At 42.9% G+C, this 122526-nt stretch overlaps 1 protein-coding gene across 1 annotated transcript; it reads right to left on the bottom strand.

Annotated features, from left to right (window-relative positions):
• Positions 1 to 324: 324 nt before the first annotated feature.
• adgrl2b.1 (adhesion G protein-coupled receptor L2b, tandem duplicate 1) lies at positions 325 to 81251 on the bottom strand. Its single transcript, XM_084546051.1, has 20 exons — positions 80629 to 81251; positions 61476 to 61688; positions 46859 to 47072; positions 41745 to 41854; positions 37314 to 38114; positions 29375 to 29674; positions 27375 to 27475; positions 25627 to 25812; positions 20531 to 20714; positions 18778 to 18900; positions 17740 to 17945; positions 17100 to 17273; positions 15330 to 15539; positions 14139 to 14359; positions 13287 to 13353; positions 10966 to 11057; positions 9367 to 9535; positions 8634 to 8762; positions 7401 to 7497; positions 325 to 2508 (listed from the first exon to the last, which is right to left on the bottom strand). Exons 2-20 carry the CDS (start codon positions 61549 to 61551, stop codon positions 1646 to 1648), a joined length of 4323 nt encoding a protein of 1440 aa, XP_084402177.1. The 5' UTR covers positions 61552 to 61688; positions 80629 to 81251; the 3' UTR covers positions 325 to 1645.
• Positions 81252 to 122526: the final 41275 nt, after the last annotated feature.

Raw genomic sequence — 122526 nt, forward strand, 5'->3', positions numbered from 1 at the left:
AATGATTCATAGTAAACGTGATTATGTTTGAACAGAATAATCCACCACTGAAAAGTCTCAACAAATAAAAACTTTAGGTAAAGTTTGCTAAACTGAAAAACTAGTGTTCAGCCATCTAAGTGATTTGTGTAGCCTTTTCAAAAAAAGCTATATGTAGGGAACCCGTCTTTAAAGATCACCATCTTCATTAGTGGAAGTGTTTGGGGTTAAATGTCTCAGACAGGCTCTGCAAGTCGAGACAGACTGTTATTTTTTTTTCTGCTATTTTCTTAGGATTTACTGACAATAATAAAAAATACAGAATCCTCTCAGCTTTGTCCTTTAATGGCCTTTTTACTTAATGCATGGATCAGTGCAGATTTATTATGCAAAATATATATTTTTTTGTTTTTGCCAAAAAGCATCCAGACGTCTGCGAACAAGAAAAAATTTCACATTTATTTGATATCAAACAGGAGTTGAATTAAATATCAGCTGATGATGGGCTCTTACAAAAGAAATAAAATGAACCTAATCAGTGCTGCATCAACTTTTCACACTTTGCAACCATGTTCTTTTTTTTTTTTTTCTCCATTTTTTTTGTTTTTTTGGAATAGTCAATAAATTAACGTGTCAAAGGAGGAAACATGTCCGCGAGAGCTGCAATATTGCATCGACATGAACAGAAGTCTTTAGACCTGACAATTTTCTTTCAAGTAAAATAAATTACACAAGTATCCAATTCACTTCAAATCTGTGCATGGCCCGGTGTTAACAAATATACTACTGGCAAAAACTCATCATTCATGAAAGCAAAAGCACTTCACAAGCAGAGACGTGAGCATGGTTTCATATGGACTGATATCTCTCGAAACTTTTTTTTTTTTCTTCATATTCAAACATACTACAACAAGTCAAGTGTGAGAGGAAAAAGCACATTTCCACCATTTTGATTAACCTTGTCTGAAGAATCTTATTAACATTGAAAGGGCATAACTACTGAATGGTTGCCGTTTCTCTCTTCTTCTTTTTTTTTTTTTTTTTTCTCGTCGTTTTCTTGTTTTACTTTTTACACTAGTGGTACAGCAAAATATATTTTCTTCAGCTGTTACTTTGACAACAGTTAAATGTGCAATAGAGAAAATATAAGGCCTGAGTCTGGATTAGTGGTTTCTTAACTTTACAGTCCTGGCTGTGCAGTGGAACCACACTAGTTCTAGTTCTGTACTTCTTGACTAAAAAGAGCCTGGTTCTGCAAAGTCCCCCAGGAATATGTCAGGAGTTTCAAAGTCCTTTGCCTGGAGTATTTTTTCTTTTTTTTTTTGTCTTTTTTTTTTATATCCCATATTTTCCGCTTCCTCGTTCAGTACAACAAAAATGCCAGATTTATCTCTGACGCAGCGTTCTGTGTGTTATCCTCTGCAACTCTTTCAGTCCAACAGCAGAGCTTTCACAGTCCACATTTGTCTGGCCTCGGATGGACGTGTTTTTGTGTGTTAATGAGATCTGTGTGCAAAAGTCATTGATTCATTCCCTTTCGCACCCAAGGACATCTCACTTCCTGTTCTGACAGGAAGAGCATGTGGGGTGCGGAGCCAGGCTCGCCGGCTCTCTTGACATCAAGCGAAAGCGTCTCATAAAACCTGTGCAAACAAGGGTGGCCTGCTCAGAGGCTGGTAATGAGCTGCATTTGTCCGTCGCTGGGCGCCTCTCCCTCCTGTGCGCAGTCCTCGTTGTTGGGTGGGATGATGCACCCGTCGCTGGTGCCTCGGTTTATGTGGTAGTAGGACAGCGGCTGCGGAGCGTCGCCGAGCTCAGGCATGCTCTTGTGATACGCGTCCTCGCTCTCGCTTTGAGGTGAGGGGGAGAGCTCCTCCTCCTCCTCGGGCGGGTACGTTGAAGCTGAAGGCGAGGGAGAGTCTCTCAAGTTTGGCATGCTGGTATAAAGTGAGTCTCTGTTATTGTTGGGTGAATGGGAGCCCATGTCCTCCACTGCGGTAACAGTCTCGGAGCCATGGCCGCTCTGCCCCTCCAGGCGCCTGGGGGCCTTCTGGGCGCTGTAGAGCAGGGAGTGAGTCCTCTGGGGAAGGAGGGGGGCCTCCAGCACCTCCTTGTTGTGGGGGTGCAGGAGCAGTTCCAGGGTGGCGGGACCTCCTCTTCCACTTCCTCTCGGGGGGGATGGGGCCTCGGCGTGATCCGCCACGATGGCGTCATCCTCGCTGCCGCTCCCACCCCCGCCTCGGTCCACTGTCACCCTGGTCTGAGGAGGCAAAGCTCTGTCCCTCTCCCTCGGGGCGTCGCGACCTTTGGGAGCCACGCGGGGTCTTAGGTTGTTGTGGACAATCTCAGATATGATCATCTTCTCAAAGGCGGCGTCGTCCAGGTTGAGGCCCCCCAAGTCACCCGGGGCCCGGACGCCCACGCCCTCATAGTCGTCGTCTCGCAGGGAGTAGCTGTTGTTGAAATTGCCATTGAGGGGAAGAGTGTCCATGGCACTGATGTCCCTGCTGTTGCTCAGAGAGTGCTGTCCTGCAAGGAAAGGCAAAACGAGCAGATCAGATATCACTTGTCACCTTTTGATGGAGACAAAACACTCTCCACTACACCATCCACATATACTTGATACTGCTCAGGACACTTCACTATTGTGCTCTTTGATCTCTGGCTTAATTTTAATTTTATACAAAAAAAATAAAAAAACTTTAAAAATTCAAAGGAGAACCCAATTAGCTCCCCACCATGTCCATCCTTGTTATCGCTGAATATCATTATAGCCAATCTAGGAGATTATCCTGAACAATATAGGAGAAATGAGAACAAAGGATGACTCGAAACTCAAAAAATATAGAACAGCAACACGTTGAGGAGGAGGAGCTCATGACCAGGTAACAACACAGCAGCAGGAAGAAAACAGCGACGGATGGGTAAAAGAAAGGAATAAATACAAGCTGATGAGGAGGTCTTGTGACGTTAACAATGAATAAAACATTCCACCTGTTAAAAGAGGGCAAGACAAAAGAGCAATGTCAAACACAGATGGCCAGCCACCTCTCTGCACTGGGGGCCCCACAAGCACAGCAACAACCCCCCCAACACACACACACACACACCACGACAGACAGGCACGGTGCAATGACTCACTTTGCCACCACTCACATCAAGTGTGTCTGCTCAGGCTATCTGGCCTAAGAACAGCTGATTTGCAAAAAAAGTAAAACAGATGCCTTTTTTCAATTGCAGCAGAAACAACGAAATCACTGAAATAAGACAAAAGTGGAAGCTTGTAACATCCAGAGTGGATTCAGTCGTCCAGATTGTCCCTCAGATTGCCTCTTTGCAGTTTGCCGTAATTCAGCCCGGGAGATTATTTGATAATTCATCGTAGGTGGACAGAGAATGAAATTACGTGTTTACCGGTTTGATGTGGCTAAAGGACAAATCAAGGACGACTGAATCCTGGACTCAGCAGGTGAAAGGGTTCAGCAGCAAGCACAGTCTTTTATAAAGAAAAAAAGAAAAAGAAAAAGTCTACACTAGAAAGAAGGAACATTTCCTGATGAAACTACTTCCTTCTGAATGACACGTAATTATTTTTCCCTTTTTAGAGTGTGCATCTATCAATTTTATGTGAACAAAATACACACATATACAACGGACTGCTCTGATTCCGTGCAGCCCTATGACTCAGCCCGGGCAGCAGGATGAAAGTGAAAAGGGGGCCAGTTGGATTTGACGAGGACTTCGTTTACCGGGCACGCCGTGTAAATGAAAGGCTGACATTTTGTGGGGCTGGGGTGGCGCCGTCGCAGCCAGTCTTTGCACACAAAAAAGGGGAAACTGTAGTCGCAGGTCTCAAACGAACGTGTGTAAAAAAAAAAAAAAAAAAAATGGATGATAGCAACTGAAGAAGAAAAAAAAGCTCTAAAAACAACATCAAAGACATTTTTTTAAAAAAGAGTGAAAGGAACTTGGAGAGTAAAAGGGCAAAAAGAGGAGGTGGTGGTGGTGGTGGAGGTGGAGGAGGGATTATTAGACACTTCTCTGAACAGACCCCGCTTCCAAATTTGCATTTGTTTATGCGCAGGTAGTGATTTTATTGCAGACAGGTATTGTCTACCGGGAGAGGGGGGGAAATGATGTGAACAGAATTCAACTGGACACGGCGACAGCTGCACTCTGGGAACCGTTCCAGCGGAGATTCATCCAAGATGTTCTCCTTACCAATTTTACTGCATCGGATGAACATCTGCAGAGTATTACTCAGTATTAATACACTTATAACTGAGGACACACTCATCCTTTTGCAGGAGCTAAATGTAATGACTATAGCAGGCAACATTCAGAAAGGGCTCGACAGGCTCTCCGCGTGCATATTTCATACTCGGCTGGTGATCTTCACACCAGGTTTTGACATTTGTGTGTCACACTCCCGCCTGCACTCCTCAAACTACTTTCCATATGTTAACGCCTTGATCCACCCCCCCGTTTGTCACTGCTTTGCAAGTATGGGTAGTATTTCCTCTGTTGTTCTTGTGTTTGAGCACAGCTACGTACAGGAGTTCGCCTCAGGGTGGAGGGGGGGAGAAAAAAACACACTATCTTTACAGGTAAAGGAGAGGTTTATGCACACATTCGAAATGATCTGCTAATTAAATATCGCCGCTTTTTATCTGTCTCCGGAGCTCCGCTGTTTACACGCAATTATCCTACAGTGATTAATCAGGTAAACATTTTAGGGTAATAAAGCACAAGCTGTCTGAACACAGAACTCTGTAAGTGAGCTGCTCGGTCGCTGCTGGGCTCACTAAAAAATAAAAAATAAAAAAATAAATCATAAATGTGTTTGATTTCTGTGAAGTCATTGTTTGGTCCCTAACCCTGCTTCATTATCTCTTAGTGTGAAGTGCACTCATTGTGCCCAACATTAGCAACGCCGCGACGACTGCAGCTATATGTTGCGCGCGTATCGTCTCCTCACACACTTTCCGCCATACGGCTGTTTTTGTATATTCCCTTTTATCATCAAATGCTCGTGAATATCTGAGGGCTGTGACTCTGCCCGCATTGCGTCATGTGCTTCTGTTTTTTTTTCCTCCTTTGATTGGGTTTTTTTTTTTTTTTGCTCTGCCAGTGAAGAACTAGGTCACCATAAACACTGACATGATTTAAATGCAGCCTAATCTGCGGCGAATTGATGCTAATGTAAAGATTTCGACGCGTGAACGTGTCATTCACCACCACCAGCGAACAAGAGCCCGTGTTCAACGCAGACGGCTAAGTAGACGGGACAATATATCACTGTCGTCTCTCGGTTTATCTCCTTCTGTGTTTACAGAGGAGAAACCAGCGTAGATAGGAGCGACTGAAAGCACAGAGAGGGTGTAGGAGAAGAAGGAGAAGAAGAAGAACAAAAGGTGTAATTATTCTTAACATTTTCATTCATGCTGTGTCACAGCCACAAACCTCTAGAGTTGTCAGTAAATCCAAAACACTTAACGGGATAGTTTGACATATTGGGAAATATGTTTATTCGCTCCCTGGCAGAGAGTTAGATGAGAAGACTGACATCACTCTCAATGTGTGCTTGTTAAATATGAAGCTACAGACACGAGATGATTATCCCAGGATGGGATGAAGACTGGGAAGACAACAAAACGCAGCTACAGGCACCTCTAAAGCTCACTAATCAACACATCTGGAGAGCTTTATTACATACAAACCAACGTCTGTGTGAAAAAATGAAGGATGTGAAGGATCAAATGCTGGACTATTTCCTGACAATGACCAGTCCTCTGCTGGTTGCCTGGGAACTGGTCAGATCCAAAAAGTAGTCTGGCAGATAACCCGAACTGAAATGGCAAAGAGTTATTTTTTTTTTTTTTGGATTAATCAGACAAATATGAAGAAGTGTTGATTGGGTGGATTTAGTTGCTGGAGCTGCTTTGTCTGGTGTTTCCCGTAAATCTCTTGCTTTTACATGAGAATTAGCTAGCTTTAGATGTGCTAGTAGGTGGATTTGTTACCCTTTTACAAAGCTAGGCTACCTCTGCTGTCGCTCTTTACGCTAACTTAAGCTAACCTGTTGGTTGTAGCTTCAGGTTTAACAGACAGACGCGAGAGCGTTCACAATCAGTTCATCCGACTCTCCTCTGGAAAGCAGATCAAACGTATTTCCCAAAAATGCTGAACTCGTGCTTTTAAAACAACCACACATCGACGTAAGAATAAAGGAGGAGGGTGGATGTGCACCTGGGGAGTGAAAGGCCGGTGGAGAGGGGGTGTTGCACACCACCGTTTCTGCCAGCAGGTTGTTATAAGGGTTAGTGTCGTGGGTTCGGAGGAGAGGATTAGTTAGGAGGTAGTTGCCAGTCATCCCTGAAATAACAGGAAGAGAGACAGAGAGGGGAAAAAAATTAGGCAGGGGGGGAAAAAAACAGTTGAGGAAGAGAGGTCGAGCCGCAGTGTTTCATGGTCAGCGGTTGCACGCCGGGTAGATGCCGGCGTAAACACACGCTGGTATTCACCGTCCGGGATCTGACACCGCAAGAAAAAATGATTTATGACCCGTGATCCGTCTGCCTCCTACTATAGACAGAGCAGCCGTAGAGACGCTGGTCAAAGAATGACATTACCCAAACAGTCGGATGATGTAACTGACAAACAACATTACTGCGACAAGTGTTGACCACAGCCTAGCAACACAATCAGCTGCAGTGTTTATGTGAAACAAATTCATCTAAACAAACTCATCCAGTCGAGACACTAGACAAAACATGTCTAAGTGGCCTGCCATGAATAATACAGTATCCCTATCAGGCTCGGCATGCATGTGTAAATCCTCAAGAATGTAATAACTATCCTCGGCCATTTGGACGGATCTCTGTGAAACTCTGCTCTGGCACGCGTCTCTTAAAAAAAAAACTTATTCAGAACTACAGCCAAATCTGTTTTGGCACAGTCTAGTCCCAAAACCTGCCCTGACCTCTGCCTGACTTTGCTCATCTCCCTCCCCGACTTTTATCCTAACAATCACTCCAATCACTCCAGGAAGAAGATAATTTAGAGGGCTACGGCACACTCTCCAGTCAGGGTCGTTCCTTGAACTCAGGTCCTCACCGCTTACATTTCACACTAAATATCACACTGCATATCCGTCTACATTTCTCTCCTTTTAAATGATTCCAGCAAGCGGGAACATGCAGGAAAAATGCTGTGAACTTAAGAAACGCAAGCAGCATTTAATGCTATTTTTTGATTGCCTAACGCCAAGAGAAATGCAACGTTAACTCCCTGTTTTCTGAGCTGCCACGGAGCCATGCAGGCTGCATCCATTGAAGTGTTTATTGTGAATTCAGAGCCTCGTCACAAAGAGAATAGCGTATGTGTCTCGTCTGGCTGCGGTGGAAGAAATGGTTGCTTACCCTGGTTGAGTGTGGAGGTGCTGTTTATGTCTCCCGAGATGAAGGAGGACTCCGACTGCTTCCTCACAGTGTCGTTCCACATCCGCCTGATGCGGCTCTGGGATGAGAAAAAAGCAGCGCCTGATCAGGACTCGACATGGTGCCGCTGTTATTCAAGGCTTTTGGCCCCGAGGATTGAGTGGATCTGCGAGCTTGTGATTCAAACCTACTCTTGTATACAAAATTCAACTCACTCGCTGCTTGATGACGTGTTTGTGCTGGGGCTCAACAAAGAGCTCCATTGATCCAAAGAGAACCCAAAAATGGATACGCCGAGAATCCTATAGTTTGTAATTTGAGACCTCGTCCCTGTGCAGCTTTTTTTTTTGTTTTCTCCCGACAGTAAAGTAAGGGAAGAGCAGCTACCAAATTCACAAAGGTGCTCCTGACACAGATCTCATAAAGTCACCACACAAGATATAATAAGAGCCGTGGTGTGTCCAATTCAATTTTCAGTTTTTTATTTTGAAATAGCTTCTATTTGCCACACCTGATAAGACAGATAAGACGAAAAAAAATCATTTAAAAAGAAAAAATTGAGAATAATGTTGTTTTTGCGAGCTCCGCTGTACCGTTTTCTAATTTAATTTAACATGCATAATCTGTGGTTATCAACCTGATAACAAAGCTTTAACATTACAACGTGAAGTCTTAAATGTGACATTAAATTCCGCGCCGTGGTGACATTTTCATATCCAAGTCCACCCTGATTTAGGCGGATCACTTGAGAGGCCTTGCAGTTAAATAAACAGAGAATTTGGCTTTCCGTTTTGTGGTTCCTGCTCTCTTCTCTCAAGTCTTTATTAATAGCTGCGGCTGGTGAAGTTCAGTGTTTACTTTTGTCAACAAAATCTGTTGAAAAGACCAAAATCAACAGCTCTCCAAACTGCTCTAGTCTGTCTGAATCTCTCAGCCCCGACGACTATTTGTTCCTAAAGACATAAATCTTTAAAAACGGGTCACAAATATTCACTTACATAAAAAAAAAGGGCAAAATGCTTGTAAGATCAATTTGTTGTTGGTTTCGGTCACTTCACTGGATTTACTGACTTTATAAATGAAACACTTTTACTGAATATAACAAAAATACTACTTTTTTTTTCTTAAATCATTCAGACATGTAATTAAAACACCACTTTCTCACATGGCTCTCTGACTCCTAAACCCTGACATATTCCATTCCCCACTGTGTACCTGCGTAGCAGATGAGTAGCGGGCCGTGGATCGAGACGTGGCCGTCTTGGCTGAACTGTGGGACCCCTCGGCCGGCAGCGCGCCGCAGCACTGGGACTGACGGAAACATTTGCTGTACTCTTTGCGGACCTGCGGAGGAACAAAAGATCAGGACAGGCTGAGCACACAAGGCACGCAGACAGCGACACAACACCCCACCCTCTCAGGAGGGATGCAAATCCCAAATCTTTATCAAATGCCATCCAGCTGACAGCAGTTTAAATGCCATATCTGCGAGGACAGGGATAACAAACACCGTGCAACATATTGCAATATTACACGGAGGAAGATGATGCCGTGTGTTGCTAAGCAGGAATGTATGAAATATCGATGACATTTTTCGAAATGTTGCGATAAAAATAATCCACAGCTGCGATACAACAGACGATTTGGAAGAGGCAGGCGGTTGGAGGTTTTGCCATGTTTGGGATTTTATGGAATTAGGGCTGCAAAAAATGGCAGTTTCATTATTAATTAATCTCCTAGTCTTGTTTGCTCTGGCCAACACTCTAAAATTACAAATCCTCACATTTTAGCAGCTGATACAAACAATTGCTATCTGAAAAGAAGCTATAAATGCTTGTTAATGTTACTACTGATATCAGATAAAACATATTTAAGGTGCATGAAGAAGGGATGATGACCGTTGATTGAGTTTTAAGATCTACATGAGATTAACAGTGAAAAATCTTACTTTTTTCTGGAGCAGGCAGTGGAAGATGAAGATGAACATCCCTTGCAGGGTGTTGAAGATGGTGAAGAGGTAAGCCATCACGATGGAGGATTCATTGAGGAAGAACAAGCCAAAGGACCACGTGAGCCCCAAAAGACAGAGCAGCGCAAACGCTCCCAGCACCCACGACCTGCAACAAGAGGAAGGGACAGCGATATGAGCTAGTGACAAACCGCAGCGAGTTGCATCACCGCTTCAAGAAACGCTCCCCAACTTCTGGATGGCAACTTAAAAAATAAAAAACAAATCACCATCATTAGCAATTTTGCTTTTGGACAAGTTGCACCATGCATAGAGCAAAAAACGCTGATACAAAGTTTTGGAATAAATGTGCATTCACTATTTGACACCGAGTCAAAAAATATTTCCTTGGTCTTCCTCTGAGTTGCTGGCTACAGAGATTGCAAACACAGCAGGTTTTCTTTTTGTTTTTTTTGTTTTTTTTTTATTCTCGGCGTCTTCCAGGAAAGCAGGAAGGAAATAAGATAACTCAACAGTCAGTTTCAGTGACGATGGCTAGTCGTTATTGATACACGGGAGAGAGAAGCGAGCCACCCCGAGAGGGATACAGTGAGCCGGGAGAAGGGAGAGAGGAAAAAAACGAGAGGAACCGCAGAAAAATGAGAAGCAGGGTCGAGAATGACGCCTGATTTGACTTGCTTGTCTCATTTTTGTCCTTTTTTTTTGCGATGATATGATTCGTTTTTCTAAATAATCACACCGAACGCAACCAGTTATTCCACTTTTTAAAGTTGCCCCATTTGAGGAAGACCCAAATTAATGACACTTAATAAGTTTTGGCTGGTTCTATAATGTGTGAAATTCAGCATCCGCAAATGTGGGCTTTCTATGTGCTAAAAACAGATCAATCCAATGCCCTTTTTTTCCTTTCTCTCTCTTTTTTTTTTTTTGGTTTGGACCAAATTCCGAGTGGCTGCCTAAAAATCCAACGCCCACATAACATATGTTGGCCTGCACTCAAACATATTGTTGAACAAAAATCCAGGCACAGAAATGGTCAGGGATTTGTCTTTTTTTTTCGACCAAAAGCACGAGGAAAAAAAAAATAAAAAAAAGAGAGAGGGGCCACCCCTCTTCTTTTTTTTTTTCCCATTTATAACCATCTTGAAATCTATAAGGCGTGCGGTCGGATCCATCTTTTGAAGACATCTATAAACTAAGCCAGCACAGGAGCAAAAAGACACCAAAGGTCAGAAATGCAGTTATGAAGAAATAAAAAAAAAGAAAAAGCCAATATACCCCTGGGTAGTGCATACACTGAAATCATAAAACGAACTAAAAAGGCTCCTCCTACTGACGGAAATTAAGCCTGAAAGGAAAAAAATAAAAAACTTATTGGTGCGGTCGGGTTTAAGAGAAGAGGAAATCAAATAAATGTGTAGGTCAGATGCAGCTTTTGAAACTTTAGGAGGGAGGGTAAAAGCAGTAATGGTGCATATTATTTTGCTTTTCACACACACATGTGAACCCCCGCCCCCCTCCCTCCTTCTCCTCCTCCTCCCGCACACACGGTCCCACAGCGGGAGTGACACCCCTCACCTGATACCACCCAGCCTGGAAGAGTCGGGTTTCATGGAGGTGGAATGCTTCACCATCTTGTACATCGTCACCACCAGGAAGATGACATTGACCTGTCAAACAGACACGTATCAGGGTTAACAGACTGCACTTAGAAAGGCATCCAGTTCCTGCTGCTAGCAAGGGAGGAGGAAGTGTTCAGATTATGTACTTAGGGACAAGCACTATTCCCATTTTCTATCCATTATAGTCCATAAAAGTATGTAAGTATAATAAGGAAAATGTATTACAAATAATGAAAGTAAAGTGATGCAAAAAATAGACCTTACATTGTACATATACAATTTTATGTCACTATTAGATTATTATTACTGATGATTTATTGTGTTACTTTTCACACCGAATGTTGTTAAATCTATAGTGGCGCTGGCTCTTCCATAGTGTGCATACAAACACGTCTTGGCGGAGGGGAATATGAAAATTTAATGTATCTGCGCGGATCACGAAGCACACCGACGTTCAAAGAGGAAAAAAGAAAAAAGAAAAAAAAAACGAAGAGGAAAAACAACAGTGAGAGATCATCGCTTTGTTCTCGTTCGCGCACATCTCTGATCTTCAGCATGAGCTGCGTTCAAAGTTTCTGTCCTTTCCCGTGTTTGTCACCGCGGTCGATCCCGAACGCAGGGTGCAAATCCACAATATAATAGGGATGAATACGTGACGGAGCCAAAAACACATCTAATATATCGAGGACAAAGGCTCCGGAACAAAAAAAACACAAAGAGGAAAGTATGCAGCCCTATTTTAGAAACAAGTTTTACGGAGACCAGGGAAAACGCTTAAGTGATTCAAGCCATACATCCAGAAAAGGTTTCCATACTCTCAGGATGCCTCTCTCTAAGCACTGCAGGGCCCACAGCCACAGAGGGAAAGGGAGGAGATGTGCTCCAACTTGGCCCGATGCCATGTTAAATCTTTGAAATGTACTTCAGTAAATATTCAATGAAAAACATGAATGCGTCCGGATTTTATATGTTATTAAAAACGTCTATCCCGTATCTGATATATTTTTTAAAGCGTGACCAATCCACTGTACATGAAGGAAAATTAAAAGCGTGAGCCGGCGAGAAAACAAATGATCTGGACGTGAGGGTCTGAGTTTATCAAATACTTCATTTTCAATTCCTCATTCGCAAATAAGCAGAGAGGTCCTAATTATTGCCCCACATGGATGCGTTCTGAAAGGCTACAAGACAAAAGAAAAATGCCTTTAAATGGAAACAAGGAGAGTGTGAGTGGAAAGCAGACGGAAACCAACAACAGCAGGGAGAGAGATGGAAGAAAAAGGAGTGGCTAAAAAGACAGAAAGAGGCTTTTAGATCACAGCTTAGAGTAATGCAGAGTTTTGTCTCGGAGCCACAGGGGCCGGTTTACGTCTGCGTGAGTCGAGTTGCCGGAGATGCATTTAACACAGCCGTAAGTGATGACACAGATCTGATGAGACAGACAGACGGACGGACGGTGAGGCGGGGAGCTACGAGGCACTCTGCAGAAAGCTGAGGCAAACTGCATATGGACTCCCCCGCATGCTCAGTCTCCAAGGGGCCGTCCTGTACAGTTTTCAGGTCTCTCACTTCTCTGCCAAATAAAGCGCATAAAACATGCTCTGGCAATGCAGCGCTCTCAAGGTTTCGCATGCATTTGCAACCTATGGACAGATTTACGCGTAGCACCGGACTGGCCTGTATGGATGTGCATTGTGCGCTTGTCCAGGCCTGTGTGCACGCGTTCCTGAATGCGTGCATGCGCACACGCTGGGCGCGTGTCTGCGTGAATTGTGAACACCCAGCGCTTCGCATGAAATATTAAAAGGTGAAGATGGAGATGTCCGTGTGCTGGGATTGGCTGGGGATGTGTCATGATCCTCAGCAGGGCTATGAGCTGTGGTAATGGTTGTCTGGCCCACCCACTCATTACTTCCATGTTGAACCCCCTCCACCCCACCACCACATCACCCTTGTTTTCCCACTGAGCAAATGACCTTCATGCCTGAAACGATTTCTCCTCCTGATTGCGGGAAGGGAGTATTCTCCAGTTGTACGGCAACGACCAAGCGGCTTTAAGTTGTTGCTGCTCACCAATTCTGATTTCAGAGGATTTCATAGCTGAGTGGACACTGATGTCCTCGTGTCAGCTATAATGGGACCACTTTCCTTTCATGCAAATTGATCTGAGAAAGCAGAGCTAAGAGGCTGCCCGCGCAGAGAGAGAGAAAATCCATAAACTGTTTTCAAAGGTTTTAATAACAGGAAAAAAAAAGTATGCAAACATTTACAACTTACCAGTATTATGAAGGTTACAGGTCCGATGAAGCTCCAGATGAAATGGTTATCTACCCTCAGCCAGCATCTGTTGGGTGGAAAAGGTGTTGTTTAGTTCATTAAATCATCCCTCTGCCAAAACAAAAGTTGTGTCTCATTGATCAGGGTTCAGCAGAGCTGGCTGGATGATAGGCCGCAGCGAAAGAACAGAGATCCTCTGACCGCAGAGAAGAAAACCCGACCTTAAGGCAGAGCTGGCCTCGTGCCAAGAGAAGCTGCAGTCTAAAAAGCAGTGGTTGTTGGGCTCATGACTTCACAGTCTGGAAATGTCTACAAAGGTGGGATGACTGTGTGTACTTAAGACTCGGGACAGTAAACAATGTATAGTAGACAGTTCAAGGAAGAAGTGCACCTCGGCCTGCGTTTATCACCAGGAAACCGAAATGAAGCGAAGACTGCTGCAATAAAATGGGAGTTTGAAAGAGGCAGTTTACTTAAATCCCATAAATTAGAGGATTGCAGGCCCGCAAATCATAAAGCTTGCTGCTTGGATGAAGACCAGCGGAGGAGTGCATAAACTTTTAACTGACAAGAGCGGCAATTATCCTCATGCAAAGAATAAAAACCCAGCAAGCCAGAGTGGCTGGCCAGCACATTCATTAATGTTGCCTCTTTGCTCACAGCCTCTTCTCTTAGCAGCGACAGGCTGTAAATTTGCCATGGGGGCCGAGGTGGACTGCTCTTTGTGATATTACTATCATTAACACATACTGTACATGCTGTGTGGGTGTGTCTCGATGGAGAGAGGGGAGAACTAATACTTGTGTTTTTTAGCCTGTGAAAGAAGAGCCGGTGCAGAGATGCTACACTTACGCCCGCTGTGTGCCGTAGCTTCTGTAGTCGATGGCTGCTGAGATGCCCACCACCACAGCTGGGATGAGGTACCCAGAGATGTAGTAATACTTTCTGCGTGAGAACTCGCTCTCAAACACCTCGACCAGCATGAGGTACAGCTGCACGCCCTCCAAACACATCCAGGCGAATGCAGCCAGGAAGCAGAAGTGGAGAACGCCGGCGATGATGGAGCACACCAGCTGACAGGAAGACACAGAGAGAGGTTACATACGGAGGTAAGAGGATGTTTAAAGCATTGGTAATTACCGATAATTACCTTTCACTGCATTTAAACTGACTTTGAATGTTTTTGCTTACAGTTTAAAAGTATGATGTCCAATGACAGCCCGGTGGGATCCATCAAGCAGTAGCTCTGCTTAGAGCTGTTCTCCAAATTTTGGTTTTCAGTCAGTAACTTTATAATTTTGGTGTCAAGCTCCGGTAGACAGCTATTTTTCGTACAACCTTTTGATAAATATCTGTACGCTACCTCTCGAGAAAAAAGTTAGCAACTAGCAACTAGCAACTAGCTAACTTTTTTCCTGCAAGGGAGAATTTAGAATCCTGATATTTCCATCAGGAGTTGGTGGAGACCAAACCAGAGCTAAAAAGACAGAGAAAACTGGACTTACAGTTTTCAGATTTCAAGAAATACAACAAATTACTACTATGTGGACAGTTTGAACTTTTATTTAGCTAGCTAGCTTTGAAATTAATCGGATGAAGGTTTAGACAGCAAAGATTAAAGTCAGGTCAAATCTTTTGTAAATTACCTTCTCTGTATTACATTATTTCCCCAAACACAATTAAGATTACAATATTTGTGAAAACACATCATTATCTCTACACCTAGAGTGTCATTTGAGAATCTGAGCGTTTCTGTAGCTATAAATAATAAAGGAGGTCAATGATGAGTAGACACATAAAATGACACAGCCATTAAAAAGCATCATCATGGGTTTAAATATGTAGCATTTACGCGTTATCACAGGCAGACACAGGACAGATACAGTGTGTGATATTTTAATCTAATTTTTTATTTTTTTTTGGTAAGCCTCTTAAGGAAAATTGAAGGGGAAATTCAGGCGTATAAAGGTTAATTACAGCAGATGAGACCATTCATCAGTGGCGTGAAACTTAAGACGCTCTGCAGTGCAATTTCCTCAGTACCTTCGGCTCCGTCATGTTGATGCCAACGAGGAACAGAAGCTCTCCGACGAAGAGGTTGAGGCACAGGTTCTTGTGGATGGTGTTGCGGTCACTTTGCAGGCCTCTGAAGAAGCAGAAGGTGAAGAGGCTGATGGCCAGGCAGACAAGAGACACCGCGATACCCATCCTGGTGATGACGGTAAGGAGAAGCTCGTGCACGCTTCCCTCCCTCTGCAGAAAGTAAAAGACAAAGCATGACCTTTACTGTTGCACTGTGTCATTGTAAAAATGCACATTTCTGATGTGTCTTCGTAAACACTATTTTTAGTACCCTGTCAACTGCTGTAGAAGGATATTAACCCAGGTTTTTGTGTTAAAAAATCTACAATATATTTAATATTATGGGGCGGCACAGTGCCATGGTGGTTAACACTGATGCCGCACAGCAATAAGGTTCTGGGTTCGAATCCATGGGCCGAGTGGGGCCTTTCCTGTATGGTGTCTGCATGTTCTCCCTGTGTCTGCGAGGGTTCTCTCCGGGTACTCCGGCTTCCTCCCACCATCCAAAGACATGCTTGTTAGGTTAATTGGTGATTCTAAATTGGCCGAGGGTGTGAGTGTGAATGGTTGTCTGTCTGTCTGTGTTAGCCCTGCGTTAGACTGGAGACCTGTCCAGAGTGTACCCACGTACAACAGCGGTTACAGAAGACGAATGAATGAATTAATTTAATATTATTATATTAGGGCAGGAAATGATCACCTAATAACAAGAAGAATGATTACAGCAGGCAAAATGTGTTTTAATTTACATGTGAAACAGATTTGGAAAAACTAGGACTATAGCTATAGTTTAACCTGATTTGATTAGACCTGATGTCATTTGGTCCTCGAACTGAACTCGAGATCATATCAAGCAGCGCCGTGTTGCAGCACATGACGTCAGCAGAAAAACTGCCACAGAGAGCCGCTATCATGTGACACCAACATGTGGGTTCTCATTTTGAGGCTGAATAAGTGTTTCAGAAGATCTCAAACTGAGCGTCTTTCAAAATGGGCACCTGGCAAGATGGGAAAATAGCAGACCTGACCATACGAAATATCACTCAAGGGCACGGTGGCCTGGAAGTGAGGCAATTCCCCCCGTGATATTTGTAATTTTATTGAGGGCAGGAGTTACAGTTGAGGTGATGTAGGGAATCGGTGTGAGGCTAAACCTAGCCTCAGGGCTCTGGTTTCAAGCTGTGGTTAAGGTTGAGGTTAAGACAGATGACAGGCACAGAGTTCATGAGTTGGGACGTATTATTAGACAAACCACAAACTTATCCTGTACATTTATTACTGGCTGAGTCCCGGCTACACATGCTATTTATCATGTAATTGTATTGTAATTGCATTTCGCAACCAAAATGGATCCTACACCACTTCAAGAGAGGTGGAAACATAAGTTAAAGCTTAAGTTATGCTGTTTCCCATGATTCTCTGGGACATATGCATGAAAGAACATTAGACACGGAGCACAGGTAAAACATAATTACTTCTGATAATGGTATGGCACTTCCTATACTGATCCACAGTCTCGCTCTTTTAAAGTGGCAGGCCTACTGCCTTTTCTCTCCTCCTTTCTCCCCTCCTCCCCACCGTTACCTTCTCCTCCAGCTATAATCTAATTATCTCCACTGAAATGCCATTCTTGTTCTTGCCGTGTGCGCACAAATCTTTCAGCGAGACGGGGGAAGAACTAATTGAGACAGAAAAATAGCTCATGCAAACCACACGGCGAGGGCCACTTACCACATTTCCCCGATGAGCCATGAGGATGGCAAAGTTGGTCAAGTGACTGCAGGAGCAAGTCGTGTGGCTCTTATTGGTCTCCAGCAGTTTACAGCCTTGAGTGGACCAGTATCCCATCATACTGCGCTCTGAGTAATTCCAGAAGGAACAGTTTGGATTGTAGTAGTGTTCCTTCTACGAAACACACACAGAAGAAAAAAATGATTAATCATACATAAACGCGCAATGCAATATGCATGAACGTACACAAACGCATTTAGGATGTTGATGTCATGTGCAGACAATGTTTAGATGAGCTTGTTTTGCCAGTTAGTATCTGTGCAGCTACTTGAATGTTCATCGTCGGGGTTTAAAAAAAATAAACACAAAATAGATCAAAACAGGAAAATGAAACGATCCTAATATGGTGAGGTGAGAGAAGGTTGCTATGGCAACTTTCAAGCACATCAAAACACAAACAGAAGAAGCTCGCCACCCATGACACGCCGACATAAATTGGATGTCTTCTCAACATTTATACACACAAAGTGCTGGACTTGTCCATCACTGTAAAAGGCAAGCGCAGCTTTCAGTATTTTTTGTTCTTTTCTGCAAAGTAGCTCCGCACGGCGGTGTGGGTAAATCTCAGGAGGGGGCTTACATCCAGGTGCTCCAGTGTGAAGATCACGGGGTCGGCCACAAACACACGGCTGGACTCCTTTGTAATAGAGGCTGACAGGATGTGGGAGTTGACGGTGAGGGAGAGGTTGTGTTTGTTCAGGTCCCCCAATCCCCTCAGAGTGGCGTTTTCAGTGCTGAGGAACTGACCCAGGTGTTTGTAGAGCACAAATACCAGCTTAGCCACACCTGCAACCAGTAATAAGAAGAATCACCAGTTATACGGCAAATTAACCATCGTGTGAGTCTTCCAAGCTTTAATGGGCTCGTTGCTTCCTCGTGGGTGTGTATGAACACAAATACGTGTTGCTTTGCTAATGAACACGCAGAGTTTTTAACAAAATCCCACTTTGCACAACAGATTAATTAAAAGAGTGTCAGTCTGATTTGCCTTAACCTGCGCACAGATAGAAGAGGTGCAGACCTGTGATGTTAGACACATACTTCTTCATTCTCTATTATTCTGTATAACTGTTGTATTATACCATGATTAAATAGGAAAACAGTAACATCGGAAAGTGTGAGTTTGCCTCGCTGCTTTTTGTCTAATTGAGATCCAGCAACAAACATTTACAAGACATCTCAGCCAGCTTGGCTTTTGGCCTCATTTTACTGATGTGTTAAAACTATTTTTTTTTCAACTTGTTTTAATGGCGACTCCAAGAATCGCAATTCTCGGGTCTCAGCCAAGCATATTCACAGCTTATCCAGAATCATATGGCTGATGTTTGGGATAAGATATGTTAGAGTAACACAACACAAAAACTAACTGCGCGCCACCTCTGTTTTACTAAAAAAAATCTTAGTTTGGTACAATTGCCAAGGCTAACAGTCTATCAAGCTAACGACCGGGTAGCTTAATGTAGGAAATTCAAAGGTGTAATGAAAAGATGGTTGTTGGGAACGTCCTCAGACATATTATAAAAGTAAGACGGAAACTCCCATCGCCGCCAAACGGTTTTCCGACATCTTCCTGCCTAATCATGGCTAAATGTTTCTGCAGCTGCAGACTGTTTCTCACCGTTTTTGCTGTTGACTTTCACCGTGTTGGAGGAAAGTTGAAGAGTCGCTCCACCCTTGCTTGTCTGCGGAAATCTGAAGTCCTGCACTTGACCGTCAGTGCTTAGCACGTAAACGTCCAGCACTGAAGAGGTGGAAGGGAGGTGAGGAGAAAGTGAGAAAGAGAGGGACAGAAGGAGAGAAAGGTATCACTCAGGGGCAACACTTGAAAAGCATTACACGGTGTTTAAGAGAGCTCTAACGTTAAGGCCCAGTGGGGTATGTGTAAAGACTCGAGGTTCATTGTACCACTAACAGAATCCGGTCTCATTGGCAAGGCCCTGAAGAGTGTCATTTATTTAAAAAAAAAAATCACTAAGCTCTTGGCTGGTATTGTGAAAGCCTTCGAGGCAAAAGAAAACATAACAACAAGGACGACGATAGAGGATGAGCAAATGGAAGCACCCAGCCCACTGCAGCATGAATGTCAAATATTCATAGGATCAAAAATATCATTGAGCTTTTACTTTTACTTTTTCTTTCCCCTGTGGGTTCAGATAACTCTGGGCTCGACGAGCAAATCTCTGAAAATCCTCCAAATTCCTGCAGCCCCTCTCTCTGGTATGCCAGCTGCCGGGTGGTGCTCCCTTTGATGTGTGAAATTACTAAAGGGTCAGGAGGACACACGTATCAGCACACTCCCTCCCATCAGAAACGGCCTCACTTCCTCAGATAGATGGCTTCTGACAGACGGAGATGAGGAATTGTTCTCTGGTTGCTCCCCCCCTCCCACCACCCCCCACTTCCCTCTACCTTTTAGCTCACTCTCCCGCTCTGTTTTCCCTCGTCTTGCCCTTGATGCTCTCCCCGAGATGCCTTCTGGGCTTGGACAAACTGCTAATTAGAATCAACAGTCATTTTCAACTTTTTTTTTTTAAGTCATCAAGGGAGGTCAGGTACGCCTGTTCTCAAAGGTTTTGCTTCCCTTCACACAGCTGCATTCATTTTTCTTCGCCGGAATACAATCTTCACCGTGCAGATGAGCGAATGCTTGATGAGCTCATAAAAACTGCCTGAATGAGGTGATTAAATATTCAATATACGGCATATTACACAATGTATTAATCAATACTTTCGGTAACAACGGAGCAACTAGTCCTTATCAGTGTGGCTAACTACTACTTAATGGGAAAGGCCTGGAGAGAACAGATACAGTCATGTCTGAATGGAAGAGTGCAATTCAATTGGATTCTTTGTTTTCCCCCAGAGGTCTGGACAGTTCATCTCGCAGCACACATTCAATGAGGTGACTTTACAATGCAAGAAAAAGATTAAAAATCAATGAGGTATAAGACAAAAGCGGGTGAGTGGAGGACCATAACCATAGCAACAAAGAGCTATGAGCAGAAATATGACAGTTCACCGCACAAAGCTGACTTAAATGAATGAGATCATGTTGCTAATAAAGTGCCTCAGAGGACAAATGTGCTTTTTTTCGCTGTTCAATCAAACTTTTTTTATTGTGACGCCAGTAAGATGAGATGTGCCCATTTTCATTTTTATTATTTTTTTGTAAATTGAGGCGTGGCTGGGTTAAGAGAAAAACAAAAATCACCTCTTCAGATAGCTTTACCATTCTGTTTGAAGCAGTTTTACTGAGATGTGGTGCACAGCCAAAAAGGAAAAACCATCAGTGAGTCATAAATCATGAGCGGTGACTGACAGATGTGTACGTGTAGTTTTCTCTGTTCAACAGTTTCTGGGGAGGGACTTACTGATATTCTCTGCAGGCACTTTTACGATGGCGGGCTCAATCAGGTTTTCTGCAAGGACAAACGCCCCTTCCTCCAGGGTATCCAGCAGCATTGTGGCAGCGTGCGTTTGTTCTGTGGAATTCATGTCTTTCCAGGATTTCAGAGCTTCTGGCCTCAGGAGGTTGTCAACAGTGTCCACAATTGCCTGTATCCATGGAGACAAGTGAAATGTCAGCTTGCTGTTTCATACCATCATAACTTGAGTTTAATAACAAAGAGCGGGGACTGAGAAGCAAATGATAAAAAAAAAAAAGGGCATGCATGGCCAACAGTGACAGCAGCAAAGACCAAAACTGAAATATCAAGATCACTGTGACTGAAGATATGAGGGTTCAAGGAAGTCAAGGGCAACTACAATAATAATGATGATAAAACTTTTAATATGTTTTATCTAATATTCTGTTTATAAAAAAAATTCAAAATAGACCTAATCTGACGATGTCTCTTGTGGACCAATTTCTGTATTGAATAATAATGCGAAACTGCTTGAGGGCATAAAGAAATACAAACCAAATATTTTTTTTCCGCCTTCACTGAATCATGCTGTCTACAATGCTGCGTTCTCAATTCCTGGTTTAAGAAGTTATTTTCCAAAAGAACAATCATCTTCATGGGCAATGCTCTCATTTCCATAACAGGATCTCCCCATAATGGCTTGAATACCATTTTCCTGGAGGAAAAGGGGGCATTATCGTGAAATCCATGTCCTGAGTAGCAGTCTGAGTCCAAGCGGCGGAAAATTTCTGCTTGTTTTCAATGGCAATCCTTTCATTTCCTGGTTTCTGATAAGCAGTAAGTAAGCTAAACATTCCACAAAACCCACACAAGGATCATATGTTGATAAAACAAGAGTTTCCTTTGACCCCAGCGGGCTGGGTTCATGACTTCTGCGTGGCACTATGGAGGAACAACATCACCAACTTTGTGAAATCCCGTCAAAAACAGACAAAGATCTAGAGCAGCCCTTGGTGTGATAAATCAGAGTGACAATTTAACCATAGGTGCCATTAACCGCAGCAAGACCCGCCACAATAACGGTAATTAGCCACAACAAGCCCTTGCTCACTGTACCAATTAGTCAGAGCTGTGATTATCCAAAACACTAATTGACCACAGACAGGATTATCCGTTTGCCTGAAATAGCAAGAAAGGGGATCAACCAAAGTCTGCACCAATATATGATTAACCACAACATTTAACCACAGAGCTCATGTTAACCACAGCTATGATGACTGCATCCAGGCACAGAGCTCTCAGCGTGTCTTTATATCTCGGGTCCAAGCACAAAAATCAATCTCTGTGGCCCTGACCTTGGAGGCAACTGGAAGCCTGTGTGCTGGGACTATGACAGGAGTTAAGTGTGTGCGTGTGCATGTGTGTGAAAGAGCAGGCGAGAAAGAGAGAGAGAGAGAGAACGGGCGATTACAGGGTTGGAGCCATTACAGCCAGACGGACACTAAATGGTCTTCCCCCGCCCCCCGGTAAGCCATCCTCAAAGGATCCATGAAATCCAAAAGGGGGAAAGAATCGTCTGTCTCTAATTTGTGTAACACAGAAGGAATCTGTCGTCTGATTGAATTCGCTTTAATTTTCGCCTGGATGGAGGTCAATTTACAAATCACAGGGGTGCTAGCAGGGGAGCCCCTGTGGCTCGCTATAGCCACGGAAACGTACCGAAATGGCGAGAGCTCAGTGAGCAGGACGTTGAACATTCAAGCTGCTCTGACTTTAAGAGCAATAAATGACAAACGCTGACAAAATCACAGCTAGCGGCCATGTTAGCGGCTTTGTGAGGCGGCTGCAGGCACAGCGGTGCGCTCACATGCTTACAGTGACAAGGCTAACATGCTGGTTAACGTGTGTAATGTTCACCATCTTTGTTTAGCATTAAGCTAATGGTAATGTCATTATTTTTTAATGCTCAGAACTCGCGGGGGGAAATTAAGGCACTGTAAAATCCTTGGCGTCCTACTGGTACAATACAGGACAAAGCTCTGTCAATTGTTAATGCACAAGTGTGAAACTATTTTTAGATACACTGTGCTAACAAACACCAACGTAGGAATAATTGATCAAAGAGAATGTTCTAAATATTCAGCTTTTCTTCATTATGATAGCTGCCTGCACATCAGTGGATACACCAACAGAAACTATTGATAGCTAATCATATCATTAATAGGGAAATTTGCCAAAATGAAAACAATCTGTGTACAAATACAGAAGGTGATTTTGCCCAAGAAGAGGCCCTTGGTGTCGGACTTCTGTGCCAGATGAAAGGTTAAGGGATCACCATGGATATACCAATCCATCTCGCAGATAATAATCTGGATTAAATCTGTGGACCAACAGAGTGACTTAGCGTGCCGCAGCAGTAAAATGAGACGCCACAGTAAAAAAGAAACCCCCGTGAGGCACTGAGAAATACTCAAATCTGATCATTTGTTTTATGCCACGCAAGGCATGGTCTCCCGTGTGTTTACGCCTTGCTCTTCTCTTTCAGCAGAACCTACCCGAGGAAATAAACTTCCCCGCAGTCAAAGTAAAACGTCTGGGTGAGCGATTGAAAAATCTGACTGGGACCCAAACATATAATAAACTCAGAAATTAATCCCACAGTTAAAACACAACTGCAATGTGAGAGGAGTTGGTTTTTTGTTTGTTCTTCTTTTTCTTCTTCTTCCTCTTTTGCTACGGGGACAAGGGAATGCAGAAATTGTACAATGTAAGCAAGCGAAAATTGAGCACACTGCCACTTTGATCACACTTCTGGCTGACAGGGAGGTGCAATTACGACCGTGGGAAGGCAATTATTCACACAACTTATAAAGAGCCGACGAGAGCGATGGAGAGAGAACAAGTGGAGGAGGAAGAAAAAGGAGGAGAGAGGGAAATAAACGAAAGATGTACAAGAGTCACAGCGAAGGGAGAGGAGGACAAAAATGGCGCGATTCCGATGCCGGGATCCGCAGATGGAGAGAGTGACAGGAGAACAGACAGCAGTGTCAGATGAGGAAGTGGACATATTTTGTACAAGCAGGTCACTGGGCACACACTGTAACAAGACAATCAAAGACATAAAGACAGGCAGTGCTGCATGCTGCTAGTCAGACATCAGGGATTGGGGTGAGAAAAAAAGAAAAAAGCGTTGTGGAAAGCCTGGCAGTTATACCTTCATGTACGCTCTGCATGTCTTCTCTCTTTTTTGAAGCTTTTCCACACAACAAGAGGATAAGGCACAAGAAACAAGAATGCAGAAAGAAGTAGTAAGAAGACAGCATTAAATCATGGCACTTACCATCAGTTACAGAGTTAATGAAAAGAAGAGAAAGAACTACAACCTTAAAATAATGCGACAGCTCTAAATGCTTCTGGGGCGGAAGGGGGGGGGGGGGGACAATTTCAAATATGAATATGGATCACATAATAGTGGGATGGGAAATGCGCACCAGCGTGGAGATAAAAAATGCTGAGGCCAGATTCTGATGCTCTCCATTAGTAATGCTTTAAAATACACAGGGAAGATAAACCATGCAGGATGAGGTCATTTGTATTGCAAGTCATGGAGAAAATAATATAGTAGTTGTGCTTTTTAAACCCCTTTGTTAGAGTCCTGGCATTAAATGAGTCGCCGTCTCCTCCTAATTGAGTCAGGCCAGAGAAAATCACATATTGTAGCGCTCACACGTAATGGGAAACAAAGAGATACAATGATCACTGTGCCCAGATTACAAAGTCCACATTATAAATACCTCAAGAAAGCATGCACAGGAAACCAAGCAAGACTGCTACTTGTTCATTTCTAAGGCTGAGGATACAAATGGTGGGATTCTCCACGTGCCCCACGTTTCGGATGTTCAGATGTATGACATTCTTCTCTTGTGCAGGCAACTACTCGCTACTACTTATATCTACTTAATCCAATAGAAAACAGCCGGCAGACTTCTGAAACTTGTTTGACTTGTGTGCAGTAACTTGATTTCAGGAAAGCCAGTTTCCATAATCAGCGGAGGAGATTAGAAAAACCTGATTCTCTGATTTAACTTAAGATCTCTTGGCCACGTTTATAGGTTTTTCGGGTGCAGATGTTTAGGGCAAAGTACGCGGACGAGGAAAGCACTGCCGCTGCAGAAGTGCGACAACATCAGCGGAAGGATAATTCAATAATTAAATTCACAACTTGAAGTAGCCCGCTCGAAGAGTAACTCAATATCAGGCTGGAAGTAGTATCTAACTGCACTCTGTTTCACCTCGGTGGCGTTTGGCTGTGGCTGCATGTGTGTAGCTGTAACAACGCGGAACACAGCGCGGGAGCGAACCTGTATATCGCTGCAGAGAGTTTAAATCACCGGAAAGCAGCAAGAGAGATTTTCAGGAAGTTTAAAGTGTCATGGAGTTGTTGTTGCGATGCTCCTAACACTGCAACCCTATCGGTGCTGCAACAAGAAACCTGTTAGCTCCTATCTTCAAATGCGTAATAGCAGTTTAGTTTGTCTGAACATGAGGGCAACAACTACGGGTGGAAATCACCGTGTTTACAGAGCGACTGCTGTCTCCAATGTCTGAATAACAATGCAATTTTTCAAACTGTCACTCATCTCTCCATGGGACTTGCGAGAAGCTGAGAGGTGAAGGTATATCTCGGGCCTACTCTTTTCTCACCGAGTAACTGCGGAAGCTCCAGGAGTGAGGACTTCCACACTTGTCAGCGACGAAGAGTTATTCTTTGTGTTGGTGGGTAGCTCATGGCCATTAGCTCCTTTAAGGTGGAACTGCCAGGTGAGCCTGTGTTTCCAAAGCCGGTAATTACTAAGGAGCTGTAAAGGAATGAGCTTCCCCTCAGGGCCAGACCTGCCTCTGTAGCCCCCTCACCTGAGACCTTAGTGTGTCTATGAATGTGTGTGTATGTAAGAGAGAGTGCGCAGTCCGGTTTGTGTTTCCATGTGTCGGTAGGTGTCCTGCTAATGAATGTCTTGAGTCATGCTGACACCGAGTTGGGGCAAGAGCGGGCCAAAGTTTAATGAGAGGTTGCAAAAGGCCAGACAGGATTTTCACACCACCTTGTTGAAGCTGCGTCCAGCTGAGTCCTTCTCGCTGGGCCTGAGCTCCTGTAGCTGAGCATCGAGGATGTCCACGAGCTGCTCCATCAGGCGCACCGAGGAGCTGACGTCTCCGGCAAACACTGGGCCCTGTGTGTGTCGCGCCAGCTCGTTGGCTAAATTAGCAGCGTTTTCACCACTTCGGATCTAAAAATGGCAACAGGGAAAACGGGGACGTGTCAGTGAAGTGTCAGGGAGGCAGGCTTGAGCTCAACGTGATCCTGAAATAATGCATCTCACATACCCCTGAGAGACTTAATGCAATATGGTCCGTTCAGGAGGAAGAGGCATTTGTATTTAGACCAAATGTAATCCTGTAAACTATGCTGTGTGTAATGCAACAGTTATTTTGCTTCTTTTTCTTGGTGCACCCAAACCTACCTTCACTGAGAAGTGAACACTGTCATATCACATTCACATATTATACACTCGCTATATATTAATCTTCACAGTGCGATCCTTTTAGTGTACAAGAAATCAATCCATTATGTACTAAGAGGAAACGAAGCAGTACATGAGCAGACATCAATCAAAATGCGACTCTGAAATGCCACCGCCAATTAAACTTCACAAAGAGAAAGCTAATGCATATCATGTGGACTGAAATTACGAGCAGGAAAAACATTCGTGTCATTCAGTCCTTGAACCGCTCAGTCTCCAAGGTGTAATTCAGAGATATCAGAAATGTCTTGGCTGGGCTGCAATATCCTCCATTTAGTCAAAAGAACCGCGAGAAGCAGTCAGCTGCATAATGGCTGCAGAACCACCATCACCGGCAATTATATCGAAATAATATCTCACATCAGAACTTCCAAAGTCGGGACATCCAATTACGTCCAGCTCATATCTCGGTTTTGCTTTTTAATGAGCAAATATGCAAAAACTAAAATAATTAAGGCTTACTAAGGCTTCTGTTTATCCCACAATATGTCTCAGCAAAGATAGCAACTGTTCCTGTCTGAGGATAATTCCACCCTAAACTGGAATAATGTAAAGTTTTTACCTTCTACCCATTCATATTTCATGAACGCAGAATAAAGATGTTCCCCCAAAAAATTGAATCATGTTTTTTTTTTTTTTTTTGGTTTGAATTTTTGTCCTCTGAATGCCTTTAGGGAGCGTTGCTAGCGTGAAAACGGAATATGTTCAAAACCTGCTTAAAGTCAGTAGTGCGGTATGGAATTAGGACACACCGTTCGCTTAGAAACTTCTACATTTCCCGAAAACGCTTTCCGACTGCAGCCAGAAACCCCTGCCTGAACCTGCTGCACTCTGTGTTTTTTTTCCAGTCGAGAGAAACAACGGTTTCTGCCTTTGAATGCGGCGTGTTTCGTGTTGCATTATTGTGCATCCAACCTACTGAAACGATTATCTGTACATCTACGTTAGATTTCTACCTGCATGGCATCAAAGCGTAAAAAAAAAAAAACACTGAAGAAAGAAGTTCTTGTTCTTTGATTCTCACCCACAGACTGCATTTTCTGGCATTTGCTCCTGATGCTTTAGATAGCTGTTTTTATTCTGCTACCGCACGTTATTTCAGCTACCCTTGAAAAGTATTTTCATGATAAGCACACTTGACCAGTTCTCTTCTGAAATACAGAAAAGAAACCAAACAAGGTCAGAAATTGCCACAAGATGTTGAATTTTAGCCACTTTGCGCGCCTTGTTTGCCGCTATGTTTTGTAACCGACATATTCTCCTCTTACCTTTTGTGCCACTTGAGTCACCCAGTGGGAAGTGCAGTTGCTGAGGTCTGGCCCTTTGGAGCACCAGGTCCCTGCCACAGTGCAGAGGAAAGAGGCGACGCCTGCAGTACCACAGAATAAACACAGCAGTTGGAGGGAAGCCAAAACCTTGCTCAGATACAGTTTCTCCTGCTGATCTTTCATTCATACAGGCTCTCTGCTGCAGGAAACGAATTGTTGAGCAGGAACAAAGATTTTCAAACAATGTTAAACCCTGAAAGCTTTGCAGACTCTTCATGTACAAAAAAAAAAAAGTGTAGAAGGAATACTAAAAGGCTATCGGGTTCCTAAATAGCATGGACAAAACTGCCAAGAAAAATAACAGTGATTTGTTACTGCTTGTAAACACATTTCACAACTTTAAACATATTACATGCTCTGTCTTACTAGGCAAATAAAACACATGATTGCTCCAAATAACACGCTGCTTCACTGACAACAGCAACAACACACAATGGCTCTTTATCTTTTCAACGTTTTCAACTCTCCCTGGCTCCCGGTCTCCAATAGCCCTGCCTTGTATTTTGACAGCTCTGTCAGTGTCTGTGATGGGGTGTTAAGGTAACTTCTGCCAGATTACTGCAGCGGTATCACTGTCAGCTGAACTCACATAACGCCGATCAGTGTTTCAAATGCTGACTTCCTCCACTTCCACTAGAGATTTGAACTCCGATAAGTAACTGTGAAAGCACTGTCTGAATGCAGAGCTTCTGTTTTATATGTTTCCACATACTGTCCATCATCTGCATTAGTTTCTCCTGTGCCCAGTTAGAGCAGCCAACTGTATTTATTTTATTTTTTTCGCTATGTGCAATTTTGTCTGAAAAGTAATGGGTTTTTAAATTAGCCTATAAGCACACAGGGACAATGTACATTATGAAATTGTATTAAAAAAATTAAACATGCCCGTTAGTTGAAATGCTACAGAACATTGAAAAAAGATTGGAATACCCAAATAAGTGCAAATAGGGGGTATTTAACATGCTTGTTAGGTGAGATTTGTTTCTGGTTATTTTTATGTCAATAATGTCATTTTAAGATTTGTTTTGTTACTTATATAAAGAGAACAAAAAAACAAAAAAAACACCATCACTGTTTCCCATTATCTCCCAACCGAAGAAGGACTAATCAAAATTCACAATGAATAGTTTTAACAGAAAAAAAAGTCATACGCTAACAATTGGTAAATAAAGAGTACTTTTGATAAGTTGGAAAATATGCAGTCTTTGCCAGAGAAAAGTTAATTCACATCCCATGGCAATTTTTGAGGTTGTACTTTGTGGCATAATTTCATTTAATTATCATATTGTAAAACTGAAATCACTACTTTTCAGGTGTTTCTAGCTGCAGGCTAAGTTATTCAAAATGCTGTTGCTGTGACATAAATTTAATTAAGCTTTTAAAGAAATTGTTTTTTTCTGGAAGTTAGACGAGAAAAAATCAATACCGCTTTCACGTCTGTAGTGTAAAATCAAACCTAAATCTAAGAGAGTTATCTTAGCGTAGCTTAAACGTTGCTAAACTGGAAGCTGCTGGAAACAGCTAGCTTAAAACTGGGGCTACTTGCGCCTCTGAATCTCACAAATGAACACGTAAGAAACAGAACATTTCTGTGTGTACACGGATTAAACGAAACAAGAACATTTCCCCCACAGGCCTTTAGAAGCGCTAGCACATGGATTTTTAAGCTAATTAGCTTAGCATCCCACTGTTTCCTCTCTCTGATGACAGCTTAGCTGAACATGACACAGAATTGAGAGTGGTGGCAGTTGAAGCAGCATTTAAAACTTTTCTTTTGAATATTTAAACGCCAGGGCTTTTTTCAGCAGTGACTGGTGTCCCGCAGACTGTCAGTACAAAAAAAAATGCACAATTTACAAATATTTCTATACTACGGAATAAGAAATTTATAGATAAGAGTTACACGTTATACAAAAGTAGGTGTGAAGAACTTGGTGTACCTCTGGTCCCTTTGGGGCAGGGCCTCTCCACAGTGGTACCGGTGTGGGTCTGGGGCCAGTCGATGGCTCTCCGTCTGGTCGCCTCACAGAAACGCCTGGGTGTTGGAGGCAGCTCCGGGACGGTGGGCTCAGCTGTACTTGACCCGCGACTGTCCTCAAACGGGTCTCTTCCATCTCTTGGATCCGCTCCTGCGACCGTCGTGTCAGCTGGCACTTTCGCCATGGGCGCAGCCGTTGTGGTGAAAGCGGCCGTGGTCTTCGGTATGGATGACGACACGGAGAAATCCTCTGTGGTTGGCACTAGAGTGAGAGAATAATGAAGCTGTTAGAGCTGGAGTCATAAATGTTCTCGCCTTGAACTCCTGTTGAGTCTAGCAGCGGGGGATCTGCAACTGTTTGAGTCCCGTGGCTCGTCTGTATTGCTGGAGTTACTGCTGCCCATAATTCCTGAAAATAAAAGCATTGTGCATGTTTCGCTCGTAACTCCCGTTCAGGACAAACCCGCCAACGTGACACGATCCATCTCTGGCTATTTTTAGTTTACTTAAGCCCACAAATCAGACAAGCAATGGCGTTGGGGCATCCTTTGACATAGCTGTGATTTCTTCCCAGCAGAGTCTGTACCTTGGGCTGATTAAATGTCAACAATGAAGACAAAGCCTGTCTGCATTTTACTCCCCCCCCCCCCCTTTCATCTCTCTCACTTTGATAAAGCTGGTGTGTGGAAGGAGAACTGCATCGCTCCGAGCAAAAACCATACATCAGCAATAATGCGATGCCACTGTATTCAGTCCATGCCTACCCTGCGAAGCAAATCTATGTGTGACTGTGTACACGCACGCGTGCAAGTGCGCTTGTGTTTGCTCCATTACTCAGGTGTGTGCCTGCTTAAAATCACTGCGTGCACACTGAAGGATATCTGCGGTGGAGAGCCTGGAGATAACTAGGAAATGAGAGTCGAAATGGGAAATCTATAAATTTTATACAGTATGAATAGCCAATATGAATAAAAAGAAAAACACAGTGTGTGTTTTTGTGTATGCACATGTCTACATGGGTATACTAGGCTACTTGTCTCCTGCATGAGTGATCATACATACAACCACCTGATTGTATTTTGGGATAAAAGCAGCTTCCGACAATGAGGTCTGCTGTTGCGAAAGTAACTACCGCGTTGTCTTCAGGTTCCCTGGGTGCTTCTGGGAAAATGCAATATCATGCTATCTGACACTCCATCATCAGACACCTATCTCCATTTCCTGTGAGAAAACGGTGACAAAGCCCACATTTCATGTTTCACACTCATCAGACGGTCAGGGACAACTTTGCTTTTTCCTTCCAGTAAAATATTTGAGCTTATTACAAAGCTGATATGTGGAGATGTGGTCAGGAAGATACTGCAGGGAGGAAACTGCGGCCCTGCAAGGCTCACCACAAAAAAAAAAAGAAAAGAGAAAAAAAAGAAAAACTACAGTGCAGCTAATTTGTGACGTTTCACATAATGACCTTTTCTCCTGACATGAGGCCCTGGCTAATTACCTAGTAGTCATTGTGTGTTTGTCACCCACACATTAACAAGTTGGCCTGGCCAGCACGGTTGCACAAGTAACAGTCGACGGTTGCATTACCGAGTATAATGAGGCCTTTGGTTACCGCAAACAGCCATGAAGGTGTTTAGAATTAGACTAACAATAAGGAAGTAAAAAAAGTTACCAAAGCAACCCAAGACAGTGAGAACTGAGTCTTGTCAGTTGGACAATATATGAGGAGCACTGAAGTCAGTTTTACAAAAGATAACTTTAATCCTGAGCAACTCTGACACTGTAATATAACAACAATACATTTAAAAAGAAAGAAAGAAGTTTTTCCAAATATATTATGTAATGCGGGCGAAGATTTTTTATTGACTCAAGAAAAGTGAGATGATTCATAGGCTGACTTGGTTGATTCAATATGCGCTTATAATGCAATACAAGGGCAAGTGTAATTGGGTTTGAGAATATTAAACCTCTCCATACCTGAGCTAACTTCTGCTTTTCCACAGGCTGATATAAGCCCTGATATGAATCTGCACGTACCAATGTGCTTGCATCAACCCGATTAACCCGCCCCTGAAACCGTGAGCCTAAAGCACCCACGTCGCACATTATAGCACAAATTATCAGTGTGTGCCGAGGAGCGTTTTGTTTGTTTGGTTGTCTCCTTGAAAGCTATGCTGCGCACTCAAGGTAGACGGAGACGTGCGGAAATTGAGAATGCGAAGGTAACGAGGAAAAAACGCTTAATTGTTAGATATGGAGGTGGTGATTATTTTCATGACTGATAAACAAAGATCCACATTGCTCCTGTTGATGAATGCAGATTGACTCAAGTCAAAAAATTTAATTTCATTAAAACAGAAGGTTAAAAAAATTTGTCAAAATTAATAGGTGGATTGAAATTTTGTTTTTGGAGGATTTTTGCAAAACTAAAAGAGACTTTACAATTCCCAGAAAATGCCAATGTGTTTTTAGTTAACGCGCTGTTCTCTGAAACTCTTCAATAGCTTTTTTCCTTCACATTCCTCGCTGGTTTGAAGCGGGTGGGTCTTAGCTGGAAAAAGTGATGTCACATACTTTCCTGCCAAATCAGATTTTGAAGACAGATGGCGGTTTGTTTGGTCACAGTCAATCAAATGCATTCAAACCGCCCCTACATGGGCCTACAGCGGCACATCAGCTGAGTAAATACAACTTCAACGTGTTTTTTTTTAAGATGATCGCTGCTCACTTAGTCATGAATATTTCTGTTGATCAACTAACTGATTATTAGACTCGTCATTTACCTTTATTACTTGAGTCAAAGAACACGGGCACATGCTGTTTTTAATATGAAGGGCGAGAACTAACAATTCGTTTTACTTTTGATTCATGTGTTAATAACTTTACTGATTAAATGTTAAAATATATATATATAAAAAAAAGTCTCTCAGCCTAAGATGGTCTCCAGATGTCTTGTTTTATCCAAAACAAATAAAAAATAAAATGTCTAAAAACATGATTATAGTGTGAAATAAAAATTAATGGTCTGGGTTTGCGGCAGGAAAAAAAAATATTTTTGAGAACTCCAACCAGACTGGCATTCCCAAATATTTATTCGTGCTATTAGATACCAGGTCATTGTCTCGCTTGTTCAGACACAATCATGGAATCATACCGCTTTAATTACCAGGGGCACTCAGATGTGAACTGGGTGATTTCTTTAATCAAAGACAAGATAGCGTCTTGGTAGATGTTTATATTCGACATGCCCCGGGCTTCATATCAGATTGGGATTGCGAATGACATAAAATATACAAAATATCAATTCAATACTGCATAAAGCAACGCGCTCGTCTGATAACAATGCGTCTGTCGGGCTATTTTGATGTCCCTCCACCATGCGCGCTACAATTTTCTTTTGATTGCGGAGAGCCAATTCCCCTCCAGTAAGAGCCCCGTGTCCTCTGATAGCACTCAACCAAGAGAGGGCTGCACCAATTAGCTACCATTTCTCTCAAGAGGCAGTGAAGTCACTCTTTATGTGGAATTTGACACCAAAGGCATACTGTTGCCATATGGTGAATAATACCTCTTGTAAATAATGGAAGAGTTTGAGATTGGACACTTGAAAAATGACTGTGACCAGTGTCAAAACAGAGTGTGTAAATTAAAACAGGGCTAAAAGGAAGGGAAATCATTATGCAGGGTCATCAATCAGGACAGTGGAGATGGAGCAGGACTGGTTTCATCACTTTACAGCCCCCCAGAGTCGTTAAAGCATCCGTGAAAAAAATTTATATTAAAGTGAATTCCGATGATCAGATCTTCTGTTAGTCTTCGCTGTTAGAGCTTACATGAACGCATAAAAAGAGCATTTTTAAACAACAACATATACCTGTCCACACGCACATCAGAATAAATGCATCATAAGCTGCTTGATATTCTGTAGAAAGGGAAGCGCAATGACAGCTTGCAGTCAAATCAAGCTGTTTTAATTGGTTTCAATTTCTGAGGCGGAATCAATTACACGGCTAATCCTCGCTGTACACTAACAAATAGAGCCATACAGCTGAAGGGGAACTCGTCATCATTGGTTAAAACGCGTCCTTGCATTAGCATATGAAATGTTGAGCGAATGTCCTATTGTCTCCATATCGCTCCTCAACCACATCCGAGAAGGAAGCACAGTAAATACACTGCATGGTGGAGTAATTACATGCCTACAGACAGCAGCTGGTTAGCTTAGCTTAGCACAAATGACAAGGTGTGACTCTGTGTGTGTGTGTGCGTGGGTCCTCATATATCCCCATGTGGGCCCTCGTGTGGTTTGGTCTGGCTCGTCTCAATAACAAGCCTCTCTTTAGAACTGTGTTGAAGCTACAGTTGGTCTTTTGCCTCTTTACCTAGAGACAGTGCCGGTAATTAATGACAGAGAAACAAATCCCACAAGACATGAATTTTACATTAGGCTGTTGATATGCGCTCATGCTGTTCTGCTTGATTCGAGCTTGCTTGACAGGAGCCTGCGTGGAAGGTAGAGAACCGCAAGACAGCCCGTGCGAACGGCCTAATCCCATGCAAAAGAGCGCGCCATTATTCCCGCTAGTTGTTATGATATTGTCGCACGGCCGGCCGCGTTATTGACACGCGTTTGTTAAAGGGTGGTAGACAGAAAAAGCTCTGCCCGGCGTATCCTGTGTCTGTGTGGGGTAATTTATGAGGCCTGAAACTAAATACTGCCGAGCAGCAGACGCACCGCGGCCCAGTCGCAACGAGACAGGGTGAGTCACAAGAAGATGCCAAAGCGGCTCGTGAAGCAGACACATGCACGCAGGCGGCAAGATATATGTGCAGACAGAAATAAACTCGGAGCAAAACTATCTGTCATACACACCTATGTATAAGGTCCACTTAAACAGTTTGCTGCCATAATCCAGCAAGCTGAACAATTAGAGCTCTTCCAAATCCCCTGACTCCTTTGCTTCAGCCTCTATTTCTGTTGCCAAACATCATGCTTCAGATGGTGGAACACGCGCTTAGAGCATAATACATCTATAAATGTCCTCCTTCTTGAAGGCTCACCTGGAGGCGGCGTGCGGGGATATAACAGCAGCGAGGTGCACAGCTGGGCTTAGCCACAAAATGGCTGATTAGAGGAGTGAGGGGAAAAAAAGACAACAACTTTGTGATGAGAGATCTGCGCGGCATGTAAGATACAAATAATTATTTTGGAACAGTATACCCGCGTCTGCTCACTCCTACTGAGCCTTTCGGACAAAGCCATTAATTTTATGCCTCTCGTCTTTAAGGCCTCAAATCAATGCTACCTCAAAGACAAATTAATTTTCTCCTTTCTCTCCTTGTTAGTTTCAAATGCTCTCTGCAATTACCGGCTCTTCTGGTTCTGGTCGCTTTTCTATTTTCTTTTTCTTTTTTCGTTTATTCCTCGGACTGAAATCAGTTAATGTCTTTGCACATCACAGAGAATACATTACCGGTGTCCCTGTAAGTTTTGAAACCACGGGTACTTAGACGTGCCTTTTATTGGCATACGCCTCTATTAGAGAGACCTCCGAGGGGATGGGCTGTCTGAGGTATTGACCACACCTGTTTTGTGTTCACAACGCATTAGCAGAGCATGGACGTTTTCTCTAAATCTGTGTGAATTGTTCGGAACAATAAGCAGAAGGATCGATGCGGGGAATGATCTCGGGCTAATCACTTCAACCGGGGCCGGAATTGCGAAACCTGCAGAGCTACAAACACTCGACGCGAGGTAAAAGAAATACAGACGCGTTGCTGAGTACAATTATTTTCAGCTTTGATCACTTTGCTTAAACTCCTTAAATTAAACCCCTAATCCTGCCGGCGTCTCAGCACCTCTCTAGCATGAGCATTACAACCTCAAGGTTGAGGCTTCTGACAGAAAAGGACGCAGACGCTCATTGTCTTACAGCGGCCCTGAAAAAGGAGAGAGATACATTGGATTCGAGGTAACTTCACTCTGTGGTCGATGAATCTTAATGGGCACAATTAATTTCGTTTACGCCTCAAGTGCCCCTCAGCTTCAGAGAGAGAGAGAGACAGAGAGAGAGACATTATTTCAGCACCATTAGATTACCCTGCAGAATGGGTTGTTTAATTCAACGGCATATCATGGGCAGCAATAAATCCTAATAGCTACACAGTAAAGAAGTTAAAGGTGTAGATCTGAAAAAAAACCTAATAAACAAGAGCCAATTATTTTCAAGTGCTATTCACGTCGCCCGGTGTGCTGCAGCTGGCCTTGGCGACGCGAGACACCTCCTCCCTCCTTCTCGAGCTCGCAACTTTTCAAAATGTTTCTCATATAACACACTTAATGATCCAGAGTGACAAGTTCTGCTCCAAAGACGAGTTTCTGATTGTTAACAGAACAGTGGCAGGAAAGTGGTGCTTGGAGTAATGAGTGAAATCAACTGCTATGTTCTGTTGGGGTTCTTGATTAAGTGAACTGTTCCTGCAGCAAGTGGCAACACCAAGCCTATGTGGCATTTATGTTTACCGAGCCATTACAGTAGCTGAGAGAGCACATTAAACCCCTCATTGAAAATGCTCTGTGATGGCCACTTTCCTCCTCTCCCTGAGACTCTTTTGAGACAAGGAGGGCAATTATGATAATTCAGTTGTTAATTACATTTACATACATCAGGAAGAGTTGAGCAGGCAGTTTGCATGCTTGGAGAACTCATTAAAGTTTGAGTATTTTTCATATCTAGTCCAACATACGCTTAATTGAGGATTTGGTTGTTCAGCAAAACAGGCAAACTTGGAGGCCGCCTCCGGTGTCGGGTTATCGGGCCGAGGAGATTCCAGGGAACAGCGGGAAAACAAACAGACGTGTTGACAAGAGGCCAGAGTTCAGGAGCACACAGGCTCCATTGAGACATCAGCGCCAACCTCCCCCTTCAACAGCTCAGGTCAAGAATCAGATTTCCCCTCCACTGGCAACCCCTCCCGAATATCCAGAAGTTAAAAAATCATAACCAAATCTGGACCGGCGCTCGGAGGGCAACCTGAGCCTCTAACATATTGTTGAGGCGGGTCAAGATTCTTGCTTCCCCCACTTCATACAGGAGACTTAGCCGGGCTCTACGGGATAAGGGGGCTGCAGTCAGGTAATTAAACCCATTATCAGCTTGATGTAAGGTCCCTGTCTGATGACACGTATGTCGCCTCTCGGCACTTCACAGATTAATTTAAGCCCCCCCCTCCTTGACGCCTGACAAGATTCTTCACTGTAATTGATCTCTCTTTCCAGCCCTTCGTCTTGCCTGATCCACCATGTGGTTTATATCTCACACGCACACTTCAGCTTGGTGGTTTTAAAAATATTATCCCACAACAGGATGGCGATTATCTCCTGATCTGTTACAAGAAAATGGCTTCAGCAGAGTTGATGAGGTAACCATGGCAACTTGAGATCCTGAGGTAAGGAGGGGAGGATAACCTCTGCCATACTGCGCACAATACTCCTCAAACATATTCCCAGCATTAGAGAGAAGTTCAAGAGGGCAGTGTTCATAATGGTTTTGGATAAGGTCTGAGATTAAAGAATTTGATAGGGTCCAAGCTTCAGCTGGAGTGAGTGCCTCAGCTTGCCTCATGGTAATAAAGAAGCAGATTTTTGCGGCGGAGCGATCCCGCCGGGAGCTATCCCTCATTCCAAGGTGAATCTGTAATTTCTGTCTGCAAATGAGCCCTTTCCCCAAGCCTAACACAACCCTCTTTTCTTCATCGCACCTGAACTGCATCCAAAATTAAGAGGCAGCCATCTGTGACATCCCACGCTGCAGCCAAACAATGGAAGAATTACACACAGACAGCGAACTACAGACAGAAGGAAAAAAAAAAAAAAAAAAAAAAGGAGCAGCTCTCACCTTCAGCAGGATCCGGTGGCCCGAAATCCAGGTCGTAGCGCAGGATGTAAAAGTTATTCCACACGTACAGCTGGTTGTCCCTGGGGTTGTAATCCACAGCGGTGATGTACTGGTACTGGTTGGGGAAGAGGATGTCAGTGTACTCGCCCTGACTCAGCTTGGTGTTGTAGATGTAATCGATTTGGCTCCGGCTGGCCTCGCTCTCGTTCTCTTCATAGGTCGAGCGCACTACGTGCAACACGCCGCACACCATAAAGGCGTTGGAGGCGGAGCGCTTGTCATACGCCGTTTCCCAGGTGGCCTCGAAGCGCAGCGTGTACGGGTTGAGCTGGCTCACCACTATGCGCCCATTGTTCTGCTCCGTGGCATAAATTACCCACAGGCCCCTCTCATCTACGGCGAGGTCAATGTCCGTCTTGCCACCCCAGCGGTAAGGTGAGGTGTCATGGTAGTTGGCATTATTAACAATAGCCTCGCCGCTTTTGATGCGTGTGCGCAGGTCAAACTTGACAATGTTGCGCGTGCGTTCCTTGTTAAAGAAGATAGCACCGTCATAAGCTACAAAGCCCGTCCCGTCGACACGGTGAGGCAGTTTATAGGTGGTCGTCTGGCGACCGTTTTTGAAGTCCTCCAGGGAGGCATACTCGATGAGGGTGTCCGTGCGGTATGGCGTCCAGGGCATGAAGAAGACTTTGTCCCCGGCCTGCAGCGGGTCTTTGCACCACGACCCCGCTTGCTGCTCGGCCTCGAACAGGAAGGTGGCGTCCCCGACACCCTTCAGAGTCCCGGGACAAATGAAGACTAGTGACAGAGAAGAGAGTGAAACAAAATAAAACATAAGGCACAATATTAAAAGCACACACAAATCATGTCACAGGCATCATTCTCGCTGCTGTATGACTCAAGTGCAGGACAAAAAGTTCAGGGGCTGTGAATTTGGAGGAAACTTTCGACTAGTGCTTTTGTACTACCGCTAACGAATAGGCGGGGGGGAAAAAGAAAAGCAATGTATGTTTCATGGTGATTATTCAGAATGAGAAATGCGAGGTCAAGAGAACTTGCATCTCAAGGGTCTGCTGCTACATCCAACCAAGGACAAAACTGAATAAAACGTGGAAAAAAAAGGTAAAAACTCCTGCAAATGAAAGACACGGGGAATGAAAGAAGTAGAGGTCACAGTGTTTTGTGATTGTTTGTTTGTTTGTTTGTTTATTTCAAATACCAGCCTGTCTCTGATGTCAAATGCCACATCTGGGTATATGGACACACTGCACATGCATTCACACATGACTGAGGTCATAAACCAAAATGATAAGGGAACAGACTTCACATCTTGTGATAAGAGTGAACAACAAGGTTGTCGATGGCGGTGGTGCGGCAGCAAAGCAGAGGTAAAATGAAAGTGAAGGTTGGGGAATAGATCAGACAACAGTGGTAAAGGGCTTTGACTACTTTCTGTGGCAAAGGACAAGAGTAACCACTGATGGGTGAGGGAGGCCACGGCAAGGTTCCCATTTAGACGGTTTTATATTAATTGGTTCTGGATGAAAAAGGGAACACAGTGAATACTTGTTTTCTTTTCAAACTTCTTTTTTTTTTTTTCCTCCAGTCTGTGCCAATCTCACTCAGCCATCACTGCTATTTCACATCACGTGCTATGGGTGCAGCAGAAGTTGGGCCAAGCAAACTAAGACTGAGCCAAATAAGAATATATATATATACACACAACTAGTCATTCTTCGAGGGTTAACACGGTGCTAAGCAAGAGTCCCTGGAACAAATCAACACCCAACAGTTGGTGTTTTCTTTCGCATTGCGAGGGAAATGCTACGCCTGATGACCGTGGATGTCATTTGAAATTCTGCTCTGAAAAATCATTTGGACTCCATGGGTTGCAAACAATCCTCCTATGGGTTTAGCATTTGACAGGAGAGGCAATCAGGAGGGGGGAGGGGGGGGAGACGTGAGGGGAGCTGTACTCAACACCACAGAACAAGGAGCCGAAGGAGGGGGAGGGAAGGACCAGACCACTCATTTACCTTTTTGCTCCACTTCTATTTCAGGCATTGGAAAAGAAAGCAAAAAAGAGTGCAAAAGGGAGAGAAAGGTTATCATGAGTCAACTACCAGGTACAAAGAGACGAATTAGTTGAAGGGTGTGACCATGAGATGAACTGCAGGGTAGCTTGGGGAGGAAGAGCTGGAGGGGGGGAAAAATAGTTTGTTAGTATAACGGCTTCTCATCCTGGGATATAAAAACAGACAAGTTATGACTAGAGACGAGCTATGTGCCATGCTTTCCAGCGCATTAAACTTTTCATTCTTACCGTCTCTATCTGCCAACAATAAAACACACTGGCCACTGTAAAAGCAATATAAATCCCTCTTAAAAAAAACAAATGCTTCCCCTAAGTGGCAGGAGATGGGAAAAAAAAAAATCTCAAAGTCCTCGTCATATTTAGACGGATAACATTCTTAGAGAAACGGCGCAGGAATTATTCCTGGCATGTATTGACCAAGTGTGGAATTTGCTCAAACTTTACAAACACAAATCAAAACTCGACGCCGAGACTTGCTCGCCCACACACGTAAAACATGACACGGTACTAGTGTTACAGACCAAACTCTTAAATGAGCCAAAGAGAGCAACAGCACATGAGATGACTGATGAGCAGTCGGCCTGATATGGAGTTTCTTTAGAGGGCCGCCGAAGCTGCGAACGCCGCGGCGGAGAGGGTGGGGAGGAGGCTGCAGACAATATGTGAAGGATTGTAAGTTAAAAAAAAAAAGAAGAGAGAGAGCAAAGAGGTTAGTCAGGAGGGAGTGGAGGTGGGGGGGGGCAGGACAGGGTGAAAGGGAGGTCTGTTTAGAAGAAGAAGAAGAAGAAAAAAAGGTGAGTATTTCTGAAAATGTTTACATTTCATCAATTTAAATACTAAGTGCTTTCACAGGCAGGGATGAAGCCGAGAGCCGCCTTCATAAACTATTCTAAAACACCCTTTTAAGGTAGATTAGCCTAAATCAGACAGCAGTGACAGTTTAAAATAGCGCAGGACTTAACCAGCTCTACAGTACATTTAATTAAAGCGTTCTCACAATGGAAGACGGGAGAGGAGGAGCACGGGAACATAGTTAATCGGAGAAAAGATGCCACTAAAAAAAAAAACATAAAACTCTTTAATGTGTTTCCACTGGATATTAGTTAATGCAGTGTACTAATGTAAAACCAATTATTTGCTGAGAAGTTAATTAATCCAACAAAATTTGAATAAAACATACTTTCCCTAGTGATGTCTGGTGGCGTTTTACCTCTATTTTCCAGAAACCACCCAAATACAAGAGATGTAGTTTGGAAGAAAAGAAAAAAAAAACACTTTATAGGGGCTATTTGTTTAGCAGAGAGTACTTCCAAAGAAAACTGCTCACAGCGAGGTCCGTGGATTATCCAGAGAAACAGCAACACAGTGTTTGTAAAAAAAAAAAATAAAAAAAAAAGATTTCGCAATTGAAATACTTTAAATTGGATTTCTTTTTTTTTTCTCTCTTCCAATGTCGTGAGCCACCACAAACCGGCAACCACAATTTTCTGCCACCGGGGCATACGTCTCAGATAGGGCTGGAGACAGACAGAGCCATATAGCGGGAAATAAACCCAGAATCACATCTGCTTAGGAACTTTTTGTAGAATTTGCTTTTCTTTTTGTCAGTACGACTAAAACTGAAAAACACTGGTGTAAATCACCTAACCTCAACTACAATAATCAATTCGGTTTTTAGTTTTTATAGCCAATTGACTTTCACTGCAGCTTCAAAACATATGAATGATTAGTTTGGGGAAGTTTCCACCCTGCGGATGTGGAAGTTGCAGAAGTTACATTATGCGGGCAAAAAAAGGGTAATTTTGCTGTTTTAACATTAATTAGCCAAAGCAGGGATGTTTTACATTTTAAACGGCAACACTGACATGAAGGGTGGACTAATATTTGAAAGGATGATACCCAAATGCTTTCTAAATAACTAAATAAGAGCGAGAATGGATAAATACTTTGGTGCTTAATTAATGCATGTATTTTATCAGCTGGGAACCACAGCCAAAGCCTGCTATCAGAAGCCAACCCTCAAGATGGATCTTTAAATAGGGCAAATATATATATATATATGTATGCATAGCTGGAATCCATTAGAAGTAATTGCGAAAATATGTTTTTCTCATAATTGGAGTGAACCGAACCTTTAAATGACTGAAACGCATTATATTTCCACATAACTCATTATTATTATTAATGTAACGCTCTGGATCCAAATAGCTGAAGTTTCATCTGCAAGACAAACTGCGAGACGTTTGCAAATGAAGAGAGAGAGAGAGAGACTGCGGCCGCATGAATAACACACAACAAGATTTTCAGTATGAGAGGTGGGTGGCGATACTTACTATAGGGAACACACTCATACTGGACCTCTAAGTACTTGTAGGTGCCAGGGCATGGATCAGGAAAGACATCAGAGCCAGTGACAACCACACACTGCGTACGGTTGTTGCACCTAGAAAGAAAAAGATTAACCAGAGATTTCATCATGACTACCCACAGCAAGAGTACGCCGCAAAGATAACATTAATAACACAAAGAGGGAGGGAAAAGTTCACAGTTACGGCTACACATGAAAACTGATGAAATCCCAGGCAGGGCTGTCACATACGCACACTAGTTTAAACCTTGGCGGACAAAGAGAGGAATGAAAACATTACGGACGGGTAGATGAATGGGATGCTATGAATGAGATGGCGAGAGAGCAGCTAAAGGCATGTTAGAAATTAGTGTCTTCACACCGCTATTGAAAGAGAGGACATTTATTAAAACACACGCGACAGGTGGCGATGACATGTGCTGGACCGGAATGGGTGGCCTCTAATGAAACAGAGCGTCTCCTCCGCATGTGCGCGACAAACAAGACATGACTGTGTCACTTCTCTGAGAGGTTATTTGCGGGGTTCCAGTATGAAATGGTGTCCCTCTGCGAATTAAAAGCCCGATGTGTGACTTGCAAATTGTGTGTTTGCAGATGTTTCTGGGTGCTAAAAAAGTTCAAGTACAGGAGGAGAGGAGGAGGGGGATGGGGGGGTGGGGGGCAGCAGAGCACTGAGTTTGTTTAAATACTGTGTAGGGTGAAATTGGCTCCACTTCAATCAAGCTCTCTTGAGGCCGAGGGATTGAGAATAATGTCAGCAGCAACAGAGGAAACACGAGAGAAGGGGGGGGAGAAAAAAAAAGAAACTGGCACCAAAATAGGACATTCAACAATTTGCAAGCTTGAGATTAATATTTCAAAAGGTCAGAAGTAGACATGCAAGTCGAACATACTACATTTCAACGTTGGGACATAGAACCATTAGACATTCAAGAGGCTTTCTGTGATTGCAAAATGGAATGCGCGGCAACCGCACAAAGCCATGACTGTGCACATTTCACTAAACCGGATGCTGAAGTGATGAATGCAAAGGTAAATGTATGTGCCGCACTCTAAATCCGTCTATGCATTTTCACAACAAAAACCCCCTCTCTTGAAACGAATGGATTATTAACCATTATATATATATGAATGAAAATCCATTATGGAGTTGGCAAACAGCATCATCGGCGAAGGTTTAGACATCAATGACAATACGCTGCCAGCTGCACTTAAGAGGTCTACTTTTGTGGCTTCGCTGCAGTGAATGCTCAAGAGAGCAGCTCCGAGGGAGAAGGGTCACCGCATCAAAATGTGAACTGACTGACAGCGGCCGAGAGCAACGCAATCTCCAGAATGCACCCCGAGATTTTCTGTTTTCGTTCGGAGCTGGGGGGGGGGGGGGGGGGGGGTTATTATAGGTCTGACAGCAGCTCACAGTAGTGTAAAAGCACATTTATGTTGTCATTTGCAGCACCCGTGTGTTTAATTTGGTGCAGATTAAGGTTCGGCATACAAAATCCACTCACGTGCCACTTCATTAGGTGCAACAGTGAAAACAAATGCATTCCAGTACAACAGTCCTGCACTAAATGTGAAGTTTAGTGAAGGTTGTTGTATTCAGCACTTGCTTACAGTAACTAAGAGAGCAGATTCAACTGTGTTTTCATTGTGGAGGCTGTGGTTTGCAGAAGTATTGAGTTGTATTGTGCTGTAGCGACACATGTTTCTATTATTTTGACAATGCCATTGTAGTCAGTGGGCGAGACTAGATACCAGAAACACTTTAAGAGTTCCATTCAATCCGGTTTAACAGCACCACAAACTACATTCTCCGAAATTGTCCTACAGTTGAATAACCACCTTTCTTGTTTCAAAACACACCGATCAGGCATAACATTATGACCACATTCCAAGAATTGTTTAGGCCTCCAAAACAGTTGTGACTCATCGGAGAATGGACATGGACCTTCTGAGGATGTCCTGTGGTGTCTGGCAACAGAACGTTGTTAGTGGCGGCCTTTGGGTCCTATGGGTGGAGGGGAGGGGCCTCTGTGGATCAGGCTTGTTCCAGTGCATCCCACAGATACTTGATCAGTTTGGGATCTAATGAGTTTGGAGGCCAGGTCAACACCTAATGATGTTTTTCACGTTTTTTTGGTGTGTGTTCCTGTGTCAGGCTGCTGCCATCAAGGAGTGTCATTGCTATGGGGTGGGGGTGCCTGGTCTGGTCTAGGTGGGTGGTACATGTCTAAGTAACATCCACATGAATACCAGGTCCAAAAGTTTCCCAGCAGAACATTGAATTGTCACAAGATGGTCAATGTTATTCACTTCTCCTGTCAGTGGTCATAACGTTGTGGCTGATCAGTGTACACTAAACATTATAACAGTCTGTTATAATGTTGTATTAGAAGGCATTTGTGTTCACTAGCGTACCATGTGAGTGTATATAATGCTATGCTAATGATTTAAGAAGATTTTATTTTTAATGCTTGCTTATTTTCTGCTTTATGCTATATATATTTTTTTTACCAGAGTTTTTATTTTTTCTTTCAGGTTACTTCCAGACAAGCTGTCAATACAACACCGATACATTAGATACACCTGTCTGAACAGTCATCTAACTGTTGCTAACTGCATCTACACACTACGCCGTCACAGTTCCTTTGGAGCTTTGTTTGCAGCAACCTGATGAACGTTCCCTCTCCTTTTAGCTCTGATTTTGGTCTCCACCAACTCCAGGGGGAAATATCTGAGTATGTCAGAGGATCAATGTTTCACTGGGCTGCCTAATGCGGACGGTTGTCTACTGTTGCCGAGTGTACAGTCAGTCTGATGACAGCTGAGACACTGAATCAAAAACATTTAAAGCTGCAGGCGGGAAAAAAAACAACAAAGAATCGAGTTAAAAGACGATAAAGTGCTTCGCTGAACCGAGAGGGATCTATGTGTGTTTGAGCGACAATCTTTAAATATTTACACATTATCTTTTAATCCACTTTCGGGTACAAATTATTCACTAGTGCACCTTTAAGTAAAGCATCTCAATACTTCTTCCTGCTCTTCACTCTTAGTTCCTTTCCTGCCTGCAAGAATTCACTGTGGTATTTATTCTACTGTAATTTTTAGATGTTCCTGAGTCGTAGAGAAGGGGGGGGGGGGGGTGTTGTTGCTAAGCACTCTGACAGCCTTCCTCTGTCTTAACTGCAGCTCAAATCACTGCATGTTATCTCCATTGCACTGGGCACAATCTCATGGCAGTGATGTGTTTGAATCCTGCTTGCGTTCTATCGAAGAGCTGCACCTTTGACCAGGTAAAAGATTTATTCTGTTTGTTTTACCGGGTCAGGGAATAGGCGCCCGTTGAAACAAGGGTAATGGAAGTCAGCAAAGCAGCCGTATTTAGATGATCCTTTCGTGTTTGAATACCTTTTGTGCGTGCATGGAGGGAAAGCAAGTGGAGAGAAAGGTCAGACATGGCGTCCATTTACAGTACATCTCTCAAGGAATGATCACCTGAATATTAAACAGGCCCACTAACCTCAGGTTCCTCCAGTTCCTTCATACATCTTTCATCCAGCTGCTTTTTTTCCCCTTTTTTTTTTTGTCAACAACCAAACATTTTACTTGACAAAACACTTTGATGCAGACGCTGAAAAATAAGGCTATTTGATTCCTGTCTCGTTGTTTTTGTTGTGAAAAACAGGCTTCTGAATAGTTTCTGTCGCAATTTTCAGACCAAGAAAACTGCCACTCTGTGCAGCAGACGTCCCACTGTTTCTATCTCCCCAATCTTGTCTAATATGTTTGTTTATCCGTCTCTGGTGCTACCGCCTTTTGTTAATCTTGACAATATCGGCAGGGCGTTCTGTCTTAATGTGACGCAGTTTAAATACCCTTGTTCTAGCTTGCAGCATACTGACGGAGGATTGATCAGGGTCTCCCAAAGCTTTGTGACTGCTTTAACATCCCTGGTTATCACATCAACTTTAATTACGGTCAGGAGCCCATTTCCTCTGATCTGGATCATTAGAATAATTCTGGTTAAGGGCTTGTGGCGCAGACTCTTCTGCAAAAGCTTTCACTCGCACGCTGCCCCCAGGGAATCTTTGATGGAGATAAGTTTGAAGTGTGGCTCCGGCAAGTGGGAGTCTAACTTGTCAACAGATGTGGTGCACGATATAGCAGGTTGCAGTTAAACCGAGGGGCATGGACACCGTCAGCGGCGCGTTACTGTGCGAGTGTACTCGGGAGTGCGGTGTAAATTTAGAAAGACAGGAATAAGACAGCAGGGCTTGATCCGTTCCTGAAAATATTTTGTGGTGCCGCATCTCATGGGAGTAAACACAGGCGAGAGTGAAGCGGGGAGAATCCCAGAAGGTCTGAGATGGTGGGCGAGGATGCTCAGAAGCTAGTTTAAGGCGGGGGCATGTTAGGACACAGCGGTGCATTAAAAGTTGAACTGTGCTGGTTACTATTTATGAATAGTTCATCCAGTGCCCTTTAAAAAATACACACACCTCTAGGGGTAAGCAGCAGCCGAGTGAAGTGTTGCTGTGCTGTCGTCTGACAGCGAGGCAGCATCCTGTGAGAGGGTAACCAGGATAAAAGGCATGGTGATGGGCAGTGCTCGCTACCTGAGGCAAAGCCACTTCAATGCACTACAAGTGTTTGAACAAAGCGAGCCCAATGTTCCAGATAGGGAATTAAGAGGGTGTTCATGTGACTCGCAGTCTCTCTGAGCTACGCTGATTATGACTCAAACAGAAGCAACAACGCGCAGCTGGTGTGAAGAGCTCCGCCGCACGGATGTCAATTCCTGCCCGTCAAGAATTAATCTGCGCCCCAGTTTTCTAAATTTCAAATGCCACCTACATAATCTAGTCAATGAAGGGATAAATACAATTTAAAAGGTGTGAGATGTCGATTAATTATCCGACATGTAGGTGGCTGCACGGCGGAGATTTAAACAGTTCTTTTGTGTGCAGAGACGGAAAATAAAAAAAAAAAGCAAAAACAAAACCTGGTCCGTTCTTTCCCTCCTCAGCTCCTGGTTATGTTTGTGAAATAAGATCCCGCTTCTCCCCAGGGTTTTACCTTTGTGATATAATCTTGTAGGCATCGGGGAGGTAGCAGTTGACGTTCTCCATCTGGAACGGGTCAGCATCGCAGATCTTGTCGTCGGTTCGGCCGTAGTTGGCTGTCTCGATCATGATGACATCACTCCCCGGGCAGCGGAGATCGATTGCATATCCTTCGCATGAGAGCTCTCGCCTGACCAGCCCGAAAGGCAAGGCCGCGCGGCTGAAGCCTGACAGAGGGTGAGACACACAGACAAGGAGGAAACTTAAAAATGAATGAATTAAAGGGGTCACTGCCTCAATACAATAGGACCACACATCATGAGGCAAGAATCCGCTGGCGCAAAAATAAATAGGCAACAGCAGTCCAATGTTTACCGCAGTTTTAAACAGACGGGGGCCATTACACGCGATACAGGAATGGGGAAAGACGAAACAATCCCTCTCCCCATCTCTCTGTGGTCTCGGCTGTTGGCTAAGACATCAAGTCTTGAGTCAGTGGAGACCAATGGTAACCTCATAAATTCTTGAGCAAATACAGAGGCTACAGTGCATCAGGAAGGCGTCCACCTATAGAGAACATCCACCACAGGGCCAAACCTATGTGGACTGAGAATAGTTTGTCTTGCAGTTGTACGACCCCTCTAATTTTTTTTTTGCTTTACTTGCTCTGCAAAGAAACACAGAGAAAAGGCCGAATCCCGGCAGAACGGAGAGTAATACAATCCATTTTGCAGTGCCGGCGATCAAACAGGGGACAGTCTGGAGTCCACACAGGAGAAAAAAATCTATAGATGGAACACAGCAGATGGGCGCGGCGCCAAATAGCTCTACTTTAGGGGATAACTGAGTATTTCGCTCAAATCTGTGCTCCCTTTCAAAAAATGAGGGCTGGAACAGGTTCCTCCTCTGTATTTCCTTTTGGTAAGTAATAAAATGTCATGTCCACAAAAAGAGTAGAAGCACAGACGTGACGATTTGCAGAGAAGAAACAAGTGAAGGAAAATATGAGAGAGGAATCCATTATCTGAGGTTAAAATGATCCAGACTATAAAAAAGACACACTCGCTGCCTGCAATTCTGAGAAAACAATTAGGTAAAATCTGAGCAGAACATGGAAATGTGTTCCATTTAAGAAGTGCAAGCAGAGCACTGCATGAACTGTCAATAATCGCTGTTGTTTGCAGCAATGGTGGGCCCCTGAGGGGGCAGCTACCATTTGTATTTTCTGCACTGCTCTCTCCTAATTAGCCCTCCTTTCAGCCTGTTACCTTTTCCATGCTCCCATTGGCTCCCGAGCATTGTCATGTACTAACACTTACCACCCCGGGTTCACTTTGCCCCCTCACTCTAATTATCCTCACACTTTTGACAGTCAGGGCCTGATGCAATTAGTATTGTTTGAACTGCTCAAAGCTGAAGTGATTCCGGCTTGAAATTCCTACCCTTAAACCCCGACCCACATGTCTGCTAGTCATTTCAGCCTGCTGTGCCTGGCTCGGTTATAATGATATTCTATGTCAGTCTGCACATGTCACACCGGCAAACAGAAAAAAATAACATCTGCGAAACATACACTGTTGAAAATATAATGCTAAAGTCATTGTATATTAGGAGAAGTCTTCGCACACGCTGGTAGTGGTAGCAGGGGAACACAATACGAAACTAATGGTATAAATTCCCTGGCATTCGGCCACTAGACATTTCATTATAATACCATGATCTATCTAATGGCCAGTAGATTCTGCTTAGCCGGACTGTTTATCACCTCATTAGCAGACGTCAGTGTAGCCGAACCATAAATGGAGGGCTGTGGGGTCACTCCATCTTTTCCAATAACCACCACAATTACCCAAACCTTTCAGAAAACCTGTCCGGAACGGCGGATGATAAAACGCAGAGAAGTCGGCGGCTTTACTGCAAAGACTAATGATTGTTCCGCCTGCCATTCCTCATGGAAGGACTGACGGGTTTATCACGGCAGCTAGAGAGAACAGACAGAAAGAATGCATTTCATGGGGTTTTAAAGTTCTGAGCGGGGAGACGGTCTTCTGGCTGAAACACCCGCGCGGACACAACATCTGCCTTTCTTAACCTCCTGTCTCCGGCTGTCCACCGACTAGTCTGCCCATCTATTACACCGCTATGGCATGATGGCATGCTGATGTCAACAGATCCCCAGCAATTGATGAGGCTTGTGTCTTGCCGGCCTCCTCCTCTCTCGCCTGTATAGATCTTTCTGGTCATAGGCTAACCCTGCATCAATTAGAGGGAGTACCTAAACTGCACTGGTGGCCTGAAGAACAAATTGCTTCTTCTCAGTCTCATTAATGATCGTCTTGTCAACTTGTATTGGGCAAGTAATGACAAATCTTTCTAAATGTTAATAAATATATATATAAAGAAGTTTTTTTCACCGTGTAGTAGTAACAGAAGAGGGGAAATTCAATATATTTTTGGTCGACTTAACTGGATGTTGCTTAAGATCTAAGGATTTAAACACAGCTAAGAAGCAAAAACCTTGGGAAAACAAAGGTTTCGGAAAGTCTGCATTCTTCAGTGTTGACTTTTTCGGTTTAAACGAGTTTTACGGGATTTTGGAAAGAGGGGAAGATTGTTTGTGTGCACAAATGTCAACGTCTTAGAGTGGTATGAAGGGCTTTTCATCTCGCGTTCTGTGCTTTGTTTGACTGTTCAACTTTGCAGCAGTTGAATATTGCGACAGAAGGGCACCAGCTGCAGGGAAAACGGTGTCAAGAAAACTGCAGGGAAAAATCCATAACACAAACCCTGTGCGTGCGTGTGTGCGCAGAGAGAGAATGGGGTGTTCTCGTCGTATGTGTACCTCAGATTACCATCAAATTAGGGGAAAAAAATCAGGGAGCGAATTGAGTAATGCTTTATATAGAACATCTAGTCAAATCGCCATGGTAACCACTTTGACTTAGCTATAATTGGCTGTGATCCCTATTCCTGGCCTTGTTGACATGAAGCCTTATCATGCATTCTGGTCAGCAAGTGACTGTGAGGAAAGTAGCTTTTCAGATTCCTCCCTCTGACCTGCCAGCTAAGCCGTCTATTGAGCTTGAGAGAGCAAAGCAAGGGCCGGGCCCGCTTCTCAATATGTTGCATTCTGGGAGTTTTTTTTTCTCTTCGTCTCCAGTTGACAGCCTATAATTCACTGGCGACAATCCCACCTCATAATACATATTTTGTTTTCTATCAACACCCTTGAAATTGGAAGTGGCACTGTGGCTCAGATGGGTGCACCTGAAACCATCCACAGAGCCACACTCCGTGGCTTTTAAAGCCCTGGCGATGAAACGAAAAGATAATGGAGGTTTGGTGTCGAGGCATTGCCATTTGGCAAGCGGCAGACCATAACACACATGTTCAGGTTCATCTTTGCTGATCTGTGTGTTTGCTCTTAAGAGCGTAGTGGAGGCCAACCTTTAACCCCCTCGGACTCCGCGGCATCTGAACATCAGACGGTGGGAGAAAACACTGGAGGAATGTTCGATAAAAAGAAGTGGGCCACTTTTGGAGGGGAGACAGAGTGGCGAGGGCTGGCACATACAGAGAGCAAAGGCGTTGGTTGACGCTTGTCATCCTCTATTAAGGTTCCTTTGATTGGCCTTTGTGGTCCTGGAAACGGCAAACAGCTGCATGCAAATGGTCCTGTTTCCCCAAGGCTGGCCCCCATTGTTCTGGGCTTCGGTTTGACAGGGACGCTTTCTCTGCAGCATAAAGGAGGGTGTAGCCTTTAGTCAAATAAGAGTGCCCCCACCGTGGTCACAGCAGGAGTACTTCAAGATTGTTTGTCTTTTTATGTTGTTTTATTCCTGATACTACTGGTAGCCAACATGTTTGGAAGAAAGACCAAATCTAAGAGTCAAGCTTTTCTTGCAACAGCAGGAGATGCCTCCATAATCCAATATCCGGACTGACCATACAGAATGTTTTGCTTGGGTGGAGTAAAGACTTTCAATGGGAATTCATAAATATGAAAAACTTTGAATTCTCAATAGTAGGCAACAAAGCTCAATCAGTGTTTTTCCTCCTTTTTTTCAGCCTCTTTGTTCTTTACTGAACTATTTCTAATCAGTTTAGTAGAACTTTGTGATTGTCGGCCAAGGAGGGAAAAAAAATGAGCTTAGAAAATAGAAAAATCAAGAGACCACTGCGGTAAACCATTTACGTCTTAAATAAAAGACAAATACGGTTCACTGTTTATGCACATGCCTTTAATCTGACAAACCAGAAAGCTGGACTTATTCATCTTACACGGCACAAAGACAGCACGCAAAAATTCCACATCCCTAAATTTGTAAGGCGTCCAGCGCTGCCGTCTAAATTGCTCACAAATGCAGAACATGGCCGCCCGTCAGATGTGAGAGACGCATACCGCGGCCGGCGTGAGGTGGGAGATGAGAAAGGAGATTTGGGATTCGCAAAGTAACACCTGCTTTTCAAATACGGCCGACACCCCGAGAACTCTTCACGGTGCCACGGCGGCTCACATTTCATTTCAACTGTCGAAATGCGGCGAAACACTGAAAATCAAGTTGGACATATGGCACCGTTTCCCGTGACACTTTAATCCCGCTCTGGTCCACCTTGCTGGGAATTGTTTCTAAAGACAGTGTCAGACAAGACCACAAACCCTGGGGCTACACTCGCCTTTCCCAGACGACTGCTATCAGACACTCCTGATTCCGATATAAGCATTCTAAAATAGAAACTGGCAATATAGGACTGAGTCCATTTGTGGTTACATGAAGCGCTCTGAGTCATATCCCTTTTCTCTTTAGCGATACATGAATTCAACGTCGCCACTTCAGATTCCAAAGCCACGATCTGTATCCAAGGCCATTTCTCTAGTTCATCGTCTAAATATTTTCTTGGCTTAAAAAAAAAAATATATAGAGGAGGAGAAAATCACATGCCTCATGTTGACGCATGTCTCGTTGAAGGGGTTTAAGGAGACGGATTTGTCATATTGCTGAAGCTGAGTGTGACAGACCCCGCTGCTGCCTCTTAACTCCTCAGGTGGGTCCATTTAGAGAAGGCTAGATCCTATCACGCCAGATGCACCCATGTAATATTTCCTCTGTTAGCGGAGCAGGAAAACCTTAAACGGACAATCCGTATTTTCACTTTATTTTTCAATCTGGGTCTTTTTTTCCGTCGCCATACTGACAACTGTGTTTGGCTAACTTTGCACACTCCCACCGTCACTTTAAAGATGAAGGAAATGCAGCTCATGCAGAAAAATGTAAATTTAATTTATCTGCATGAGTATCCTAAAGATTTTAGGAAATATTTTTAGAGAAGACCCTATGTGGTGTGTTTTGTAAGCTGCTATAAAGCCCTGCACATTGCCGCTTAATTAGGGCACATAGACCGGAAAACAAGTTGTCTAGGTCTGTCCTACAACAACATCTGCCTGCATTTAAGAACATGGAAGTTCAGCGGCTAAAACAAAACATTTCAATTGTTGAATCCACGTGGGACAATGAGCATTTTCTGCCTGCACCTGCCCAACAAATATGCTGCATTCCTGTCTTGTCTGCTTGCCGAGCCAGATGGTTAACTACCACAGCTAATCCGGGAGATACTTTTTGTGTCTCTGTTGGACTAAACCTCAAGCGTTTGAAAAGATTGAAGTGTATTTGGAAAGCTTTCCGGGCCTTGCCCCGCTTGCCACAAGTTGTTTTGCTGGAGTTGTGTTTTCTAAATCTTTACAGCTTAGTGGCAAACACAAATTTAGCCTCACAAAGTTAGAACCGTCACCATTATGAGCAATTTAAAAATACCGGAATCTGTCTTTAAGTACGCAAACGCCTTTAGAAAGCGCCTGTAGCTCTTTCGGCGTACACAGGGCACTTGCACCGGGCGGGCCGCTTCATTTTGATGTCGCAGGAATCGCTCACTGTGGGAGCACGCGGAGCGCACACACTGTTTAAGTTTGGCCACAAGTGATGCAGAGTCGACACGGTGGATTATTTTGCCTCTCCAGAAGAGCAGGCTCAGCTGCACAAGAGTGCAGATGAAGAATTTCTCCCATGGGATGAAGAACTAAAGAAAAAAAAATCCAGAACAAAAGGGAGGCTATAATGACTGCGTCTTAATTTGGCCGAGAAAATCAGGGTTTTCTCCTCTGTCGATGGGTAGGATGATCCCTGACCCAGTGGGCGCACATCAAAGCAAACCAGCACGGAAAGAGGCGAGCATCGTTATATTACTAATACATATAATCTTCAAAACGCAAAGAGGTCAGTATTAATATAAGTCATGACAGGAATAACTCAGAGCAAGAAGACGTTGCCAGATGTAATGTCTTTTGTCTGGTCTACGGACACATCCCTCGGATTAAAGGAAAGTATAATTCGACACCTTGCATGATCCACTGAGAAAACTGCCTTTTCATAAAGATACAAATATCTGCCACGGAGGCTAAACATTTAGAAGGAAAAAAAATCATTTGATTTGAGAGATGAGAAAAAGAAATATATGCTCCTGGGAGAATGTCACTTTGACAGAATTAGTTCAGAGCTTGTTCAATATCTAACATATTGTTGCATCTCTTCACTGGAGTTGATGAAACACACAGAAAGTGTTGGGTGAGCTAAAGCATCTCTCCCAGGTGCAGCAGGGGTATAGTTTCACAGGTTTGATCTAACCTGAGTGATGCTTAACTCCCGTCAAAGCCCATATTTTACCTCTGCACTTAAACCCCAGCCGGATTTTCCAGTCAAGAAAACGTCTCAGAATAAGTCAGGTGCCTCCCCAAGGGTGAGGATAGAGAGGGAAAAAAAGAGGTGGGTGAAGCGGGGAAAAGGGAGGAGGATGTGGGTTTGTCTTCATCACATGCTCGCGTCTCTGTTCTCGTTTGCTGGGGCAGAAACTCCCCGTTTCACCCTCCTAAGCAACCCCCGCCTCCTTCACCCCGTTTTCAGATTCTGAGGCCAGGAGGCTCGCTCAGTACGTCACGCAGACATGGCGTCAGGAGACGCTGCAACTGGAACACGGATTACATGAATAATGAGCCGGGGAATACAACAATGAACAGGGACGGAGATCAAGGCCTTGAGACGATAATGAACAGGCAATTTTGATAAGGGACGCAGGCTTTATCTTCATTCGGCCGAACCGCAGTAGTCTTTGCACGGTCGCATTATCGCTTTTACCGGTTGCAAGTCCAGTTCAGTCATTCCACGTCTCTAAACAAACCCTCTTGTAGTGAAGTTGATGAAGTGGTGCAATTTTTTTTTCTCATTTTGGCAGAAAATGTCCCCACACAAGCATCTTGTTGTGCTGCTTTTATTTGGACATGTGTTTCTCATCTGGCACACATGTCATTGCATATTAAAATCAAAATACAATTTTTAATGCAGTTAAAGCGCAGTCTGTGCTGTCTTAGATTAATGGGAGATTTCTATCAGCTATGTCTTCAGGACACATCCTGAGCTCCGGCTAACAATGTTCCTCCTGCAGGAGCTCCTTTCCCCAGACTGCCTACGTTGGACCACAGTCACTTTGAACTTGTGTCCTATTTAAGTAAAGCAGCTCTTTACTTAAATAGGACACAACAGCAGCTATGAACACAGAGGTCACGCTCAACGGACTGTTCCAGGGGTCAAGGCAAGGGTCACATGACTCGGGGCGACTGCTAAGACTGCTAATTTGCTAGCGTGTGACAACGGTTGTCTGTGTAAACTATTACAAGGTTCTGTAATATAGCGAACCGGCAGGGGGGTTTGATAATTTGGTTTCATGAGCTCCCATTAAAAATGAATAATTACACAGTTTAGTCGAAACAAATTATTGAATGATGATGATGTTTTTGGTGTTTTCACAATAATTATACTGAGCCGTAACCTCTTCATCATCTGCCATATCTCCAGACAAAAGATCATATCAGAACTGGTAGACCTGCAGCTGATGTCAGCGTAATTGGAAAAATAAGTTTCCAGCTGGAAAAATCCAGCACAGAAGGTTTTGTTACACAACTTGTCAAGCTGCTAACGCCACGGATGCAGAAACACGGAGGATGAACTAAGTAAACCAAATGTTGCACTTTTGGCACTTGCATCTCTCAAAAGCGCAAACACCACACTTTTGAGAAAAATGCACATGTTTTTATGATGAACGTGGATTTGTTTGGAATTAATCATACAGTATGTCTTGGCTCCTCTGAACCATTTCCTTTGCTCTTTGTTGTCACGCAAACACTGGAAACAATTATCAACCGTTGTTGAAACCCTTAGAGCAAAAAATACCTGTACAAAACATCTTGTTCATATCATCAATGTTGTTTCAACATTTTGACTTAGAAGCACACAAACGCAGAACCGAAGTCGGACAAAGACTTCCCAACTTGGGGGATGTGGCCACTCCAAGGAGAACACGAAAGGGAATGGGCTCGTGCTATAGAGGGCGACAGGGAGAGACTTTGTGGCCTTCAATGCAGCTCTGTTTGGAGTCCCTCGTAGATTTACCGGGAAAGTCAATGAAAAAAAAACACATTCCTTGGCAATAACCCCCTGCTATCACTGGAACACTGACCACTTTGATTGACTAGAGCGTGATGACCTTGCCCCATTCCCTTCCACCAGCATTCCGGTCAATGCAAGCAGAAAACAGGAACACTGATAAGAGATGCACAGATGGGGAGATCTTGATGACAGACAGTTTCCTGCCCCTCATCTTTGATGAGGCCATTGTGCCTTGCACAGTCAATGGGGATATAGGCTACAAGAGGGGGTCAATACTGATAGCGTAAGGCAAACAAAAACGTTCTTTGTGCTGCGCTGTTTCTCTGACTTTTTTCTTGCTGCGTACTTATTCAATTTCCTGCACGGCAGGAGAGGGCTTCCTTATCTTGGACTGTTTATACCTGCAAATCGGCTGGTGGCCTTTTGTTTGCAGGTGACCCACCCTGAGGTGACATTTAATTCCTAGACAAAAAAATGTGCGGTCATGCTCTATGGCACAGACTCTCAGCCTGAGGAGATTACTAATACAGTGCATGCAACAGAGCCGCATTCATGGCCCGTAGCGAGAGCTGGCCGGCAGACACAAAGAGTAAGAGACCCAACACACATCATTACACTGATTCACATCATATATGAAAGTGAAATAGAAACCAGTGGTAGCTGGGCCACAGTGGAACCAGTTTCTTCTCATATTTACACATCAGTCACCCCGCCGCTGACTTCACAGGCCAAGTCTGAAGACCTGTGCACGCCCCGAAACACACACCAAGTCACAAAAAGCACATTTACTGAATCCATCATAATTTCTTTTATTGATTGCCATCCTTTCCCCCCCACCGTCAACACGGGTTTTAGCACCAGCATTCACTGTGTAAATCACAACCAGCAGTAACGAAAATGCGAGACACGAGCTGTTGTGACATTTCTGATGCGGAGCGAGGAAGACAGGTAGAGACAAATGCATCATTTTGGAACAATTTTCACACAGAGCAAATATAATTGTAACCTCTCTCTGTCTTTTCTTTCTTTAGCTGCGAACTCCTTTCTCCTCCTTTGTGTTCTTCTACGCGCACACTGTGTTTCTACATAATCAAGCTCTCCTTAGCAAATTAATGCTTGAAACATATGTCACGATTAAAGAAAAAGCAGCTGGAGTGGAAGAGAGAGAGAGAGAGAGAAAACACAGTTGCAGGTATTCAGAGCAACAACCTGCTTTGATTGCCTTAGCACGATGTCCCTTTGGTGTTAAATGTTATATGCTTGCTTTTGTTTTTGCGCGTTTGCTTAGCACTTGTGCTTTTTGTTTGAATGAATTAGCTCTGACATGCCTTCCAGCTATTTTAAAGTATCGGGAACACCGAACCACGCTACAATCCGACAGGTTCTTGTTGCCTCCGTAAATACTTTTGTCTCCAAACCCGATTTATTTTGTTGGCAAACACCTCCCCCCGCGCACAAAGAAAAGGAAGAAAAAACCCCACAGCTTTCCTATAGTGTAGACTTGACTATTTGAAACCCTTCTGCTTCCTTTCAAGATTAAACGCCTTACTTTGTTATGACAGCTGAAACCTCCGGTGAAGCAACGACTCACACCGAGCAAATCTGAAAGTTTAGAATCTGAGGCAAACTGCTCTGTGGTTGTAAGTCCGACTCATCTATTATTTGAATTAGGCTGCCTGGAGGAGAGAAAAAAAAAACATGTGCTGACAGCATTTAAGAGAGGAAAGACTGAGGTATGCATCTGGTCCGGTGTTTATACAACTTGTTGCCATGAGGGGTGTGAATTGAACTGCTCTGGGATGCTGCAACCAAGTGTGATTTAAGGCATGCCTAACAAATGAAATCAAACTGTCAGAAAAACTGCGTCTCCCAGCCCGTTAACTTAAGTGTTTGTTCATCAGCTGGCCGTATAACAGCGACTTTTACAATCATGTCTAAACACACATAAAGCCCCCTCTCCCGAATGGAATGAGGCTCGCTCCCGGACTCCCATGTCGGATGGAAACATCTCCGACTGCTTTTGCTTTACCAAAAAATGCACTCAGGAAATCGCCGTTGCAATAAATCTAGGATGACCCCATCAAGGGTGATATTGTATTTCATTTCCTCTGAGTGAAATCCTGATCCTGGAGATTCGTGCGACTCTGGCTCATTTCAATTTCATGTTCTCCTGTGATTCAAAACTTTCCAGTTATTATTAAAGCGGAATATTGCGACGCGCCGTCATATAGAAATATATCCAGTACACTGTGCGGAAACTGAAGGACTGCACACGGCTGCCAAAGGATTGCTCACGAAACCCTATTAGAAAATTAGAAAAAATAAAAAATTAATTTATCCATCTCCGTATGGCTCCAAATCTGCGCGAAAGTCCATTCAATCCAGATGATGAACCTCTGCTTTATATTTTGAAAGCCTTCCAATTGGACAGACTTTCAATACACGACTGATATATCAGTTTTTTTTTTTTTCCTTCTCTGCTTGTTCTCACCACACAGATTGACCAGTCATCTGTGAATCTCCCATGGTTTAGCTGATAATTCATGATCGCCCTACCATGCACACACAGCATTCAGTATGAATTATAAAATGGCAAGCCAAGCATATCAATGGATGGCAGACTGGATGCGTATGGCCCGGGGCCAAAGAGGAGTTAGAGCACAATAGCTTCCCCCATTCAGTCAACCCCGGGACTGGAAATACCAGTGTGGCACGAGGGAGGGTCTTCCATCAGCACAATGTATGGCGCTGCTTGAGACAAATGTTGTGCTGAGACGTAACGTTAACCTTTACAACCTTTTGGGGAGAAACACAAACATAATGGAAGAATATTTCACTATCAAAAGAACCTCCCTGAGAGAGTCGTATATAGTGTGGTATCCAGAACAGCGGGGGGGGGGGGGGGGGACTCGAAAACAAAAATAACATTGCAAAAAAATCTTTTCAGGGATGTATTTGCAATTCATTTAGCATTTTCCTTAAAATGTCTACTGACACCATTATATAAAGGGAATATTAATGTCTCATTCACACAGTCTGGAACTCTTTCCACGGACCTAAACAAACACCGCCTCTTCACTCCGATCCCCGACTCTGCAGATGTGACACGGCTATCAAACACAAACCACTTACTCTTTTACATTCCTCGCTTTGTGCAAAATTTAGATATGAGGTCTGAGGAGCCTGCTCTCCTTTTGGCATTTAAACACAACCGCCAACTAAAAGTGTTGACACTGACTGCATGACATAATCCCTCCCCACCCAAATTCTGTCTCTCTTTACTTTAAAGACTAAGATAACAGCTCTCATTCAGGCACAGCAGGTATGTGCCTGTGCACTCGCCCCACCTTTGTGGTTGATCCCTTTGAATCTGGTTGTCTTCTTTCATATTGGTAGACTGGGCGGTCTGCAACATCTAAAACAAATCTAATACCAGCGCGGCCTAGTTTACTCTGGCGGGACTTTCTTATATAGACCTGTTACGTGATGGCAGAAGGATGAGGAAGAATGTGAGCGTGAATAATGAGAACAAGGAAACAGAATGAAGGGAGAATTTAGAAACACGTCAGTCAGATGTTTTCTCTGATCATTTATGGAAAATTTTACGCAGGACATTAGTTACAACCTTCAAGGTTTGAATGAAATCTAACACCATTTTTGATCTGCAACAGTCATTTACGTTGAGCAGTTACCTGTCTGTTTAGTAGTTTACATTTATAGTTGCAGAGTCCGTAATTCCAGCACAGGATTAAAATTTCCCTAGCACACACGAGGGATTCGCAGGATGTATGGATGTAATCCAGCATTACTGCTTTTAATTTTATCTCCTCGCCTCCTTGTCTGAAGAGTGAAGGTCCAATACTCCTTTTTTTTTTTTGCTCTGTTTTCTGGTTCCTAACAACTCCTGGGGGAAATATCTGGCTCCTTAGCTGGAAAAGGCTGCACTGTGTTCACCAAATAGCTGCTAACGTTGCCCGTTTACAGCCTGGTGCTGAAGGAGAAGAAGCGTACGAGGGGTTTAACAAAATGTTTTCACTGACGACTGCTGCAGATGAAAACGACGCTGTGAGAGCGAAGCAAAACAGGTGAAGGGGCACGGCTACAAAATGACCTGACACTCCCTACGTAAAGCTTAGCCGCAGATTGAGGGGATAATTCTCTGTAGAGTCATCACTCGCCATCTCTTTTGCACTGTCATTAGGTTTTTTTTTTTTTTTTATTGCCAGACTTCCACTGCAGGGATTTTCTTTGGGCTCTAAGACACTTATGGGCGCGGGGACCAGGGTCTAAATGAACTTCTGGGGAAATTATTTTAAACCTCTAAAGTTCCTGCACTTGTGGAAGCACCTTTGAAGAGGACAGGATCCTTGGGGTGGGGCTTGTAGCACTGAAGATTTCTGTCTGGAGATTGTTTTTGTCAAATCTACGTAGGTCTTGACAAACCGTCCTTGGACAAAAAGTTAATCTGATGGAAAAGTGACTATTGTTATCATAAAATATGTGTGTAGCCATCTTGAAAAGCTTTAACTTAATGCCACTTGATAGAAAATGCCGAAATAAACTGACTTTGACGACATGCGTCTGCTCCGATATCCTTGGTAGCTTTCACTTTTTTTGATTTGGTGTTCATTCCTCCCACTGGCCGAGCAAGTCAATACCAGTAGAGAGAAAAATCCCTTTCTTCTCAGGTATGTCAATCGGTATTTCAAAGCGTGAGGAATGTTTTGGGCGAAAAATCATAACCTGATTATACCCTCTCCTGGTGAGGGACAGGAGGCAATTATCAGCTAGAGTTCTTGTTGCAGGAACTCTGATGGAAGCGTAGATCACACGCGCCGGGATGCGTGCCCTCCGGGCTAGACCGACTGAAGGTGAGTGGCATGTAGATAGAATCAGATATTGTTTTCAGATGGACCCACACATACGCATTCCTTTATTGACGGATGGGCAAATATGCATTCTCAGGCCTGAGAGCCCTCACATCAACTGAAACCCAAAACCTCCACTTTCTGCATACCAAAGCAGTATTCCCCTTTAAGAAACTCAACAGGACTATTCAACTCCCGTTTCCAGGCCTGGCCAAATCAGAGGGCTATTCTTCAAGGAGCCCGCGAAGATTTTCTTCCATATTATCCGAAATTGCTAATCTACGCAAAAATGCATCTCTGCTTGAAAGACTCCCGAAGTACCCTGCTTCATAGCATGCCGTCTTTGTTAACAAATTGTACACCACAGCCAGATCTAAAATAAAACTAGGGGAGAAATCTATCACAGAACAAAACAGGCACGAGAGGAAAAAAAAAAATACATCAAATTCAAATTGAAAAGGAAGCCCCCAAAATAATGTGCTTCAACATCTATCTGTAATCAATGCTTGGCACACAAGCATGTGATTTTGGGTTACTTTGTTTCCTGGTACAATGGGACCGAAAGGGGAAAAAAATGTAATGATCATGATTAGGCAGACATACCAACATCAGTGGTTGTGATGGGCATGTAACTGACGGGAGTGTTTTGAGACAATACTTGTAATTATAGCCAAATGGTACTAATCAAAAGTGAGGGAAGGAACCAAAGAAAGAGCCTTGGGATGTCATTGCAGACAATTAAAAACACTGACACGTTCTTTCCTGGTTCCTCGGCTCTGGCTCTGAATCAAGTGCCTTCGCTTTTGAGGGTTCCAGGTACATTGGCAGCTCAGAGCAATCTGATTACGGTGCAAATAAAAAATGCATCAGTTCTCTACGGCTCTGGTGTTTGAGAATACACTCAAATAATCTATTAAAAAGCTCACCACACAGAAAAGATGTAGTTATGAGCCTTTCTTGGAAAGACTGTGGCGTTTGAGTGCTGCTGTGGGAGTGAAGAAATGTCAGTCAAGCTGTACATTGGTTGCCAGGGGTATTCAATGAGTTCAGCATTTGAAACACCTTTTTTTTCAAACCTCAAGGATGAAACTGCTGAAGAACTCGGCAACCTTGCCACATAACAGCCCTTTACTTCTCTAGTGTGTCCACGACAATGCGTGCTAATAAATTCTGCACATTCATAAGCTGAATAATAAGTGGCTTCTTGAAAGGTTGACGAGAATCACATTAACACACCGCTCCGGCATGCAACTCCATGGTAACTCACCTTGTGAACAGTGAAAGCAGAAGACAAGGAGCAAGAGGCTGCGAAACGCCGGACACCTCCACAGTGCAGAGGCCATTGTGTCGCTGTATGGAATCAATCCAGGAGCCTGATGGCTAATAATAGTTATCAAGGTGCTGTAGTGGGAGAACGGAGAGCTGGGGCGATGTCAACGATCAGTACTTCTCGGAGCAGAATCACCAGTCATCTTTCCATCTGCAAACAAAGAAGAGGGGAAAAACTGCATGAAATGTCGGATCTCCGCGGTTTTGATTAGCACGGGCAGCAATCTAGCTTCTAGATTCATTTATTAAAATCTGTCACATTCAAGAGTTCACGTGCTCATGAAATGCAGCCGAACGAGTATCTAAACAACACAAAGACAAAACTCCTCCTTGTTGCTTAACTGCAAAAACAAAAGCATTTTGCACCACACAAGTTTCGCGGAAGTATTAAAACTTTCTTCTCTAATGTTTAGGATCGCGCCGACAAGAAAACAAAGCAGCCCCGGTGCTCGATACTTATTTAGCGCTTGGCGGCGTGTTACAACTGACTGTTTACACTGCCTCATTCTCCCACTCTTGCCTGGTTCCACCTTCCCCATTTACTCCCATGCTCCCGCGGGAGAAAGCTTGTCGCTCCGGCAACACGTTCACACAGGACGCCATTAGAGACACGGCTGCTTTGTGAGCTACTTTTGTCTCCTTCCTTATCAAGGGGTGGCAAAAACAGTCCTTTGTCTGCTAAAGCAGCAAAAGGTTAGAGCCTGAGACAGGCTAACGCAGAAGACAGATAAGCAGCTTACCAAAGTCAAACACCGAGGAGGGATGTTTTCTGTCATACTGTATGTGAAATGCCACACACACACACACTCATCTATGCCCCTTGCACAAATATATAGTCAAGCACATGCACAGTCCCTCTACCTTGGAAACTCATGCGGAAAAAAAGCATCCATACACCCACACAAGCACACACACACACACAGACATAATGTAGCTTGTTTATTCCATTGTGGGTGCCATTCAGCATCTCCCCGATGCACACACACACACACACGACATCGGTCACCTAGTAGCTGTCACTATGCAGAGGAGAAGAGGAGAGTGAACGTTTCCCGTCTCTGAATGCCGCTCCTTCACATCCACCCGTCAACCGCCCTGATTATTTTATAATGAACCTAAATTCGAGCAGCGGAGCAGTCGGCTCTGATCGCTCTCTGGGACTCGCTAATGCGCCTGGATATTTTTGGCAACTTGAAAACCCACAAAACATGAAAAGCTTTCACATTAGCATACTGAGCAATTATTTAAGTCGCTATATGATACGTTCCATACGTGAGCTGCGCCTGGTGGAGATAATAGCCGAGCAGAATGAATGCCCACTGTACCTCAGCTGGGTCTGTTCTAGATACTCGCTGGCTGCTCCAAGCCTGGGAGTATTTATTTTCATTCGACTGGCCCGAGCGGTTGTGCAGCACAGTCCGTGCCGAGAAAACGCACACACACACCTAAGTTATAATTTATCAGTTAAACTTGGGTGGCTTCATATGAATTGTGGTTTTATTTGTCTTGCAGTTGTTTATCTGCCAGTGGCGCCGAACCAGATCAGATAAGAGCCAACTGGAGGGGGCTTGCTCTCCTGCACGGGGGAGCCTCACACCGCGTCTACTGAGGCCGTTCATAATCATCCAACATGTCTGCCACCAGTTCAATATCAGGCAGAGCACCAAATCTCCAGAGACGCACGTTACATCTTCCATGGCCATTTATCATTCACAAATATGACGCCCGGGGCCATGGGGTAACCATAATGCTGGTTGACAGGAGGAGATTGGAAACTGTTGGGGGGACATCCTTTTGCCTTTCTGGCCTGCTGGGCCTGTTGAGCCCCTCAGCCCCTCCAGACACCAGGGGGCGAGAGGCTGCCAGGCCTAGCGGGCGAGGTCTTGCCCTCACCACCCCGGGGTTCTTTCTCCCGATCAGCCGTGGCCCCGCTGAGTAACATGTCCCCTTTCTCTCTTAAGCTGGAGCAGGACACAGCCATGCTCATCTTCCTAAAAACACTGTTTTGTTTGGTGGGATTTCTGCAGTGAATTGGCCCGGGCTTGAGATAAAAGGATTAGGCGATTAACATTAAGATGCTTTACACAAGTACTGACAGACGTATCATAATTTCACATCAGGGGACAGGGGGTGATGACGGTTATATATGTGTGTGTGTGTGTGGGAGGGGGTTAGATGTTCTCAAGCAGAAAACGATTTAAAGAGGTAAGTAAGGCGGCGTTAACCCCTTGGAGATGGTACTGAGGAATTATCTACACCAAGAACCCACCCCCGTCCCCCGGAGATTGGGAATTGAGGTTACTTGTTACTCGGCCAGCGATTTTCACATAATGATCATAATGTTCCACTGAGACAGATATGTAAAAAAAAAAAAAATAAAATGTACAGAGTTATGACTAACTGTCACCGCCTACACTAAATCTAATGAGCTCAAACATATAACATAGACCAGAAGACCCACTGACAGCTGAAGTTGTTCATTTTCATCTGTGCTCGGAGCTCCTCTTTCTTAAAAAAATATCCCCAGGTTTTCTCTTTCTATTAACAGTATATCTTTCTACAAACAATACAAAAAAAAAAATAAAAAAATCTCCACCAATGAAGTGAAAAATGACTTGAAAACATTCAACGACATCTGTTTTTCTTTTGTCTCCTACACGTACACCGTGGAAACCCAAGGAGAGAAATCTATCATCAGTTAAGATAATGGAGAAAATCACAGTCCACAGCAAATTTTTCACATCAGCCTGATAGAAATAATAAGCAAGCGTTTAAGAAAGGACGGCGAGCAATTAAAACATAATTAAAATAAATGGTTAGAAGGAGACAGCCCACATGTCTTAACATGAAATACAAGGCTGCGTGCAACAGCCGGCTGAATGAATGTGAGGGTCCTTTGACAAAGCTTGTGTCTGCCTCACTCAAGCTGGAGAGGCGTCCAGTGAAAGAGAGAGTGAGGGAAGTGAGGGAGGGGGGGGGTTTGGCAGTTTCTAAGCCGGGAGGGACTAAATGGATGGGAGAAGGAGAGCAGAGGAGGAGAAGAATGGAAGGGGGAGAAAGAAAGGGGCGGTGGGGTCACTGCGGAGGATTGACAGCCTGTGAGTATGGCCTGACCTCCTGGGTTCGCCTCCAAGTTTTCCTCACAGGCTTAGAGAAGACAAAAATAAAGCCCAGGAATGTTAATTTATTTTCAATTGTCAACGCCGAGGAGAGAGAGATAAAGAGCGCATACATACATATCAAGTAAGACAGGAACAAAACTAATGCGCAAGTCCAAGTGTAAGCTGAAAACCTACAAGTGAAATAGAGCTGTGGCTCTGCAGAGCTGGATCTTGCCAACACAATGATTGGTCTTCCACTCTTTGAAAAACTACTAATTTGGAGGACTTTCTGCCCCGCCCCCATGCCCTACATTCAGGACCAAAAAAAGACACACATGTGAGAGGGGAATTTCAAACATCAGAAAATGGTTGATGGGCTAGAAGTGGGAGACGGCAACTACAGGAACTAAGAAAACACAGCCTCCAGACACTTTTTTCTCCCCCCCCTCCCTGTCCTCGGTGCACCCTGATGTTCCCAAGGAATCCTTTTGTCATGACAGTCTTGTCAGGGCTGCGCTTTCAGCCCCTTCAGGGACATGATGTCATTTCCTTGGCTCCACCGGTGATCTAGAGAAGTTGCCATCAACTGCCAGAAGCAAAGATGCGGCGACAGTGTGCTTTATCAACACTGGGTTGAGAAGATACACAACTATTAGCATTAACAAGCTGTGAACTGCGTGGTTTTAACCGTGGTTTACAGCCGCACACATTGAAACAATAAAAAAAGGAAGACGTCTCAACTGGAGCTGAGTCCTTTTTTGATGAACTGGTGAGGGGGTTGACGGGAAATGAAGTCACTCTGGAGGCTTTACTGGTTCCATCTTTTCAAATGTGAATATTCTCTAGTTTTGATTGGGCAGATTAAAGACATTTGAAAACGTACACAGTAATACCTCAACGTGCAGTAATCGGTTAAGTTCCCGATCCTTCAGATGTGACAGTTTGTTGGTTTTCCTGCTGATTGGACAAGAAAAATGCACGGCCTGTATATACTTAAACTTTTCAGCTATTGAAAGAAGAGCTGAGAAAATACAGCGCTGCTCTGCTCCATTTTTTCATCTACGTTGGAAGGTTTGTTTGGAAGCTTTGGGGTTTGCGTCCTTTCTCGCTGATTTTTTTGGGGAAAATATATCACTGAGCGAGCTCCCGTGCACCACTGTTTGCAATTTATTCCATCATGATTGCCTCTTTCTTCAGAGCCCATAAATAATTAATGCCAACAGGTATTTTTTTTAGCAGATGGTTAGCAGATCACAGAAATTTTAACGTCTGGGTCAAACCGAGTTCCTGTACTATTTTAAATACACTACAAAACTGCGATTTAAGTCGGCTGCGGCTTTCATGTCTCGTTTTTCTCCTTGAGATGAATGGCTCCAAATTAAAAGAAGAATCTGGGGAGAAAAACACGCTTTTAAGTTGCAGTGTTCCTTCAGCCGCGGCTCGAAAAGCAGAAAACCCCTGAAAGGTGCAGCGCTCCACCATTTACTGAGAGCGCACAACAGTTGGTGTGTTCAGCGGCTCTTGGCCAAACGATTGAGGCAGTAGATAAGATAGAGTGCCAGCGGGCAAATGGACATGGTGAAACAGAGAGGGCTGAGCAAAGTAGCTTAGCAAAGTGAAAAGAACAAAGAAGGCCGAGGCTGAACAACCAGGTTAGTGTCAAGCAGAATGAATAGAGGGATGGCACGCAGTCTTCAAAAAGAGCCGAGAGGGGAGAGCAGAAGCTCGGAAAAAGGGTAGAAGTGGATCTCTTTGTTGATGCTGGTAGTTGAAATCACCTTTCAGTGGAATAATGAAACCTGACGAAAATAATTGCCATTATGAACTCTGTCTGTCAACATCAGAATTAATAAGCAAGTTCACCGGTCAATTATTTGGACAATCCCGAGTTCATGTTGACATCTATCTTCAAATAGCCTGCAGGGGTATTAAATTCACAGTGATATAAATCACAAAAGAAAGCGAGTAATTTGGAACTGTACATGCAGAAAGAATAAGGACTTCTGAATGTCCTGAATAGATTTAAGAGCAAAACAAACCATTATATGGGTTTTTGATGATCTCCGAACATCAAAAACAGACTGCGCCAGTCTGGATGGTTTGTTTGGCTGTTTTGCAGATGTGTGCCTCCTCACAATGGGACTTTTAGGGGAAAATGTAGCTTTGAAACGATTCACATGAAGCGCCGCGTGCTTCTTACTCCATCATAATTAAGAGGCTCTGTGAAGATATAAACAGCACGTTTGGCGTTTCGCTTGATAACTGATATAGACGACTAATACACTGGCAAAATCGGTGATGGTTTCTTTTCTGCTAATCAGCTGATTAAATGACTAATTGCACCATCAGTGGCTGACTTTATTATAAACTTGGCAGGTTTATATGTTCCATACGAGCTAAATGTATTCTCTGAAAGAGAAACAGGAGGGAACAAAAGGAGAAACTCACTAAAATGTCCGTTTCAATCACCAATGTTCGGCCTCAGGCTACTCTCGAGCCAGGTAGCAGTTCCTGCTTGGCACTAAAATGAATAGGCTGACCTCAGAGCAGCTGGTTAAGCAGTAGGGTCACCGGAGAGGAGCAGAGAGCAGCTCGACACTGACACGGAAAAAGGAAAAAAAAAAAAGAAGAGATTTCTCCCTTCAATCAATCTCCTCATAAATTTACTGAAAGCCTCACTTCTCACCTCCTCCGCGCGTAATTCTTGCACTCCCCTGCATGCTCTTTATCCACAAACACTCCCACACACGCGCACTCCTCACCTCCGGCTCACTCCTATGTTCGCTGCATCTTTACAAGGGGAAACCTTGATTGGCTTGGCAATGTCAGCCCCACCTAAACACACTCAACACGAGCGGCACACGTACAACAGCTCCATTCAACACGTTCCCAGCGAGTGATGTGTTGATGTTCACACCTTCTGGGGAAAAATGATGTTAAAATTTGTGTCACACTACAGCCCTGTTCGGACTGGTTTAGTTTTTAGGAGAACGTATGTAAAGTAACCTCTAATACTTAACATCTGTGATGTTAATGAACAACATCCAGGCGAGGCTGTGTAATCAGTCTCCAGCGCTAAAGGACTCCATTCATGTGCTGCCATCGCAACCAAACTGTATCATAATAATCAAACATAATTTCCGCAATTGACGGCAGCTCGTTTAAACAATGGCAAAGGAGAAAAGGAGAAGACGTGTTGCATCTGGACTGGAGTGATCTCAGTTTTGGGGGGAAAGCCAGAAGAGCCCGCTGAGAGTTCTTCTCCTGGCCCTCAAAGGACATAACACATTATTTGCAATCCACCTAAGGGTTGTCAATTCTGTTGGGACTAGCCGGGGTTTTCATCCCGGGGTTATTTCCGGTGGGCACGGGCGGTCCCAGATTTGGTCGAGCGCTAAATAAAAAAAAATCCACACAATTTACTGACATGGCAAGATTCGGCAAGAGCTGAAAAATTACAGACATGCTCCATTTTCGATTCCGTTTCCCCACCTTCCCCCCTCCCCTGTTAACACTAATCCCGTCCAAATGGGACTTCTGACAAAGTGGTATAATGACAAAGTGACACATTTGTTGCCACAAGTGAAGAGCTGCTTCACGAGAAATATATGCAAATTTCACAAACACCATTAAATGCCCGAGGGGGAGCGCGCAGAGGAGGAGATGCTGTAACCGGAAAGCAAATTTTGAAACGAATGCACGGGCGAGGAGTTGCTTTCAGATGAGAGGTCCCCTCTCCCTTGCAGGGAGTCAAAGGTGCTTTTCAATACATAACAGGAAAGTAAAGCATAAAGACTTATTTTGAAGTCGGCTATCAACACTTCCAGACTAAGTGTAGTTTTATGCAAATTCGAGCACAATTAATTCACTAACACGACATTGAATGAACTGATAATGAAATCGGTCATTTGTCACAGCACAATCTCTAATTCTTTCTATTAGAATTTGCACCTTTACTAAGCATTGCATCATGTAAGACTGATGCTCAGGTCTTCTTATGACTGTAAATTAAAATGTAAAATCAGAACGAGGCCACAGGATGTTGGAAATATTCTTCTTGAGCCAAAAGAAGCACCTCCAGTCCTGCAAGAATAATATGTACCGACCAGAAAGTAGCTGAGTAGCCTGTAAGACGAGACTTGGGGCAAAGCACACCAGACAGACTCTAAACTAGAGCTTCGAGGGGGAACAAGTTCTGAGTAAATCAGAGAAACTATAAAAGGGAAGGAGTCACAGTTTTGAAAAGCGAAGGAAATATCATAACATTGATTGTCTGAAGTACCACAGTTGTTTTATAAAGTTATTCCCATACAAGCTAGCTTTGGATAAGCCTCGGTACATCGACTACAATTTCCACAATCCCTTCCTCCTTCCTCCACGCTCACACACACACACACACACACGCGCGCGCACACACACACACATCCCTCATATAGTGAGACTTTATTTTTTATCACTGGAACATTTTACATCGCTCAAACAAGCTGCTATGTCTCTCCTGACACCCTGGTTTACACTTCATGCTCACTGCATTCTCATGTAGATTTTAGAGGGTATTTAAAGTTATATTAATTCCGTCAAATGGGAACAGCTTAATGCAGTGACTGTTTTGCCACAATGACAACTTCACGGCTCGCCTCACATCCAATGATACATCCGTTCCTGTTGGTTTCATCGAGCGGATTCACTGTAACGTTCCTGTAATTTTTATTTATTTATTTATTTAATTTATTTGTCTGAGATCCAGTCTGCTTCAAGGTATTTTAATATATACTATATATAATGGTCTCTATTAATTCAGGGTCCTCGGTGACTGACGTGCATTAACCCACCTTAATTCTGGGCTACACAGTAATGTGTGTCCTAAGCACACACAAAAAAAAAAGATCTGACAATCTGTTAAATAAAGTTAGCATAAGATGAGTGTGTGAAATTCTAAAGCACACACGTCAAGCCGAATCGTTTTAGGCTAAAATCAATATCGCAAAATTGATAAGATTATTTTTCTAATATCTTCTCAAGACACCAGTAATGGCAGCAATGACAATCAAGTTAAATTAACCTCTTTTCAGCAAGAACTGTACATCTTTATGAAGGCAGGATTGTGAAGGATGGTAGGAGCCATCATCACATGAAAATAATAGAGAGAAAAACCAACAAAAAAAACAGCAAAAAATATACGTTAAGCCTAAAAATGATTCGTTTGAATAAAAAAAAAGCTTTGTTCTAATATTATGAACTATTTCCAGCAAAAAGCATAAAACGGAAACTTTCTGAGCGTATTTAGTTGTTTGAAATAATAGGTTTGTACAATGCAACATGGTAAACCAGTTGCACTGATATCTGATACTACTGAGCTACTTTAAAGACTCATACAAGTCAAGTGCCACATGGAACAGGACGCAAGGAGTTAAATACTTGAGACGCCATTAAGGGCGTGTACTGAAAACCATAACTGATGATCGGTGTGGCAGCTCAATGAGTGAAGACATAAACGTCTATTGACGTGTTAAAAATATCATGATTATAGTAAGGGGGTGGCAAGAATACAGTATCTGCAAGTCTCCAAGTGTGTAATTTTCTCTGGGTGTGAGTTATCTGAAAGAGGTGCAAAGTGACTCGACACTCTACTCTGCGAGATTTTTCCGTGTTGAGAGATGTTTGGATCTGGTGACGAGGGTGGAGGGTGGAGGGTGGAGGATGGGGTGGGGGGAGAAACCAGAACGGGGATTTGATTTAATTCATAGAGCCGCTGCAGCACGGCATGCCGCTACAGTAGTCCTGTAAAACTGCCTCATACACCTTGGCCATTACACCACTGTGTGTGGAGTAATAGTCAGACCTAATGAGTCCCACGAGAGGGCTGCCAATACTATTACAGACCCACCACCACGTTTAACAGTCCACAGTAGACACGTACTGGTTTGCTCTGCAGGTAAACCCATCAAAATGCAAGAAAAACCATTTAGTAGGGTTTTACTTTTTTTTTCACTGACTCTGAGCCAGATAACTCACCGCATGGTTATGACTCGGCCTTGCATAAAGGTCTTTCCTAAAGGGCATCGCTGTGGTTAATATCTGCTTCGTAAGGACAATCAGAGGTTGTCGTTCCGATATGATTATGATGTGTGATACATGACACCGAGGTCAAAGTTTTAATGTGTTTATCAGATACCCTGGTGGATATCTGTGTCACTCAGCTTTGACTGACATCTACTGCTCATCAAAGTGCGAACCGATATTGAACCTCTGTACTTTTTTTTTCGCCGCCACCCTAGCATCAAACTCTTGCTCACATTCATGCACTTTTCTTGCGCTCCATTCAATCTGAGGATTGGGGCCAACGGAATAAACAGTAAAACACAATGACATATTATCAGCCAGTGTTTTTAGCCAATCTGTTGGCAAACAACTGCCTAATTACACATCCAGCAGTTACAGACCAGCATTATCATTCATTTGGAGTCGCATTTCTGGCCAGTGTACGCTCTCGTTTAGCTCTGCAGCAGAATCTAAAACTCCTGAGGGAAATATCTGGCTCTTAAGCTGCTAAACGCTCCATTATTAGCTAGTCGCTAAAATTGTCTGTCTGCCGTTTGCTGATAGGCAGGTAGGTTTTTAGAGCTTATTTTTTTTGTCTTTCTTTTTTTTTTGTTCAGAAAACAACTACGTGACGCTGCTGTAAATGACAGCGAGAGTGGATCACAATGGTAAAGATGCAGGCTATGAGGCCAAAACAATAGTGCAAAAGACAGTCGAAGTTCAGTAGAATATGAGGAGAAATAAATAAATAAATTTGGGTTCGTCATTTAGGCATCTCTTTTTCATTTCATGTAGTCATTTGAGCCATTGTGATATAAATTAAAGAAATGATTGCAGCTTTAATTTGCAATCTTGTTCAAATGTTCTCTTGCTGCTTGTATTTTGCGTTTCCTTTCTTTCTTTCTTTCTTTTTTAAATGGTTTATATTCTTCCAAATATCGAATTTTGTCAAGCCAAAATATGCCAGTTCCAGTAATGACTGCTCAGAACCGTTGTTTTCATGATTTGATGTTAAAATGTGGTGATCATCCTCTTCTGAAGCCGAGCCACAACTACTCACTAGCAACTGAAATTTGGTTATATTATAAATTTTTTATTAAGGACGGGGCGTGATTGATGACATGTCCGTTGTAGCAGCCGATGTGTGCCCTGTGTTAGGAACGGGGGCACATTAAACACACTCTGAGAGTGTCTGAGAGAAAGCAGTAACATTAAGCTCATAGATGCGCTGTTTCTCCCAGAGGGGAAGATTTGGGTCTGACTCAAAATTTGGATTTTAATTCAATTTGTCTGAAACATTCTCTCAAATGCTGAATTGTTCTGGTGCGTTCAGATATAAAAGCGTTTATTAAAGGCTGATTATTTTGAATTACAGCACCAATTAGAAGAATCATTTTGTAGAGATCCAGTATTTCACCGAGGCTTACAACAGCAAGCTAATATCTTTTAGCCATATTGCCCAGATCTACCATTTGGTCGTGAGCTGGAAATGAGCCATGGACTTAATATGCACACACGCGCTGTAGGCCTGGATGGTTTTTGTGCTTGTTTTCAATTCAGAGTAATTTTTTTTCCCTCAGTATTGGTCTCTATTAATTTGTCCACCCACTCTGTCTGCTACTTTGGAAACCAAAACACAGGCATCAATCTAAAGCATTTCCAGTGGGAAATGGAAACTGGTAGGTCTTGTTTTTCTTGTTTCTCTGTACATAATTGCTTTCTTGTGTTGTTCCAATCTTCGTCAACACAGTTCCATGCTTATTATTTAAGAGTAACTGTCCCTGATTAAGCTGTACGTGACTTAGCATTTTCAATTTTCAAAGGTGGATCCCTTCAGGTTGACCAGTGGGCATAAAATATCTCGTCCTTTGGAGACTCATTCCGGCTAATAATAAAAGATTGTTGCTCATGGATGCAGCAGGGAAACAATATAATTGCACAAAACAATCCCTAAATAATTCAACACGTTTCCCGAAATTTGGATCCAAACTTGGCGGGTAAACTTGCCTAGATTTATTTCCATAAATGAACTAAATCTGTGACATTCTGACGAAAGACAGTCAGTTTCCTTGGACCCAGCGTAACATTTTTCCACTATATTGTCTCTAAATAGATGCAGCCTAAAGCACAACAACGGCGAATTTTCTGCATGCTAAATTATACGTTTTACCAGAGTATTTCCACTAGCTGGTTCTGCTCGCTCCATTGTAATGCAAACACGAGGGCCGTGCGAGTGCAGGGAGAATGAATTGGAACAATGATGAAAGCGCGCGCTATAAGAATCAGGACAGCTGTCAGGGTGTGCTGGCCTACAATTAGCGGTGGAGGACTGATTTAACTGGAAATGCAGCGACGTTTGCAACAGACGCAGAGAAGCGCGGCATGTCGCGCAGTTTGTCATTCAGGGTCAAAGGAGCAGCACAGACCGACCTCAGCCTCACCATAAAAACAGATTAGATTGGAGGCTGTGAGGTTTCTCCCTTCACGAAATGTTCATGGACACTATTTTTGCTGCCTCAGACCATGTATAAAACCGCAGCAATCCATTTTGAAACAGCGTAAGGAAACTAGTCACCCAGTGGACTGTGAATAATTAGCACAACCTGGTCAGTTAACTGTCCCTAGAATGACTAATTATCATTTTGCTTATTGATTCATCTGCTGCTCATTCATATGATTGAATGAAAACAGTGAAAAGCGCTTGTCCACATTTGAGCCCAATGCGCCACCCAATATGTCACCTTCGTACTGTCTGATTTGTCCGATCTACAGTATATGAAAGAACGGCGTAAATAAATCCGAAGTCGTGCATTCATTCTCCCTCTAATAGCTCGACTGAGTTTATTTGTCAAGAAAGCTGACTCATGTTGTTCTTCACCTGACATCTTCACATCACTGTCTTGAGTGTTAATAAGCGCGAAAAACACGAACATGTGTTCCTACAAAATGAGAAAAAGCAGAGCCAGAGTGCCGTGCGTGTGTGCTCCCGCATAAACCAACAAATATAAGCAACAAACACACATCCGCCGTGCCACCTCTCAATGCTTCAAAAACACAGAAAGGCTTCTGTAGATGCAATGCTTCTCCCCGCTGCCAAGTTTCCCTTGTGCAGTGGCTTAGCCCAACAGCAGTGTAAGGGATGCATACTTCTTTTATTTTATTTTCAGACCCCCCCTCCCACACACACACACACACACACACACACACACACACACACACACACCACCTCCGCTTTTTTCTTTTTTCCTCCTCTAGTACATCATTCCTTTGGGTGTTTGTGCAGTGTCCCTTAGTTACCGGATAAGAGACCCAGCAGCTCAGAGAGTTAAAAGCCTGCCCTGTCCCGCTCATACGAACAAGACCATCAATAATTCACCCTCATCGGGAAGCATTATCTAACGGCCTTATAAAAAATTAAATGTTGTGGGTGACAACATGGAACCATGAAGAAAGTGCTTCGTAAGAGGACACTCCAGGTGGCAACAGTGACGGCAACAGATACGTATGTTAACGTGGAGTCAGAGGAGGACTCCTTTGTGCCTGCGGGTCAGCCGGTCCTGCGAGGCTGATTTAACCGTTACACATAAAAGGCAGACGCCTCGTTGAATTAAGGGATAGAGGACGGCGTCTCCTCTCGTCTCCACCGGCCCCTCTGCGTGAGTGTGCTAGTGCGGCACAGAGGTGGAAGCGTTTGCTCGGCTGTATTAACGCCCGGGCTCATTCTCATTGACAGTGAAATCCCTCTAAGCCTAGATCAATTACATCCAGCTCTGCTGTAATTAAAATGTCCTAACAAAGGTCTTAGGAGCACAGGACAGAAACCTGCCCATTCAAAATAAGCTCAGTCCAATCTATAGTAATATCCCCAAGAAAATAGTTTGAGATTAGATTCGGGCTTCTTTTGGTGATGAGGACTATGTCTATGCCCGGCCTCTTTGCTCAAAAACAAGTCTATGTTATCCCTTAATGGGGTCAAGAAATGTTTTAAGATATGAAAAGCATATGCGCAACACACATGAAACACAGTTACACCGCGACGCTTTTAATCAGGGCAAGTACATAGAATAAAATACTCATTAATCTATACTACAAGAGACCTGCATTGGTATTTGTAGCCCACTAAGACAACTAATTATTTGTTCTCTTAAGTACATCTGATGCTCAACTATGCTCTGCTGAGAAATGACAGTATGCTTATGAGTCTCCTAATTAAAACTCAGCAGTGGAGTGATTAGCAATCACAACTCCACTCTTCAAATATCAAGATCTGATTTGCTTGGCTGATCAACAACAAGCTTCCTTCTCTCGCTGCAACTCACAGAGCCTGCAGTCTCTCCCTCTCTCTCTGTCTCTGTCTCTCTCTCTCTCTCTCTCTGTATTAAGGAGGCTTTTGAAATGGCGGAAATCAGCACAACTCCACAAGAAAAGGGCTCAGCTGAAATTTGAATTCTTTATTGCTTTTTTTTCGTGCGTGCGCGCGCCATTTAAGTTGCAACACGGATCCAACGCCGACGCCCGAACGCTTCTGGTTTCACGAGATGATTCGCCATAGGATAAAAACATCAATAATGTTACTTATGGCAAGCGCCAAAATTAAACTTGAAAGCCGCTCCCTCGTTGCACCGAGGAGGGACTGTTCCAGACGCGGGGAGAGAGCAAGATGGCTGACTGCACTGACACACTGTGAAAGCACGCCTTGCCATCCAAGGTAATAGATTCCCTTTGCCGTGCGACTCCCACCACTCCACATCTTATGTGACAACGCCTGCCAATCAAAGCCCAGGGAACGTTCAAGGGCTCCGACAAGATCCCCTCACCTTGAAAATACATTGGCTTCATCACAAGGCACAAAGTGACACCGAGCAGGCATCAAATAGCCATTAGATACGGTAGATAAAAACCCAGCAGACTACAGGTGATCCCCTGCCTCGTTGTTGTTTTTTTTTTTTTTTGACATACTAAACAGCTCGCTGAAAATTGGCATTTAAAGAATTCTTTCTATACATAAAGACACAACAAGAACAAATGCCAGCAATGCCGTGGGAGGTGACATTTAAGCGTTGGACAGAGTCGGCGCTGCATGAGAGCACTAAATGTGGAAGGGTTCTATGATCATTAGAAAAGACTCTGCAGCAAAACGGAGGTGAGTGAAAGAGCCTCGATCCGGTATTTAATTTATCCTCTTAATACACCGAATAACTAGTTTCTTTGGAAGCAAAAGCGCCTGTTCACGTGAAAGCACTTAATAGACGAACCCCAGCTGTCCATCACACTCGCAGGCATTCGGAAAATAAAACACCGGTGTGGGTGTGTACCTGCTCCAATCGCTTTCTTTCCGATGCCATGAGGAGTAACAACGTTACCCCACATCAGCCGACGGATTTACATTTTTATATGATTCATGAATACCATGGAGGAGGAACGGGGAGATGTGTCTGCAGTGATGCATGGCCTCAACTTCAATTTCTAGGATAATTATATGGTAGTATTTAGGAATTTGAGGAAGGGAGAAGCATTTCCACCACTGAAGACAGATGACCTGTCAGATACACCTAATACCAACACAAAGCCTTCAGCCTTTAATCTGCACACTTCCTCTGACCTATACTATGACAGAACCAAATAAAGAACACTATCTCTGTATCCCCCTGAGACAGAGCAGTGTCCTCATATGCTAATGTCAGCCAGTGTTGGAGAAGAAGCTCCGAGGGCGGCCCAGACAACTCACAGGTCAGTGCTAATCTCCTGATATATGGAGCCTAAAGACCCGGGACACATCCATCACACGCCGCCGACGGCTCCCCAACCGGGAGAGATGTGCACACTCCAAAGGGTTAACACACACCCCAAAGAGACCTCTGATGATCCATCACTCAGGACGCAGGCCCCTCTTTGAGCGGGGCGTCCTTTAACAACACCGAGGGGGCAGCTTTCTTAGCGGCGGCTCGGCGGCGACTGCGTATAGAGCCAGCGTGACTGCTAGACCTAAGCTCCAAGCCTCCGTTGATCATTAAACATCCATTTTAAACCAGTGGGGGAAAGTTAACTGTCATTTTAAACACAGGAGGTGGCAGTATGGGAGAGAGACTTTTCCCTCCCTCTGATGTATTTTCTCAGTGAAAAAGAGCGAGACCATATATCCATCCATCGGGTTAACTACCCTAACACATAATCATTCGTTCCAGTCATCTGTCTCTTTATTTTCGAGGCAAACCACAGAATGGCTGTGATGGGCTTTTGCAGTGAAACTCGCCCCGAAGCACTTTGTTAAATAAACAAAATGCCCTTTACTGATTTTTTTTTTTTTTAAACCCATTCCTCTCTTGTGTATTTCTTCCTTTCCTTCTGGCTAACAGGCCAAATGTGAACAACAGAGAGTGCAACTTGGATGTTTGGAAGAAAAAAGTCTGCTCTCTTCAAAGCGTCACCAGTAAATGTCAGGTTTGGTGTCATCCCCTCTGATTCAAACACTACTTTCTAGGCTCCATAAACCATTTTGCGGCAACACTCACCCAGGAAGAAATCCATCTTAAAAAGAGCACTGACGCCGGCTCCTCCGCTGCCTCAACAGAGCAGAATGCATGTACCTCTCCTCTTCGGCAGCTTTTTAATAATTTGAACAACCGGGGCTCGGCTCAGCACACCGCGGCGAGGCTTCCACTCCACTCTCACTTTTTTTTCTTGACTCGAGCAACTTACCACAGTTGCTGCTGCAATTGCTCCTGCCCTACGTGCCTCCTACACAGGCACAATGCAGGGAGCTCTGTTCTCTGGGCTTTGTCAGAAGTTGTTGTAGGAATCATAATAAAGCACTAAGGAGCAGGAGAAGGTGCAGCCGTTCTCACAAGAAAAGAGCCCATTCACGAAAGCAAGCACTGTGCATTACATGTAGAGAGTATTTCTCTCGTAAGATCAATACAATCAAAACTGCCTCATCTGCCATTATTCATCTCTCCCTCTCCCTCCTCTCTCTCTGTCCATTTGTTTGTCTAACTTTTCACAGCGAGCGTGTCACAGGAATTGAACAAGACAGCTGTCAAACCCGCCTGCCGTGAGTGAAGATGGCAGGTGAAGTCCTTTTTTTTTTTTTTTTCTTTCTTTTTCTCTTTTCCTCCCCCTCCATCCTGCTCTTTGGGTTCGAACCTCAAAAAAAACTCCCACACTTGCCTCGCCCGCAAGTTTTTGTGATCTTATTTTGTCCGAACAAAAGGAAGGGGAGGAAAAAGGCGAGCTCTCCCGTCTGACAGGTTGGGGAGCAGTTGGCTCGTGTTATTACCCAGGAGCAGGACGGCCATGAAGGGGCCACTGACCCCTGCTGCGCCTCCGATGGCATTTACATTCCCTGCCTCTGTGTAATAACATCTCATACGCCGCGCTTTTCTTTCAATATTAACCGTCGCCGATCCTATTTTCAAAGTAAGGGCACACACAAGGGCAAGAAGCCGCCTTTTTTCTTTTTCCATTCTTCTTCTCCTCTTTGTGAACGGCGCAAAGTGTTTATTTTCATCTATTTAACCTGCCTAAAATTGCAGGGAACATTAGGCCACGTATCACGAGACAAAGAGGTACAGAGAAGAAGAATCCATCAAAATAAAACGGTGTCTTGGCGCATTCTTTCTCTGACAAACAACAGCTGCACAGAATTGGAAATAAATATTATCTCTGCGACAGACAAACAATCAGACACCGCAAGGTACTCAGAGTCTTACACGGTGCTTGAATGCATCGACGCTCGCTGAATGGAGACTTAAACCATTTATTTTAGCGATTGAAAACAAATTCATTTTTCGACTGCCGTGGTCGAAACACCAGTAAAATAAATAAATAAAAAAATAAATAAGATTTTCAGCAACTTATTCATGATTTTTTTTTTCTCTCTCTCTCTCTCTCTCTCTCCCCCCCTCTGCAACACTGTGGGTTCCCTTTCACCTAGAAAATAAAGACCTCTGTGGATGTTTTATGTCCGGGCTGAGAAATAGTAGGGGAAAATGTTTTTAGCAGACAAAATCTTTTTAACATGACCATGTTTCTGTATGGGGTCCAGAATTTCCACTAAATACATGGCTTTTGGTGGTAGATTGTGGCCAACAAATTCTCCCCCGGTCCACACGAAATCTGTTTCCAACACAAATACTTCTCACGCGCACACACACACACACACACACGAATGCGCACGCACACACGTAAACCAACTGCAGTGTCCAGCAATCCTGTCGGTAGCTTCCACCACCAGCAGCAGCAGCAGCAGCAGCAGCAGCAGCAGCAGCAGCAATACTCTATCAGGACAAAACTGCTTAGAGGAAAGGGGGCTGGTAGCTCAAGTTCTCCCTATTGAAATGCAGACACTTTGATATGGAAATTGGCAGTTACAAAAACCCGCTAGAATTCACACTGGCATGAACTGAAACCATTTGCGCAATGTGAGAGGAGATGGCACTTCCTCCCAAGACAACACAGACAAATGGACCAAACCAGCATGTCTGGGATGGGTGAGAGATGGGAGGTAGAGAGAGAGAGAGAGAGGGAGAGAGAGAGAGAGAGAGAGGCAGGGTGGAGCGGGGGAGGAAGAGGCAACAGACCATTTGTCCCCATTCTCTTTGAATTCCTACCATTCACCGTCTCAGCACTTGTTTCGGGAAATAACCTGAACCGAAACGCTGGCTTCTTTTAATTTCAAGCGCAGCATCTACACTCAACAGCAAATCCCCCTATTATACCTTATTGGCAGGTGGAGGAAGTGACCTTTTCATCTTCAGGAATCACTGATGGGCATGTCAGCATTAAGCGCCGCACATCATCCCAGCCAAGGAGACTTTTTTTGTCTTCCAAAATGGCTGGCACGACACAAAAACTTACCCGCCACGGTCAAAATATGCTCGGATCTGTGTGGTGGCTAGAAGATTTGTCACACCGTGCATATAGCTTATATAATGGTGCAGTTTTTCTTTCTTTTTTTTTTAAGTCCAAATCCGTAATAGTGAAATTTGTTGCTTTGCTTTCATGTCCAAAAACGGCACCAACTGAAAAGTCATCCATACTTCTGCCCGCCTGAAGCTGTTATATAAGCATATGCCCGAGGAAGCTCTCAGTTTCCCAACTTGTCAGTGTGGCTTATATAATGTTGCAGCACTATCCAGGTCTGATATAGACAGTATGGATTATGTGTAGACATTATTTAACCTCGATATTTCAGATCAACACAGCTCTTGCTCTCCTGTGGTTTCTAGCCTCATCTCTGAGCTTCACGTGAGAACGGGATATGGCTCCTTCAGCCTGTAAAAACTCTGTGTGAGTGTGCGCCCCATCATCACACATGGCTGGCTCGGGTCCGTGAATTATACATGCCCTGTGAAATGATCTTATTTTATGGCCGCAAAATGGAGAGGTAAATGGAGACAGCAACTGACATCCAACTACTTAGCTCCCGCTGTCCTGGACTGGGTGGAGATGTTTGTGTGAGCCCTATTTTTCCACCATGTTATCACTCTGATTATCACTGCTGAACATCCAAGACACCAACACCTATTACTTTTTTTTTTTTTTTTTTTTTTTTTTACAAGCTTTATATTAACATGATGGGATTTCTCCATTAATAATAAAATAAATATTTAACTAAATTTGTCAGATACTTGAAAAAGCCTCCTTCAGTGGCCCTTTAAATTAAAATATATGGAAATCTGAGCACTGAAAATCCTTGCGAGCCTCAGAGCCGAAGCAACTTCATATTAATTAAAAGTCTGGGTGACAATGCTGCTGCAGAATAAGACCGGGGATATGCATTGATCTCATCACAACAGTTTTAAACTGCTGGAAGAGCCCGTGGGCCCGTTTTCTGACATTTGCCTTATCCTATCCTGGGAGTGTAAATAAATGGTATTGATTCAGCAAGGCATAGCCCAGCATCTCCCCTGAAACCCCCCCAAACATCCGCCTTTAAAGGCTACTTACAGTGGGTATGCTGCCGTGCCAAAATATGGATCCCGGCGTGGAGTGTGTGAATTTCAGATTAACACCAGGAGCCCCCCTCCTCTCCGCTCCTCTTTCAGAAGAGGCCCCCCGAAACTAAGCGGCAGGTCGCACAAAGACGGCTGTGGCTCGGCTGCATGCTCCACTTTCTTCACAGTGGACAGATGGTGGTGGGGTTTCCTGTGGCAGGTATCTGCTCCTCTTCAAGCCAATACGTCCGGGACCGGACGAATAGCTCCATGGCGAAGGGTCTGTTCAAAAGTAATGATCGCTACTCCCCTCCTCCTCCTCCTCTTCTTGTGCGTGCGCCCAGGCTCCTTCCGACGGGAGCGCTACGGATAGACTGCATAAAAAAGGATCACTTCAAGGAGACGAGATGCGCCCTTAGCCTCCTTATAAAACCAAACTCCGAGCACGTCTCCGACACTGATAAGTCTCTGTGAAAGTCTCCAGCGGTCTGGCTCACAGATAGATCCCGAGGAGGGATAAAACGACTTCTTTAGGCTGGCTTTCGGTGCGCTCCGGGTTGTTCCCTTTGCGCCTCATCCACACGCCGCGCAGACAGTCGGAGCTACAGCCGGACTAGAGGCAAACAAGGCGAGGAGAAACGGCGCACCGGTCCCCTGCTCTGCAGCAGCTGGCTGTGGAGGACAGCACCCAAAACCCGGAGCGGATCACCGCCACGGATCGGATCCTAATGCAAATTACGGCTGCGTGCGTCAAGGCTAATGTAAAAAAAAACCTTCATCTCATGTGTGTTCAGATTTCATGCGTCTCCTAAAGCACACACAAGATGTGCTGTATCCCCCTCCAGCTTGTGCACTTCAATCCACCTAGCACAGTGTTCTAATCAGCATCGCATCGCCTGGTTTAATCAGTAGAGATGCAAAAACATGCGAGACCCTTCATTACCGAAACCCATGCAACTCAAAGCGGCTCATATAAATAGCCAACATACTAGGCTCTTAGAATCTCAGCACCATGAGCAGCACTTTTCACCTGCATCATTAGTACGAATCCAAACAACACAACAGTACAATATAATGAGGCTGATGCAAGGCTTGTTCTAATTGGACGAGGACAAAGATGAAATGCAAAATACAACGAGGTGAAAAGAAAATCACCTTTTGTCAGGAGCATTCGAGATTTCCAGAGGGACAATAATCCTTATTTCCATAGCTATAAGATTCAATTAAACTATAGGCTACAATAAAGTGGTGACATGTCAGTAATCTAATAACGTTATCTCAGACAAATAGTGTGCAGAGTAAGTACAACTGCCCTGTGTAAAGTGTAAATACAAATTGCAATAATCTTAAAAATGATGGCTTAACTTGACTTAACACTCCACCGTGCAAGTAATGAATCCAGCAGTTATTATCATACGAACGTGCACCCGGGCGACCAGTGTACGGTGATGATCAATCAGTCCCCGGGAGCAGAGGGTGTGTGCAAACATTTAGCATCCACCCATATGTTCACAGCAAGAAAGTGTAGCGCTCATTGACTTCCTTTATTCCTGACAACATGGCTCCACTGACAGTTATATATGCGATTAATTTAATGCAGTTCTAATAATTGAATCTGGTTCTGCAGCTATTTAAACAGGCGAACAAGATATTACCAGTTTGTATTCATCAAAATTAAATTGCCTTTTTCGTACAGTATTTGCAGTATATGCGCTGTAGGATTCTTTGTTTCACGTGTGATAATTGTGTTTTTCCTAATGTTCCCTATGGGCTGTTGGTTTTAATTCATCTCTGTATGGCACAAAAATCAGCTAGCAATCTCTTTCTGACTTAAAAGTAACAACTAGAAAGTATTACACAACTTAGAAATGTGTTAACTGATCGTACAGAATTGAATGAAAGTCAATGGCTGCCTGAAGGAGTTGATTGACTACACATAGATTTCTAAACTGTAGCCTAGGCTTGGATTTAAAGCGGGGTTGTCTGTAATAGGAGGCAAATCCAGTGGTATGCTCTTTAAATTTTAGACAAGAAAAACACAACAACTAGAAAGTATTACACAGCTTAAAAGTTCCCAAACTGATCATACAAAATTGAATGAATGTCAATGGCTGCCTAAAAGAGTTGACTGACTACACGTAGATTTCTAAACTGTAGCAGTAAGGTTTGAAAAATGTCTAGGCTTGGATTTAAAGTGGGTTGTCTGTAATACGAGGCAAATCCAGTGGTGTGCCCCTTTCATTTTAGATATGAAAAACACAACTCACTGCTTGAAATGTGAGTTTTTGCATGTTATTAGAGTACAATATTCAATATGTGATCAATGGCTGTTTAATTTAGATATGTGTAACTTTGCCAGCTTTGTCTCAAAATCCCTTTTCACAAGGGATGAATTATTTGTTATTTATCTTGGTTTCTGCAGCAATAAATATATATTTATGAATTCTGCTGTCCCCGATGAAGGAAAAAAGATTGCGCTCTGAAGGCTTGTTTTTTTGTCTGTTAGTTTTTGGATGTTATCTGCTTTAATGTAGACGCATTACTCTCTTTGTAGCTTCCATGGATTTATGGTGGCCCCATTCAGACTGGGTATAGTTGTATTACTGGCGCAATAACAAACATTTATTCATTTGTGTATCGAAAGAAGCCCGCATGCGCCAAATTCAAGCAGGTTTTCCAATAGGGACATTTTTCTCTGAATGTGTACTGATACAGCCTGCATCCTATGGATTGAAATTGGAGCAGGATGACGATGAGAGGTTTGGTTTTTAAATAGCGACTGATTAGCCTGCAGAAAAATAACACGTGTTTAAACTTTAATTATCCTCTTTGAATGCTTTAAGTATATCATTGCAAGAGGAGATAAAACAGCACAGAGGGCTAAAAGGACTATTTTAAGTCCCTATCTTGTCTTGAAAGCACAGGACAAGCCCTCACTGGAATATTTATGGAACATGGTGTGGATTTTTCTCAACACGTGTCTCTATATTTGATCGATGCGTTTTCATTGAAAGGAAAATGGCGTAAATTATGTGCAACGTATAGCCACAGTTTTAACAGACACCTGGCTTTAAGTCAGAATTATTCACGAAGAAGGAATTTTTTTTTTTTCCTGTTGCATTGATCCTGCCTTCATTTTTAAAGCACACCATGCCTCCACTGTTGGTTACAAGGGAGAGGGGACAAATTGAATCCTGATTTTACGGTCGTGAATGGAGACCAGGATTGTAGCTGACTTGGCACCCCAAAAAACACGAAACTATAACTGAGCGGACTGGAAACGATTCGGGCGAAATTACACTTCAAAGGCGAAAGCCCATCAGGATTTTTATTGTGAGCTGCAAAACATTAGCATTAAATCGCCATTTGCAGACAAATATGATATCATCTTAATGACAAACTGGACAACAGCACGTTTGTGCACAGCACCCAATTATTAGTCGACTGCTCTGGATATGCCAGCTGCAGGCTACATGTTTTTTGGTTTTTATTTGCCTCACAAATAAATATATTTCGTAATGTTCTGATTTATTCCGTCCCCACACTAAAGCTGCCATTAGAAACCATTATACACATGACAAGCCAAAGCAACACAGCACATTAATGGTTCATGAGATGCGTAATGTCTACCTGTGTCGGACTCCCAGCTGCGTTCTCACTGTGAGCAGAGGTGTCTGTGCATGGCTACCTTTGTGCTCAGACAACATGCAATTTCTGATATGCCGTCTGCGCTCTGTCATTTTCCCTCTAAATATCATGTGAAGTTTGTGTTGTCATTTCTCAACAATCGATGCACTGGAAGGAAAATGATCTGCCCAGCTGGAGGCAGGCTCATGGTAACATTTTCCTCAGGTTTCTAAAGTTCAGCCCCATGCAGCTTTCTTTTGAACATGATATTATACTGTTAGTAGGAGCTTTCATTCTTCCCCAACACTGCTCCTATTTTTAGATCCTCACTTTGCAGCATTGTAATAAAAGAGCCACCTCCGTGGTGCAAAATTCAAGCAAAGGACATATTTGCCAGAGAAAAGGCGGCCTGAGAACAAACACTTGAGTGTTCGGAATTATTAAAATCCTAAATATCGCTTCTCCTCTCTTCTCATGAGCCAAAGTACATAGCCAGGTCAGTGGTCTCCGTTACACGTGGCTTCAATAAAAACAGTCCCCTGGTCGCATTGGGGGAAATGTGAATTTGGGTCAAATTCTCCAGGTGGAAAGTGAGAGGATTAGTGCAGCGCTCGCATGTTTTCTGAGGCGTAGTTTTACATAATAAAGAATAGCTGGAGAAAAAGAAAACAGATGTAATGATGCTGATCCACTGGCACGTATTTTTATTTAGAGAAACAATGTTTATGTATGGCCCACTACTGAAAGTGTAAACTCTCTATTTCATTTGAACTGACCCGGGAGAGCTCGGCTTGCTGGTGTTTTATTCATTCGCGGTCAACGCAGTATATATGTAAATACACGCGGTCGGCCCTTGTCTCTTGTTTTTTCGTCCTTCTTTCTCTCTTTTTTTTTTTTTCTCATTGCGGACCGGTGAAGTTGTCAGAAAATGCTTGCCTCTGCTGTTTCGCTGCGGCCTGTCATTCTTGCCGGGGTTCGGTGTGCAATCAAAACCCCCCTCCCAAGTAATAGCACAAAGGGACTGAAAGTAGGAGTCAGTTTTGCTGCTGACTCATCCGAAGAGTGTAAATAAATTTGTCAGTGAGGGATCTGACTTTATCATAAGAACAGACTCCGTGCTGTAAATTATAGGTTTTTACAAAGACACTCAGGTCGCTCATTTCCACATTCAAGCTTTTGCTTTCTCACTGCGTGTTAAGTAGCAATGCGGAGAATAACGACCATCCATACATACACTGCACACAAAACATCACTTATGATTGCTCAAGATTGCTAGGTTACTGCTTCTCCCTTCAATGCAGCTTAATGTAAGGAAGAAACACACATTCCCCTGGCTCACCTTGGCGAGCAGCACATACAACATTTCTGTATGGTGTGAATAAACTGATTTGTTTGTTTGTGAGTTGTCAGTTGCTAAGTTATTACTGCATCTAATCCACTGGAATGATCGCACCGCTTTTGAAATAGTGCGTGTGTTTTTCATTATTTCACTTTTAATCAGGTCCCAAAACAGCAGCCCGCAAAATACAAAGTCAAATCCACTTCCTGCGAATTCAAATGCCACGTGATACATTAGATTACAGGAGTGGTAATGCATTTTTTTTTTTTTTTTTTGGTGGTAGCATTCTTGTGGGTTTTGCTGCCACAACGAGCCCACAGAAAGACAGAGTTCCTTCACCTCTGCATGTCGCCTTTGATTTTGTCCTCTCATGCGTTGTGTGTGTTCCCTGTCCAAATGTGCCATTCACATGACTGGGGGGGTGGAAACCTCATGCAATAATGTGGGGTGTTTCAACAAACATTCATGCGGTAAATAAGAGAGTAGCCGGGAATGCTGCGGTGAGTACATCTCGAGTCGTTATTAGATGGTTTTACTCATTAAGATCAAAAGCCGCAAATTCAAAGCTTTTCCCCTTAAAACTTTGGAGGGAAAAGCTATTTATTTTTTATTTTTAAAAAAAAAGGCAAATCAAAGACTCTAAACTGAGTTTTGAGGACTTCCTAAGGGATTTGTTCAATGCAGACAAGAACTCTCTCTTTTACTTCTGCACTGAGAAGAATTTAATTCCTTACAGGACGTTTATGGGGTAGAGTAGCTATGTTGCAATCACATGGCTGCATGAAAAAAGGGTGGGGATTATCATGGCGGTAATGTAACGGTAGTTTTACGTGATGGACTGGTTTTAACCACGGTGAAGCAGATTCAAGATAAGACTGACACAAAGAGAGAGGTCCAAGATGACAGTTTGCATATCATATTTGCAAATCCCATTCAAATTCAACAGGCTGAAAGGTTTGTCGTTTATGTCTACTTGCCCGTTTCACACCCGACCGTAGCAATGTGCTGATCAGTTCCAAAGAAATCTCTGTAAGAAATTTCCAGCTTAGTAGCATGCACATTAATATTTTGAAAATGAATATATAGTTTGCATATGTCTTTGTTAAGCGTAACATTTGTCAGTTTATATTTAATCAGCATTTATTAAAGTGTTAGGTTAGGAATGTGGTGTCTGGCAACAGAAAGTTGTTAGTGGGGGGCATTGGGTCCTACGGGTTGAGGTGAGGGGCCTCTGTGGATCATCCCACAGATATTTGATTAGTTTGGGATCTAGTGAATTTGGAGGCCAGGTCAACACCTTGTGCTGTTCTTCATATCTTTTGAGTTGTTCCTAAACTGCTTGTGTGTGTGCCTGTGTCAGACTCTAGCCTGCTGGGGATGGCTGTTGCCATCAAGGAGTGTCATTACTGTGGCCCCCACCCCACAGTAATGACACTCCTTGATGGCAACAGCCATGTAATTTACTTCTTCTCTCAGTGGTTTTAATGTTGTGGCTGATCGGTGTATAACATAACCTCCGTGTCAAAGAGGCTGCTGTCTTCATTTTTCCATAGGTAACAATATTTTCAAGGTAACAAGATTAACTTCCCTACCACTCAGGGAGCTGCAGAACATACCAAAGAAATCACATTAGAACCGGTTTTGCAATCAAATTAAGAAAGTTTACTCAGTTGAGCTGTTTTCAACTCTCATTCATGCCTTGTTTATTTTATCCTTTTCCCATCGTGTAGGCTTAGTAGTATTAGATATCTGATATGACGCACAGTTTGCTTTGGACAGATTTGAGAGGGCGGAATATTCATGCTGAGATTATATGGTAGGTTAAATCCAAACCATTCCTAACTTCTCCAAGTTTCCTTCTCTTTTCAAGCTTCCTCTCTTCTCCAAGTTTTTCATGCTTTAAGAATCAAATGTTTGGGAAACAAAACATGGAAAAAGTCTGTTTAGAAGTACCTTTTTTTTTTTATCAGAAGTTTTTTGATAGAGGAGGATTTGGAGTCATCCCCTGATTGTTAGCAGTCAACCACCCTGATGCCTACAGTACCACTTAGCAAATATTTCCACTATAACTTTACGAAGTTAGAACTTTTGAACTTCTCAATATCTGAACTAAGTTGCAAAAATATTACGCAATGAGTTCCAGTTTGTGGAAAAATGACAAAGAGCAAACTCAATTATCAATTTATTAATTTATATATTATTAACTTTAAAGTTACTTTATATTCTCAATGGAGACGCCGTATATTCCTCAGAAGTTAGTCACCAGTTTTTCTCCCCAGGAGATTTGTGGTAACTGCGGACTCCGCTGACTGAAGTTAGATCGAGAATAGAAAGCAAATTCAGCTCTCTACAGTAGATGAAATCTGACAGGCAACATGGCTCCAGACTTGTCTCATCTCTAGATCTTTTTGACTCACATAACTGTGCCTTTCCTCTGTCCTTACAATGTCTGTTAAAAAGAAAAAGAAAAGGTCTTATATGGGGAAAAGTGCAGAACAAATAAATGTAATGTACCACAGTCGCTGCTTTCCAGCTGGGTGATTTGCTCCAGAAATATCATCGCGTCTCATTCCAAAAACAAGATTATCTCGAAAAGGCATCTAAATCTATAGTCGAGCATTTTAAGGCACTTGGTAAAGCACTTGGGAACATTTGTTTTAATTTAGTTTGCAATGGCGAATGTTTATCTTGTGTGCAGTTGTAAGTGTTATTGCCCTGTTGTTGCACAGCAAGTCTGCGCTGTTTCACTTCACAGGCTACAACACAAAATGGAAACAGATGCTCATTGTTGGGAGTATGAAAAGGCGGAGAGAAAAAAAATATTTATAGCCTCTAATAATTCTATTCAGCAGTAGGAGGTTTAAGTTTTATTCACACTGTTGAGTTGTTCATTTTTTTTTAATAAAATACAGACAAAACTGGATAAACTGCCTTGAAGAAGTTTATTATACTATACTATCATTTGAATGCCAATAAAGTGCATTGATTGAACTACCTTTAAACACTAGGTGACTTTTTAGGGAAAGGGAAATGGGTCATCTTTGCGTGCCAGCCAAAGGAATCCTGTCATTCAAGCAGGAGTTCTGGGACAGCCTCTATTTTTAGCACCTGGAGCACAGACGCATACCATACAGTTTAACCTCGACACAAACACGCGCAATAAATAATAAATCCACCAAACAGGAAGATATTATCCACTCAAGGGCTGGTTTGAAGTCGATAATTTGCTAAGCAGCTCACAGGGAAAATTGGTTGGCAATAAAACCCATTATGCAAAAAAAAAAAAAATACATGGTGGAATAGATGTGAGAAGAACACAGCTAGCCTTGAAGTGAGGTGGGACTTTGAGGCTACATTCGACCCTTTTCACTAGTTTCGGTTCAATTAGCATCCACAATTTATTTTTCAAAAATGCTTTGTTAGTCTATCTGAAAAACACTTGTCATTTTAATTAAGATAAAACAATAAGCCCTACACAGGTGTTTTCACTCTTCCTCAATCTCCTGTGAGGGAAATGTTGAAGTGGGACAAATAACAACAAATAAAGATATAGTCAAATTAGCCATTTTGATGGATGAGATTTTATGTGGCTATAGACACAGCAGGGACTGTAAAGAGTGTGAATGCAAAACTGCAGGTTGTAGCCTGGTGGTGCAATAGTGTACAAATCCGCGTGATAACAAAGAGTGAACTGAGAAACTGAACACATGTTCATTAACAGCCTTGAAGTGAAGTGCAAAGGAAACAGTGGTTACTTGTTGTACGGCGTATCTGACGCATAAGGATACCTCACAAGACTTCTTCTTTACTTCCGCCCACATTATCCACACATTATTCCAAGGTGATTAGCCCTAGTGCTAATCTCGTAGCCACATCAGATAAATAGACTAAATTGGTCTCTTTTGTTGTGTTACGTATTTGCAGGAGTTAATTACCAAGCGAAAGCAGATGCACACAAAGAGTGAATAGCTGCTCTTAAATGAGCGGAATCGATTGCGTTAATATTGGCGCATTCAATCAGCTACTTTATTAGTATGGCAGCTTTTGGAGCAGTTTAAAGTGCTTTTTGTGATGACTGACAACCTGGTGCAAGACCCTGTGGTGCTTTAAAGACAAGTAATAGAATTTAACTGACAGGCAATCAATGTAAGTTTTTTTTTTTTTTTTTTTTTTAAAAGGTACAGTGTGTTCTCTTCCTTTTGTCTTAGTTGGCACTTGGGCAGTTTTGAATTAGTTATGACTGATCTGTAACATTTTGGGTTAGACCGCAAATGATCATTACAAACGTCTAGCCTTTGAGAAATAAAAGAATACATTATTCTTTCTGAGTCGCTGCAATAGAAAAATGGTCACACTTTGTGACTCTGTCTGAGCCTGAACCCATGACTTTCGAGTCATTTTGATACATCCAGGCATTGATATCTAAAACACATCTAAAAAGAAAATAAATTGGTTCTGTGTCATCAGGAGACATAGCCTGCCTATCTGTGCAAAGAATCAGATCAGGGTCAGATCGTCTTTAATGGGTAATGTCCCCAGTGGCTTGGGGGTAATATATATATATATAAATTAAAAGCTAAAGGCCCTAAGAATGATCCTTGGGGAACGCCAGAGGAGAGGTTGGAGCATTAGCTACAAAGAACTCACAGCCAGAAAGATCAGAGGCAAGAGACGATCAATTAAAAAATAATTCCGACAGTCCAATGTGAACTTTCAGTCTACCTGGAGATCAACTGCATCAAAAGCAACCAAAACAAACGTGAGTTGGCGTTCAGATATATCCTGGGAAGTTCAAAAACACAGTGAAAACCTCTACAACTTAGTGTTTGTGTTAAGAAAACTGTATGTCAGTACCCATTCAACAAAAAAACTTACAAATGGATGGCCAACATTTGCTGGAAAATGATGCCGGCAAACACAATGGTAGAAATAGCAACAATTCACAATGTGTGAAATATGTCATCACCTTGTCACATCTGTCAAAACACTGACCCATTACGCTGCTTCAAAATATGTATCTAGTCAATAACTGGCCTTAATTGCTCAGTCAATAACAGCATTGGAACGTTCACCATTTTTGTGAACCTTTGTGTAAAAATTACCCCCATGCTCAGGTGAATGTGTTCAGAAAACGCAGCTCATTTCTCGACTGTCACTCAGCTGATAGAAGCCATCATCTCTGCATGGAGAGAGCTGCCCTAAAGAGGCTGTTTGTAGCGCAGGTTTCATGCTTTGTGTGCTCTTGTCGCAGGCTCCCTTTTGTCTGAAATGCCACAAACTGATGGAAACTACATGTACAACATGGCATAAGTACAGTATGACACTGAATTGACAGCCCCCACTATAAATGGCATGTCTGCTGTAGAAGTGCAATGAGTACTGAACAAGGTTGTTAAGCCCCAATATAGTACATTGCTGCAGTTTCCAGCTACTACCGCCATAATACATGCAATTTGTCTTGACACTGATGTTATTATACTTGCGATAATGGTTCAGACGAAGCAAATGCTAAGATATGCAGATCCATATACACTCGACTCCGTTAGTCACACTGAGGGTTGAGCTGTGATAGATGTGAAGTGGGTGGAAGCATAGGAGGGATTTACTTAGGCTATTTGCAAGTTAACGGTAGAAAGAGGTGTCAGTTTTTCAAAGCATTCACGGCTACCACATCAATCTGGGCCTACATCAGACATGTTTGACATGATTGAGGAGCAAATTTCATGCCATGGCATTTGTCTTGGGACTAAATCGTGAATGAACAGCGGGTAGAATAAATATGCCAATCACGGTTGCTGACAAAATTTCATTGTTATTGAGTATTTTGTGATTTATGCCTTTCAAGTAGGATTGTTTCACGCATCAGTTTTTCTACCTTTCATGTGAATGCCATGTGTTGAGGTCTGTGGAAGGAGCAGTGTGGTAGTATTGAGGCAGAAGGCTTCATGACAGATACTTTACACATGCCAGACTGTTAGACGATGGAAGACTGTGAGACAACGATAAAATGTTCATATTAAAAGCATTTACCCCTCTCCAGGCGCCAGACTGTCTGACACTGGCTCAAATTGATTCTTAATTGGGTTTGTATGGACCCTGGATCCACTGTTGATGAGCACAGTGAAAAGTGGACAACTACCGCTTCAACTCAAGCTCCGCAGAAACTTGATAACACAACCGACCTAGCGGAGGACGAAATGATTCCTTACAGGTCTCGGCTCTGCTAAAAAAAAAAATAATTATCGTGAAAGGAATAATAATCTGCACATCTTGAGAACGAGTTTAAAAATATGATCCATCATCCAGACATGGCAGAACAAAGCTTCGGACTCAAAGGGATGTCATTACTCATCACAAGTCACAACCAGTTGGCATTAACCAGCTGTGTAGCTAGATGCTCTTTTTTGGGAGACTTGTTTTTTTTTTTTTTTTTTTTCAGGAGTAATAAATCACTCAAAGTTGCCGTGGAATGCGAGCCAGCCCTCTGGAACAGTTTGGTCTTGGTAGAGGTGATTTTCTGTTTCTAGGTTGACATTCCTCATTATCTATTTTGGCTTGCATCGTGTGCACACTGGGTCATGGAAAAGGCTGGTTAAAAACTGAAAGAGAGAGGGGTCTTGAATGCTCCCCAGTGGCCCCCTACCGCCACCATTTCCAGTGAAGCTCAGCATGCCTCTATTTGAAGAGGAAGGCAGAGAGGTTATCCCTACCTTTGCCCTGCTTATGAATTTTTTTCTTCCCCGGTCACAGAAGAGGCTTGTTACCGGAGCAGGCAGACGTAGTGGAGAGCCACGCTGCAAAGCTTTATTCAAGCTGAGGGGAGAATCTGCTGTGGATTAAGCCTTGTCCACGGTCTGGTCTGGTATTAATTTCACTTCTTTTGTGCAGTGAGGGCGTGCCCCTGATCACTGTCTATATCTTTAAAAGCTTACTGCAATTAGAAACATTTCAGGAGTCAAAAATAATAATAATAAGGCAATTTTTTTAGATGGCTTTATGATGATTTAAAATCTAATTGACTGATCACAGTGGACAAACACAAACTTACATTCTTACCTAAATTTATGCTATTCACCAGTCTGGTATGTGGTCTGGTTATTATTGTAATATTTAAAGAGTCACTACACCTCACATAGGACTCAAAAGTACAGACAGGGCTCCGTGGATGTTTCTGAAAGGCTGGCAGTGACTTTGCGCTTTTAAGCTACAGGAACGATACAGCAGAGTATAGCAGCCAGTTAAGCTGGATTTATGCCTCTGTCTCAGATCAAGCCTGAAGTGCACCTCCCCAGAAATATAACTGCACGGGGCGGCGACGTGGGTCACGGAAACTATGACCGGTCTAAAATGCGTTCCCTCGTCCAAGTTTTTCAGCGGCCAGAAAAGTGCAGAAAATTCACCTCCTTTATGCCGATGTCAGTTCAGTGTTCGCACACACCATCTACGTCTGCCATATTTTCTCTTACCAGCAGAATTTATTAGCTCCAACACGTCCCAGTCGCCATTGTTTGAGGAACACAAAGAAACTCGACACAGCTGCACAGATATCCCACGGCTGGCTAGTGTTTTTAGCTGCATGACTACAGAACAAGGCCGACACACCAGCGCACAAATTCTCACAACAGCGTAGGCCACTCACACGGGCAGAGACGTAGTCTCTGCATAGATCCATTACAGGAGCACAAGCCAAGCTTTACAGATTGGTGTGCAGCACCGTGTGAATATTATTCCTGAGGTGTGCCGAGTGCTATGAGGAAGCTTTCAATTGGAGTTAGTTGCCTCCTGTCTTACAGTGGGCAGGCGTAACACGGGGCTTCTGGAGAATATGGATTCATGTGTTACCAGGACTAGCATGCAATTTGTGTGCCACTGTATTCTTTTAATGGCAAATTATAAAGGTGTGAAGGGGACACGTGGGCAGAGGATGAAATTTACGTAACATGGATTCTTGCGAACATACGTAAATCAGGAATTGGCCTGTGCAGAGTCAACAGAAACTACTACTTCATTGGGCTTTAATGCAAACCTGTATATTACTCATGAACTCATGGCATGTCTGCTGTATAGTATATATGGTGCTGAAGTCTAAATCATAGACTGTAAATAAAGATAGATGGCAAAACAGCTCCTCAAAAGCGAAGCCAAAGCCAGTAGAGCTCCCCCTGGTGACTGGCTGCAGTATAGGTCATAAGCTCCACCCCCCAATGTTAGTGGATGGGACTTGGGTCAAACTGAAACACTAAAGCACCCATCGAATAATTATTTTTCAAGGATACTTTCTGTCATTTTAGGCAGGTAATATAAGGCCGATGCATGTTCAAGTGTCAGTTTTTCTGATAAGTTTCGTTTTAGTTCAAACAAAAACGCAAGTGAGTGTGAGGAGGGTCATCAATAACACGGCTCTGCGTGGCTCCATTCTGGGTCCTTCCTGATCAGAATATGGCTCCAAACTGACAAGATGGCGCCGCCCGTATCCCCAGGAAACTACTGTCGGTTTGGTCTATGCAAGTGAGTGTGGATGCGTCGTCCATATTTATATACAGTCTATGGTATAAATACAATGGAAGTGAATGGGCGTCCATTATACCATGTACGTCATAAAAAAATCAAACGAAACCTGTTTAACTGAGGAGTGGCCTTATTAACTCATAAATCTACTTTCTCTGAGGATTTTCAAATTTGAACAGAGTTTCTACTAATTACAGGGACAGATGTAAATGCAGCTCAGGTTAAATAGCCTCCATTGACAGTAATGAATTATATAACAGGTTAACAGTACATCTCATCTCATCATAAGGGATGACAGGAGCAAAGTAATGTACCATTGATCAGCGAGCCAACCTGAACAGTTTGAATTTGAATGGAATTTATTCTGTCCTACACACTTACAAAAAGAATGGAAGTAAATGAGCCACCGTAGCATTTAACGTTTTCACTATCTGCTCATAAAACTCATTGTTTGTCTTCATAATGTGCTTATGTATGATGTTTGAAAAAGTATGTATTACATATGAAAAATCAGTCGACCTTTACAATAGCTAAGATGTATTATAACATATAAAGATACAGTATACAAAGCTTTAAATATAATAATAAGCTTTTATGCACCTTTCATGAAAATGTAGGTGACTGCAAGACTCAGTCTATGAACAGTTTTTGTTGCATGTTTTTGAACTGAGTGAACAAAAAGGAAGTGAATAATAGTAATTATAATTATATAGTCATACGTAGGCAAAACAATACTTGCGTGATTGCTGTAGCATAGCTGTTGTGTAGGCAACAAAAGAATGAAAAAGAAATGTGTTGGTGTAATAAACACAAATGAAGCCATGAATGGTAACAGGAAGCAGTGGAGCAGGTCCATGACTCAGCCACTTGCTTTCTAAAGTGTCTACAGTGCAATCTCGCCTTGTAGGTGTCATAAATTGTCCCAGGCACCCTGAGCTTCACTGACTGCTCTGGTGGTCCTGCACCAGCTCCAACCCAGGGTGGGCTAACGTCAGCCTGCAGGCCCAGTGGGCTCGTCAATGTCACTTTGCTGCTTCTATTTTGGTCGCAGAGCGGAGAAGAGTAAATGGGTGAGTGTTTGGGTGGGAGTCAGAAAAAAGAAGAACCTGTTGCATTGCCAGAGGTATGTTCCTAGTACATGGTGGTCTCGTCATTTTCAAAGCACTAAAATGCATTTAAAGCAGGAGGAGGAGGAATTTACAAGGTGACACTGCAAAGTGCTTCCGTTTGAGGAGTGGGATTCACAAACTGATAATTCAGGAATGTCATGTGTGAGCTGCAAAAAGCCCTAGTGACGGCTATGGCTGCTGTCTGGTTATCTGGAAGCAGGAAATAGCTATAAGAAAGTCAGAGCCACTGATCTCCCTCCTAAATCAAGACTTACATTTTACCACCCTGTTCCTTTTTTTGTTTCTGTTTTAAAAATCCTTAGTTGTTAATCTACAAAACAGACATTCATAACTGTGGTTGTTGCCAATAAAGGGGGAGTTGGTTTTTTTCCCAGCAATGAGATTTTTGTTATATTAATCTTCACAGTATTGAAGCCATTTGTCATCTGGAACAAAGGAGCAAAATGGTGCCAAGCCAAATGTCCAAATGTTTCTGTTTAAAGGCTTCCATTATGATTCACTCAGTCTTTTGATGCAACCCATTTTCAAAAGGGAGAGTATTATATTCTGATTATGCTCCATTAATTAATATGCAAATTGAAAGCATTAAAACTCCCAACATATTACTATTTCCACAATCACTTCCAAATTAGGATGAACAAATTGCATGATTTTTATGTGCAGCCCATTTCTTTGTACTCTTCAAAGAGGACATTCCTATGTTATGTGATAACCAAAACCCGACTGCAGGATGTGACCGCCCCTTACTTTATACCCCATAAATAAGGAAATTGTGATCTATTTGTTCCTTTATATCCCTCATTTGGTTCTGACATTCTTAGATCCTTTGTGTAAAGTCAAATTTGGCTTTTTTTATACATTTTATTACATTCCTTCCCTAACCAAATTCCTCTTGTGCTTTAATGGGTGGATGTTCCTCTGTATTTTCACTGAGAAAAAGCTGCCGCTGCCAGATTTGCGGCCTGTTGTGGTCCAAAAGAGCAGCACCACAGGGAACTTCAGAAAAACTCACTCAAATTTCAGTTTTTGAAATACAGTCGTGCCTAGGGGGTGAGAGCATCTCCCAGCCCAATATTTCAAATCAGAGATGGAGTGGTGCTCTGTTCTGAATAGAAGGGGGAATGGGCTCTTGCAGAATAAAGCACTAAATAACACAAAGTGCCATGTAGGATGGACTAGCTGCGTGCTGGTGGGTGCACGTGGCTACAGGCTGACACTTAAGTAACCCCTTGACAGGTGCTGAAGTCTTATGTGTCTGAAGGACAGCTTAAGAGTTTTCTGCCTTTTACAAGCCGAGCCCTGGTTGATTCACCCCACACATGCCACTTTTTTATTGTGCTCAGGCAAAAGGCATGACACGATGGTACAAAATAACAAGAACCATTCTGGATTTGTGGAACTACATGAGCAGTTACAGCAGCAGCTGTCTAGTATACTGTATGTTTTGTAGTACTGAGTTTATTCTTAACACCGTAAGGACAAAGGTCCCCGAAAAAAACAGTTCTCTTAACTTAACCAAATACAGTAACTTCAGTGTCCTAAGCTAACCAAATCGTTGTCATTGTCATATGACATAACAGAGTTTTTAGTCACACGTAAAAGACATTGTCCTGCCGATAGAGGCATTAGATCAGAAGATGCATCCATTGTGCACTGTTTTTTACACCGTGTCCAGACCCTGGCGGGTTATAAAACTGAAATGATGTTTTTACACAGCACGTACCATATGCAGCATATGTATGGGCTTGAAACTATTCACAAACAGAATGTAGGGTTTGGACCTAACACATGTAGGCCACTGGTATATTTGCTTTTAACTATGCACATACTGGCTACCTAACATGCCCCGCGTTCCTTGAGAGCATTGGTTACTAGATGCAACTGAGCCCTCGACTGCTGACCTTACTTTCAAAAACAGCAGCAGGTTTGGATCACCGCAATAATGCTGGGAAGTTTTGGAAAGAAACTGTACACTGTATGGGTAGATTAAATCCATCCATCCGTCAGCCGTACCCGTTATTTCCTGCAGAGGGTCACGGAGGGCTGGAGCGTATCCCATCTGGCATTGGTTGAGAGGCAGGGTGCACCCCGGACAGGTCACCAGTCATTCACGGGGCGAACGCAGAGACACAAACAACCATCACATTCATACAGTCAATTTAAAACCACCGCATGCATGTCTCTGGACTGTGAGAGGAAGCCGGGGAAAAGGAAGAACATGCTAACTCCACACAGATGGGCACAGCCGACCCTCTTGGTTTGAGGCGACAGTGTTACACCGCTGTTGTTTTTATTGAGTATTTAGATTTATCCAACACTTCCGTCACTTGTCTGAAACCAAAGCCTTCCTGAAACAAGATGAAGTTACAGTATGCTTTTCTAATCCACTCAGTAGTAAATGTACATGCAAGTGAAGCTTGCAGTATCATGTATACACAGCACACATTGATTAGTTCCTGCATGTGATACACCCTCGACTCCCCCATCTCTGCTTCTAATGTTGCTCATTGGAAATATGCTAATGAGATTCGTCACGATCGCTGATTCCCTTTGAACTTTTTATTTCGTCACGGGCTGACTGAAATCACAGAGGTAGAGAGCAGGAGGTTTTCTGCCGCAAGCCCACGGCCCCTCTTCCACCATCTGCCGGACCTCATTTCATTTGAATAATAAATGATAGCCCTTTTTTTTCCCTCTGCTGCACAGAGGCGCCTCGGCTCCTCACATGTTTTTGCAGTTCAAGGAAAGAACGGCCACCGGCCAAGGCGGAGGATTGCTGTCTCTCACTGTAAAGCCCTGCTCCGGGTCTACAGGCTGCACAAACCAACTGACTACCATGAACCCGGCGGCAGCACACAGAATTTGCTCGCATTCAAAGCTGAAATGTATTCTTCTAAGCCCCGCACCGCACGGATGGAAGTCTTCCTTTATTTTGAGTAACTGCACATGAATTGAAAAGCCCAGGCTTCCTGTTTTTCTTAAACAAAAAGATACGGAAAAATGTTTTCATGCTGGGTTAATTTGCTCAGATGAAAAAAGTTCCGTCCTAAATAACGGGACCAGCAATAGATTTTATCAGCGGGATACATGTGGTTACATTCTTGCTATAGATGGCCACCAGATAAGCACAGGAAGCCATTCAATCATTGGTACATAACAATTTATAGACTGCCTATTCAGAGCAGAGGACATAAAATGTTAGTGCCCATGGCTGTAGCACTGATGGCACAGGCTTTAACTTTTCCTTGCGAAGATAAGGTCCCTTACTGTCAATTTACATAGTTCGCAGCTGGAGATGTGCTGAAGCAAATCTAATGCAACTTTTCAAATCTAAAAGACACACAGCAGTGCTCCAAAACAGCAATAAAGCCACTGGCCTCTGCCCTCTGGTATACTTCCCATCGCCACACTTTATAAGCCCGGCTCTCAGTATCGAACATTTGCTCACCAATGGATTCAAATAGAGTCAATAGGAGCCTCTTTCCCCTTCAGCAGTCAGCATGCGGATGTCAAACAGCAAAGCGGTGTGATTAGCATGCACATACTCGGCTAGAATTCAATCCATTACAATTTCCACTTCATATGAAACAGAGTCGGGATATAAATGTTAACAGGATGCTAATCCTACTTTCGTCAAAAACAAAGCAAATGATGCCTGAACAGTACGTTTTCTTTAAAAGGATTTTTTCTTTCCAGCGCTGTTACAGCTGAAGTATTTATTAAGAACAAACGTTCTGGTCATTCTGTCAAAGAGAATATAGAGAGAGTACGTAAATCTGGTCCCCTGCTGTGTGCCTCTGCCAGCTTTTAAAATGACTGACCTCTGCGTGTTTCCAGAAGCCTGGAAATGGGGAATGCCCTTGACACACTAGGTATGAGAAAGAAAAGAAAAAACTAGCTGAAACCCGAGGGATCAGCGGGGGCAGTGAAGCAGGTTGTTCCATTTCCCCTTCGTTTAAAAACTACTGCCAAGCTCTGTGTAGGCTTGGGCCCATGTGCCTGCTTAGGAACAATGGGAGCCAGCTAGAATTAATGAAACAATTATCTGCAAACCTTGCAATTAACCAGTTCTCCAAATTCCACTCTGCATGAGTTGCTGACAGAATATTAGCTTGAGTAAAATATACATAGGTGCCACAATAGAACAACACAGACTCTAATAGCCTCGGAGGGTCTCGGGGGCTCCTGGGACGCAGAGATAGGCCTCCCTTTCCCTTCCCTGCTTCCATTTCCGATCAAAAGTATTAGTAGTGATAATAGCTAAGCGCGCATCCCAGCTGCCACCTTGCACCAGCATTTCAATTAGCTGGGTGTTTCAAATCTTCCATTATCATAACTTAAGTGTGATCACTGGTCTATATCCAGTGAGCGCAGTCAACACTCCTGAGGATAACATGGTGCTAATCACAGGGATAAGCACAGGCCCTACTGTGAAAACACTCTGCGTTGTCACCTTTGATCAAGTTCGGGCCAGATGCATGAGCAGTAATGGCTCGAGCACGGAGCGGCAGGGGTTGCAGCAATGTTGCAGCAGTTGGTAGTGTTTTGAATCATTCCTGATCCTGAAATGGGTTTTCGATGTAATGTGACATTGTGGTGCAGCACCTTTGGGTACCTATTAAGTGTAATTTCATGGTGAGCGTTGCTTGTTATGTATACTGGTCAGTGTGCCATCTGAGCCGTGCTGGAAATCTGTTCTGCCTGACGAAGGCGAAAGTGCTGCATTAAGAGATTTGAGCTGAAACTGACCTGAAACTGACTTTTTGACAACTGCTAGCTGCTGAGACAGCCATGGATACCTGATGTCAAACCTGTTAATAAAATATTTAGAAAATATGTCAGTTTAAAGAAATTACATGTTCCAGATTCAATACTTTATGACCCACAAAACAAACAAGCAAAATTGTCAGAGTTATTTTAAAAAGTGGTAACGGCAAATAATTAAAACACACGTACCCAAAGTGATGCATTCGTTAATACACACAATTAGATGTTACAATCCCTTGTGCCAAGATCCCAGGCAAAGCACATTTAGAGGCCCTGTCCAACTGAGAAACCCTACAGTCAACGTGTTATGAGATGTGACAATTAAACCTACACTCCAAATGAACTAAGTAAATGCTGCTGGCTTGTATGGCCCACTCAGCAGCAGACAGTGGACAATTCAAACCTCGTGAAATATGAACTAACCGAATGCTGCGGGCTTGTACAGCCCGTTCAGCAGCTAAACAAACAAAGAAACATCGCTAACCAACATGAAGACATCAGATACCTGGCATAGCCAACGGCAGTATGCAGCACGTCACTGGGGTTTTATTAGTACATTATTGGTACCGAATTATGTGCTGTATATAGGAAGAAAGTCTTGGAGAAAAAAAAAAGGTTAATGTGATAAAAGAAGGTATTTTGGGTCCATTTTACTGCAGCATCTGACTATTCAGTAAGATCAGTAATGTCAGTCACTATGAAGAAAAACATGACCCTTTCCTAAAGCTGAAGAAACTACTATAGTTACTTGTACTAATTCAACAGTTTTTTAGGTTTAATCTACCACTGAATCATAACTTAAAATGTATTATATTGAATTAATTGAAAATATTTCGGGAAAACTTTCACCTCGCAAAACAGAGATGCACAATAAAAAAGTATATTTTCCACAAAGAAGACGTTTTGATTTTGATTGCAGATGCTGCGTATATAGGTTCAGTGTCAATAAATAATTTAATTAATTCAACCCTTAAAAAAAACTTTTTACTTGCCGAGTTGTTTGACAGCTACTTCTGTGCATTTCGCTCCGTTGGTGAGTGACGGATGTTTTATTTAGCCGCCCTGTATTGACACCTTAAAATATGGTAATTTGGGAGAAATGATGAAAGTTTAAACTCAGAATAAAGGATGATTTGTGCTCTCAAGAAAATATAAAATGCACACATTTATCTTTCAGTAAGTAAACGTATGTCTGAGGAAAACAAATGCACATAAAGCGTTTTAAGCGCAACCGGTTCTCTATCCCCTGGACAAAAGCAGCAGTTTCACTGAGCAATAAACAAACATAAGGATGCTGTTTTTCATTCTGCAGTCAAACAACTGTTCAGGTGATTTAGTTATAACTATCCTCTCGGGGCGAACCTTAAGTTTTTGCTTTTCATCTTGCCTTACTAGTATATTCCACAAATTTGAATTTGTCTGTTGCGCTGCCAGGTTCATGGTCTCTGTGCACAAATACAAACGGAATAGAGAGACTTGCGGTGCATTGGCGAACATTTGTCTGACAGTCCAGAATTATGGTACGCAGGCTGGATTCGGCCCGTGAACGGGGAGGAGAGAGAGACAAGGAAGAGGGGGGAGAGAGAGAGAAAGAGAGAGAGAGAGAGGGCCCCCGGCAAGCTGCCCTGGCTTTGTTTACAACAAAAAGCCATTGTTTGATGTGGTCGCACAGCCGGCTCCAAAGCTCCCGCTCCCACAGGATGTGCTCTGGGTAAAATGCCAGACGGAGGCCACTGCTGGATGGCTTCAACCTTGCCACACTAGGACTCTGAGCAAGGTCTTCTTGAGGCCTCTGGAGACTTAGATTTAGGTGAAATATTTAAACCAATAATGGTCTGTTGCATTTTTGCTAAAGAGAAATGCATGAGAAATATTAGCCGGTCGGTTGCTCAGGTGTCGTCGTTTGAACTGAAAATATGGCAAAAATAGAGGCAGCGACACCAGCTGTGCCAAAAGTAAATGTATTCAGAACTCATGAAGCCATTATATGTGTTTTTTTTCTCAATTTAAAAGTAGCATTTTAAGCACTGACAGTCATAAGGTCAAACCGCATATCTTATATTCACAGGCTCCACTCAGAAACGTAATGAATTTCTTAATTTTCCACTCATTGGGAGATTTCTCATGCAGCCATGCTCTGCTCTGATGCTTCTGTTCTCAACACAATCAAAGCCTCACACTGCCCATTTACAGACGACTGCAAACCCAGAGAGCCACCATTGTGTTTATGACACCGCTATTGAATTGAAACAAATTTAGACCATGTATGGAATGTGCATCAAAGGAGCTTTATTAATCAGTATCTTTAAAAGGGGAGTCCGGCTCAACGCCTGGGTAGAAATACTCTAATTAATGGTGAGAAAAATGGCTCCCAAAAGGCCAAATTATATTAGCCAGATACTGTGTGATGTTAAAAACAAAACAGGAAAGTACAATGTTATTTTATTAAATATTAAACTGCTGATGCACAAATAAGAAGTAAAGTTGGGGCTTAACGTGCAGTCTTCACAGGTGAAATATTTCAAGTTAAAGCTCTTCAAACGGCTCCCAGCTCCGCTTTGCTGATGTATATTTTGGCTGGAAATCCTTCAAGGAGACCTTTAAATTTCTTGAGGTTTGTGTATATTTTTATCAGTAAAGCAAAGAAAGGGCTTTGGTCGCACAAATATGGAAGGATAGAGTCCCCTGACACATCAATCACGATCTGGCATTGCACCCAAGCCACAAAGGTAGACTGTAACAGTAGCCGGTGTATGGTGATAATCCGCGCCTCAAGCAAGAGTGGGCAAGCAAAGAAACACGTGGTGGTGAGCCAAGCTCAAATCCCCTCTGACCTTGCCCTCTTCCACGCAGCCAGGACGAGATGAAAGGACGTGTTGATGCCTCTACTGCCCCCTAGAGGTGTTGGCTTCACAGGGAGGGAACGTCTTCAAGGCTGCTCTTCAAACACGCCATTAACAACACGCATGTTACATAAACTCCACTTTGGCTGACTGAGTGTAGCAGTTATTAATTCCATACAGACGCAGCTTAACAGCTTGATTTATTGCTACTGGACAAACAAGGGATGTAGACAGGAGCCTCAACATACTGCAATTCTCAACGGTTTCATGCAGTCATTAAATTTTTCATGTCAGCACAAGTACAGAGCAAGCATTAGGCCCCTGAAAAAAACAGAACTACCTGTAAAGTCCTTGAGGAATCCTACGAAACAGCCCTAAATGAATTGTTAGGAAATGAAATATTCTCTCTGTCCTTTCTCTTTTGATGTGATGTTTCTGGCAGAGCTGAGGAAACGTTAACCAGCGATGATAGACGAAACTGAAATCACTGACAGAAAGGCTGCCTAACTATGCCTGTCCGTTCTTTGCTTTTTTCACATAACACACAAGTTTGTCGGAATAGTTTATGGCCAGCTGTTTCATCTTTCAGCGGCCGTGGCAGGAATTAATAGACCCTTAAACACAGGCAGCTGTGAATTTTCTATACTGCGGCTTGTGGCATCGGGAATAACAGTTGTTATTCTGATCTGATGAAACATCCCTCTACATTATGGTCCGGCTGCTGCGTTTCATCTCACGGAGGACAAGGCAGCGGACTGACAGCGCAGTATGCAAACATAATCAAATAATCAAGATTGTTCCGAGAGGGCTTTGACGGAAGCTGGCGATCTTGCATTCGTTTGTGTATTATTAAAGAAATGCAATGTATAAGTAAGGAGCCACGTTGACACTGGATCGCCGTTTTGTGTGGGCTCTTCTGAAGGAGAAATGAGATTAATAAAAATTTAAGCAAGGCTTGATGTCAGTATGCAAACACAAAGGTTTCTATTTCACCACCAGCTGCCACATGTAAATGGTTGATCTGGTTTTTGATATCACTGACACAGTCTATAAGAGGGGGTTCTTCTTCCAGTAATATGCAGCAGCAGTCTTAATACTTCCTCCTGTGATGAGTCAGGCTAAATCTATAAACTGAATATAAATAAGATTTTGCCTGCAGACGTCTGTAGTCTCCATGAGCGCCTCCTCTCTTAGCAGCAGCAGCAGCAGCAGCCTCTCTACATTTCAAGACCAGAAATCTGGGAGCCTGAACTGACAGTAACCCGAGAAGCCAGCAGCTCCTGTCGAATCTGAGGCCGTGTACGCCTCACCAGGAGCCGGTTTTGCCCCATGCTGCCAGGACAGCTGGCTCTGGACAACACGTACCATCGTTAAGCCTTTCACGCTCGGATCAATACACCGTTGGCTGCTGAGCAGACATGAGCACCAGCCCGCTTAAACATTCGAGCCCATTGCATGTCCTCACATTAATTCTAATCCCACTTTAATCACATCAATCATATCTAATTTACGAGTCAATCATTACTGTAGAGTTATAGAGGATGTTTAGGCTTTCAGATCATACCCAGTAGAAAAACAGCTCCACATTTATTTGTATTTCAACAATAAATAACTTGTTTTGGTCCATTTCATCAATTCCCTTAACAATCTTAAACTATTGCTTTATCCCTAGAAGGTCAGCTTTATGCAATTTTCCTGTTAAGTTAGATTTATGCCTCTCCGGGGATACTTGTAAACATCTCTCTGAACCTATGCAAAGGACGCTGCTGTGGTTAACAGCAGGCTGCAGAGGAATGGATGTGCACACTTCCCAAACCTCAGCTATATGTTTTGTTGACCTGGACCTTAAGTAAATTGACTGGCATTATCATACTACATTGAATATACGGCATACTCCCGAGGACGTCTGCCTATATGCGGCCCAGAGAGGTTTTGTAGCTTCGCAAGCAAATATCTTAACGGCGTACATCCCACCTGCTCAGGAAGGGCTTTCTTGTTATTTAGCATTTACCGTGCCCCAGAAAAGCCTTAGTTTGGTGCAAGTTCAGAAAAGTATTGTCAGCTACCACATGACCACAGAAGCTCCATCGGGGTGGCTGGGTTGTTAGATGTCCGCTTTTGATGTGGGGTGTTGTGAAGAACTCAATTATTCCAGCACCGAATAGTATTTTTATGCATGAGACATTTTTACCTGGCTGTTTTCCTCAGCTGAATGCATTTATATATTAATTTTCTTTGTAATTGTACTTATTAAAAGGTTTCTAACAATGGCAAAAAGCCACTCCAGGCCAACATGCATACAGCCCAGACAGACAAACACAACAACAACAACGGTAATAACAGATAATAAGCCACTATAAATAAATTAAAAATACAAGAGTAGATATATTAGCATTAATATTTCCCATCTACATCTTTCTTTGAGTACTTAATTATAGCTTGTCTGTGAAAAAGGTAGCCACAGGTGTCGCAGAATAACAATGGAGGGCATTTTGTTCAGCTAGTGACATTTCTGACACATTGTTGCGTTTGTCCGAACGAGCTCATTTCCAGCCAATATGTGCATTATCCTGCATGGGAGTATTTGACAGCTCCACTGCTTTTAAAACTGCGATTAGGATAATTACATAGGACCGCTTTTCAACTGAAACTGAGGACAACTTTGAATGCAGCACTGGAATTTAAATCAGGCTCGTACGCCGGATCTTACCCCTCTGCAAAACCAAGGGAGGAACTTTGGAGAGAAAAACAGTGTACTTTTATTGGAGATTTGTCTGAAGTCAGGCGTCACTTTGCAGTCGGACTAGACCAGTGTCGGGCGGCTGACATTTTTACAACATAAAAAGAATCAAGGATACAGAAATTTCAATGGAACTGCATTCATATCAAAGTCCATGATTATACACTGATCAGGCATAACATTATGCCCACCTTCCTAATAGTTTGTGGGTCTCCCTTGTGCCTCCAAAACAGTTGTGAATCATCAGAGAATGGACATGGGCCTTCTGATGGTGTCCTGTGGTGTCTGGCAACAGAATGTTGTTAGTGGGGGCCTTTGTGTCTTATGGGTTGAGGGGAGGGGCCTCTGTGGTTCATCGCACAGATACTTGATCAGTTTCGGATCTTGGGAATTTGGAGGCCAGGTCAACACCTTGTGCTGTTTTTTTTATGTTTTTTGAGTTGTTCCTAAATCTTTTTGTGTGTCTGTGTCTGTGTCAGGCTGCATCCTGCAGGAGGAGTGTCATTGCTCTGAGGTGGGGGTGCCTGACCTAGTCTAGGTGGGTGCTACATGGTCACACGAACATCCACACGAATGAATGCCAGGTCCAAAAGTTTCCCAGGAGATTGAGAACATTGAATTGTCAGAAGATGGTCAATGTTATTTACTCCTACTGTCAGTGGTTTTAATGTTGTGGTCGATGTAAGCCTTATCTGAGTGCAACAGTTGTTAGTGAGGAGATGAAAGAATAGTTCACCATGTGATGTGCCTTTGAAAAAGTGCCACAAATGCTATAGGGAGTAGAGGTCTTTTAAATGTAAGAAGTGTCAAAAAATGCCAACCGGGAAGCAATTGGATCTTGTGACACCACTGAGGTGGCAACACAGAACATGTTAAAACCTACTGGGCTGCAAAACATCGACTGTGACTACAATTCTTTCTGCAGGAGAGTTAAAGCTGGGTACTTTTCAGCCAATCACCAGGTCTCAGACCGCATTTTGGAGCTGGTCTGGGCCACTCGCGACCTCAGTCTTTTAGCCATGTGAACACAATGCGTCTTAGCCACACTGACGAACCGCCAACGCAACTTTCGTCCTCTGTCCAAGGCCCAGTTCAAAAAGTTCAAAGTGGGCAGCTTAATGCACAGGTGTGAACATACTCGGGACGCACTGAGGACGCATTTGAGTGATCCAGCCTCGTGCCACATTTGGTAGTGTGAACACACAATGTGTCCTTGGTCACATTAAGGACCACCAATTCAACAAGGGTGCTCTTGTGTAAGTTTTTCCTCACAATTGACAATTTGAATGACCGCCAGAAAGGGAAAAAGCTGCTATCTACTCGTTAGTAATGAAAGCATTTTACAATATTTTGTCCTTGCAGCTCTTAACTAACAATGTAATAAATAAATGTAAGCAATTAACAAAATAAATTACTGAAAATGAGTACACGGTGTGTAATTCCATAAGTAAAAACAAAAAAAAAAAAAAAACTAGGCCTTTATTTACCTTTATTAACTGAGATTTTTCTTTCACAGATGCAAACAGTGTACCATAGGGATTACACTGAGTATAGAAGCTTTCAGGCTTTCATTTATAATCTGAGCTGCGTGCAGACCTTGAAACTAACCAACGGCAGATAAATAAATAAATGAGTAATAACTTTACGAGTGTTCAGCGAAAGAAAGCGACTCCGCAGCTTGTTCCAAAATGTGTGTCACGCCCCCAAGGCCTCGTGTCACGACACACGCACACAACAAACAGCACCGCTTTGTGGTTCCGATACAACAGTCGCCACCCATTACAGAAAGCAGCTGTAACAATAATCTACTGCACCCACACCACACCGCAATGATGCCATTGTTTATTTGCATACAGAACAGGAAACTGTGATCAGAAATGTTGGGATGCACTTGGAGGTAAGTGGGGAGAGATGAATAAAAACGTAAATAACTCAACGTGTGTATTTTCACTGAGGGAGAGAGACTTCATGGCTCGTTATGCCTCACAGTTTGTATCATGCCGCAACACAACAAACACCACCGTCCGAAGCAATGGTAGCTAGGTAGCGATCAATGATGTCTCTGTTTGTTTGCACACACGGAGCAAAAATGTAATTGGATTTCGAGACGCATGTGGAGAAGGTTTTTTAATATTTAATAATTATTAAGCTGGCCATTTGGGATACGAGGACGTTTGTTAATAGCTGATTTGAACAGGGGCTAAGGCAGGTAGGTTGATAGAAATACAGTCAGTTGATTCATACTTCTGCATCATATCTACGCAGAGCCTACGTCAGGCCTCCTCCATCAGGAGCAATTACACTTGTACACCAGTCACTCTGTGTTGCTCTGTAATTGTACTGTCAAAACACTCTCATTGCCACCGTGCTGAGCGTATTTTAGTTCACTTCCTATACTTGGATTCTTCTTCAGCACAGTTTGAAAACGGAGGAGACAAAGGTGCAACTAGAAATGCGTAGGAGGAAATGTGATTGCTACCAAGCTATACCGTAGGGCGTGCAGCCTGCATGCAGTAGTATGCTCTTAAATCACCTCTAGTTTCTGTCACCCCAGGCCTCTTATGCTGTTATATATATTATTAGATTGTTATTTATCATATTTACTGGATTTAAGACTTTTTTCTGTTTAGTAGAACTCTCGTATCAGTTACTTATTTTATATTAGTCTTACCTGTATCAGAGTAGCGTTATATAGTTTTGCTTATCAGATTCTCATCTACAAACTGTTCTGTTTGTGGTAATGTGGTAAATTGTTTATAACAGATATATCGAATTGGGAGGCTTGTGCTAAACAACATAAATAAAATTCAGCTCATCATTGCACCACTGCCTCTAACAGGCAGAATAATATCAGTAGTGGAGGGAGACAGAAGCAGTAAATGTGCTGGAGTACAGCGGTTCTCATGGCATACAAAAGGAAAGTTGTTAGTGCTCATTGGCCCGGCAGCTCTGCAGAGGCCCGAGGATAAGCCTTAAGCCAGAGCGCAGCAGACAGCCAGGGGTGAGGTGAAAGCTCAGACAATACGGTTAGGCTCCGAGGCAAGCATCCTGCTGAAATGGCACACTACACCAGATAATGTGTCACACAGCAGCATGCTGGTGTAGCCAACAACAAGACCCTCTTTCACACAGTCGGGGGAAGCGTCATGGAAAGAATGAGAAAGTACAGAGTAAAGAGTCTGAGAGAGGAAAGCAGATCGAGGAATGAAAATCTCTTGAGTGGGATCTTAAGAATAGGATAGTAAAGGTGTGATGCTGCTGGCGTAGAGAATAGATCAAGACTTTTCTCTGTCCTTCACTCCGTAGGAACTGAATAGGCTGGCCGGATAATATAATTGGTTCCAGGAGTGGTGAATGATGCTGGGAGGGACTTAAACGTACCCCAAGAAACCTGACAGTACATGCCGAAGAAAGAAAAGAAAAAAGGAAAACAAAATAAATGCAAGTTGACAGGCAAAATGAGGGACAGTTAGGCTTAGTGTTATTACCATGACAAAGAGAAAAGAGCACAGTGTCTGCTCCCTGCATGGAGGGTGAAGAGTTTTAAGGACAGAGCAGCAGGAGATGAGGAAGTGGCACACTGAGCTGTGTGTGTGAGTCTCTCTGCTCTTGTGTCAGCCTGCGGGTGTGTGCACGTGCGTCCGTGCACGCTCTTTGTCGCTCTCTGTCTCCTCCTGTCATGTGTGTGTATGTATGTAATCATACCTCTTGCAAGGCATGACACTTTGTCTGGTCTGATATTAATACTGTGCAACCAGAACATAACAAGGGAGGCTCGCAGACGGTTTTCACCACTTCTAACGACAGAAATGATTAAGTATGTTTGTTATATGCTCACACGAGGCCCGAAGTCGTGTTACAGATTGAATCAACTGCAACAGAGACAACTATCAAAGACTGATAACTCCTAAGGGGCCCTTCAAGCATGCAGGAGACTGATTACTCCTCTGCAGGGCAAGAAGTGACATCATCCATGGCTGGAAGCTGTTAGGAAGGCGGCTAGCACAGCGCAGTGCATGCTTCATCTACCATCTTCTTCGTATGCCTCACACAAGACGCCGAGCATTAGTATGGAGACGGGTTTGTGTTGACTGTGCCGCTTTGCGTCAGCTGACCACATCAAACAACAGAGGACGGGGTTAATCTTACCCACGGTAATGCCCAGAGGTTCCTGCAGAGACGCAGCTTCTCGGTCTGCGAGCAATTCTCAATGCCAGACCGGATGACACGGGCAGATGAAGACCTCTTTTACTCAATACCGAATGGGATTTTATTCATTAAAAATAAAATAAAAAAATAATAACAATTTGATCAATCTGTATCAGTGACGACTTTCATTCTAAAATTAGACCTCCACAGAGCATAAAACATGAATGTTATTAAGCCCTGCACACATTCTTAGCAAAACACCAAGAGGATGCAACCTTTTGTTGTATATTTAAGGGTTTTCTGCTTTGAGCTTTAAGCAAACAACGTGAGCAGCTTTTGGAATTAAGCTAAAATGTCATTTTGGGATATGTGAGTACATATGAGGGGGAAACGGGCGAGTAAAAAGTTAATTAAAAAGCATGTTTTATTAAAAACAATTTCACATGTAGCTTTCAGTCGTGGGCACTAGGGAGCAAAACGTAGTCAAATACACCAGTACTTTGAAGTTCAGAGACAACTTGAATTGCCATACTTTTATCTTCACAGAATATAATAGCACTTTAAGGTAAAGTACACTGTAGCATGTTATAAACCATTACTGCGGTGTTCGTATACAGCTACTGAATGCTAAATAGAAAGGTTTGGTAAAGTGTTACCCAGTTAGATAGTGAGTGTTTTCAGTGAAGCAAGCCACATCATATTACTATAGACTATTTTGCTCAAATGATATTACACACACACATGCGCGCACACACGCACGGAGCCTGAACCAATCCTAGTCCATGAGATACACGGATACGCTCATGAACATATATGCTTTCGGAAAATTGGGACTGTGGCGAGGAAAATGGGACCAGATAAGTGTTAAAATGTGTCGGCAGGAGTTGAAAAATCAATGAGTAAGATTTAAATGAAAGGTGTTCTATTACTTTGTATAAATAAAATATTTATTTTTAGCTTTTTAACAGTGGTTAAGGGAAATTGATAAAGATTTATTTCCTTTGGTTTCAATTACAACCAGTTTATTATTTAATTAACTTGCATTCAATTAAAAAAAAATATATATAAATATAAAATATAAATATATATCTGTTTTTTCCAGTCGCGTGGCTCAGTGGAAACATCTGTAAATTCATAGCCGCTAATATATACGGAGCCACTTGTGCAGAATTCTGCTGCGTCTCTCTGTCTCTCTCTTGGTGATCTATTATGCAACTGCCACCCATAATGCACCACTCTCTGGGTGACTAACTTATTTAGCTCATTTAATAGAGCTTTGCTTTACAGACACTCATCAAAATATTATTATGTTTTCAAAGATCAAAATTGCACGGTTATCACCGGCTGTGACACAAACAGATGGGTGATTCATTTTGTGGATTCCTGGACACAATTATCTGATTAGGCATTATGTTTTCTTGTCTGACTGTATTGCGCTTCGCTGTGGAATTAGACCGACCAACCAACGTGTGATATTTTCTCTCGCTGGCGCTGACTTTTTTCTGCTGGTATTTTACTACTCATTTGGATTTGTTTTTGTTTTTTTTTTGTTTTTTTTTCTCTGTGAATTAGCAGAAGCAGCAGGTCCCTCCACACCACATTGCCCCAGACATGCTGGTTATGTTTTCCTAACCTCTTGTTTTTAGGCACCATACAGTGTGACAAAATTCCCTCTTCTTCGCTCATCTGTGAGTATGAACAGCAGCAGCACAGCTCCACAGTTTTTCCAACACTGCTCATTTTTACTTTTTCAGATTGACCCATCAATATGAATTTCGCTGTATAGAATAAACTGAGCACCTAGGGCTGTTTTTTGCACTGATTATACAGGAGACACCGAGTGCCACCAGACACCTATTACAGCAATTATGCAGGTGTGAAAACGACATGTGGTGACAACATGCAGGGATATGGATTTTTAACATAGGGGTCTGCTCTCCCAGCAGTTAAACAGAACTCAACAGTTGCCTTAACAAGAGATCTGACACTAATATCAGTCAATTGCACAGTGTTGCTGTGTTACACTGAGCACGCCCCAGCTCCTAGTGGCAGAAGTGCACTCCTCGACTTGCTAAATGATGCTAAGTAGTGTTGTGCACATTCCCGTCAAGCGCAGCGCGGTTTACAGTGCTGACAGTGCCCAAATGTTTATTTAGGGTGATGGGAGGGACAGACTAACTGGTGTGAACTGACAAATTTGTTGTGTCATTATCAGCACGACACGCAACGCGGCGGTGGCTCGATGTGAATTATACGTCAGGGAGACGGTTTAAGAACGTAAGCAGGGTAGGGATTATGGCGCAGAGTGGGGTCGTCTGAAACATGGGTGTCAAGAGTTATTTCAGTCACAATTATTGTGGTTGTGTTACTGGTGTTAAAAAAAAAAAAAAAAAAAAACATTAACTCATTAACTATTTGCCTTATGAAAGATAACGTCAATCACCTGAAAAAGACGACTGACATTAATGTGACATCCTGAGAAATGTTAAGATTTTCTGCTGAGTTAACGCACTGGAACGTCCAGTCTACAAATTAAAAGCAATGACGACAGAAAATCTGAATACTCTGGCACCTCGACGTCCTATTTGGGGAAATATTTGCAACATTTAGATTTGAAGCGGATGTTTCTGTTTTACCCACTTATAATGCAGCATTTAATGAAAACGATGTGCACACTCTTAGTATATCATAACATCCTTAAGTAAGACAAAGTGCACCTAATTAACAGGCAGCTAGAGTGTATATTTACAGATTTATATGCGCAACCTGAGGCAGAGCGTGCAAGCAAATAACACTTCAAAAATTAAATTAAATTGTAAATTTTGTAGCTTTAAAAAGCCACATTTTTGTCCTGCAAATCTGAGCATAGTTACACAATGTGGAGTGCTCCTGTTCTAATTACAATAACTGCACATAGACATGACACTTATCTATTAATTTATCTAATACTGCTATTAATACCCCGGCTATATTTGTATGGATTGTGTAACATCGTAAGAAGTACAGTTGAGGCTGACTTAGAGAACTTGAGACCTAAAAAACTCTGTTACAAGGCTTGAAGTCTTAAACTATTTTACCTGCGAGAGAACAAAAGGTTATTTTGTCTATTTCTGGAAGGTTTTATTTATAATATAAGTGTTAACTAAGGCACAAAGGAAGAAGGCACTGAAATTAACCGTCTTTTTATCTTTCTTTTTTTTTTTTTTTGCTTCCTCATCAAGCAAAGGTTAATCTTCATGTGTGGCTAAAGAAGGTGACAGCAGAAATATGCTCCATCACTGACGATTAAAAAAAGAGACAATTACATTTTTAACGTAGACGGAAAATTACAGAAAAAAAAATTGACATTGAGAAGAAAAGTCTGACATTCTTTTGGCTTCGCTGTCATCCCGCATTAGGAGGGATCTGTGCTCTGTGCCTAACTCTACACAGGCAGAGAAACAGCTTGTAACCCTGAGCGACAAGAAGCAGAGGCTGACTGTAGCCTATATAAAAAAAAAAGAAAAAAAAGGACAAAATCTCTGATCTCACATGTGAAAGCTCTCCTAAATTTAGGACTAGCGGCCATCCTTCACCCTGTAATCAATTTGAAATAGTCGAGCACATCCAACCCTCAGACCAACACCTGAATGGTAATGCTTCTTGGCTCTGTTCGCCTGGACTGGCAGAGAAAACGTAGAGACACACACAGCAATTCGAAGCAGCAATAACTCTAGAAAAAAAAAAGACACAAATTAAAGCTTAACACTGCACCTGCTACTAATTCAGAAAATTCCCTCCTGTAGGAGTGTTAACCCGAATAACCATGACTGCACGTTTCTGATCGTGCAGAGGAATGAGGGATTTTTATTTTTTTTTTCCTTCTAAACTCTCCTCCTGAGAAGAAAAGAGCTTTCTCTTTCTGCTGGGTTGCTCTGTATTGTTGCCCATGAATGAGATTTCCATGGCGTCCAAGGACTCTCGTATTGGATTTGTGGGCTTTGTGCAACTGCAGGAAAACTGTGCGTAAAAAACATTAAAGATATACATACATGTCACAGCTTTTAACACATGTAACGAGAGAGCTGTTTTCATACCCGCAGCCTCCTTGTGGAAACAAACACTGCACGGGACCGGGATCTCTTCCCTGATCGTGTAATGCGTGATCGCTTCAAAAAGTTTCGACTTTCATTCAGACCTGCAGACTGCTATACGATATGTTCCTGTTTTTGTTACTCAGGTTTTGCGTGAGCCAGTGCAAAAAAAGGAGACGTGGTGATGCTTATTCAGTGCAAATCCCAGAAGTAGCACAAAAGGAAAACGGCAAAAACGGTTCACCTCTAATGTGTTTCCTTATTGTAAGTAAATTATCTGTTAAATTAGGGGCTTTAACTTGCTTTGGTTTTACATCTATTTCAATGGAGAAGGTTGGCGGAGTTTCCAAGAACAGGATGTTAGGCATAGACAGGAGTTGGGATGCTGCTTGGCAGGAGATTCTCTATTTCTGCTGGTATTATAGACAAATTAGATACGCCGCAGGCCTACTTTCGCCGCCCCCCCCTATGGAAATGACCCGCATAGTGTAATTTAGGAAACATGCAGTGGACGGCAGAAATGCTCCACCTTCCCTAGTAATCCCTCCTGCTGAAGACTTTCAGTCCAAACCGACCGTATTCACACACACACACACACACACACACACAGCAATGAGGTTTCTATTGAGAGACACTTTGGCTGTGTTGTTGTCTAATGGAGGTTTTTGCTTTAATGAAGTGAAGAAGACATTTTAGCAGCTCGGCTGTTATAAGAATGGCTCTGCAAATGCCTTTATTTCAGCTCAGTTCAAATTCCAAAGGTACTAATCTTTCCCAGAAATATATTACCTGTTATATTAACGTAACATGTCACCTGCTGTCTCACTTAAAGGGGTAGCTTTTGACAAAAGAAATAAAACTAAAAAGGGAATTGATATCACACTAAGCAGAACTCATTATTGCACGGCTCTCTATTTAGCAGGAGATAAATCCAGCAGGGTGGGTGCTCGGGCTAATAACTATTTCAAGTCCCCGTAAAGCCCAAACATCTGATACGACTTAGGAAGCCGATACAGACTTGGTGAGACTAGAGCTCGAACTAAATTTTGGAACCCCTTTGTCAGAGCTACAAAATCTCCACAGACTTTTATAATCACCTTTCCCTAATTTTATTTATTTATGCCTTATTAATGTTTGCGGATGGCACAAATGCCAAATCGCTCAATCTGCCGGCAGAGATTTAACAAATGTAAATATGAGAGAGACTGCAATTTGCGCCGCCAACGTCTTCATCAATCAAACCTTTTATTACCTCGGTTTGATAACACGGCGAATGTGGGAATAGTTCTGCTTTTGGCATCTCTCCATTGCATTTGGCTACTCCGTCTGGTCGCTTCAAGTAAACAAACATGTGTTTCACACAGTTTGCTAATTATCTCAATTGCAAAATTTGGACCAAGTTAACCGTCTTGCTGGAAAGTACTCCAAACACTGGATTGCAAGTAAATCCTTTGCACATGGCGAACAACCCAGGCCAATGATTTACAACTTCACAGCATTTTCTTTGATAGCAACATTTGCTCGATCATTTTTCACACTCGCGAGCGATTCGTTAGTGTCATTAAGTAGTATTTTAAATATTTTCAGGTTGTTTCAGCAGCCCATCTGCTGCTAACATGTTTGGCCACGCTTGCTTGCAATCTCAAATGAATAACAACAAATTAGGTAGTAATAGCAAAAAGGCTTTTCCAGCGTTACCTTAAGCATTTCTCATTCAGCTTCAGTGACAGTTTTACAACCTAACGTGTTTGCTTGGGAAAACATGAAGGATACATTAGACGATGTGTGTATTTTCCATAAGTTCGCATCACAGCTGCCAGTGTAAGACCCCCACCAACCTATCAAAGCGTCCCCCTTTTGTCTCGTGAACGTGTATGAATCCATTGTAAACAATCCATGCAAAAGCCACAGGTATTCCGCACCAGAGCACACTTGACCGAGTGGGAGGTTGCACACACATTATCAGCCATAATCCCCTTATTTACTTTCCCCTTTTAAAAAGGTGTCTTTCCTCTCGACCTCATCAGAGGAGGTAGTATTTCTATACAACATGTCGTCTGGCAGCTGCTGCTAGCTCACACTTCATTTTGCGGGGGCTCCATGAACCTCAAGGTCCGGAGAAGCGCAAATAACACATGCTGCTGAAAATATAAAATATCTTTTTCCATGCGCCGCTCGCCTGCACTATAGGCTGAATCACGAAAAAAAAAAAGAAAAAAGATCTGGCTGACGGAGAATGCTTTGAAGATTTTAGTCATACCCAAATGCGCTGTTTTTCCTCTCATGCGCCTCGTCAAGGTTTCTCCCTTGCGCGTCTGGATCGTGGATGCAGGGAGAGGATCTGCTACAAAGAGAATTGCAGATCAACTTCAGCTTGACAGTAGATGAATACAGCCAAGCACAAAGAGCCTAAACAGTGTTGCCTGCGCCCCAACATTAGTATGAAGCACATTTCCTCCTGCATGCAACGCGCAGAGAGGAAATTCTACTTGTAACTATATGCAAAATTTAGTTTTCTTGAAATTATCTCTAAAACATAACACTAACTTCAGTACGGCTTTGTTACTCGCAATGATGGAAAACTGTTTTGAGACATTCCATAATTCATCACAGTGAATTTACAGACAGTGAATCAGGAGCACATGGCTGCGGTTTGCAGGACAAAGCAGGCAGACAAGGCTTTGCAGAATTAATCGAAACCGAGGGTGCTGCCGTGATTGTCTTTGCCAAGTGTGGCGGTTCTCATAAACAGACACCCCTCCTTTGCTTTCCACGCACCGGACAACTCACAGCCCTCCAGTCAACAATAGTTCTTGGCGCGAAAGCAGAAAAACTGCTCATTAAAGGTTGAGACTGAGGAAGGCTAGCAGGAATCGAGCAAGGGAACGGGGTGGACCTGAAAACAAGCAAGTAACAGCACTGTGCTGCATCCAGATAGAGGAACCGCATGGTGCTGGACACAAGCTTAAAATGTCTGTGATTTTTATTTTTTTTTTAATTCCTTTTCATCCGAAAAAAACCCAGCTGTGTCACGTCCTGCAACTAAGATGCACACAGAAGGCAAAATAAAACTATTTTTACCACTTGTTTATTCAGGAAATCAAGTGGATCGGCTGCTTCCGCAACTGAAGATTAATAGTTATTAGGTCATATTTTATTTTATTTTTTAACCCAAAATATCATCAAAAATACTACTCAAGAATTGCTTATGCGTTATTTTTATAGCTTGGCTTAATTCTACAGTGAATTATAAGTAAAGACAGGAATAAGACTTGAATTACTCCATGATCTTGTGTGGATGTGATTAGACCTTTAGCTCTCTGTGGCTGCAACACTCTCAGTTTCTCCAATCAGGTGGAGGCTGGCTGCATTAACACTGAGCAGATGTTTCTGTTCGGTCCAAACCCCACGTGTGTAAAGTCTCTGTGAATGAAACAGGCAACAGCAGCCAGAATTCAAACAGCGAGGACAATGAATATGAGATTTTGTTTTTTTGTGTTAGAGTTAGTCGAATTATTAAAGTCAGAGAGGGATAATTAGCATTCAGGGAGGAGAACGGTACTGGAATTACAAGGCACATAAAACAAATAAACATCTCCAAACAAAGGCTTAACTCAAAATTGCGTGGGCACTTTTATTAAAATGTGAAATGAAGAAAAAAAAAAAAGAAACATGCAATATAATGACCCCTAGATAAATATATTATCCTGACAGGGGTCATTCTGCCTGAGAAGTACTTCTACTTTGGGTATTTTAAGCATAGTTTGGCGCTAATACTACTTCTACTAACATGGAATTTGTACTCATGATGTTACTTTTCTTTCAGTAACATATCTGAGCACCTATGCCACTATGACTGAGAGGCTGTAAATGTTAAAATGCTCTTAAACAACACTCTAAAGGACTGCAACCACACACCCACCCACCCACACACACAACCCAGTTAATGCAACTGCCAATACAACTTACAAATTACAGTGTGTGGGATAGGATGTCACATTTCACTCCCTGTCTTTGAGAGGGGGAGAAAAAAAAAAAAAAAACTCCCTCTGGATTTGCTTTGGAGATATTTTTTCAAGCCGCTCGCCGTGTAACACACAGTTGTAAGCCATTAATGGCAGTCGTTTCTGTGGAAAACTCCAAAAGGTGATCTGGGCAGAAATACGTAAGGTGATACAGCCATCACGCATCAGCCCTATCAATAAAACTACAGCGAAGAAGAAGCTAATTCTGATCGCCAAATTCATAGCCGCGTTTCACAGAACAGCAGCCGCAGACGAGCTGCAGTAAAGGGAGCGTGGTCTGCTGCAAGCTGGGTCTACTTAATAAAATAGCTGCTGTGTGAGAGGAATCTAGGCCAGAGCTGTATTCTTGTTTACCACTATTTACCCCCAGCGTGCACTCGAAGGGGTTTCTGGTAAAGAAAACAGGTGCAAAAGCCGCAAAATCCTGTTCCGCCTTGTGAGAACAGTGGTGGGAAATTAGCACCGTTCTTCTCTTCTCTGAGCTCCGGACGAGCTGCCATCAATAAAATCTATTCCCTCTCCGTCATGCTTTAATCACTCACATAAACAGTTTTAATCGAATCTGCGAAACTTCAAGGAATTCTTCCCCTCCCCTCCTTCAGATGCTCCGCGTTGTTCCCCTCTCGTCCCATTTTCTGTTTTCTGATTTCCTTTACAAAGTCAGCTGTTTCTTCTTCATCATCTCTTTGATTCTTATGTTCCTATTCTTCTGTTGTCTTTTATTCTTTTTCTGCCATTTCAGGTTTATGCTGCACATCAGTAAATTTGCATGAATCCATTTTCAAGAATAAAAAAAAAGTAATTATATATGGATTTGAATTGTTAAAAATTTTGTCGTAACTGCAGCAAATGACCCACAAAAAAAAAAAAAAAAAAGAATACCTAGTGCACTGAAGACACTGCCAGGAAAAATGAAGGGCCTATTTCACAGACAAGGATTAAACTAATCCTGGTCTAATACACTGAAAAAGAGAACTTTGGCTGTGTGTCTGTGAAACCAATCCTTAAATCTCACTGAATTTAAAATGTCTGATATTCCTTCTATGCTCTGAATTACACAATACTACTTTATTAATAGCCTGAAACTGGGTCCATGTTGATTTACATTAACATGCTTACCGGCGATATGTGATATATGGTTCGCGTTAAACAGTAAACTCCTGACAGCTCTTGAATTTATTGTGCATTAGGTTTGAACTTCCCACAGAATTCCATCGAACAAGATCTCCCCGTGTGATTTGTCTTTCCTCCTCCCACCCCTTTCATTTGCTTAATATATTAATCTATTCTCTCTTATCCATTTCAGATGATATCAGGCCTTTGCTGTATCACTGCAGTGGCGGCGTATACAGTTAAGCGTGGCCACAGCGTGATATCTGGCTGAAGACACAGAATTAATCGCCATGTTATTATGTCCCTGTCCAATACGTTTGCTTTTATATTTAAGGCTTTTAACTGACTATTCTCCACTCAGGGAGATACAAGCAAGATAGAAGAAAACAGTCATCAAATCACCATCTCCCTGAACAATTTGCCTCCTCGCTGGTAATGTTTCCAGGCTACCCACAATAGCGAACGTTACAATTGCCTTAATTATTTATTATTACATGATCTCAAATGCATTAAACATAGCTGACTGTGTGTGTAGGTGGCTAATGTTGCTGTAGCTGAGTCTAGTAGTGTGTAAAATATTTAAGTGTACAAGTGCCTTACTGCTGTAGGCCCTCTGCACAGGATACTGCAGTCGATATTAAAGCATAAACATGACCAGAGATGACCACTGTGCAGGTTGGGAACAGTATTTGCATTGCTTCCCATGATTGAGCCAATCCTGTGATTCTGAGCTCATCCGTCCTTGAATCAAGTGGCGCCTTTATGCTGCATGTCTGGTATTCTTTGATGTGAGAACATTGCCCCCTGCTGATTCCCTTTTGTATACTATTGGCGGCCTTGCTACGCCTTCTGAGTGACAGAAGACATAGGAATTAGGTCATTAAAACTCTGCAGAGTGATCACTCCTTGCTTTGACAACCCTTTTGTATCTTTCTACTCCACTGCAACAATTGTGCTGCCATCTCCCGATGAGATTCTTCTGCAGACACTTGCAAGTGTCTCTGGATTCGCCACCGATACTTGATTGCGAACCAAAATCACACAGAATTAAATCTGAGTGGTCTAAATAATTCACCCATATTTTAAATAATTGAGTTTGCATTAAAGTTTGAAAAAAAAAAAAAACTTCAAATTTTTGAACGTGTCTCCAAAACATTAAATATTCATAACTAAATAGGCAACGATCAAAGCAAACATTAGGGGAATAAACGTCCTCAAGTGTTATTTATTCAGAGTCTAAAACCAATGTGCTCCGTGGCGGTGTGGTCTCGCTGCCCCCTGTCATCACATTTTGATTCAAAACCGTTTTAAATCATGATTTGGTTGCAGAAGTGATTGGGAAACCGGCTATTTGCAGCTGGTTCCCTGCCATGTCAAACAAGGGGAAGACCACAGACAAAGACTAAGAAAACATTTCATCTTATTCCGTTTATGCAGCTGGGCCTAGAGTCAGCAGTTTCTATTTACCATCTGGTAAATAGGCCTGTCCATCAACCAACATCATTATCTCACAATGACCATCCTCATTTAAGAGTTGTTAAGCCTGAATGTTGACTGACAGCGCCACATATGCATATTTCTTTTGCCATTTTTCATGTATGTATCTAGGCCAGAAGGTAGCTAGCTATGTACGCAGCTGATATCCCCAGTCTGTGGTTGACTGTTCCTCCAACCAGAGAAGGTATTGGAAGATAAGGGCCGCACGTATCTGAATCAGTGAACAAATCAGAGGTGAGAGCGGTGAGTCAGAGAAGTCAGACTACAGACAAAATAGTGCAAAGAATATCGCACAGGAAACCCTTCTATCTTAGTCATGTAACTGTGCGGTCATGAGGTAAGTACAGTAGGTGAGTAAAAATAGTTTTCAATCAAAGGAAAACGTTTGAGAAATGTAAATGATATGATTCCTAAGACATCATACGCAAAGTTCATAGGTTCAGACTTTTCTAAATACCGTGGCTCCTACTTCACCTGAGAGCATAAACTTCATAATGATATTTTCATGTACAGTGTACTGGTTGAGTCATCCAACACGTTGCCTTAGAGACACTAAATAAACGTCTAAAACGCCTGGTGAGATAAATTGGTATTCTAACAGCAGCCTTTCTTCCAACCAGTGATAATCTGTATTCGCACAGTCTGCCATGTCAAATGAAAGCCTTCAATTAGCAGTCAATTCTATTCAGTATTTTCTATCATGCCACCACTATTTACATTCTCTGTCAGCACCCAAGGCAGCTCCGTGCCTGTCAGTTGCAAGGATCGCTCCTGCTGAGAAAGTAAGTAATCCTGCTGTGAACAAAGTGCAAAAACAAGTGTTTTGGGGTAATCAGAAACGAGGGCTTCTAATGCCTGATGCTCCCTACCTTGTGGTCCTAGGTGTGGGGAGCCATGAGTTGAAGTGTCATCCTTTGAGCCTTAACCTCCGATGAAAAACCGAGACTCCAGTGAAGAGATGAAACACCTCTGGTGCTTTGATTTGCAGCCTCATACTGGCAGGTCTCTGCACAGGCCCTCAGCATGATGCTTGTCCCCTCACCAGGTGTTCTTAGTGGAGACGAGCCGCTGATTGAATTCTGCTTTGCTACCTACATGGCACACAGTAGATGCATTCAAAACATTACAGTAACTGTCTCCCAGTTTAATGCACTTCAATAACAGAGCAGACCCGTCAATCTGATGGGTCTGCTCTGCTAAGCTACGATAATATTAGCTTTGTATTTCTCCGGGTGACACTGTGTTATGATTGTGAGCTGACAAGCACTGGCTTCAGAAATTCTTTTCTGAGGATAATAAAGCATCAGCAGTGGGCCTCATCTTTTGCAGCTCAATAATCAAACTCATACTGAGATGCTGAGGAGCATCTAAGTTCTTTTGTGTGTTTGTAAATTCATCCAGTGTGGGGATTTTCATTCAGAGTCATTATTATTAGCATTGTACTGTGGTAGTATGGGGGACCAGGCACATAAAAGAACATATTTCAAAGCCAAGAGCAGGCCAGTGGGAGACTGTTTTCAATGAAAAAGAGCTAAAGGCCAGTCTGCAGCAACCCTGCCTCTACTCAGCCCGTGTGTCTTGCTGGGTTGGCCCAATAGCGCTCCGGGTCAGCTGGATGTCTGGCAGACCCCGTGCTGGAACAGACAAATTGAAAGAAAAAAATCTAATCTTGTTTTATAGAATGTGTTGAATTCGTGAAAATATTATTCAAAAACGAAACACTCGAACTGGAGGACAACCAAAGTCTGAGGGGTTCATCTGCGGAAATAATATAAATGTAGGATGTAGAAAGACCAGTAGATAATTTATTAAAGAAATACACCGGCTTGGCCGAGCTTCTCAAATGTGAGGACCCGCTGCCTTTCTCTGATATGAAGATGTCTGTTTGCGTTCTGACAAATATTCTGATAGTGCCCATTAGTCATTGTGTTCTAACAAATGAACCATGGACAGATCGAAAATAATTTGTTACAGCCCTCATAAAAAAAAAAAATTAAAAAAAATAACTGTTATTAGAGTAGACAATGTAGTTTACATCAATATGTTTCTAAGTCAACAAACATTAATTCATATTAAGACAAATGCATGCTTCCTCACATA

The sequence above is a fragment of the Chelon labrosus genome (assembly GCF_963514085.1).
Source record: "Chelon labrosus genome assembly, chromosome: 6".
Classification (NCBI taxonomy): domain Eukaryota; kingdom Metazoa; phylum Chordata; class Actinopteri; order Mugiliformes; family Mugilidae; genus Chelon; species Chelon labrosus.

Excerpts from the sequence above, each read along its gene's own strand:
- adgrl2b.1 (XM_084546051.1), bottom strand. The coding sequence starts at position 61,551 with ATGGCCTCTGCACTGTGGAGGTGTCCGGCGTTTCGCAGCCTCTTGCTC. Across the intron at positions 20,715-25,626 it reads CTGGACGCAGCTTCAACAAG|GCAATTGTGGACACTGTTGA; the intron begins GTGGTGTGAAAA and ends CCATGGATACAG. Across the intron at positions 2,509-7,400 it reads CACCTCCACACTCAACCAGG|GACAGCACTCTCTGAGCAAC; the intron begins GTAAGCAACCAT and ends CTTTCCTTGCAG.